The following is a 112,832-nucleotide window of genomic DNA, read 5'->3' as shown; positions in this document are numbered from 1 at the left end:
TTCAGAGAGCTTGGAGAAGCGGAGCTCAGAGTACAGTCGCTGTCTTCACCTCAGCGACTCAGGCTGGGGCGCCCTCAGTGGCCCTGATCTGCAGCGTACTACTGGAAGGAAGCGGGAGGCACCGGGAGGGCGGGGAGATTCATGGCGGGCTGACGCCTTGCGGGGGAAACTAAACCTCAATGGCTATTAGCGCCATCACGACTCTCTGGGGTTAAAAACAACAACAACAACAGCAGCAGCAGCAGCAGCAGCAGCAGCAGCAGCAGTAGCAGCCAAAAAAGCTTCTTTCTACAACTTTCTGGGCGCCTTTGGTTTCAGTTTTTGCACTGCCTCTTTTCTCTCCCTCCCCTTCCAGCTATTTCTTTCCCTTGGGTTTCACAGTTAATAGGGAATGTCAGAATATGACGTTGTTTTAGTCAAATTGAAATCACTAAACTAAAACTTCTTTTAAATACTCAATATTCGTGAACCTTCAAATATGAAATAAAGAAGAAGAAAAAGGAAAGGGATTAAATTGTGTTGAGGGTCTAGCAAGTGCCCAGCCCTGTACTGATACAGGTATTTTTTTTTTCTTTTTCGTTTTATCTAATGCCTGTCACCCAGGGTAAAAAAGAGCATAGAAAGAGTTAAAATTACATCTTTCCTTTTAAAATTTGCCCATACTCAGAACTGAAAATGCTTAAAATCAAAGTCTGCAGGGTAAGCTTAAAAAAAAAAAAACATTTTTGTACTTGCATAGCAATTATCTGTCTGTATAAGCACATGCAATATCTTATTAAAGTGTATGTTCACTTGTTTACATAAAGTTCAGGGTTTTCAACTGAGATTTTTATCCTTTAATCTCAAGGACTCTCTTGCAGTAACCTCTGAAATCGTGTAATTGAAAAGATTATCTTTCCCAGTTAATTCATTTATTCATTCATTCATATAAAATATTTTAATTGCATAAAATGTCAATTACAAGCTAGTCCCAATGATTTAAAAAAAAGAAAAAAAACTAAGAATTTTACTCTTTACTGATGCAGACCTGTTTAGATCCAACATTAAAAGACATGGCATCAAGCTAGGTGCCTAGGAGTCTACTTGGCTCAGCTACCCATCAAGCCCAGCGGCTCTGAGGCTGAGGCAGGAGGATCACAAGTGGCAGCCCAGCCTGGGAAACCAAAACCCTGCCTTAAAATTTTAACAACTGTGGGGGATCTATAGCTCAGTGGTAGAGTGCTTAACTAGCATGTGTGCAATGTCCTGGGTACAAACCCCTGAACTGCAAAAACAAACAAACAAACAAATCCACAAGCAGACAAACAGAATTCATTTAGGTAGAAGTTGAAGGAAGAAGCAATGAATTGAAATTGACCAGTTTTCTAAATTTCAAATAATGCAAAAGATTTGAGATAAAGTGAGGGGAAAGTGTTCTTGGTAAAAGAAATAGGAAAAATAAAGACCCAGAAACAGAGTGTATAATGTGAGAATGGGTAAAACTTCTTGCCAAGCAGGACAGATGGGGAAAAAAACAGTGGGAAGAGTTGGGGGACTTTGAAATTTCTCACTTAGACAACTGGGTGAACTGAGTACTGGAAGCAGGAGGAGGACAGGTTGGGAATGGAGAAATAATGAGACTTTATCTGAACTGCTTGCAGGGAGAGAGGGTCATGCACAGAGTAGACATTTACAGACCATCCCAACCAACCACTTCAGAACATACATCCTTCTCAACAGCACACGACATATTCTTCATGTATTCTCAAAATAAATCTCCATAAATTTAATAAGAATGGAATCCATAGCAGGGGGAACACCTGGACAGTTACAAAGCATGGGAATTCTTCAGCGTGTTCTCCAACAACCAATGGGTCATTGAAGAAATTTGAGATTTTGGGAATCATTTGTTATTTTTTGTAATATTTTATTTTTAATTTTTAATTATAGTTAAACCTGGTACCTTTATTTTATTTATTTATTTATTTTTATGTGGTGCTGAGGATTGAACCAATGGTTTGCAAGTGCTAGAGGAGTGCTCTACCACTGAGCCACAACGCCAGGCCCCCTACATCATTTGTTACTAATGAGCCTGGCTTATTATGACTGGAATGTACCTAGGATTAGACACAGCTATTGCTTCTATCAGCACTGACTCTCATACCATGAAGACCACAAGGGGAGTGTGAATGTCACATACATGTCATCACACCTCACAAGTGACCTGCAAATGCAGGAAGGTAACCTTCATTAACTTGTACATTTTTTTCTAAGTATATCTCTTTGGCAGACCTTATTTGTACCTAGAACTCAAGTGGGAAGGGATTCTGAGAAATGTCATTTTTAGCTTTTCAACTTTTTCAAATAGGAGGGTGGAGTAAAAGTTGGAAAGGGTACCAGTAATGTACCCATAATGCAAGTTTTTTAAGGGCAGGGGTGGTTTTGCTAATTATCTTTGTATGTTTTGTATCCAGTCTGTGACGTGACATTAGTGGTTGTCAAAAAATATTTCTTGAAATAATCTAAGTTTATGAACCAATACTAAGTTTTTATCTTTCAGGTGAAATAATAGAGATGTAAAATAAGTGCTAAAACTACTCCCTGCTAAAGATTTGAGAGTTCTGAAAGTACTCTAGACTATGAGAAGGAAATAGCAGAAGTCATCAATACAAAGGAGTGGAGGTGGGCAGAAGAGAAAATAGCCATACCAAACAATTAGATAATACCTTGTAAGTTAAGTTAGATTCAACTGCAAATAAAACTTAAAACTACATTGGCTTAAATATCATAGGAGCTCATTGTTTCCTTAAAGACAGTGGGTAAACCTCCTGAAGCTCTGCCATAGGAGCTCCTTGACCCTCAGGAACTCATGCACTGTTATGCCATCCTCTTTAATGTGTGGTTCTGACCAGATGGTTGATGAAAGCTGCTTTTGCACCAGCCACCATTTCTCAGTTTCAATCAGCAAGAAGATGGTAGGAAGAAAAGTATGCTCCCTCCTTTCAAGAACACTTCCTAGAAGATGCACACTCCCTTTTATTTAAATCTCATTTAAATGAATGTGCAGTGTGAACAGAGTGATAATACCAATTGAGGCCTGGTCCATAGAGACTGCCCTAACATGATCCTTTTCATTTCTGGCATCTTCTGGTCAGATTTTTGCCATCAAGGGAAACATTGGATATCACATATTGGATGACAGAGCCTCTACTAACCTGAATCCCTAGGTGATTATGAATGAAAGAGTTACTCCCCTCATACCCCACCTTGGCGAGGAAATGCTTACACTGAATTGTTAAGTGAGCAAGAAACAAAAATTTATTGTGACCCATTGAAGTATATTTGCCACAACAACTAGCATTTTCTTCATACAAAAATTGTTACAGAAGCAGGATGCTATTTTAAAAATCTCAAACTTATCAGGCTGTAGACAGCAAGAAAACTTACCAGAGACTGGAAAATGGAAATCCATGGCAAAATGTCTTGGTATCTTTTCTCCTAATAAAAACATAACACCACAGTTTGGATAGGTTACAATGAAGAGTGGTTTATTTTAGCTTATAGTTCTGCTTCAAGGTCAAAGGGCTGCATCTAGTGATGGCCTTCTTGCTGGTAGAGTCCCAAAGTGGTGTAAGGCATCACAAGGAAGGAGAGAGGGACCATGAGAACTGCCTTTTGTAGCAAACCCACTCTCAATCCATTATCCTATTAATGTGTTAATCTATCAATCACATAAATGAGGTAATCCATTCATGAGGGAAGAGCTCTAAACACCTCCTAAAGGTTCTTTCTCTTACTGTCCCATATGGATTCAGTTTCAGTACAAATTTTGGGTATTGAAACCATAATACAAGACATTTGGTAAGAATTGACTGCAGTAAATTAAAAGGACAATAAGATGCCTCTAAATCCCATAGCTCTAGAAGAGGTTGGAGAATGAAATGCTGGTAGGCTATATTTACTGGCTGTATTTAAAAAGATATTGGAAAAATAAGATGAGCTCCTGGAATAATGAAAAGGTTTCCAAACATGATGAAAAAGAAATATAGAGAGTTCAGAACATTGGAGCCCTGAGGGATTGAAAAAACTGACTATTCTATACTTCAAAGAATAGGAAATAAATCTGAAAAGGCGTTTGAGCAACAAAGATCGATGAAATTTCAGTTATGCAGCAAAAATTAGATTTAAGGCATGGCCTCACATTGGAGGTCTCTAAGTAGCTCCCTCAAATTCAGAGGAAAAGAGGAATAGGAATGAAAAAGCAAAGAAATAGGATCAAGAATTATCTCTAGGAAACTTTCATGTTTACTGGCTTATGGAACTGACAGGGAAGGAAATGGATCAAAAGTCTTTTCAGTGTTAGAGAAATTGTAGTGCTAAGAAAATCACTTAAGAGCTTATTTTAAAAGCTGTACTCTTTCTACAGAAGTCATGCTTCTCAATACCCATTTCAACTGAAGGCTTAGAGGAAGAACTTCCAGAACACAGATCCAGTGACTACAGAGGACCAAGCACAAGAGGGTTCCCTACTGAGAGTGGTACCAGGGTCTAGTAGTGGAACTTCCCATTCAGGTCTTTCACAGTGCCTCCTAGCAGAATCTCATCTTTGCATAGGCCAGTGTCTTCTTTTCCCTGCTTTCCTACCTGGACAGGAAATGTTGATTGCAGTAAATTTACTGCATTGTTACATACTGGGTGCAGGTTGGAACAGATATCAGTTCATGGGTTGCAGTAGAGTTTCCCACCCTCAGCACTACTGATATGTTGGACTGGAAAGGTTTTTTTCTGGGGCTGTCCTGTGTATTTTATAATTTTCAGCAGCCTTCCTGGCCTCTGCACACTAGTTGCCAATTGTATCCACCTCCCTCCCCCAATTGTGTCAGTCAAAACATTTCCAGACATTCCACAAAAACCACCTCTGGTTGAGAATTATTGGTCCACAGGATAATATGGAGAGATATCATGACCAGATAGAGAATCCAGTGCGTTACCTGGGAATCCTGTATTTTGAATTTAATGCAGTGGCTGGGTGGGATTTTAGGTTATCTTACTTGGTGAGGGAATGAGCATATTATTTATTTGCTAAAAATAAAGAATGAAATGGTGATTTGGTGACCAAATGGATGGACTATAGCATAGAGTTCAAGGTTATTACCAAACCTGCTTTCTCGTAATTCACGATAGCTAAGATCCAAACTAGGATTAGATAACTCACTCTGATTAGCCCTAAATATAAACATTCAACAAACAAGAATGTTCGCCAGAGTACTACTAGCAATGGCCTAAACCTCAAAGGACTTGGCAGAGTTTTACTTCCCTCTAGAGGAGCCTGTTCTATAATCGATAAACCCTGATATACCTCACCACCTTTAGCATTTATCAGCCTATATATGTTAGTCTGTAAACAAGTCAGGATGGCGCCTAGCATTTTGCCAGAGAAATGTAAGGATCTGTAAACAAGTCAGGATGGCACCTGGCAAAATGCCAGAGGGAGTGGTTTGTGAAGTAATGCCAGTGAGCCATTAAGTGTGGAGATTCCTTATTGGTTGACTGCTGTATCTAGTTTATGTTAATTAGATAAGCTTTGTGGAATGTATAAATACCGCTCCTGTCCTACAATAAATGGCTTCCACTCCTGCTGTATCAATTCTTGCAAGTTCCTCATCACCCCACCCCCACCCCACCCCACCCCCCACCCCGGTATTTTGCTGCAGCCGGACTGCAGCATATATACTGCCATCTTCAGCAAACCCTAACAAGTTCTTATAGTAAGCAAGAGAATTTTACATTAATATGTTAGGTCACGGTGTAGCCTATAAGGTGGAAAGTAATGGACTACATTTTCTACTTCTTAAAACAAATCTTCACGACAGCTTTTATAAAACTTAAAAGCCCCAGTCGGATTTAGTAGTAAGTTAAGAATAGAGAGCTTAGCTGAATTGGGCAATAAAGTATGCACACACCACCCATCACCCTCTTTAAATATAATTACACAAAACCTGATACATAATCTACTTGATTAGACTGTATGAGAAGAGATAAGTCATAACAAGGTAGACATACTGGAAAGTGTGTTTGGAATAAACAAAATGTAGCTAATTCACTAAATCACCAGGCCTACACCTGGGAGATTTCACCCACTATGAACATTTTGAACTAATGCTAGCCCACAATCCCTTCCCACTAAAATATGATTAATTTTAATAAATAAAACATTTATCTTAAATAGAAGTAGAGGAGATGGAAATTATTACCAGGAGCTATAAAGAAAGCACTGTAAGGGAAAGATGAAAAAACATTTTATAGTGTAAAAAAGCAAAGACTAAAACTTCTACCTTTTGCATAATGATTTAACCAGAAAACCCTTGACAAGAAGAATTTAAGCCAAGCACCTCAAAACCAGATGAGCTACTTGGGAGCAGCTAATAAGAGCTCATCTGTCTATGTTGCAAAACAGAGGAATGACTTATAAGTAGAGGTGAAAAGCCTAGGCAGCTTGATGATAGTTGGTTTTCCAGATTAGAATTTTAGATCTCCTTTAAATTTACCTGAAGCACAAGCAAGCCAAATGTAATTTTAAACCTAATCTAAAGAGGGACAGCTCTTTAGAATCAAGGAAAAACCTTAATTAGGGAGTAAATCTGCTAATTTCCATAGTTGGCCTAAAAGCAGTCTTCAATCAAAAAAGCATTAAAGCTTAACCTAATCATCAAAACTTAATACCTAACTCTCAATAACCTCCTAAACCAATACTGGACTAATCTATTTTTCTTATAGAAAAAATTATGTTAAAATGAGTAACAAGAAGATAGTTCTCCCTGCATAAGTTTATATCAGACTGAGTAATTCACTGATAGTTAACACTGATTGTTAACCTTTGACATCATCAATTATACTATTTATTGTTGCCCCTACCCTAGCCCTAACCCTGGCATTTACCATGTAAATTCCCCTACCCATACCCCAACCCCTGACCAACATAAATATAGGCATACTATTCATTCTCGCTACCTCAAGCCTAGCTGTATATGCAATCCTGTGGTCAGGCTGAGCCTTCAACTCTAAATATGCTCTAATTGGAACATTATGAGTCATAGCACAAACAATCTCATATGAAGTAACCCTAGCCATTATTCTCCTCTCTGTATTACTAATAAATAGCTCCTTTACTCTATCTACCCTTATTACTACTCAAAAGTTCACATGACTACTACTACCAACATGACCCATAGCAATAATGTGATTCATCTCAACACTAGCAGAGACCAACTGAACTCCGTTTGACTTAACATAAGGAGAATCAGAACTTGTATCAGGCTTCAACGTTGAATATGCCCTTTCATCTTATTTTTTATAGCTGAATACACAAATATTATTATAATAAATGCCCTAACAGCAACCTGCTTTATAGGGAAATTACTCAACCCTTCCCTTCCCGAAACTTTTACACTCAGTTTCACCCTAAAAACCCTCATTTTAACTTCTATGAATTTGAGCATTCTATCCACGATTTTGTTATGATAAACTTATGCATCTTTTATGAAAAAGCTTCCTACGCCTCACTCTGGTACTATGCATATGACATATCTCCCTTCCCATTATCACTGTATGTATACCACCCCTAATCTAAGAAATATGTCTAGTAAAAGAGTTTCTTTGATTGAGTAAATAATAGAGGTTTAAATCCTCTTATTTTTAGAACCATAGGACTTGAACCTAATTCTAAGAATTCAAAATTCTTCATGCTACCTTTACACTGTGTCCTAAAAAGTAAGGTCAGCTAAATAAGCTATTGAGCCCATACCCTGAAAATGTTGGTTTATATCTTTCCTGTATTAATTAATCCCCTAAACTCCTCCACAATCTACCTCACCTTATTTTCTGGAACAACAATTACACTATTCAGCTCCCACTGACTACTTATTTGATTAGGCTTAGAAATAAGTATGCTGGCAATTATTCCCATCTTAATGGAATAATTCCATAGAAGGTGCATGCAAATATTTCCTAATTCAAGCCACTGCATCAGTAATCTTAATAATAGGCACAATTATTTATTTTACAAACTTAGGCCAATGGACCCTATCCAATTCATGCAATCAAATTTCATCATTTATATTCACAATAGGACACTCAATAAAAATGAGACTTGCCCCATTTCACCTTTTAGTACCAGAGGTCACTCAAGGAAATTCACTTAAATCAGGACTAATCCTACTAACATGACAAAAAATTGCCCCAATCTCCATGCATATCAAATTGCATCTTCCATAAACTCCACCCTTATATTACTTATGGGAATCCTGTCTAATATGTTAGGAGGCTGAGAAGGACTCAACCAAACTCAACTATGAAAATTCTTAGCATATTCATCAATCACGAATATAGGATGAATAATAGCAATTATTACATATAATCCAACTTTGACAATATTTAACTTAATCATTTATATTACACTTACCATTAATATATTTATACTTTTCCAATACAACAAAAAAGAACTTCTACCTTCTCCTCATCAAATTTATGAAATAAATTCCTCCTACTAACCCCATCAATTCTAATCATACTAATATCACTAGGAGGATTACTTCCTCTAACCGAATTTGCCCCAAAATGAATTATTATTAAGGAACTAATTTCAAACAACAATATTATCTTCTCTATACTAATAGCAATACTAGCCCTCCTAAATTTATATTTCTACACATGACTTATTTATTCTACATCCCTAACCCTATTTCCATCATTTAACAACACTAAAATAAAGTGACAATTTAAAAATACAAAACTAACTCCCCTTCTACCAAATTTTATTATTATCTCTACCCTCTCCCTACCACTTACACCTCTCCTATCATCTCTGACCTAGGAATTTAGGTTAACCCGGACCAAGGGCCTTTGAAGCCCTAAGTAAGTTTCCAACACTTAATTCCTGAGTTAAGGTCTGCAAGACTCTACCCTACATCAACTGAATGCAAATCAATTAATTAAGCTAAGCCCTTTTCATCTAGACCAATGGGATTTAAAACCACAAAACTTAAGTTAACAGCTAAATGCCTAATTCAACTGGTTTCAATCTACTTGTCATGTGGTAAATAAAAAGGCCAGAAAAGCCCTGGCAGAGTTGAAGCTGCTCCTTTGAATTTGCAATTCAATGTGATTATTCACCTCTGGGCTTGGTAAAAAGAGAGCTCAATCTCTGTCTTTAGATTTATAGTCTAATACTTGGCCATTTTACCATCTACCTATGTTCATCAACCGTTGATTCTTCTCAACTAATCACAAAAATATCGGAACGCTCTACCTCCTATTTGGCTCTTGAGCTGAAATAGAAGGAACAGCACTTAGTCTATTAATTTGGGTGAATTAGGCCAACCCCCGGAGCCCTGTTAGGCGATGATCAGATTTATAATGTTATTGTAACTACAAATGCATTTGTTATAAATTTCTTTATAGTCATGGCAATTATGATTGACGGATTTGGGAACTGAATAGTACCCCTTATAATCGGAGCCCCTGATATACCATTTCCCCATATAAATAACATGAGCTTCTGGCTCCTTCCCACCTCTTTTCTCCTCTTGCTTGCTTCTTCTATAGTTGAAGCAGGTGCGGGAACAGGTTGAACAGTATATCCCCCACTAGCTGGAAATCTTGGCAATGCAGAAGCCTCAGTAGAATTAACCATCTTCTGCCTTCACTTAGCAGGATTATCATCAATTCTAAAAGCAATTAATTTTATTACAATTATTAACATAAAACCCACTGCTATATTCCAATATCAAACCCCTCTGTTCGTATGATCCATACTAATCACAGAAGTATTACTTCTTTTATCTCTTTTAGTCTTTGCAGCAGGGATTACAATACTTCTAACAGATCGAAATCTAAGTACTATATTCTTTGACCCCATGGGAGGTGGAGATCCTATTCTCTATCAACAATTATTCTGATTCTTTGGGCACCCTGAGATCTATATTCTTATCCTACCAAGGTTTGGTATTATCTCCCATATTGTAAAATATAGTCAGGTAAAAGAAACCATTCGGTTATATAGGAATAGTATGAGCTATAATATCTAATGGTTTTCTCGGATTCATTGTATGAGTGTACCACATGTTCTCTGTTGGGATAGATGTCGATGATACCCGAGCTTACTTCAAATCTGCAATGATAATTATTGCTATTCCAAGAGGGGTAAAGTTTTCAATTGACTAAGCAATCTTACATGGAGGTAATATTAAATGGTCACCAGCAATACAATGAGCCCTTGGCTTCATTTTCTTATTCACCATTGGAGGTTAGCAGATTCCTGCTAACAGGAATCATTCTGGCTAACTCTTCATTAGATATTGTCTTACATGTTACATATTATATTGTAGCTCACTTTCAATATGTCATATATATACGAGCAATATTTGCCATCATAGGGGGGTTCGTTCACTGATTTCCCCTTTTTTTCTGGTATATGCTAAATAATATATGAGCTAAAATCTACTTTACTTGTAATGTTTGTAGGGGTAAATTTAACTTTCTTCCCTCACACTTCTTGGGATTATCAGGAATACCATGTGGATACTCCCACTACCCAGACGCATACACAGCATGAAACACTGTATATTGATGGGCTCATTTATTTTTCTCACAGCTATCATAATTATAATTTTTATAATTTGAGAGGTATTTGCATCAAAACAAGAAGTTCTTACCATAGAGTTAACACCCAATAACATATAATGACTACAGGAGTGCCCTCCACCTTATCACACATTTGAAGAACCAACTTTTATTAAAGCCTGGACCAAGGAAGGGAAGAATTGAACTTCCTAAAACTAGTTTCAAGCCAGTCCCATAACCATTGTGACTTTCTTCATGAGATATTAGTAAAATAATTACATAACTTTGTAAAAGTTAACTTATAGGTTAAACTCCTTTATATCTCTATGGGATACTCCCTTGAATTAGGATTTCAAGATGCCACATCACCTATTATAGAAGAGCTCCTACACTTCCATGACCACACTCTTACAATTGTGTTCCTAATTAGCTCTCTTGTCCTCTACATTATCTCATTGATATTAACTACAAAACTAACCCAAACAAGTACCATAGACGCCCAAGAAGTAGAAACTATCTGAACTATTATTCCTGCTATTTTTTTCAGCTTAATTGCCCTTCCCTCACTCTGTATTCTATATATAATAGACAAAATTAATGACCCATCTCTAATAGTAAAACCTATAGGCCATCAGTGATATTAAAGTTATGAATATACAGACTACGAAGATCTTAGTTTTGACTCCTATATGATTCCAACCTCGGATCTGGCTGCAGGAGATCCTCGATTTCTGGAAGTAGATAACTGAGTAGTACTTCCAATAGAGTTACCTGTGCGAATACTAATTTCATTTGAAGACATGCTCCACTCCTGAGTGGTCCCATCCTTTGGCTTAAAAATGGATGCAATTCTAGGTTGACTTAATCAGGCTACCTTAACATCAACATGGTTGGGGCAATGTTCTGAAATCTGTAGCTTTATGCTAATTGTCCTTGATCTGGTCCCATTAAAATATTTTGAAAGTTGATCTCATCAATGTTATAAATTCATTATGAAGCTACAGCAGCATCAAACTTTTAAGTTGAAGATTAGGAGCCAAAATCTCCTCATAATGAGATGCCCCAATTAGTCACATTAGCATGATTTGTTACAATTTTATCAATGATCCTAGCCCTATTTTTCATATTTCAACTTAAAATTTCAAACCATCTGTACCCATCTAACCCTTCCCCCAAAGACATTAGTTTAACTGAACAAAAAACCATATGAGAAGAAAGATGAACAAAAATTTACTTGCCTCTTTTATTATCCCTACAATAATAGGACTTCCTATTGTTATCTTTATTATTATGTTCCCCAACATCATCTTTCCCTCACCCAACCAACTTATCAACAACAATCTAGTATTATTCCAACAGTGATTAATTCAACTTGTACTAAAACAAACAATGGCCATACATAACCCAAAATGATCAACCTGATCCCTAATACTAATTTCACTGATTATATTCATGGGCTTTACAAATCTACTAGGTCTACTCTCTCACTCCTTTATACCAACAACCCAGCTCTCAATGAACTTAGGAATGACCATTCCCCTATGAGAAGGTGGAGTAACTACTGGTTTCCACCACAAGACTAAAGCATCCCTCGCCCATCTTCTTTCACAAGGAACCCCTATCCCCCTTATCCCAATATTAATTATTATCAAAACAATTAGCCTTTTTATTCAACCCATAGCACTAGCCAAACAACTAACAGCTAATATTACAGCTGGCCACTTTATTATACACTTAATTGGAGGATCCACCCTAGTATTAACATCGATTAGCCCTCCCACAGCTATCCTAACTTTTATTATTCTAGTATATTAACAATACTTGAATTTGCTGTAGCAGTAATTCAAGCCTATGTTTTTACCCTCCTAGTAAGTTTATATTTACATGATAATACTTAATTACCCACAAAACCCATGCGTATCATATAGTTAATCCTAGCCCCTGATCTTTAACAGGAGCCTTTTCTTGCCTACTCTTAACATCCGGTCTAGTAAGATGATTCCACTTTAATTCCTCTTATCTCCTCATGTTAGGCCTAATAGCCATCATCCTTACAATATACTAATGATGATGAGATATTGTACATGAAGGTACATTTCAAGGGCACTATACAACAATTGTTCAAAAAGGCTTATGATATGGGATAGTCCTATTCATCATTTCAGAAGTATTCTTCTTTGCTGAATTTTTCTGAGCATTTTATCACTCCAGCCTAGCTCTCAATCCAGAATTAGGAAGCTGATGACTTCCAATGGGAATTAACCCACATAAACCCCTAGAAGATCCACTACTCAACATCCCCACATTTTTAGCTTCAGAGGTCTCAATTACCTGGGCCCATCACAGTCTAAATGAAGGGGACCAAAAAAACATAGTTCAAGCATTATCCATCATGATTGAACTAGGATTATATTTAACCTTACTTCAAACCTCAGAATACTTAGAAACATCTTTCACAATCTCAGATGGTGTATATGGCTCAACATTTTTCATGGCTACAGGCTTTCATGGTCTCCACCTTATTATTGGGTCGACCCTGCTCTTAGTATGCCTTATCCGTCAATTAAATTTCCACTTTACATCTAATCACCATTTTGGATTTGAAGCAGCCTCATGATACTGACATTTTATAGATGCTGTATGACTATTCCTTTATGTAACTATTTATTGATGAGGCTCATACTCCCTTAGTATTAATCAGTACAGTTGACTTCCAATCAATAAGCCTTGGTAAAACCCAGGAGAGAGTAATAAACCTTATAATCTTCCTACTTATCAATTCTTCTATTGAACTATTACTAATCTCAGTGGCATTTTGATTACTCCAGCTAAATGTATACACCTAAAAACCAAGTCCCTATAAATGTGTTTTGATCCCATAGGATCTACCCACCTACCATTCTCAATAAAATTTTTATTGTTGCAATTACATTCCTTTAATTTGACTTAGAAATTTCTCTACTTCTCCCCCTTCCCTGAGCCTCTCAAACAATCTGAATCTTATACTAACTATAACTTTTTTCTAGTTCTAATTCTCATCCTTTGGTTGGCCTATGAATGAGTTCAAAAAGGCTTAGAATGAATTGAATATGATAATTAGTTTAAGATAAAAGAAGTGATTTTGACTCACTAGACTATGGGTTACCATAATTATCAAAATGCCTATTATCATACTTAACATCCTCCTAGCATATACAACATCTTTACTTGTATCATTTAATATCATCATTTCTATGCCTAGAAGGCATAATATTATCTATATTTGTCTTATGCTCCCTCCTAATTCTAAACTTTCACTTTTCCTTATCATTTATAATCCCTATTGTCTTACTAGTGTTTGCAGCATGTGAAGCGTCCTTAGGGCTAGCTCCCCTTGTAATAGTGTCTAACACATATGGACTAGACTATGTTCAGAACATAAATATCCTTCAATGTTAAAAAATATTATACCTACAATTCTACTCTCCCCCCTTATATGATTCTCAAACCCCTCAATAATTTGAATCAACCCCTCAATCCATAGTCTGATAATCAGCTTAATGGTGCTCCTTACATTAAATCAAACAGCAAACACAGATCTAATTTTCTCACTAACTTTCTTCTCAGATCCACTATCTTCCCCTTTACTGATTTAACACCATGACTCCTTCCCCTTATAATTCTAGCAAGCCAAAACCACTTAGCCCGAGAGCCACTGATCCTAAAAAAACTTTATATTATTATACTAATTTCCTTTAAATCATTTTTTAAAGAGAGAGAGAGAGAGAGAGAGAGAGAGAGAGAGAGAGAGAGAGAGAGAAATATTTTTTAAATATTTATTTTTTAGTTTTCTGCAGACACAACATCTTTATTTGTACGTGGTGAGAGGATGGAACCCAGCATTGCACGCGCATGCCAGAGGAGCATGCTACCGCTTGAGCCACATCCCCAGCCCAATCATTTTTAATTATAACTTTTTCAGCCACCAAATTAATCATATTGTATATTCTATTCAAAGCCACACTAATGCCCACATTAATTATTATTACTCGATTAGGAAAGCAAAGTGAGCATCTAAATGCAGTACTGTACTTCCTATATTATGCTCTGGTATGCTCCATTCCCCTTCTAGTAGCATTAGTCTGTTAAAAAATCCACTGGGTCCATAAACTTTATTATCTGTATATACCAGTCATCTGTACTCTCTTCTTCCTGAACTAGTGATATCTTGTGACTAGCACGTATTATAGCCTTTATAGTAAAAATACCCTTATATGGTCTCCACCTTTGACTCCCCAAAGCCCATATTGAAGCCTCTGTTGCTGGCTCCATGATCCTGCCAGCTATTCTACTCAAACTTGGCAGATACGGAATAATCCAAATTTCAGCTCTACTCCACCCTACTGAAAGTAATATGGCATATCTCTTTATTATGTTATCGCTATGGGATATAATTATAACAAGCTCAATCTGCTTACAACAAAAAGACCTAAAATCTTCATGTCTACACATCAGTAAGTCATTAGCATTAGTTATTGTAGCAATTGTAATTCAAACACCCTGAAGCTTTATAGGAACCACAGCACTAATAATTGACCATGGATTGACATCCTCCATACTATTTTGTCTCGCAAACACTAATTATGCGTAAATTCATAGCCGAACTACAAGGCTAGCCCAAGGCTTACAATCCATTATTCCCCTTATGGCAACATGATGAGTTCTGGCTAGTCTAACTAATCTAGCTCTTCTCCCCACAATTAACTTGATTGGAGAACTATTCATTATCACATCATCATTCACCTGATCAAATATTACGATTACTTTAACTGGCCTTAATATATTAATCACTGCACTTTACTCACTATATATATATTAATCACAACACACCTGGGAAAATTTACATACCACACGTCTAACATTAATCTTTCTTTCACGTGAGAAAACACACTCATGTTACTTCACCTCTTCCCACGTCTCATTCTATCAGCAAATCCTACTATCATCCAGGGACTTTTATACTGTGAATTTATAGTTTAAATAAAACTTTAGCTTGTGAATCTAACAATAGAGAATCATAATCTCTTATTTACCAAGAAAGTATGCAAGAACTGCTAATTCATGCTCTCCGTGATTACACCCATGACTTTCTTAACTTATATAGGATACAAGTAATCTGTTGGTCTTAGGAGCAAAAAATTGCTCCAAATAAAAGTAATTAATATATTTTCTTCACTCATCTTTATGTCACTTGTTACACTAACTTTCCCCATTCTCCTTACCATAACCAACTCCTATAAACACAGCAACTACCCAAACTATGTAAAAAACATCTGTTATCTATGCATATTCATTTTGTATAATTCCAATCCTAATATTTATCAATTCAAATTATGAACTTGTTATTTCAAACTGACACTGAATGACAATTCAAACTTTTAATCCCTCCATAAGCTTCAAATTAGATTACTTCTCTATGCTATTCATTCCTAAAGCACTATTTGTTAAATGATCAATCATAGAATTCTCAATATGATATATACACTCAGACTTCTTTATTAACCTCTTTTTCAAATATCTACTAATATTCCTCATTACCATGATAATCTTAGTCACATCCAACAACCTATTCCAACTGTTCATTGGCTGAGAGGGAGTAGGCATTATATCATTCTTATGTATTGGTTGATGATATGATCGCACAGATGCTAATAGAGCAGCTCTCCAAGCTATTCTATACAACCGAATTGGTGATATTGGATTTGTTTCAGCCATAGCATGATTTCTACTCAACTCAAACTCATGATAACTAAACAACTCTTCATAATAGATGTATCTCTACTTCTCTTCCTAGGCTTACTCTTAGCAGCAACAGGAAGATCCGCCCAATTTGGCCTACACCCCTGATTGCCCTCTGCCATGGAAAGCCCTACTCCCTAAACAGCTTTAATCCATTCCAGCACTAGAGTAGTAGCAGGAGTATTTCTTCTTATTTGTTTTTATCCCCTAATAGAACAGAGTAAGACTATCCAAACACTTACTCTCTGCCTGGAAGACATTACCACCTTATACACTGCCATCTGTGCCCTCACCCAAAATGATATTAAGAAAATTATCACATTTTCTACCTCAAGCCAACTAGGATTAATAATAGTCACTATTGGAATTAACCAACCCCACTTAGCATTTCTCCACATCTGCACCCATGCATTCTTCAAAGCCATACTATTTATATGTTCTGGGTCAATCAATTCATAACCTAAATGATGAACAAGATATTTGAAAAATAGGAGGCCTATTCAAAGCCCTTCCATTCACCCCATCCTCACTCATTATTGAAAGCCTAGCACTAACAGGGACCCCTTATCTAACTGGATTTTATTTCAAAGCCCTAATTATTGAGTCTGCAAATACATCGTATACCACCAATGCCTGAGCCCTTACTATCACACTTCTTGCCACTTCCCTAACTGCTGTATATAGTACACGAATTATCTTCTATGTTCTTAAAATACAGCCTCGATTTTCAACACTAAACTCTAGCAATGAAAACAACCCCCAGCTACTTAATTCAATTAAATACTTTCTAATCAGCAGTATCTTTGCAGGATTTATCCTTTCCTACCACATCCCACCTATAAATGTTCCAGTACTAACCATGCCTATGTATCTAAAAATCTCAGCACTACTAATCACCATTCTAGGATTTATAATTGCTATGGAACTAAACTTAATAACCCTCTATCTTAAAACTAAAATGTACTCAAGCACATCAAAGTTTTCCAAAATATTAGGCTATTTCTCTACTATTATTCACCGCTCAGTTCCCTACCTTAACCTCATTATGAGTCAAAAACTCTCATGAACCCTGGTAGACCTAGTCTGATTAAAACTTCAAACCAAAAGGGTCTCATCAAATTGTGTTTCCTATCCTTCCTAATCTCAACACTACTAGCAATTATCACTGTATTCTATTTCCATGTGTAATTTCAATTACAATAAAAATACTAACAAATAATGATCAACCTGCTACAACCATCAATCAACTCCCATAATTATACATAGGATGGTGGTACTTAAAGAAAATTTAAGAAATTCAGGAGGGAAATCAGATTTAGGTTGAAAATATTCTCTTGTAAGAAAGAAATATATTCAAACTACATTTTAGAAAAAAAATACATAAATTTTAGGCATCTATATCCATCTATTCATCTCTCTCTATCTATCTATCTATCTATCTATCTATCTATCTATCTATATATATATATATATATATATATATATATATATATATATATAAAACTGATGCCAATGATGAAAATGAGAAAGGCACTGGGGACACCTTAAAATTTTGCACTGAGGTAATGAGTGTCCAGGTTACTTGTATTTAATACTATTTCCTTTATTACTTAAGTGTATTTATTCTCTCAGACTGAGGGTTGAAAAAATTTTTCTTGTAACTTTAAGCTGACCTTCATGGTTAGCCAAGTGTCTGAGGTCTATAGATTTTCTTACTGCATTCAAAATCTTTAGCCAAGGGAATTCTTAAAATAGCACAAAAGATCTTTATTATACCGACAACAAAAAGTGTCCATCCTTGGAAAGACTTGATTTAAGCTTTTAGCTCACATGCTCTTTGAACACTTAAAATGAAGGACTTTCTAGATTAAATCTGATATGCTTAACAAATTTAAAATAAATTGCCCATAGACAATTGCTGGCATGAAATGAAATACAATTTCTCAGTTGGCAACCTCTCTGAGAAAGAGTATTCAGATTTCCAAATTGGTTAAGGTATAATAATAATAATAATAATAATAATAATAATAATAATAATAAGTGCTTAACCAATTGCTTCACAATGTACTAAATAGGGAGGGAAGATCTGATATTACAAGTGAGTCATTTTTTTATTTTTTAGATTTTTTGAGTTATTTTATAACACAAAATGTCCTAAGCAATACTTGATTCCATATCTATGGCTTTGCATTTTCAATCTGAAATCACAGTAGGATTATGCGGTAGGCTCAACTAGAATGGTATTTATAGTGCTATAGTTAACTTCACTAATTTTCAGTTCTCCCTTGAATCTTAAGAACTGTCTTTATGAGAAGCTCTTCTTTTGTCTGGCTATTGGAGGGACAGGAGGGCTGAGGCTCAAGGTATGTTGAGACACCAAGCACAATTTCATTTCATTGGCATATTTTGAAATTGTGAGAAAAGGTGGGAGGTTGTTTCGTGAGAACAGAAGAATGCTACATGCTTGGCAAGTCAGTTTGGCCAAAGGAGAGTACAGCAGAATCCTGATGGTTTTAATACAAAGTAAAAACACTGGAACAATGCAGATAACAACAGCAAAAAAGATAGAAAAAAAAACATTATTTCCCTAATTACATGTAGAAAAAGAAACTGAGATAAATGCATAAGCAACTGGCTTAAAATCAAATTTTATAAAAAAATCCATATTTTTGCTTCAATTTTTGGCTTTTTTATTGCCCAATTGATAGTTAACACTTAGCTAATCAATCACCTTTATTTGTAGAACCCTTTTTGTGGGTCAAGTTTATTGGATTTCCACTAATGTGATAAGTCTGGGCTGGAGCAAAAATTATGTTACTTCCTCCAGATCAAAGCTGTTAGTAAAGAGAGACATGGTGCTTATGTGGTGTAGGAACACAAAGATAGTGGGAAAAGATTCTATCTTCTTTGCTGATATTGTGGCATTTAGTTTTAAAGATACAGATGTGCTTTGATATATACTGCAATTGTTATCCTGTGAAGTTGTATATGAACTAATTTTTTTGGTTGTTAATCAAATTTAAATGGCTCCATCATAGTTTCAGATTTCCTTTGTCTTTATTGCTGATTTTATTTTATTTTTAGTACTGGGGATTGATCTCAGGGACAGTTGACCACTGAGCCACATCCCCAGCTCATTTTTTGTATTTTATTTAGGGACAGGGTCTCACTGAGTTGCTCAGCACATTGTTTTTCCTGAGGCTGGCTTTGAACTTGAGGTGCTTCTGCCTCAGCCTCCTAAACTGCTGTGATTACAGGCATGTGCCACCACACCCAGCTGCTGATTGACTTTTAATTGGCAGAAGTTTCTAAGACTTTTATTTCAAGTTTCTCTACTATTTTTAACCTGTGCTTTGTAAATCCTAATACACATTCATTTGTTATGATTTTCAAATGTGCTTTATAATGTGAAAAATGGCCCTTTCTTCTACCTCTTTAATTTAAATTTTGAAAGTCTAGATTTCTGTAACAATAAGAATATCAGGAGGCTGAATATAGCTCAGTTGGTAGGGTGCTTGCCTCACATGCACGAGGCCCTGGGTTCAATCCAAGCACCACCCAAAAAATAAATAAATAAATAAATAAACAAACCCCAACAATATCAGCAAGCACTAATAGAATACTTATTATTATTAGGTATTATTCCAGAAAAAGCACTTTATGTATTCATTTATTCAAACCTCATATTTAATGAAATAGGTGAGATTTTCTTAAATTTCACAGATGAAGAAATTGAGGCACAGGGATATTAAACAACTCTCCTAAGATTACCCAATCAGTAAGCAATATATAGGGTTTGCTAAATTAGATTCACAACTCTAATTGAGTGAAACTGGAACATTTGTTTAGAATCCATTAATACATTTGTTTGTTCAAATATATATATATATATATATATATATATATATATATATTAATTACATTCCTATGCATTGAGAGCACTTCTTCTATGCACCGAAGAAACAGCAGTGGACAAGGCACACAAAATTACTGTGCTCATGAACTTCCTCAGGCTTTAAATGGACACATAACATGCAAGCGAATATGTAATATCAAGTAGTAATAGGGCAATGGAAAAGAGTAAACAGGGGAAGAAGATGGTGAAAGTGGGTGGTGGCCATGGGAGAGGCAAGATGCTATTTTGGGAGGATTATCAGGGATTGAACCCAGGGTTGCTTAACCACTGAGCTACATCCCCAGCCCCCTTTGTCATTTATTTTTTATTATGAGACAAGTCTTGCTAAGTTGCAGAGGCTGAATTTGAACTTTAGATTCTCGTGCCTCAGCTTTGCAAACTTTGATGATTACAAATGTGCACCACTGTGCCTGGCTAAGGTGCTATTTTTTGATAGATTGTCCAGAAAGGCTTCTTTAGGATTTCTGAATGATGTGAGTGACAGAGTCATGAGCACACATGGTAGAAGAGTATACCAGGCATAAGAAGAGCAGATACAAAGGCCCAGAGGCAGGAAGAAGCTATTGCCTTCAAGGAACAATCACAAAAGTAGAAAAGAGTAAAGAATCAGGAGAGTCGTATAAAGTTAAGTCAGAGAGGTATCCAGGAAGGAAGAGGCCATGAAAAAAAGTTTGAATTTTACTGAGTGTGAAAGGAGAATGTATGAGGATTCTGCATAAGGGTGTGGCATTATCTGATTTGTGTTTTTTTTTCATTTATAAATACAAATATTTGCTATTTTCACGAGAAACTTAGGCATTAAATGGTAAGCTGATATAATATGGATACTGATAAAAGTACAAAAGTATAAATATCACCTTAGAATAAATTTTAATGAATTAAGTCTTAATATATTTAAGTTAAAAAACAAAAATAAAACAATCCACAAGCCTACCAATTATGTCAATGTCAAAATCAAAAATGCGAAGTACCCAGCAGCTCCCCAGGGCCAACAGAAACACCTTCCCTTGGAATTCTGATGGGAAGGACCAGTTCAGCCAGTGACTAAATCTGCCCTATAGAAAGGTTTTTATAAATTGTTTAAGCTGAAACTTTAACAACATACAAGAGGCCTTACAAAAGGAGGAGGTAAATCCTAGATGCTGAAAAACTTGGTTAATCAGGTTATTGGCAAAGAAGGAAAAAAAAAAAAAGAGGACCTAGGCAAGAAGTTTCTGGAAGCATTGAAATTGGACAGCATTAGAGCTTCTGACCTCACACAGGCAACTCTAGTGGTCAGTCTGCACAGCCCCACTGGGAAGCAGAGTTCAAGAGGCAAAGCTTGCTTACTGAGGTCAGGCCCCCAGCCCCCACTCAAGAGTCTTAGAGCCTGCAGGGAGCAGCCTCTACAGTAACCCCAGCAGCATGGATGGCACACTGGCTGGGTCATCTAAGTTGTGTCAAGTCTCAAATGCTCCAGGAGTATTAGAAAGAAGGACTGCATAGTTTTACATAGAAAACAGAGCCAGAGTGGAAGAGACACATGATGCACTAAAAATATCCCAACTCTTCAATGTGACTCAGAGTGTCAGCTCCAGAAGCTAGGGAACAGGCCTCCACCTAGCCTCCATCCCAGGTGTGACAAAGGTACTGGTGGGCACTAGCTCCCCGATGAGCCCTCAGGTGAAACCCATGAGGCAAAACTTCTACTTCTAATTTAACTATTTGACAGATCCATCTAAAACATAGCAACACTTTTAGTCATTTCTAAAGAGTATAAACATTGGGTAATCTATTCACCCTTAAAAAAAGGGGATACAAAAATCTCTTGCCTGGAAAATACAAATCAAGAAGCCTTTACTGTCCTGGCTGTGCAGGCTGGAATAAGAGCCTGGCTCTGAAGGAGGCCGGTCCTCAGGGTAGGTGCCCAGAAAGTAGTGATGATGTGGAGTCCACCATTGTCAGGGGTCTTCGCCGAGGCTGAGAAACTATCAACTGATCACACTGAAGGCACAGCATCCTTTCTGACCTGAGGATGATGTTCAGGTGCTTAAGCAGTGATCACCCAGGCATCTGGACCTGAGCCACGGTGTGCTGGACAATCCACATGGCTGCTGCCCCTTCCTCCTGGTGAGGCCTGAACTGCTATCACAGACTGTGAATGTAGCACCAAGGGCCCTGCCATTCAGATGGTCTTCAGAACTGCGCAGGCTAGTTGGGAGCACCCTGCCTCAGTCCCATGCAGCACTGGGAAAGAACAGAGCAGGCTCCCAGAGAGCCCCCCTGGCCCCTGTCCCTCCTGTCTATGGGGATGCCTGGCCTTAGACAGCTGGGCTGTCTCTCACCAGCCATCTCTGAGGCAAAAAAGGATGCAGACCCAGATCTCTAGAGAAATGATCAAAAGCAGTTTTCTTCTCACAGGCGTACTTCCTGGACATGGCAGTTCACTGAATCTTGGGCAAAAGTATATCATTTCTTCAGCTGTCAGTGCGGCATCTCACATCCTTGAGCCCCATTCTTGCAAAATCTTGGCCTCCTCGCTGGGCTCACTGGTTGTGCCATATGTGGTGTTGGGAAGCTCCTTGGAAACCACACAGAAGAGCTTGGCCTGGTCTTCATTCTCATAGTGGTAAGAGGAGCCAGTTCTGACCAGCTGCTCCAATTTCCAGCCATCAGGCATGGTGGACACCATCTGTGTGAGCCCCTCCTCCTGACACTGAACACAGGGTATACATGTTTCACAGGCACCTGTGATGTTTTGCTGTCTCCTTCTCTAATTTTGTTTTTTACAAGTTTTATGAGTGAGGTGATGTTGTAAAATTCTGCTTCATCCCACACTTCTTCCTCAGCGAGGTCTTTGTTAAGGACCAGCTTCCCATGTCTCAAGGAGTTCAACACAGCTCCAAGGTCCCTGGGATCCTTTCAATTAAATAGGCACCCCTTTCACCCCAGGGCCAGAGTCCAGAGAGAAAAAGTAGGTCTGCAGCCAAGTCAGGGGTCTGGGGGACCTCCTCCTCCACCACTGGAGGCAGGAGGCATGGGCAAAGGGTGCCCCTGGCACAGCGACAGGGGTCCCTGAGACAGCAGTGGCTGCCAGGGTGCAGTGCTGTCCTGTGGGGTGTCCTGCGCGGCCCTCACCTTGTCTGAGTCCAGGTCAGAGTGGGCCTACCACAAGCGGTACAGGAAGGACTTTGGTCCTGGAACAGTGTCTGCTGGGGGGTGGGGAAGTAAGTGACACTGACATTGAGCCCATTGAGCAGGACCCCCTGGGACACGCTGCCAGTCTGGCCCCATGGCCTCCTAGGGCTGCTGGTAGAAGCTCTGAGAGATTATCTACCAGGATCTCAGCAAGCCCTGCTACAGCGCTGATTTGTGTTTTTCAAAAGGTAACTGGCTCTGGATGTTGTGTGAAGAACTTCCTAGAGGGGGGCCCCTTAGAAGCTTGTCACTGGGTGATAGACAATAGTGGCCTAGACTCATCTACTCAAATGGGGAAGACATGTTATGCTTTAGATTCCTTGTAAGCAGCCAAGTAGAGACTTTGAGAAGGTGATCAAAATAGAAATCTAGAATTTTGCTAGATTGTTAGAGAAGGAGATATAATTTTGGAAGTTATCAATGTATAGATGTATTAAAAACCTGGGATTGATTATGATCTGGAAGTGAATGTAAATAGAAAAGAGACCCCTAGAACTCAATGAAGGGTTCTTAGTATTCTGTGAATTATCTCAAAGATCCCTCTTTCCATCAACAATAACAGTCATTGATGATCATTGTCTAGATTCATTAATTCATTAGTGTTTAAAATGGTGGTAATCTAATTCTATCATTTTATCTTCAATTAATTAACTAGAATCTTCTATAAGAAGAAAACTCCTGTGGGTACTCTGGTGCTTACCTTTAATTCCAGGGACATGGGAGGCTGAGGCAGGAGGCATGAAATTTCAAGGCCAGTGTCATCAATCTAGCAAGACCTTCAGCAACTTAGTGAGATCCTGTCTCAGAAAAAAAGGGATTGGGATGTGGCTTAGGAGTAAAGTGCTGGAGTTCAAACTCCAGTTTAGAGAGAGAGAGAGCTCAAAAGCCTAATCCAGTAAAAACTTGCTTTTGGTTAGGGAATGATCCAACCAGGCTGCTGCTGATGTCTTTAGGATCCTGGATTTTCTCCATAAGCACTAACCTACTTCTCCTTTGCAGTTCTATACTCCTCTGGGTCTTTAAATCTTATCTATGAAATTGGTAAATGGAAAAAGAGAATGGAGGATTACATGTGGCAGAACTCTGCAAGCTAGACCCAGAAGCTGCTTTTTGCTGCCTATATTCCCTTGGCTAGAACAGTCATCTGGCTGCAGCTAACTGCAAGTGAGATCAGGAAATGAAGGTCAGTTGTATGAGGAAAGTGGAAATACTTTGGCAAATAGTTACAATTCAGGATTATAACCTGGGATAGAAGCTGTAAATTAAAATAATATGTTCAGATGAGAATAACAGGGTGGGGGAAGGGAGCAATTTTAGAAAAATTTTTTGTTATGAGGTAAACAAAAAAACTCTTGGTCTTAATGCATACCTGGGATCATGCTTAAGAGGCCTAAACACTAAGAAATCAAGAAGCAGTTGGAGAGGTGAATGAGGTGGCTCAGGCCTATAATCCTAGCAGTGGAGGAAGCTGAGGCACGAGGATCACAAGTTCAAGGCCAGCCTCAGCATCTTAGTGAGATCCCGTCTCAAAATAAAAATAAAAAAGAACTGAGGATGTAGCTCAGTATTAGAGTGCCCCTGGTTTTAATCCCCAGTACTTGGAGGGGGGACTTTTAAAAAAGTACCCTAAAAGGAAGTTTCCTTTCTAACCCACTGCCCACTATTTTGGAGAATTGGGGGAGCAGTAGGTAAGTAGGTGATAATAGGGGTTTTCTTTAAAGAAGCAAGAATGATCTTAAAAAACAATCAATCCTTGAGTAATATCATTGTCAGAAAAAATGGAATGATATTAATAATTCTAAAATGAATGTCATATTTGATACATTCTCCCAATTTTTATTTTACTTACATTGTATCTTTTGATGCTAGGGACTAATTCTAGGGCCTTGTACATTCTAATCATGCACTCTAACGACATGTAACTCTCCAAACACCCACTTCCAAAATGTAATTGTTAGATGTCTTATAAACTTAATAAACTTCATAATAAATTTACCTGTGTGGACTGTAATATAGACTTCAGGCCTTTGTTCTCAAAAGTTGACACATAAATACACAGGTAAAGTTTTTGGGCACTGTTATCTTAAACACCTTAAATGGCTTTTCTCCCACACACCCCACCCCTTATCTCCCCTTTTCCTGGTTCTGGGAATTGAACACAGAGCCTCCTATATGCTAGGTAAATTTCTACCACTGAGCTATATCCTCCTCGGCACTTTTCATTTTCTCTTTGAGACAGGGTCCCACTAAGTTGCTGAGGCTGGTCCCAACTTGCTATTCTCCTGCCTCAGCCTCTCTAGTCCCTGGGATTACAGGCATATGGCACCACAGGCCAATTTATATTGGAGCTTACTTATGTTGTAGTCAATTGATCTTCGTAACCAGGGCAACATACTCATTCCCATGCTAAAGATCTGCTGAGGAGATACAGGAAACTTTGTTATTTTTTTTCCCTTCCTGTCTGGGATAAAATCAGGGGTAGAGACCAGAATTTTACTTTTGCTTGGAGTCTGGACAAAACTGTGTTTATTATCCCCCCTGGCCAGCTAGGGTTTGGAAGAGCATTTACATCAGATGCCAAGGCTGACCCATGAATAAGCAGCAGAAGCCACTTTCAGTCTTAGCCCTTGAGTTGGATAGAAGCTATAGAAGTGACTCAAAGAACTCTTTGTAGACCTGCCTATTGTTTCTTCATCAGAATTTCCTCACTGTTTTCTTTCTGGACATTGCTTGACAAGGAGAGGCTAGGCCCTCCAGGGCTCTGTGAGCATGGGGAGAATCTGGCTGCTCTCTGAGACCTTGAAGTCCAGCCACACCATTCACCAAGGTTGGGTCCTCATCTTGGCTCAATGACTACAGTGTTCATGGTGTAGAAAACACTCTTTTAGGTAAGACCAATAAATGTCCTGCTGTCCACTGACAGATGTTTGGCTTGGCATGTTACACTGGGCTTTTTCCCTGTTCAGCCCACATGACCCCAAGGATTCATGACCCCCAAACCAACCCTCTTGCTATATATATCCCAGACCTGAAAGTATTTGTCTTGAAGAGAAAAAGTGTTGGTACAAAGTCCTCTAAGCCAGTGCTACTCCTCACTCCTCATGAGGATGTGGATGAGGATGTGCACATCTGCAGGGATAGCTTAGAAGTCCACAGGTGGAGAGGAAACAGCATCTAGGGCTTGAGTTCAAGGTCCATGTCTGGGTGGGGTGCTGCCTTGAGGAGATCCAGGATTGTGTCTGAGAACTGACACCATCTGTCATCAGAGAAAAAGCTGGAAAAGATAAAAATATCCCACAAGGCAGAGAAGCAAGAGGAGCCTGTTAAGAGCTGACACAGCTAAGATCCTGAAATACCCATTAGATTTGTAACTTGAGGTTCACTGGTGGCCTATCAAGAACACTCTCATGGAATGACAGGGTGGGCTGAACACAAGGTAGAAAGTGAGGAAAAACAGCTTCTCAAGAGAAGAGCAGTGGATTGGAGGAAGGCCAGCGAGACATTCACAGTTCATGCTCTGGGTCCAGACAGATCTGGGCTTGATTCCAGTTCTGCCCATTTGCAGCTGTGTGACCTTGGGAATATTTGCTCTTCTGGGCTTCAATTTCCTTCTGGCTAGACTGTAGGAATAGCCAGGGCTGAAAAGACTGCTCATATGGAGCACTGTCATAACCTCATGGGCTCCATGAGATGGAAGTTCACGAAAATAATCTGCCCAGCGGAGCAGGAAAGCCAAGGGCACAGGAGCTGAGAAATCCCTACCTCTAGTCCCAGTACAAGTGGGTTGATGGTGGTGGTGTTTTTGGTAGCAAGGAGAAAGTGCAGCCAACAGACAACTGAGAGTGCACTAGACATGAGTGGCTGCAATAAGGGTGGACTGCCATCCCAGCAACATCCCTCTTACTCTGCTGCAGGAGGCCCCAGCCCAGCTGAACCTACCCTCTAGATGTGTTAAGGCACATGCATAAAGGCATGTGTTCCTCCGCGAAAAGTCTATGGGACGCCCTGCATGCAGCTGGCTCTCTGCTGCCATCACACAGCCCACAACCAATCTACTCACCCCTCTCTTCCACCACAGAAAGAAACTGAGCTACATGTAGAGATCACAGAACATTGAAGGTCTTGAGATCTTCCTTCTGGTTACAAGGCTGCTTTATACCAGGTCTTTTCTTGCCTTTAACTGTGATTCCCACATCAGTTGGTACATTAGATATAAAAGCTGCACTGTCTCCAAGGCGAAGGCTTCTTAACTTATTCTGCACAGCAGAAACAAAAGGTCCAGCCCTTAGCAAGACACTCAAATAGCCTGAAACCCATGAGCACCAGAGGCTCCCAGGTTTCATCAGCAGACACTTCATATCCTCCATTGCTACTCAGTCTGAAATGATACTCTCTACATGGCTCCTTGAAGAGCTGTCAATTCCAGAGGCTCTTTGGTGTCAAACTGCCAGCCTCTGCTTTTTCAACTAGCTCACCCACTTTGGTCAGGTCATTATGCCCCTTACCCTAGAAAATTCTGCCAGCAGTTTTCTCCTTCCATATGGATCTTCCCATGATTTAGAGAAGTAACACAAGAGCTTCCATTCTAAAAGTTGCTTTTTTAGGTTCAGGAACAGAATCAACCCACCCAATTAAGTTTGCAGATGCTTAAAATAAACCATTTTTCAATATATACACACAAAGGCTAAATGCAAACCAGAGTAATGCACAGGTGATCTCTATGGCTGTACTGAGAAAACAGTGACTAGATTATCACACACAGCAGCCTGTCCTGAACACAGCAAGTTAAATCAGGATGCACAACCACAGCCAGCTCAAGGCAGTACAGCTCTTCCAAGGCATCTGCAGTGAGTTATGCTGAGATTTCCCAAAACAACACAGGTGTAACAGTGCTACTAGAAGGGCAACTTAAACACAGCAATCCTCATGCTGCCTGAACATGGTCCACTTGTATTTTAATGCTTCTTTCCTTACTGGTTGCTAGTTTAGACTGAAATTTTTTAAGAATTTATCTTGATGACTTAGAAAAATACATGTCATTTATCAACTTGATTCAGGTAGTGCACGATCATAAAACTGAGTAAGTCTATTAAAAAACAAAACTCTACAGATCCCATTGTAGAAATTTTAGGATACCCTCCCAGGTAACAATCAGGGAATCTTCAACAGTTCCAGGAGTGTTCCAACAGCTCCAAAATAACCTTCATGTTCTGAAAAAAGTGCTTTCAACTGTCTCTTGGAACAATAATCCAAAGCATATGCCAAAAGCTGCATGGTGATGGTATTAATTCTCAAGAAATTTCCAACAAAAACCATCTGGTTAATGTTCTCAAAGCTACAGCACAGCCTGGCAATCAAAACCTCTTATAATCTCCTCCATAAATATCTTGCACTAGTTTATCCACTTTGGTGCTACCTCCACGAGATACCATTTCAAGAGCTTCTTCAAAAGTGTGGTACACCCAGTAAGAATACAGCAGAGACCAAAAAAATTTCCTCCTCTAAGACTTGTGCCTGTGACCCTCTTGTAATTATCTTTGGAGTACACTGCTAAAATGGTAACCCCTGAGCCAATGTTCACCAGAAGCAGAGGATGTGAGTTTTTCAACTCAAATGGTAACTTCTGACATTTTTCAGAATCAGCAGGATTTTCAAAGTAATAGCATTGTGATAATCCATTGAAACCAACTGAGTCAATACATAAAATTCCTTGGATTAAGCAGTCTAGTTCATGCAGTTTGCAAAGCTGAAGACCACCTATCTTTGCATCCACACAGAATCAGGGCCTTCAGGCCAAGTGCAAGTCCCTAATGCCCCTGGACCCATAAGCCACATTGGAGGTCAAGTACTTCCGAATGCTTTGAAGACTCTCCACTTCTTCTTGTTCTTCTTCAGCAGTAATGTCTTTGGGTTCAAAATAAACCAGCTTAACAAGGGTTCCACCAATATCCAAGCCAAACCATGGAAAAAGCCGCTGCTTTTTCTGGAGGCTTTCGACCTGTGAGCCAGAGACCCAGGCAGGGCCACTGTAGGAGTTGAGCCCATGGGGCCTCACACCATCTGTCGAGGCCCAACAGCAGGCGCTGACAGGCTGCTAGCCAGAGGCCCCAGTGACCCCCGCCTCTGTCCTTCGGAGCCTGTGGGCGCCGGCTCCCCAGCCCAAGAGGGTGAGGTGGAGGCTGCCCTGCCATGGCGCTCCAGGGGTGAGCCGATCACGCTGGCTCCTATTGGCAGCCCCCACCGTTGCCCCCCAGCCAGCCCCCCTAGGGCCAGAATCCTCCTGCCTCCTCAGAGGCAGTCCTGCCTGAGCCTTCGGATATGCTTTGATGAGGCAAGTGGACCTTTTCTCCTTTCTTCCATCTTCCACATGCTTGTACCTGAATCCTCACATATTCTGTCAGCTGTATTTTTGTTTTTGCATTTCCAGGTCAATGCCAAATTTATTCTTTACCTGAGACCCATCTTTCACATGTTGCTTATAGGTTGATCCTCAAAATTAAAAATTAGTGCTTTCCCTAATTTATATTATTGTGTCTTTTTAACTATCATTTACTGCATAGTCAAATAATGTGCAACAATTACATTTCTTTCTATAAGTTTAAGGTCATGATCTCTAGAATCCTTGGAGAAGAATGTTCTAGTGCCCAAATGAAATAAATTCTCTTTTGTCATTTCAGAAATAACTTAAGATGATGCTGTATTTTTATGGGCTTTGTATTTGTATCATGACTTATTTTACACAATTTTTGTTGTTTGTGTTTCCTTAAATTTCTATTTGTTTTTTATTTTTACTGACAGAACATTTCTTTACTACATCATGGATATCACACATTTCCATAATTATTCTATCTTTAATGTAGACCACATTTCATTTTTTGTTCTTGAAGACATTGTATTTGGGGGCCAACTGGCTTATTATTCTGATTTAGATTGTTTAGCAAACTCCATGCACAACTCTCAACCTGGAATTGTTTTTTTATTAAACTTCACTCCTAGTTCCACTCCCTCATATTCTACATCATTATTGGTTTGTACCTCACTTCTCTGGAACATATCCAAAGGCATATTGAACAGAAACAAACAAACACAATAGAAGGGAGATGAAATTTCTGAGCACTTGCCAATTTGAAAATGTCTTTCATATGCCTTCATGTTGATTTATAGTTTGGTAGAGCACAATGTTGAGAGTCACAACCAAGTCAAGATGGAACCTGGCACTTTGCCAGGGGGAGTGGTTTGAGAATTAACACCAGCAAGCCATTAAGATGATGCAGATTCCTTAATGACTGACTGCTGTATCTAATGAAGTTAATTAAGTTAAGCTGTGTATAATCATTAAGATGATGAGGATTCCTTATTAGTTGACTGCTGTATTGAGTTTATGTTTATTAAGTTAAGCTGTGTGTAATTAGTTGGGTATATATACTTCTCTGTCCCATAATAAAGGTGGCTCCCAATGTATCAACCTTCACAAGTTTCTTGTAACCATCCACCGCCCCACCCCACCCCCGTTATTTTGCCCAGCCAGACTTCGACAGATGGTGGCCTGTATGGGGAGCCCTGGGACACTCGGGGGTAAGTGACAAGGAAAAGCTGCCCGTCCCTAGATATAGGACAGGAGCAAATCTGCTCATCCCTAGAAGTAGATAGGACGAGAGGAAGGATGGCCATTTTGAGAGAATGGAGAGGATTAATACAGTATGTTTGTGCCTTGTTTTGTCTTGGTTTGTTTATTGTCTCTGTTACAAAAATCTGGAAAGGGTGTTCAGTAAATTGCTAAGGGAAGGAGGCACCCTAGTGGAACCAAGAACAGTAAGGGCAGCACAAAATTGTATAGTCAAAGTTTTTCTCTCCTCAGAATGGTGAAGACATTGTTTCATTCTCTTCTAGCACAGAGTGTTCCTAATAAGAAGTTTGATGCCAGTTTATTATTGTTTCTTGGTAAGTGACCTCATTTTCCTCTTTTTCTCTAGAATTTTTTAAAAATCGACTTTTCCTATGTTTATTGCAGCACTGTGCACAATAGCCTAGATATGGAATCAACCTAAATGTCCATCAGGAGGTGAATAGATCAAGAAAATGTGGTATGTACACAATGGGGATTCTATTCAGCCATAAAAAGAAGAAAATCCTGCCATTTGCAACAACAGAGATGAGCGTATAGGGCATTATGCTCACTGAAATGAGTTCATGACAGAAGGACATATTCTGCAATATTCCGCTTCCAAGAGATTCCTAAAATAGTCAAATTTGTAAAAGCAGAAATATAATGGTGGCTGCCAGGTAATTGGGGAGGGGAAATGGGCAGTTGCTGTTCCATGTCTATAAAGTTTCAGTAACCAGGATAAGTAAGTTTTAGAGATCTGCTTTACAACACTGTGCTTGCAGTGAACACACTGTCCCATAAACTTAAAATGTAGTAAAAAATGTAGACCTCATCTTATATGTTCTTACTACAGTAAAATATAAAAATAAAAATAAAATCCTTTCTCTAATCATTTGGTGTTCTAAAATTTCATGGTAACATGACATGGTCTTTTTTTCCCTTGGTACTCATTTATCCCCTTTATTAAGAATAGTTATGTCTTTAACTTTGGAGGAGATCTCTCTATAATTTTTACCATTTCATTCTTCCTTATTTTTATTTTTTCTCTATTCTTTTAAAAATTTTTTAAGTATTTATTATTTTTTAGTTGTAGTTGGACACATTATCTTTATTTCATTCTTATGTGGTGCTGAGGATCGAATCCAGGGCCTCACATGTGCATGCTAGGCGAGCGCTCTACCACCACAACCCCAGGCCCAACATTTTGTGTGTGTGTGTGTGTGTGTGTGTGTGTGTGATGCTGGGGATTGAAGCCAGGGCCTTGTGCATGTGAGGCAAGTACCTCTACCAACTGAGCTATATCCCCAGCTATTTTTCTTCTCTATTCTATTTGCTGGATGTTGGAACTTAAGGATTTATTTTCTTTGTTTCACCTTCTCTGAAGCTCTCTTTTTCTAATCTTTTGATTTATGTTCTAGAAGGGGTCCTAGTCTTTGTCTTTCAACACTTCAATTTTATTTGGGGGGTTACTGGGGATTGAACCTAGGGGCACTTTACCACTAAATTACATACCCAGTCCTTTTTATGTCTTTATTTTAAGACATGGTCTTACTAAGTTGCTGGAGGTGGTCTGAAACTTGTGATCCTCCTGTCTGAGCCTCCTGAGTCCCTGGGATTACACATATGTGCCACAAAACCTGGCACACTGTCCCATGAACTTTCAATTGATTTTTAAAATTTTAGCAATCATATGCTTAGTTTACAAGACTTACCTTTTGTATTTTTATTTTAATGTGTGTGGGGGCGAGGAGTAGGATTATCTAGGGCTAATTTTTTGGAAGTAATTATGTTTTAAATTTCTCTAAGAACACAAATTCAAATATTTTAGTTTTTTTCTATTTTATAAGCCTACAATCTCTGTTCTTCTTTCTGGATTAGTAAATCTTGGATTTGTTTGTTTATTCTGCTTATTTTCTTTGTCTTTCAACACTTCAATTTTATTCGGGGAGTTACTGGGGATTGAACCTAGGGACACTTTACCACTAAAGTGGATCTTTAGTTGTCCATCATATTTAAGAACGGGCCTGTCCTACATAGCTTTCTGGAGTTTCTTACTATTGAATATATAGGTCTTTCCTCCTACAAGTTAAGTGCCTGTGCTGGGAGCTCCATGTTCATGGGAACGATAATTAATTATGGTAATGCTGGTTACCAAAATAAGCCTTAAAACTTCATTGGTTTTCTATGATATTTACTTGTTTCTCAACTGCACCATAGTTCAGATGTTCCTGATTCATGGGTGGCTTTTCCTCATGTAGTGACTCAGAGACCCAGGCTCCTTCAACTGATGCTACAACCATCTTTGACCTTCGTAGCTTCTGCTTCTGGCTGGCACAGGGTGAGTGAGAATGTGAAAAGGCACTTTTTCTTTCTTTATTCCTTCCTTTCTTTCCCACTTTCTCCCCACCACCCCACCATCCACTGGGTACAGAACCCATGGCCTCACAAGTGTTTAGCATGTGCTGAACCATTGTGCTACATCTAAGCTCCGCAGTTGCTTTCTTAAAAGCCCTGGCCTGAATGTGACACACACCACTTCTACTCACATTCTGTGTAGTTAAATAGCTACATTTGGATATAAGGGAGGCCAGAAAATGAAATACCCAGTCTGGTAGTTCCTTCCCAGAAAAGCATCAGGTTAAGGAATGAGGAAGTCAAGTTCTTGTTACATAGCTAACCACAGCTTTTTAATATATATATATATATTTAAATTGTGGATGGACAAATACCTTTATTTAATTAATTAATTTGTTGATTTTTATGTGGTACTGACTATCAAACCCAGTGCCTCACACATGCCTGACATGTGCGCTACCACTGAACCACAACCCTAGCTCTAGCTAACCACAGCATCAATAAACAGATTTACCCACTGGTTGCCTTAATCTTGGGGTTAGAATGTTGATGACTTTTAGTTTTGCAGGGAGAGGTTTGGAACTCCAAAGAAGGGTAGAGGGCTTTACTGAGGACATTGATGTCCATCCTCAACATACCTAATTCTCCTTAGTTTATTCTGTTTTTCAGAAGAAGAAAACTTATTTTATTTTTCCCAGAGGTGAAATGCTAGTTGGTATTTCATGTATTTAAAAATGGCAGAGGAAGGTAGGAAGTGTAGGCAGATATCTGGTGCCATCATGTGCTAGGCCCACTTTCAAACAATCCTTCCATTTTGCCTCTTAGCTCTCTGCCCTTAGAGGCACCTGCAAACTGAGCCTGAAGCTTCTTTGGGTTTCTGCCATGGACACTTATCTCTCCTACACTAAAATCACTTCCTGCATATTCCATCTTGCACTGGCAATTCTCCTCCTGCTTTCCTTGGTGTTCTGAATTAATTCCTATTTATCATTAGGCTTTAGAAAGGTAGGGAAGAAGTCTTCTGCTGGGTCTTGAAACCCCAGAAGTTTCCATGCAGAAATGTTTCATGTATTCAACCAGAGTTTGATTTGGCTTTATTATCTTTAAAAGGTCACTTCTCTGTCTGCTCAATTGTTTTAAAGCATGTTCAGAACTAGCAGCTCAGACTACTAATTTTTGGTTTTCATCAGGGAGCATGGCTCAAAGAGTCTGTCATCCTCTGCCTACCAAAAGGCCAGCAGGAGGGTGATATTTGAAGTGTGTTTAGAGGACATTTGTTTCAATTATTTAACCTCTATTCTTCAAATAAGTTGGAACAATCATTGGCCTAGTCTTAGCCATAACTGCCTTGAATGAGTTGTCATTTAGCTTTATGACCTTCATTTAAACAACACAACATAGTACCCTTATTAAGCCTGTTATTGTGATTATTTTAGGAATTTTTAAGAGACATTATCCGCTATCTTTATCTTTCAGAAAGATTTTTTCAAACAACACTTTGCTACAAAAACTTGACTTTTTTCAAAACCCAGATGCATTCCCTCTTTTCTGATAATGAGAATTGTACAATTCATTGTAGAGTCATGTGCTGAATGCAGATGTTTTGATCAACAAGACAAACCTTATACGTGGTAGCTAGAAGATACAGCTTAGTGTGTAGTGGGGCTATGCCACCTAGGTTTGTGTATGTGCACTCTGCTGTTCACTAAGTAACATTGTCTAAGGATTTGTTTTTTAAAATATATCCCTGTCATTAGGCAACATGATGGCATTTCCCTTTATCATGTTTTTAAAGTTCTTTAGTCTTGATTTTATTCTCTGAAAACACTAAAAGTGTCTCTAAAATCATGTGAATTCAGGGCTGTGGTTGTAGCTCAGTGGTAGAGAACTTGCCTGGCACATGTGAGGCACTGGGTTTGATTCTCAGCACCACATAAAAATAAATAAATAAATAAATAAATAAATAAATAAATAAATAAATGTGTTGTGTCCATCTACAACTAAAAAAAAAAGAAGAAGATAATATAAATTGAGGTAGAACTGGGTTGGTAATTGGTTTCATACTTTACCCGGCTGCAATTCTCAAATGGGGACAGGCTAAAGGTGTGCAGGGTGAAGAGTGCTCTGTGATTATTTAAGGCTTTTTAAATTTAATATATGGTACAATTTTAACATAATTTGTTTCTTATACATTTTATAAATGTAAACATAAATTAAAATACACATTAACTGGAAATCTACTTGAGAAATTTGTGTTTTTTTTTAAACTTGCAATAATGTGGCCATAATTCTTACATAATAGAACTTTTTGGACTCTACTTATAGTAAAATTTTATTATATCTTCCTTTATTTATTAATTCTACAGGGTTAATAAAATGTACACACTATTTGTTGACAATGATCAGCATACATTTTATGTTATACTTATTGTAAAATAAATGGGTTATTTTATTATACACTTCAAAACTCCTGTACAAGATAACATAAATAACATGAATATGAAAATAAAGTAAATAAAAAAATTTAGTTGAGTACATTTTGGTATGTATCTATTTTGATAGAATATATTTGATACTCATTTCCATGGAGAAAATACTTTTCTTTCTTTTAAATATTTCTTTGAAGGCATACAAAATATCATTACTATTTGTAGTGGATTGAAAAAGGAATCTGCAAAATTCATGTCCATTGGAACCTCAGAATATGATCTTGTTTAGAAATAAGATCTTTGCAAATGTAATTAGTTAAGATGAGGCCATACAGGATTAGAATGTGCCCTCAAATCCGATGATTGATGACCTTGTAAGAAGGTCATGGGAAGACCCAGAGACACGTATAGGGTGAATACCTGTTATGACAAAGGCAGGGATTAAAGTGATGCAGCTAAAAGTCAAAGAAAACCAAGGATTGCTGGCAGCCACCACACGTTAGAAAAGGGGCTAGGGAGAGAATCTCCTCTGAGCCTTTAGAAGGAACACACTCTGCCAACACCTTTATTTTGGTCTTCTGCCTCCTGAACTAGGACAGAGTAATTTTCTATTGTCTTGAGTCATGGGGTTTCTGGTAATTTATTACAGAAGTCCTAGGAAACTGCCCTAGCTCAAATTTAAAACATCTCCTTCTCTGAATACTTATAAGTTGAGCATGTACTGGAGCTCCACAAATAACTGCCAGCTGGTAACTTTCCAAATGAGAGTTAACTAACTCACTGGTACCTAGAGGAGCATTTCCACAGTAATCTTAAAACATGATGAAGAAAAGCCATTTTTCCCTTCTTTTTCATAGAAAACACACTGTGGATTAATATAAAATGCTTTAGTGCAATTTAAAAAGCTTTGATCACATGAATATTTTTATATGAATTATAGTCAAAGGAGATGACATAAATGAAGGTTGTCAAATTTTATGATGCAAAGAGATGCTACTCACAAGTAATTTGAAGAATTTTTTTTTTATTCTTATGTCAAAACCCACAGCTGCTGCCCACATGGTGTTTGATAAATTAATCTGGAGAAGACACCAATAAGAAAGAAGTGATCTACAATACTTATGAGAAAAAAAAACAGATTAAATGTATTTTCTTGAATGATGAATTTTCATGATTTTATAACATGGAGAAAAAATATAAAAAATGATAAATGCCACAGGAATAAATTAAAATTATTATTTTTAAAAAATAATTTTTAGTTGCCAATGAACTTTTATTTTATTTATTTATATATGGTAATGAGAGTTGAACCAGATGCCTCACACATGCTAGGCAAGTGTTCTACCACTGAGCTACAACCCCAGCCCCACAAAATTGTTATTTTTGTCAAGTCATGAATGTATTTTATTCAGAATGAATTTCTGCAGTTTGTATATTCATAGTTAAATATGTTATTGAGTCTGGGGGAAAAAACACTTGGTTGAATAAATTGCTTTTATAGAAAAAGGCCTACAACATGGTCCACCGAGGCTTATTCAAGCTGTCATTTTGATGTTCTGTTGCTCTCTACTGCTCAGAGAGACAAATTACAGTTAGCCCTTTTCTCTACCAAAGTTGATTCCTTTTTTTTATTGGTTGTTCTAAACATTACAAAGCTTTTGACATATCATATTTCGTACATTAGATTCAAGTTGGTTATGAACTCCCAATTTTACCCCAAATACAGATTGCAGAATCACATCGGTTACACATCCACATTTTTACATAATTCCCTATTAGTAACTGTTGTATTCTGCTACCTTTTCTATCCTCTACTATCCCCCCTCCCCTTCCCTCCCATCTTCTCTCTCTACCCCATTTACTGTAATTCATTTCACTCCTTGTTTATTTTCCCATTCCCCTCACAACCTCTTATATGTAATTTTGTATAACAATGAGGGTCTCCCTCCATTACCATGCAATTTTGTTTTCTCTCCCTTTCCCTCCCACCTCATGCATCTGTTTAATGTTGATCTTTTCTTCCTGCTCTTCCTCTCTCATCTGTTCTTAGTTGCTCTCATTATATCAAAGAAGACATTTGGTATTTGTTTTTTAGGGATTGGCTAGCTTCACTAAGCATGATCTGCTCTACTGCCTTCAATTTCCCTGCAAATTCCATGATTTTGTCATTTTTTAGTGCTGAGTAATACTCCATGGTGTATAAATGCCACATTTTTTTTATCCATTCATCTATTGAAGGGCATCTGGGTTGGTTCCACAGTCTAGCAATTGTGAATTGTGCTGCTATGAGCATCAATGTAGCAATATCCCTGTAGTACGCTCTTTTCAGGTCTTCAAGGAATAGTCCAAGAAGGGAAATAGCTGGTCAAATGGTGGTTCCATTCCCAGCTTTCCCAGGAATCTCCATACTGCTTTCAAAATTGGCCGCACCAGTTTGCAGTCCCACCAGCAATGTACAAGAGTACCCTTTTCCCCACATCCTCACCAGCATTTGTTGTTGTTTGACTTCATAATGGCTGCCAATCTTACTGAAGTGAGATGGTATCTTAGGGTGGTTTTGATTTGCATTTCTCTGACTGCTAGAGATGGTGAGCATTTTTTCATGTACTTGTTGATTGATTATATGTCCTCCTCTGAGAAGTGTCTGTTCAGGTCTTTGGCCCTTTTGTTGTTTGGGTTATTTGTTTTCTTATTGTTTAATTTTTTGGGTTCTTTGTATACTCTGGATATTAGGACTCTATCTGAAGTGTGAGGAGTAAAAATTTGTTCCCATGATGTAGGTTTCCTATTTACCTCTCTTATTGCTTCTCTTGCTGAGAAAAAACTTTTCATTTTAAGTAAGTCCCATTTGTTGATTCTTGTTATTAACTCTTGTGCTATGGGTTTCCTATTAAGGAATTTGGAGCCCGACCCCACAATATGTAGATTGGAGCCAACTTTTTCTTCTATCAGACGCAGAGTCTCTTATTTGATATCTAGCTCCTTGATCCACTTTGAGTTAACTTTTGTGCATGGCAAGAGGAGGGGATTCAGTTTCATTTTGTTGCATATAGATTTCCAGTTTTCCCAACACCATTTGTTGAAGATGCTATCCTTCCTCCATTGCATGCTTTTAGCTCCTTTATCAAATATAAGATAGTTGCAGCTTTGTGGATTAGTCTCTGTGTCCTCTATTCTGTACCATTGGTCTACCCGCCTGTTTTGGTACCAGTACCATGCTGTTTTTGTTACTATTGCTCTGTAGTTGAGTTTGAGGTCTGGTATTGCTATGTCGCCTTTTTCACTCTTTCTGCTTAGAATTGCTTTTTCTATTCTGGGTCTTTTATTTTTCCAGATGAATTTCATGATTGCTTTCTCTATTTCTACAAGAAATGCCCTTGGGATTTTGATTGGCATTGCATTAAACCTATAGAGAACTTTTGGTATTATCGCCATTTTGATGATGTTAGTTCTGCCTATCCATGAACAGGGTATATTTTTCCATCTTCTAAGATCTTCTTCTACTTCTCTTTTTAGGGTTTTGTAGTTTTCATTGTATAGATTTTTCAGCTCTTTTGTTAGGTTGATTCCCAAGTATTTTATTTTTTTTGAGGATATTGTGAATGAAGTGTTTTTCCTCATTTCCGTTTCAGAAGTTTTGTCGCTGATATACAGAAATGCCTTTGATTTATGAGTTTTGATTTTATATCCTGCCACTTTGCTGAATTCATTTTATTAGTTCTAGTAGTTTTTTTGTAGACCCTTTTGGGTCTTCTAGGTATAGAATCATGTCATATGCAAATAGTGATAATTTAAGTTCTTCTTTTCCTATTTTTATGCCTTTAATTTCTTTCGTCTTTCTAATTGCTCTGGCCAGTGTTTTGAGAACTATATTGAATAGAAGTGGTGATAGAGGGCATCCCTGTCTTGTTACAGATTTTAGAGGGAATGCCTTCAATTTTTCTCCATTGAGAATGATGCTAGCCTGAGGCTTAGCATAGATAGCTTTTACAATGTTGAGGTAAGTTTCTATTATCCCTAGATTTTCTAGTGTTTTGAACATAAAGGGATGCTGTACTTTGTTGAATGCTTTTTCTACATCTATTGAGATGATCATATGGTTCTTTAAGTCTATTGATATGGTGAATAACATTTATTGATTTCTGTGTATTGAACCTTCTACAGGTTAAAAAAAAGAAAAAAAATGTCCATTTGCTAATCAACTACTTATGTTCAGAAATAAATAAATAATACTGGAAATTAGAATACATAAAATCATCTGTTTATGTCTCTGTGAACTCCTCAATGATAGGGACTTCTTGATTAATCTTCATATCCCTGGCAGCCAATATACTGTTTAGCATGGTTGTGTACTCAATAAATGTTAGGTAAAGAAAATGCTGAGGCAATCTGTGCAATTATTCATGTCTTCATTTATCATTTTTTGTGAAATTCTTTATTATAAATATCATTACCCTATATTTATAAAATTAGTAAAAAAATTTCTAATATATTAATTCCATAAAGAATTAAATTTATCTTAACATCGATATTATTCACCATTTCAAACCCTTTATTTGTAGAAATTTTGGCTGTGGTTTAACATGAGTACTTTTGTGGCTATGTTATTCTTTTTAGTTAATTAGAGATTTTTTGCTGGTTGGTTAGGATCAACTGTGGGAGGCTGAAAATGTGAAAATACTAGTGACTTAAGATCTGAGTTTGTTTCTGTTACACACAAATCTATTATATCAGGTCTGACATTAAGTTTCTATTGTCCACAGTATCCTGACTCCTTCTGTCTTATAGCTCTGTCTTGTATAAGCCATGTGTACTGTTACGAAAAGACACAGAGCCTCTGTGAGAGTACATTAGGATGTCTGTATGCCACATCAGAGTGGAGGTTGGCATATGGGTATACTGACAGAAGGTGTGATGTAATGGTCCATTACAACTCTATAAGATTGGTGTGCTCAATGCTTTTTTATTTTTATTTATAGACAGAGTCTTCATAATTTGCTTTAGGACCTCACTATGCTCAGGCTAGCTTTGAACTTGTGATTCTTCTGCTTCAGCCTCCCAAGCTGCTGGGATTATAGGCATGTGTCAGGGCTGGTGTGCTCACTTCTGAGCTACATGATGCCCAGTAAATTTCAGAAATTGATAACCTATGAATTCATAGCCCTAAATTAGTACTCATAGGGCCCAAATATCTTGGTTCTTTTGTAACATAGCCTTCTCATTCTTCACAGTAATGATCTTGAATCTCTTATTTCCTCAAATTTCTGGTCCTCACACCCTGTCCTTCTGATACTTTCTGCTTTACATTCTTACATCCTCATTTTTTTCATAGTTCTTCATTTTTCATTTAAGAAATGGAAGCTACTGAATGAGCCCTTTCTCCAAAAGGTCATATCTTTTTTCTACTGTCATATCTCCAAATTCTCAATAGAGTTTGCACCTATTTTTTTTTTTTTTTGCATTAAAGGAGGAGTATCTACAGCCGAAGTCAGTTACAGGTGTGAATACAGAGAACTGGATTTTCTCAAGAACAGGGTTTTGAAAATGAGTAAGATAAATGAATTATAGAGCAGGGAATAAAGGGATGTGTAAGATATGGATTAAGATGATGGATCATGGAATCTAAGTGGTACTAAAGAGAGAAATGAGGACATATGAAGTGAGGACTTTGACAATATGGAAACATTAATAAATTGTAGGTCCTATGAGGTCCTTTTTCTTTGAGTATTAGGTTATTTGTGTTCTTATTGATTTATAGAATTCCTTGTGTGTTCTGACCACCATCGTTTGTTGGTTTTAAGGTTTGTAATTTCATTCTATCTGGGGGTTTCCCCCCAAATTTTTATGATATATTTTGATGCACAGATGTTTTCAACTTTACCGAATTTATATTTTATGATTTGTTTTTTTATGTTTGAATTTTGAACTCCTTTTCTATACTGAGGTTTTAAAGGTTTAATTTAAATCTAGGAGATTAAAATTCTCCTAGAATTTAAAGGTTCACCTTTTTACATTTAGATCTTTAACTGAAATATATTTTTATTTCTAGTCCTTAATGCTCATTAACTGATTTCTGTCCCATCAGTTCATCAAAGATGCTTAAAAAATGCTGATGTTTTTTTTTTCCAAATTCAGAAGACACAACTGAAGAATGGGCTCCAAATTTCCTTGTTCAGCTACTCTTAATGTGTGAATATATATTTATATATTGTATACATTTGCAATTGTCAATTCATGTTACATATCAGAAAGTTAATTTTTTCCCTTAGATGCACAAGCACAGGCTCACAGATACACACACACACACACACACACACACACACATACACACACGCACATTAGGATTTTGTTTTAGATACATACACATGCATATATATTAATATATATGTAATACACACCCTCCCACACACACACACATCCAAGGAGAAAACAACATTAGGACTTGTTTGGTATTATATGTGCATATGTATTTCTCCCTTGGCCCAGGAGGACCAAATGGGAGCTTATCTACAGCAACCTTGATTTTGAGCACAACTGAATAAAACAGCCACCTCATAAACACAACCACTCAGCCAGTTTAGAGGCTGAATCAAAATTGTGTGGGACTCTCCAGCCAAACACAACTAGGGGGAACAATGTGGTCCCCAGCTGACACCTGAGTGGCCTCAGGATAGGCAGGGCCACAGCCTCCTGACCTCTGCGTTCTGTTGGCAGTTGCAGCGCTGCGAAAGCCCCCTGGTGCCCACTACCCAGCTACAGGGCTGGGGCTCTCCTTCCTTTTCGGGCTCTTTGGCACTCTGTCACCATGCTGCGCGGGGTGTGGGGCTTTCTGCTGCCCACGGTGGCCGGGCTTGATTATGATGAAACCTACAGAGTTTTTGAAGAGCTCTTCCGGAAGCTGGACCTTCATGGGTCGGGGATGGTGGACATCAAGGAACTGCCGAGAGGCCTGGAATTCATGGGCGTCCCTCTGATGGAGGACAGCAAGGTGGGGCGCGGTGGCGTCTGGATGGCTGGGGGCTGGAGTAGGCCGCTCGAGGCCTCTCCATTCTTCCCATCTCTCCTCAGGGACTCAGACGTTCTTTCCCAGTGAGCAGCTTCCTGCAAATGATGGGGCTCTGGGAACACTTGGTGCAAGTTCATGTTCTATTAGTGAGCTGCTCTGTGAAATGCACAGGGAACCTTACTGTTCTGCCTGAGGGGCCACCACCTCCCAAATATATAGAAGGAAACATGAACCAACTAAGCAAGTGGAGGGCCCCTCTTGGTGGCTGATGATGGTTCATCCAAGCGCTCTCCTCAAGGGCATCCCAGCTTGGAAACTGGGGCCTGCCCCCCTGCAGAGGAGTTGCTCCTGAGGCCCATCCCTGGGCAAGTGCTCATCAGGGAGCAGGAGCATGTCTTGGGCTTTCCCCTGTGCAGTCACCTTTTGGCTGATGCAGGGAGGGGGCATTAATTACAACCACAGATTTACAGCACAACCATATACTAAAGACATCTATACTATAATACTGTACACTATGGTATAGAATTACTATTGTATTTTCAGAGTCTCTTCATTTTTATAGCTGAGTATTTAACCAGTTGACCCAATTAATTAAGAAAAAAACAGCAGTGTTTTACTTTAAGCTTCTCTAAGACACTACATGGCCCAATGGGCAGTGTGAGAGAGGTTTTGGGGTGCAAATATGTTTAAAAATGACTGTGACCCCAGATTTTTTTAGAAATATATTTTCAAGATAAGAAACAGAATTAAATTCAAAAAGAAAAGAAATAAGAAATCTAATAAATTTCTCTCTGGAAGACTTGAATTAAATGATGGATGTTAAGGCAAGGGTCTCTGAGTCTAGAAAAAAACATGTTAGCATAGTAACAGTCAACATTAACTATCATTTTTAAGATTTACAAAGTACATGCCAGAGAAAATAAGACAAGTATGTAGTATGAATAATGCTATATCACATTTTACTTATGGAAATTAATTGTTTGTTCCCTAAGGCCTATCAAACCACAGATGGCAGTGTTAATAATAGTCAGTATGCATTGGTTACACTGGATTCTGGGAGGCCACGTTTTCTTTCTAGTTTTTCTGCATTCACTTTTCATTATACAAATCAAAACAAATAAAAATAGCAACACCCTCCCCAGTGGTTATATCATTCTTCCCGACTGAATTTAGCAGTAGAATCTTACAATAACATTTATCTTTTCAGCAAGAGCTGGATCCTCTCCTCTTCTTTATCAGGCTGTCTAGAGTTAGCACTGTCTTCTGTACCTCCACCTCAGGGATGACTTGGTTCCCCAGGGACATTGGCATTGTTTCTGGACATTTTTGAAGATCCTGTGTGTGTGTGCATGCACATATGTGTGCAAAGGGCCAGGAATATTGCTAAACATGTCATATTGCACAGGACAACAAAGAATTACCTGAATCCAAATGTCAATAGTATTGACATTGAGGTACCCTGACTTATTTTAACTGCAAATTCCTAGTGTTCCTTGCTCCTCCCAATAGACGAACATACCAATTACTTCACTGACTACATGGAAGTGGCCTGAACAAACTTCTTCAAGCTTTTGGTACTCTCATAATTTACTCAGTTGTAAAATGGGGACAATAGTGGTGCTTACCTCTTAGGATTGTTTTGATGGTTAATGAGCAAATATATGGAAAATGCTTAAAATTGCTTGCTGAGATTTAAGCAGATAATTAGCCTATATATTAAATATGCCAAGTATTAGTTTATCTTTATTTATGCCTGTGCTTACTTTCTTTCCTTTAGTCTCAAGGAGTGAAGTGTTTCTTCTCTTTTTCAAGTTTTGTACCTCTTGGCCTTATGTTCTTTTATCTCCTTTAAAAGAGGAAAAGTAAAACTTTCTTTTGTTTTTCAATGCTTTGGGTGTGTTTTTGTTTTTTTAAAAAGTGCTGAGTATTATACCCAGTGTCTCTCTACCTCTGAAATACATTCCCAGTTCTTTTCATTTCTTTCTTTCTTTTTTTGAGAGAGGGCCTTGCTAGGTATCCCAGACTGGCCTCAAACTTCTGATTTTCATGCGTCAGTCTCCTGAGTTGCTGAGATTGTAGGAATGTTCCATGGTCCCTAGTCAACTTTATTTTCTTTATCATATATTTTCAAATTCTTCCTGTCTCATAACAATGATCCTCTCTTGATCCTGGCTCTCCCATATCTCCCTTTTCCTACTCTCTGCTCCACTTTGAGTCAAGGTCTTTGACAGAGCAAGCTCTACACTTTGTCTTATTTCCCTTACTCCATTTGTCTGTTTCCTTGGTCCCAGGCTTGATCATCACCAGGTTCTGACTGAATCTGTGTACACTTTGCATTTCATCACACTAGAAGCACATCAGAGAAGGTACCCAAAGCACACTGCTTACACTGGACATCTTCGTTCTCTTTCCCTTTATTGTGCACACCCCAGCCAAAGGGACACACTGTATGGGGGAGGCACAGGTACCATTAGACTCGAATGTGCCAAGTGGGCAAGTGCATTCTTGGTCAGTCAAGGCAGCACAAGGTAATTTCTCAACTATTGGCCTTCGGCATGCCTGACTATAGTCATAGCATTTCTCTATGCCATTTTCATTCCTGGTAAAGGTCCCTGGAAGAAAACTGCTGAAAACTCGCAGGCTTGTGTTGGTACAATGCTCAGAGACATAGGTTACTACTGGACACTTGTCACAGGTTAGTACCTGGCCAGTGGCATGGTCAACATGGCGGTATGTGCCAGTGAGACTTAGGGCCTTGGTTCTGGCTGAGCCATGATGGTGGTGCTAAGGAATCTAAGTAGGAGGAAGGAGCCAGTGATCATAGTGGTTCCAATTCCGCAGGTGATGCGGCTGCAATAGGCAAGGGTGGTGCTGCTGCTTGCAGAGGTTCCCAGGGCTGGGGGGGGGCGCTTGCAGGGATGTCCGGGGTGGGGCTTGTGGCTCCATGGTAGCTGGAATCTGTGGCTGCTATTGCCCAGCGCCATATCCACTGCCGCCTCCTGGGTCTGGAGCCCATCTACCTCCAACACCCCTTTTGCACTGCAGCAGCTAGGCAGCAAGGCAGAGGAGAAAGGTGGCATCTGCCAAGTGGAGCGGCTGCCCCGGCTGGGAGAAACAGCCTCAGCTGTCGCCTAGGCCTCCAGGTGCACTCCTCAGACAGTGGCTGAGGAGAACCAATGGGGAGGGCAGGCCCAGAGAGAGCAAAGGGACAACTTCCCATAGCAAAGCCACTATCAAATACCCTCCTCTGCTGCCCAGACCCACAGGCATGGGACTGTCCTTTTTTTAAGTTAAATATTTCTGGTATTTTTTTCACTTTGAATGAAAGCTAATTAACACAATATCTTTATAATCACTTTAGAATTAAAGTCCTGTCTTACTTTCTTAATCTTCAATAGCATCAATCCTATTCTTGGTCCTTTGCTCTTATTATCTTATATACTTTCATAAATTCTATATAAATTTTAGAACCAGCCTGATTAGTTACATACACATAAGCATACACACATATATACTCCCTTTTTGGATTTTGATTATAATTTATTAAATGTGTAGAATGATTTACTGGTGAATTGGCAAATTTATAATATTAAATTTTCTCTCATAAACATTACATCTTGGGGCTGGGGATGTGGCTCAAGCGGTAGCGCGCTGGCCTGGTATGCGTGCAGCCCAGGTTTGATCCTCAGTACCACATACAAAGATGTTTTGCCCGCTGATAACTAAAAAAGAAATATTAAAAAATCTCTCTCTACCTCTTAAAAAATTACATCTTCATTTATTTAGATCTTTTTTTTTAACATGAGCACTTATTTATTGTAAAAGAAAAAAGCAATAACACTTCCAGGGGATGAGTGGCTATCATCCTGCTAGGACACAGCAGCACAGTTGGACGGGAGTCAGACCCTTGAGTTCTGGAGATATGGGGGTTAACCAGGAATAGCCCAGGCCAAACCACTTTCTGGATGCTCACTGGATCTGGATCTTATACTTGTCCCACTTCTTTTCAGGGTCATAGGGCTCCCAGCAGATAACAGGGAAGATGTGCTTGTTCTTCTCATAACAGCTCCTAAGCACCACTTTTCCTGCATGAGACTCATACTTCTCCACAGTGGCATCACTGAGTAGCCACCCATCATCATGAAGATCAAAGTTAAAGAGTGGCCAATTCTTCCCACGTACCTTGGTAACAATGAAGTCACAGAAACTGTGATGATGGGGAATGATTAGTCCTTCTTGATGTACATGAACTGCTCCACCCCTGCTGACTGAGCTTACTGAAGTCTTCACGCAGGATCTCAAGTGCCTTCTGGAGGAATAGCTGCATTGTATTGCCCTTTTCCATTTTGACTGTCTGCTGGTGTCCAGAGCCAGCCCAGTAACTGAAGGTGATTTCAATCTCTTCACTCTTAATTTTCTCCTGCTTGGCTTCTCATTCCTGCTACAGCTCTTCCCAGAGACAATTTTCCTCCTCCTCCCTGTCTTGGTCAGGCAAGAAGCTGGTGTCCACATCTGGGTTCTTCCCCAATTTCCTTCTCTGTGGTGATCTCTTCCCTTTTCAGCTCCTTCTCATGCATGGCCACCTCATCCTCCTTTTCTCCTCCCTCCTCTTCTTTTTCCCAGGTGAAGGGCAGGCTAGAGATCCTCTTCTTGGCCTCCTTCTTGTGCTCTTTTCTCACAGCTTCTCCAGTTTTAGCTGCAGCTCCTTTGACTGCTCCCTCTTGGCCAGCTGCTTTTCCTGCTTCTTCACCAGTGCTTTCTGTTAGGCTTGCATGTCATTCAGGGTCACAAGATGGTGCTGGATTTGAGTTCTGCCTTCACAGCATTGTAGTGTGCAGAGAACTTCTTGTCAATGTTAGATTTTATTACATTTTTTTCTGCGATCCTTTGCTTCTTCTGATCCATCTGCTCCCGCTGCTCTTCCCATTTCTTCATCAGATTTTTGGCGCATCCTGCCTCTCTTGGGGTGCCCTTGTACTGAGCCTTGGTGGTGGCAGAGGTGGCGAAAGTGGCAACAACTGTGACAGCAGCCCAGCTAAATCCTACATTTTTTTTTTTTGCTACAGTCTGGCTGCAGCAAAATAACTGGGGGGTGATGAGGAACTTGTGTAGATTGATACAGCAAGAGTGGAAGCCATTTATTGTAGGACAGGAGGGGTATTTATACATTCCACACAGCTTATCTAATTAACATAAACTAGATACAGTAGTAAACCAATAAGGAATCTCCACACTTAATGGCTTGCTGGCTTTACTTCATAAACCACTCCCTCTGGCAAAATGCCAGGTGCCATCCAGACTTGTTTACAGACCTTAACATTTCCCCCTTTTGTTTAATTTAAATTACAACCCTAGTGGTTTTTACACAAACACCATAAATAATTTTGTATCCTCCCCTTCTGCTACAAGCAGAAGGGGAGGATACAAAATGCCAAAATACCAGGCCAATTGATGGCTCCATGCAAGAAGCCCTTGTGTTACCGCTGTTGACCGGTTCTTGCTCCCCGATGTTGAAGAATAACACCAAAGAAGCACCGCCGAGGCAAGGTCAGAGTAGAAATTAGAAGTTTATTAAAGGACAGCAGAAAAGACTTCTCCCGGAGAAAGAAGGGGACCCAAGAGGTGGAATCCGTGGAAGTGCGGTTGTTTCCCCTTTTTATAGTTTTGGTGATGGAATGTAGGTTGGAAGTCCCGAGGGGTGGGACACAGGTGGGCCAAAGAAGTAGTCTGAGCAGGAAGGACTTCATTATCACTTTTTTGTGATGGGCTATCTTCAAATCTGCTGGGGGCTATTCATTAATACTTCTTCCAGGTGGACTTTGGCCTAGGGCCTCTTTGGGACTTCATTATCATTCCATGAGTTGTCCTGTGTTTTCCCTGAGTCATTCCCAGCATGGCCACCATTTTAGATTTCACTCAGTATTAGACCCGATTTACCTAACTACACTAACTACCTAACTTTAAATGTGGCTTCACTTGGAAAGATTATACCAGCAATGACACCGTTAGCAAAGATACAGTTTGTTGTCTCAGTCCAGGTAAAGTAGTGTCTCAATAGATTAACTCACAGTCCAGGTAAATCACAGTCCAGGTAAGTTCTAAAGGCAGTTAGCTTAAATCATAGTCCAGGTGCTGCGCCCTTCCCCTGACTCAGGCAATGGCAAGGCCCTACTGAGGTGGATGGAGCAAGGCGTCCATCCTCTGGAGAGCGCAGTATGTTTCTGGGAATGGGCTGATTTGTTTTTGTATTCCTTTAATAAGTATAGTTTTGATTTCTCATATGACCATTAAGTATAAAGGAAAAATCATGACTTTCCCAATTAATGCAACTACTTCTAAAGCATAGATCTGTTTGCTCTAAATGCAATGATTCAGCTGTGGAGTGTAAATTGTTAATGTCTAAAGAAAAACTCCCTGTATTCCTGTCAAGGAAGTTTTTGAGAAATTAAATTAAAATCTAGAGAAGAAAAATTAATGTTAAGAAGATAGATTAGTGCTTAGTACTGGGCAACTTGTTCTTGTTCCTGTGCACAATGGTTTGTGCTCTTACTTTTGTTTGATTAAAAGTAATAACAAGTCAACCCCTTGCCATAACCATGGCACCGGTTCCAGTCAGTAAGTCAAGAAAGAATAGTCAAGGTATAGGCCAATAGTTTGGGACATTTGTAACTATTATTAAAAGTTAACTAAGCAGAAACTGCTCAAAGCAAAACGCGAACTGAAAGTACACATGCTTGCTTATGCATAAGCCAAGATACATTATTCTATTCTAATTGTAGCTATGTAATATTTTGTTTTGTTTGAATAATGATTCCTGTTTTGTAACCACAAAGTACTGTGAGTCTGCCAAAATGAAAAGTATATATGATCAACTTCACAAGTAAAGATTGGGATCAACACCTTCACTTTGGTGTCTGTGTTGTTTCTCCACCCCCTCTTTCGCCTACTCCTCACCATCCGTTTGTCTCCTGAGACCCCCTGTTGGAGCTGGTCTCCGACATCCATGTAACTTCTGTAGGCAACTAGCTTAATCAGAAATCTTGTCCGGTTCTCAGCAACACTGGAAATTCTTTTACCCTCATCCTCACTGGCACTGGGATGAAGGCAGGAATTCTGGCAATGGTGCTAAAAAAAAATCCTGTAGTATTCCAGCAGGCGCTAAGAAAACAACCTTCTGAACAATTTAGTACATTATATCAAGGTTTTTTACATTTAAAATAAGCCTTAATAATGCTCATTACTCATTAGCTTCCAGGTGTGGGAGAACCATTGTAGTTACTGGCCTTGGAAATGATCAAACTTCAGGGACTAGGGCTGTCTTCCCCCTGCCGCATCCCCGCATCCCCGGACAGCCATGCCGCCAGGTCAGGTTTGGATTTGGGCTCTTGCAGTGGCGTCCTGCTCCCTGGGCTGGGGGTGGGGGTGGGGAAGAGCGGGCTGCCACTGCTTGGAAAGTCCTTGCTGCGCCATGACTGGCTGGCTCACGTGGCAGCCGCTGCACTGATTCATGCACCCTCTGGTAATGAAAAGTATTCAGTAATAGCCTTTTGCTGCAACTTTTTTCCTGATAATCCTTCTTCTGAACTTTCTTTTTCTTTCTGACTAGAGTTTCTGGGCTTTTATCAACACATGCCCTAATTATTCTTGGTTCCACTGGGGTGCCTTCTTTTTGCAACAATTTACTTCTCACCCCTTCCATATTTTCATCACAAAGACAATACAACATTTCAAGACAAAACAAGACACAAACATACTGTATCGATCTTCTCCATTTTCTCAAAATGGCCATTTTTCCTCTAGCCCTATCTAGGGACGAGCATATTTGCTCCCATCCTCTCTAGGGAAGGGCAGCTTTTTTTTTGTCACTTACCCCCAAATGTCCCGGGGCACCATCTGCTGCAGTCAGGCTGCAGCAGAATAACGGGGGTGAGGGGTGACGAACAACTTGTGTAGATTGATACAGCAGGAGTGGGAGCCATTTATTGTAGGACAGGAGGGGTATTTATATATTCCACAAAGCTTATCTAATTAACATAAACTAGATACAGCAGTCAACCAATAAGGAATCTCCACACTTAATGGCTCGCTGGCATTACTTCATAAACCACTCCCTCTGGCAAAATGCCAGGCGCCATTCAGACTTGTTTACAGACCTTAACATTTTTTAACAGAAGGGATCAATGATGAAAAATGTCCATTGGGAGATTTCTCAGTGAAAGCAGTTTCAGCAGTGTGACAAAGGGCTACATCAGACTGCAGATTGCTATTGAATGAAAGGGAGGTGAGGAGATGAGGTCTGTTATTGTGGTTTATTGATTTAGAAATATTGAGATAAAGAAAGAGAACAAATGAGAAAGTCTAAATGTTATTTATTTTTTTAAGGATAGGTGAGCTTTGAGGAAGAATATCTGTCAGAGAAGGACATGTTGCACATGATGTAGAGAGAAGAGGTGGCTTATAGACGACAGGGAGGGGTTGGAACCAACAGCTCAAGACGTGTGTGTGTGTGTGTGTGTGTGTGTGTGTGTGTGTGTGTGTGTTGAGATGGAAATGACAATTTACCCATGGTAAATAGAGGAGACCTTGAAGGTGACATTTGAGTAGATCTGAAGGAAGTGACAGGGACTTGATGAATCCTTGGGGGGTAGAGCTTTCCAGAAAAAAAATAGGAAGAGGTAGGGGCTGAAGGGAGTTTGGAATAGAGTACATGAAAAAGAGGATGCCAGGAGGTGTGTGATTGAAGAGGTAGCAGGCCAGATCACATGAGGTCTTGCAGGACATTGTAAGGATTTGGACTTTTACTGATATATTATTGGATGGTTTTAAAAAAGTGTGTGACATGATATAACTTAAGTTGTAACACCCTCACTCTTGCTGGTGTATTCAGAGTAGCTAGGGTAAGGATGAAATCAAGGAGAGCAATTAGAGTAGTTTTACAGCACAGACAAAATTTGAAGGTGGCTTGTACTAGCATGGAAAAAGTGAGAACTGTTTGGATTATTGATATATTTTGAAATGGTGTCAGGATTTTCTTCTGGGTCATGTGTATGATACAAAAGAGGGTAGTCAGGAGTTTTGATATGAGCACTTAGAAGACTGTGGCTGCCATGTAGTGGGATAAACAAGATTGTGAGAGAAACTGGGTTAGGACAGAGTGAATATCAGAATCTAGTTTTGTTTTTGTTAAGTTTCAGATGCTAATCTGACATCTAAGTAAAAATGTCAAATAGGCAAATTGAACTAGTAATCTGGAGTTCAAAGAAACACCCTAGCTAGAGAGAGGAGGTGGCTTATAGCTGATTGGGAGGGGTTGGAACCAGCAGCTTTCAGAAAGTCTTTAAAACCATGAGACTAGGAGAGATGACCAGGGAGAGAGAATACAGTAATACCGAGTCCTAATATTTTCCAATGTTAAGAGACAGGGATATTAGAGTCTGTAAACAAGTCAGGATGGCACCTGCCATTAGAGTGTGTAAGCAAGTCAGGATGGCGCCTGGCATTTTGCCAGAGGGAGTGGTTTTTGAAGTAACACCAGCAAGCCATTAAGTGTGGAGATTCCTTATTGGTTGACTGCTGTATCTAGTTTATGTTAATTAAGATAAACTGTGTGTCATGTATATATACCCCTCCTGTGCTATAATAACAGGCTCCTACTCCTGCTGTATCAATGTACACAAGTCACTCCCAGTTATTTTGCTGCAGCTGAACTGTGGCACAGGGGAGATGGGCAGAATCACACAAAGTGACCCAGAAGGAGCAACTAGAGAGAAAAGGGGAAAACAGTAGAATACTCTGTTCTGGAAGCCAAATACAGATGACAGTTTGGGAGGAGATAGTTCTTTCTGTCAAATGACTCTGATAAGCTAAGACAAGGACAGGGGATAGACCACTGGATTGAGCCCTGTAAAAGCCATTGGTGGAGTAATGGTGGTAAGATCTTAGTGGGTTCAAAAATGGCAAGGAGAGATTGGAGACAAGAGAGGTAACTGTTGATTAAGTGTTTTGCAAGGACAGAGACAGAAACAGAGTGATAGTGGGGAAGATGGAGACAAGAGTCTTTTGTTTTTATTTATTTATGATGAGACTGCTTGAGCACTCATGTTTTGGGAAGAATTGGGATGACTTGGGGCCTGAGAATGAGTGTTAGGAATTGAACTGGTGGCTTGAGGAGATGCTTTAGTATTCGAAATAATCCCTGAAAAAAAAATGAGGACAGAAGTTGGCTGAGGCAAGAATTTGAAACCAAAATTAGTAAAGCAATGTATCTCGCTGTCTTTCTTCAAATTCTTAATTTCATTTATTTATTTGAGAAATTCTTTGATGTGAATTTTTTTTCTACTGATGTACTGATGATTGAACCTAGGAGTGCTTAACCATTGAACTATATTTTCAGCCATTTTTTATGTTTTATTTAGAGATAAGGTCTCTCTGATTCTGGCTTTGAACTAGCAATCCCTCTGCCTCAGCCTTCCAATACACTGGGATTATGGGCTTGTGCCATTGTGCTGACTCTGATGGCAATTTTAAAAATTCATTAAATTGGCTTGAACAGTATCATCTCAATGGGAATTATAATTACATGGCTATTCAGATTTCTTTGATATTTTGGATATTAGATATTTTAGATCCATAAAAATGGAAATTTTATTTTAAGATCTGCAACCACAAAGGGTATTTGTCTGCATGACTCTATTGCTAGAGAGATTAGCAATGAAAAGAAGTTATAAAATAAGGTTATAAGCAGAAAGAAGGAGAAATGTTGAAGAAGAAGCACTAGCAGATTGGGATATAATAATACCGACTTAAATTTCTGCAGTTCTTTATAATTTATGGTGACAATGTATATACCATCTCATTTAATACTCTGAATAGTTCCTTATTGTATGAATTATTCCCACATAAATTGGGGTTCAGGGCTGTTAGGTGGCCTCCATATCACAAAAGTAACAATGGACATAGCTCTACTATAATCCAGATTTTCTGACTTGATGTCATTTTGATGTTTTTGAAATTTATAAATCACAATTTCTATTTGAGCAAATTCTTTCTTAAAAAATGTATAGCACAGATCTTGATGGGTCAGTGACAGTGGATCTGGATGAATGGAAGAAGCATTTCCTATTGAAACCTGTCAGAAATGTTGAGGAAATTGTTCATTACTAGAATCATTTTACTGTAAGTAGTCTCTTTTTACTATTTGTTTATTTTATGTCATGGGCATAAAAATGTAACACAGTCTATAAAATTATGTGTCATTGTGACCTATGCCTTAGGTCATTGTGGGGATTAAAGTAATTAATAAAAGAAAAGCATTTAGAATAACAATTGACATGTTAAGCACCATACTTTTTTAGCTATTATGATTACCAGTAGAAAGTAAAGGACTTTGAACTGAAACTGCTATTTCAAAGCTGTGATGTCTGGTTTTTTTGTGTGTGTGAAATTTACCTTTTTTTTCTCCAACACTTAATTTTTTCTTAACATTCTGTGTTATGACTGGGTGCTGTGGTTTACCTGTAATTGGGAGACTGAGGCAGGGGAAGCACAAGTTCTAGTACAGCCTGGGATTACAGGTGTGAACAACTGCACCTGTTTTGTCATTTATAATCTTACCAAGAAGGTATTAGTATTGTTTCTACTTCACATTTGAGGTAACCAAGGCCCAGAGGAGATTTTCAGTTAGGATTAGGAAGGTCAGGATTTGATTCTATCTGATTCCTGGGTCCAGGTTCTATCCCCTCAAAAATTCCAAGTTATGGTACATGTATAACAGAACTTATTTTCTGCTTTAGGTATTATGTGGAAATGATCAGACTTTCACCACTTCCACTATAGGTCAAGATGTAAAACAAAACTCTTTTAAATATGTTTTATATATTTTATATTTTTTGTTAAAGTATATTCTGACTGAAGATAACATAGCCATCCACTAGATCTTGAACTCTAATGAGACTTTGACATTATTGCCAATTAAATAGCTACTAGCTCATTAGTAGTTTGTTTGATTTGAGTTTTGCCATAGCTAAAAATATTTATTAGAATTCGAAAGAATATTCTTATTGTATTCCATATTACATAAATTGTTTTCAATTAAAAATGATAGATTTAAAAATTGGTAATGTAAAGATTGTCATAAACATGATAATCTAGTTATTTTAAATTTATAATTGACAATATTATTATCTACCTCTAGTGTTCTAGGGTGGGGCAAAATTAGAGAATTCTCTCATTTCATTTGGAGATGGGTGATAAACATACAGTATACTTTGATTCATGGAGAGAATCAAAATTGTGTCATGAAGAGACAGAGACTGGTCCAGGAGTTATACTCATTTCTTTATTCCCTACCATATGAAAGAACCTGTAATTGCTTGTGGTCCCTTTGAAGTAGGCCATAACTTAAATTGTTTGCCTGTGCCTTGGGGCCAAGTTTCTATGGGTCTGGTGATGTAACTGTGATAAGGGGAGAGGAAGGGTTTCCACTCTTTCCATGTTGTACTTAAGGCAGAAATTATGGGGCTCTAGCAACAATCTCTATCTATTTTTACCTTTTTGAGCCATGGAAGAACACATTTCTTTCTAATTTTTACAGATATAGAGATGAAGCAAGTGTGCTTGGTTGCAGATATTCTGAAATCAAAGAAGGGGAAAGGGGCACAAGACTTTTTTCAGTGTGCATATTTTTTCACCTGTGTTCAGTCCTGTGCCTCATTGAATGAAAAAGGGGGTAATTGATTTATAGTGGGAATTGCCTCCTGTGATTATAGAGAGTAAGAAATTATGTGATGTACTTTCTGCAAACTGGAGAACCAGAATACCTGCTAGTGTCCAAATCCACAGGCCTGAGTACCATGGTTGAACTCTCAGTACAAGATCAAAGACTTGAGAACTTGGGTGAAGGGTGACTCTACTGGCATAAGTCTTTGAGTCCTGAGATTCTGAGAGCATGAAGACAAAGATGTCCCAGCTCAAGAAAATAGAATGAATTTTCTTTCCTCTATCTTAATGTTCTATGATGACAATCAAATGGTTGGATGATGCCCACCTATGGTGGATCTATGCATTCAAAGCTAATCTCTTCTAGAAATACCCTCATAGAGACACATATGAAACCAACTACAGGGCATCACTTAGCCCAGTCAAGTTGGCACATAAAATTAAACATCACACAATCTATACATTTTATTTTTTCTTAAGTTTTTTTTTATTAAAATGTCATTTTACTCAACATTTTTTGGAACTTTCCTCAATCATATTTTTTAACTTTTCTGTCAAACTTATTATTTTAGCAATCAATACTTTAATGGTTCCTATTGTTTTTTGGTACTTTCTATTGAACTGAAGTGTTCTTAACCACTGAACCATATCCCTAGTCTTTTTTATTCAATTTTTAAATTTTTGAGACAGGGTCTCAAAAAGTGAGGAAGGTCTCACTAAGTTTCTTAGGATCTCATTAAGTTGCTGAGGGGGTTGAATTTTTTAACTTGCATTCTTCCTGCTTTAGCCACATGACCTTCTGGGATTACAGGTGTGTGTCACCACACCTGGCTTTTATACTTATACTATCTTTCTTTTCTTCTTCTTTTTTTTTTTTAATGAGAGGGGTTTTGCTATGTTGCTCAGGCTGTTCTTGAACTGAACTCAGATGTTCTTCCTACTAAAGCAATCACAGAAGTTCTAGTAAATTTTTCCAAGACCTGTTGTATTTATTGGCAAAAAAAGTATTTTCTTCTATGAGTAGTAAGTAAATGTATCTGTTACTTGTTGTAAGCAGGTATTCTATTCCATTTTCACTCTGAGCTGTTGTTCCTTCCTCCTCACTTAATTCCATCCCTTTGGACACTATCAGATCTGTTTCCTGAAACACTGTTCCCATCATATTTTGTTATTCAACAGTGGTACCAATATTTACTGAGCAACATTCACCTTTCACAAAACTTTTAGGACATATGTAGAATGTTATTTTATACTGTCTTGCTTTCCAGATTTTTTGTATTTAAGCTTTATTTCCCAAATTTTCCTTCCCTTGAAGAAAAAACTTTATATTAAGTTTATTTATTTCTCATAATATACCATATACATAGTTCATAGATCCATTTCTAACTAAATTTAGTTGATATCACTGAAACTAAAGTAACATTTTTAATAAGGTGGGAATGATTATTTTTAAATTTTTATTTCTATTACTTCTTTTTAGTTATTCATGACAGCAGAGTATATTTGATATAATTGTATAAGCAGGGAATGTATTTTATTCTAATTAGGACATCATTCTTATAGATGTACACCTTGGTGGGATTCACAGTGGGTTATTCATACATGTACATAGAAAAATTATGTAAGATTAATTCCACTACCTTTTCTTTTTCTATTCCCCCTCCCTTTCCTTCATTCCCCTTTGTCTAATCTGAACTTCTGTTTTCTCACCACCCTGCCTTATTGTGGGTTAGCATCCATATATCAGTGAAAACTTTTGGTTTTTCAGGATTGGCTTATTTCCCTTAGCATTATAGTCTTCAGGTCCATCATTTACTGGCAAATGTCATAAAGGCTGAGTAATACTCCATTGTGTATATATACAACATTTTTTTATCCATTCATCTTTTAAAGTGCATTGAGATTTCATTTCACTCCAGTGAAATTGGCAATTATCAAGAATCCAAGTAACAATAATAAATGTTGGGAAGGATATGTTGAAAAAGGTACATTTATAGATTGTTGGTGACACTACAAATTGGTGCAACCACTTTGGAATACAGTATGGAGGGAGATTCCTTAGAAAACTAGGAATGGAACCACCATTTGACCCAGCTGTCCCACTCCTTAGCATATATCCAAAAAATTTAAAATCACATAATACAGTCATGTAGGCACATTATAGCAGCATAACTCACAGTAGCTAAGCTATGATTATCTTGTTGAATGATAAAAGAAATGCAATTGTTCTTTCATTGAAATAACAGACTCTGCGATGTACATATGGACATTTTAATGCATCTATTTGAGAATTTTGCCTAATAATCAATAATTTTGCCTAATTGAGAATTTGCCTAATATCTCACTTTGATAATTTACTTAATTTGAAGTGCCTCCTCAAAGTCCCTCTAAAGCAAGCTTTACTCTTCTTATCACCATATGTATTCTTGCTTTCTCTGTGACCAGTTTTGTGATTTTCTTAAATCTTGCCTGAATAATAACAAATCTACTACTTTTTAAAATGGAAAGATACAGGATTATCAATTTTTTTCTCCTTTATGCCTTAAGGCAGAAATAAAAATGCCATGTGACTTTGAATATTATAACATTAAAAAAAGTAGACCAGTGCCACAAGTTATAAATTTGGGGAACCTTTGTATGAAATGTTGCAGTAGGCTCCCTCAACATGCCTTTGCATCTGGTTCCAGTCCATACAGCCACATTTCCTTCTGCTAAGCTGAATGCCATAGTAGAACTAAGTGGCCATTTTGTCTGCTTTTTTTGTTGGTGTCAAATCATCAGGGACTAGCTATAACTCAACTATGGGAATATTTTGACTCTACCAGTAATGCAGCATGGCATATCTGAATTTTCAGGGCTAATGTCCATATTGGCAGAAATAAGACCAAAGAATAACATGGGGCATCCTTTTTTTGAACATTTGAGATCTGAAGATAGGATGATCGATTATGTCAGTGGCCAGCTTATTTCACGATCAGGAAATATTGCTGAAGTAAGTATTAAATAAGTAAGGTGTGTTCTAGTTCAAAATAAGCAAAGGCACAAGAAGAATTATTATATATAGATATATAATGTATACTTTTTTCCTCCCTTCTTTGTATTTCTAGTTCTAATACATAGAAATTTGATTCATGAATTATTGGATAGCACAGTTTCATTTATGATTTATCTCTTAAAATATGTGTAGCCTGTGAACACCAAATTATCTTTTTAAATTATTTTTACAACAGGTTGGTAAAAGGTTGCAGGCTATGTTCTTCTACTTGAAGCAGATCCCACGATACTATCCCATGTTACTTTGATGCTATATTAATTGGTGCATACACCACTCTTCTTGATGCAGCATGGAAGCAGATGTCAAGGTCTATCCAACAAAGCTTACATAAATAGGTGTGTTTACATAGAAACTATACACAGTGTTACTTTACACATGCTCTTAAAAGACCAAAGCATGAATTTTGGAGACTCAGAGCTGGAAAAGTTTCTAAGTGGAGAGTAAATTTATTAACATCCTTTAGTCTGAAACATACAAAAACAAACCCATATAAATTCTGTTCTATATAAAATATGTTTGGGGAAAATAACTTGTTTTATGTTATTTGTTTCTATTTATTTATTCATTGATTTTTTAAAATTTAATTGATATAATGTTTAGAATATGTATATATAGTTCTTTCTCTAATTTTCATAGATTAAAAGAAAAGTATTTTGGTATTATTATGAATGTAATCTGCCTTTTACAATGAAATTTTCTAAAATGAAACTACAAATGGAAATGAACTATGAGAGCCAGCAAGTTGATTTGGGCATGTTTTCAGATTTTTCAGAAAGAAATTCACTTCAATTCTGCCATTTGTGTTACAACAATGCCTGGACTAAAGCCAGCTAAAATAATGGATGACATGTAAGCAGTTTTGAAATCTAATCAAATTTAACATTTTTCCTACTATATTACTATTTTTATATATTGTTTGGAAAAATCATTTGAAGGGGGAAAACAGAATATAACTGCTAAAAAGTTTTGTATTTTTACAGATTATATTTTAAACCCTATCACTTATATTACAACTTTGTTCAGAATGGTTCAACCTTTGTGAAACACCTTTCACTGGGTTCAGTCCAAATGTGTGGAGTAGGAAAATTCCCTACTCTGCCACTTCTTTCACCTTCCTTTCTGGATGTACCATATAGGTTGAATGAGATCAGAAAGGAAAAGCAGCAGTGTTGTGCTTTTTTAGCAGGTAAAGAATTTTGTAGAAGGTTAAAATGTAAAAGTCAATAGTATTCAAAAGGAAAACTTACAAGAAAAAGATTTTTTTTTCAAAAAATTCATGAAGTTATCCAAGACTGTATGTTATTGCTTAGTAAAATATCTTAGATACTCATAAAATACTATCCATGTTATTATTTAGTTATAATTGTGTATGAGGCATTTATGTGTGTTTTTATTGTGTCTGGTTAATCCTTTTCTTCTAACTCATGATATTACTTTAAATCATACTTAAAATATATGTTTTAAATCATTATTTTACTACCCATTTTCCTATATATCTTCCCAGTTTTTAAAATAAACTTACCTAAAAATCATTTAAAGGTGTCCTATCAGTTACAAAACACAAAACTGATTTTAAATAATTATTTTTGGAGATTAGGGTTTTGGCTCCGTGGTGAAATGCTTGTCTAGCATGTGTGAGGCACTGGATTCATTTATAAGCACTGCATATAAATAAATGAATAAAATAAAGGTCCATCAACATCTAATGAAAGTTTTTTGTTTGTTTTTTAAAATATTTTTTTCAGTTGTTGATAGACTTTTATTTTATCTATTTATACGTGGTACTGAGAATCTAACCCAGTGCCTTACACATGCCAGGCAAGTGCACTACCACTGAGCCATAGCTCCAGCCACAAGTAATAAAAATTTTAAGAAATTATTATTATTATGCATACAGATGCTGTCAATTGGACATAAAATACTTCCAGCCATGTTTATTGGTGTCTGTTCCTGAAAGTAGATTAAAAACTTCAATCAAATAACAAGTATGAGTAAGCAAAATAGGTTAAAGAATAGGCTTTCCTTTAAAAAAATTTCCATCATATTTCTAGAAAATATTTAATACTTGAGGTCATTGAAGTTGAGAATTCTCAAAACTAACCTGAAATATGTGAAATTGTAGAAAGTATTATATATCTTCATGGCTCTCTCTGTTAAATTTATATTCCTTTAAATTTGTATCTGCTCAGATCAAATGAAAAGGCTTCATGGTACCTAACAACTACAATAAAATTTACCTTTTCATTTAGAATGATCATAAAAAAATCATAAAACTCTTTTTTGGGGAGTGGAGATGTAGTTCAAGTATATGTGAGGCCCTAGGATCGATCCCTATCACCACAAAAATGAAAAATAAAACAATTTTATAAAAGAATAAAATTAAAACTTTGGTTTAGTTTTATAATTATTTCCTATTTTTACTTGACTGTTTGATCATCGATTTCCTTTAATTTCCCAATGAATCCATGCAAATACTCATAAAACTGAACTGAGCCATTGTGGGGGGAAAACATGCTGATATGAAGAATTTTAGGTTTTAGCCTATTTTATAGAAGCCTATTTCATCAAATAGTAATCTCAGTGTTTTGATTATATGCTGTTGCTGTTAAATACCCCTAATATATACATTTATTCATAAATTGTATACCAATATATGTTAATGGTACCTGATACACTTACATACCAAGTATAGTATAGTAAGTAAATATTAATTCTGGTATTTTCTTCTAGCATAGAATGTTTTGCTTAGTGCTTACTGGCAAAACTAGAATAAACTCAGATTTGCAAGTAGTTTTTTTGGAGGTGAATTTTAAAATGGCTGGGAATTCATTTCTTTGGTGATACTATTGCAAAACATATAATAATTATAAACATCTATAATAATTGACAAAGCAGAAATTATTCCAAAGATATATAATCTATAAGCTGTATACTTTCAGAGATGAAAGGGTTAATATGGGTGTGTGGGGAGGGAAGAATAAAAGTTTGTTCATTGGATTAGACAAAGGGAAGTGAACAGAAGCAGGGATGGGAATAGGAAGCCCATAGAATAAATCCCCAATACAGAAAGAAATATGTGTGTGTATATATATATTTATATAATTTTTTATACATATAATTTATTCCATAAAAGTTGACATAACAAACTTACATTTTGCAGATAAATTTTAGACATTATCAGTGTGTTATATGGGAAGTTATATTTCATGTATGTATAATATGTCCAAATATACTCTACTCTCATGTATATCTAAAAAAGGAAAAATAAAAAAGTTAACATAAATATTTCCACATATCATTGATACAGATTTTATAGCATTTTTTTTAACAAAGACAGACTGTAAATATTTTAGCATATACAAATTTAAAGTCACCTTTGAATCTCTCTATCCAGGTTTCATACAAAATATTGAATGGGTATTTTAAACTATAGAAAAGCTTTCTGACACAGACTGATATATATATATATATATATATATATATATATATATATATATATAATATATTAGCTGCTGTCATTGTCATCATCATCAAAGTTTGTAGCCATCAATCATGTATATCAACCATTATTTAAAAATACAGAGTGTGGGCTGGGATTGTGCCTAGCAAGAGTGAGGAACTGGGTTCAATTCTCAGCACCACATATAAACAAACAAAGTTCTTTGACAACTAAAAAACATATTAAAAAAACACACAGTGTGTTTAGGGAAACTCTGTACCATCATTTTGGAGATAGCAGAGAAAATATGTATAATGTTGCCTTTGTTCTAATATTTCTTATTGAACCTAGGGTGCTTAACCACTGAGCCACATCTCCACCTCTTTTTAAATTTTTACTTTGAGAAAAGGTCTCACTAAATTGCTTAAGGCCTCACTAAATTTCTGAGGCAGGGTTTGAATTTGTGATCCTTATGCCTCTATCTCCTGAATTTCTGGGAGTATAGGCCAGTGTCACTGTACCTGGCTGCTTCACCATTTTTTGACTATTTTTTTTAGTACAAATAACAGCTAGCAATCATATTTTTCAAATGTTTTATAAAAATACCCAACTAAACTGGGAATGTAAATCAGTGGTAGAGCACTTGCCTAACATGTACAAGGACCTTTCTTCAATCCCCTGAATCACAGGGGAAAAAAAAAAAAACAAAGAAACTCAAATCCATCTAAAAGTAAAATTTTAGAATATTTTCTATTATATATCCTGTTTATATCTTATACATAAAAATTGTAAGTACCACAAATGTTCATTGTTTAGCATACAAAATCCCGTTTTCATCTGCAAAAATTTTTATGAAAGTATAACAGTTTTTAAAAATTCATTTATTTTTACCTTTCCTTTTTTGAGGGGCAGTTCTGAAGGTTGAAATTAGAGGTGTTTTATAACTGAGCTAAATCCTAGCCCTTTTTTATTATATTTATTTTATTTTTATTTTGAGCCAGGATCTCACTAAATTGCTTAGGGCTTTTCTACATTGTTGAGACTGGCCTCAAATTTGTGAACTTCATGCTTCAGCCTGCCAGATTGTTGGGATTACAGGCTTGTGCCACAACACCCAGCCAAAATATATTTATTTTCAGTTGACAAACATTATATTTATTCATTGTATAAAAAGTGTAACAGTATTAATTTATTTTAAATTAATAGGAAATTTGATAATATGTTTAACCCCAGAATAATAGAGGAATATATGTATATAATTGGTTATCATTCAGGTAATAATTTCATATTTAGATTTATTTATTATCCTTAAGAAAGGGTAGAATCTTTAAAGCCTATAATTATCATATTATATTACTTTATATGTTAAATATTTGATTTCTTGCTTTTAATTCATTAAAATAAAGTTTTTTGTCTGTTTAAAGATATCTTGAAATCAATTGTCTACCACTTGTTCTTGGGACAGAGGATGTAACTCGTAGTAAAGTGCTGGTCTAGCATACAGGAGTCCCTGGGTACTATCCCCAGAACCTAAAAAACAATCTAGCACTGTTTTTTAATCTCCTTTGGGTCTTTTAAAAATCTGGTAAATAAGATGTAGTGGTACACACTGTATTCTGAGCATCAGAAGCTGAAACTGGAGAATGCCTGTGCAACATAGAAAGAATCTATCTCCAACAAACAAGCAAAAAAAATAACCTGATAAAAATATAGAATTGGGGCTGGGGTTGTGGCTCAGCAGTAGAGCACTTGCCTGCTATGTGGAAGGTTCTGGGTTTGATACTCAGCACCACATATAAATCAATTAAATAAAGGTATGTGTCCAACTACAACTAAAAACTAAATATTAAAAAAAAAGAATTGCTCTGGGGGTGGTGGCACATGCCTATAAATCCTATTGACTCAGGAGGCAGAGGCAGGAGGATCATGAGTTTAAAACTAGCCTCAGGAATTAAGGCATGCTGACCCTAAGGAATATAGTGAGACCCTGTATCAAAATAAATTAAACAAAATGCCTGGAAATTTGGCTCAGTGGTTAAGTGCCCCTGGGTTCAATCCCCAATACAAAAAGAAATATGTGTGTATATATATATTTATATAATTTTTATACATATAATTTATTCCATAAAAGTTGACATAACAAACGTACATTTTGCAGATAAATTTTAGACAGTTTGCAGACACATTTGAACTTATTCTTCTATGCCATGTTTAGAGTAACTATTGTGTGATAATACAGTTCATGGATTTGTATTTATTTTTGTGATTGACATATATGATTTTTATGATTGACATATGTAATTATCATACATTTATATTGACACATATTTATCTTTTCTGTTAGGCTTACCTCATTTTTCTTCTGTTTTTTTCTGCTGCTGGTGAAGAGATATTTTTATTTCACTTAAAGGTTTACTGCTGGTTACTGGACGATATTTAGAAGCCAGATAAGAGATCATCTAAAAAGTTACAATGCAAGTTTATGTCTTAATGTTTTCTATATGTTCTTCAAACATTTCTTCTGATCCATCTAGTCTCAACATTTGAGAGGTATGTTTTCCATAAATATTTCAATGGTATTTTTATGAATGTTCATTGAAAAATATAATAAAAATTTAAAGGAGGGAAAAATATTTGAATATGCCAAGTTCTACTCATTCATATTATAGGTTAGGTTATGTTCAGAATTTGTAAGTTTATTTTTATAAGATAAAATTTTTGATCATTTTATGTCTTTTATAATGAAGTTACTGCTGGTTTGTTGAGTCTTACAGAAAAAAAAAAAGAGTTAGCAGGTTTCCTTCTGTTTGTTGCAAGCTTGCAAGCTCCAGTTTCCAGATTCAAATGATCTTTTCTTATGTCACACAATAATGTAAATGAATTTATTGGAGGTTGAAAAGAAAGTTCTGCAGCAGTGTGATTCAGAATGTTCCATAAATCAGTACTAACACCATCATCTGAGAACTTGTTAGAAATGCCTATTTTTCGTGTCTATGGCAGACCCCTGAATCTTAACCTGGAGATGGAGAGGGCAAGGTTGGTAGGAAAAACTGTCTTCAAATCATCTAGGTAGTAATCACCAACTGGAAGTATGGTTAGGAATTGTGAAATGGAACAACTATTTTTAATACCTATACCACAGGGGTGATTTCCTTCCTCCCTTTGTAGAGGTATTCGTGAATCAGAAATCTTTTTATTCCATTTTCACATGTTTGACATTTATCTGGATGGTCAAGATTGCTAGAATTTTCACCTTTAATTAATTGGGAATGTCATGTGCATACAGACCCTTTTGCATTTCAGAAAACAAAACTTTCCTATTGTACAATTACTGGACAAACATTCAACTGAAGCATAGAATTAATAAAATTTCTGAATGTTTTAGTTAAAAAGCATTAAAGTCTAGACGTTGTTAAATGACTTATTCCAAGGTCATACAGGTGGCAAAGCTAGGATTTAGACCTCAGCCATCTTATTTCTTAATTTTATGATCTTTCCAGAACACAACTCCATCTTACAAATGAGATGCCCCAAATCTTCCATCTCATTTGGTGTAGAATATAGTAGAATATATTTGTAGTAGAATTCTATTTTTAGAATAGAATTCTACTATAAATATATAGTAGAATTCTATTTTTAAATTTTAAATACCAATTTTTAAAATTGAGTGTTTTTTTAAAGTCAGCTTTTAGTCATTGGTTTTCTTATATATTTGCTTTGCTTTTATTACATTATAAAATAAAAGTTTATGCCTAATAATTACTTAGATTTTGAAATACTATGGATTTCAAAAGTAGAATCTATAGCTATAAAGAACTTTAGAAATCACCCAGCCCAATCCCTGACTGCACAGATGAAAAAACTATTCAAAAAAGAGAAAGTCACAAATTGTTAGAGAAAAAACCAAAGCTGCAACCAAAATCTCTTACTTTTAATTCAGTGCTTGCTTATCATATTATGACTGCTTTCTAAAAATATATATAAAAATAAATAAGGACAAGTGAGAAAATATTTCCATGACACAGTCACCAAAAGTGACCATGTTTGTCTTCAGTTTTTAAGAGTATGTTTTCATTTTAAATGATCCACTCAATCCTGTTGTTTAGGAATATTATTTTAGCGTTTGCTGGTACCCTGAAGCATGGTCTCATTCCTAATCTCCTCAGTGAAGGAACTTATGCCAGATAAAATTGCCAGGATGCTGTGTGGTGGTGGCTGCAATGTATTCAAGATTATTGTAAAATGGTTCAAAATGGTGTAGAGATTCTCAAGTGCCCAGTTTCCAGAATGTATCCAACAGATGATTCTGTTTCTTTGCCTGCTGGCACATGAGTAAAGAAAATTTATTAAAACTTATTTGCTAATACACAGTCAACATAAAACTGCTCCTTGCTTAAAGAGCTTGTAACATTGTAGAAGAGATGGTGTGTCCACATAAACATAGTCATTTCAAAGATGTATAATTAGTACTATGCAGTCTCATTCAAGGGAGAGAGGAGTAGTAGGTGGGACTCAGGGAGGAAGACTTATAAAGTAACTAAAATTTCACCCAAATGCCCTCTGAAAATGTGAGTAGGATTTTAGGAGAGTTTGTGGGGGAATATGGGAAGACTTGAAAGATGAAAGGTACAGTGAAGCATATTGAGTTGAAGCACAGTTTAGGACATACTGCTCAGCCTAGTTTTAATTTCTGTGTACAAAACCTGAGGGTAGTGAGAGAATATTGAAAGGGTGAACCAGGTGTAGAGGACCTCGGCAACCAATCCAGGTAGTTCAGAGTTCATCTTATGAACACTGTTGAACTGATACACATTTTTGAGTGTTTTTCCCCAATAGGGAATGTACAATAATATTACGTTTTTGTCATTTCTGATCTGCTTTTGTTATCATGTGTTTGGTATAAGACTTCAGGGGTGGTGAAAACTGCTTCAGGGCTAGCATGTTTGTGTCCCCATGATGTTTATATTTATCATGAAGTAATCAAAAAACATTTGTCAAAAAATAATTCTTTATCTATGTTCCATTGTCCTACATGGGTTTATATTATCAAGTAGGTATTTATTTTAGACCTATTTATTTTCTCACAATTTGGTAAAAGTTGCACAGTATTTTTATGTGCTTCATACATTTTAAAACTATATCAAGAATTTTATATGATAGATTCAGATTTATTCCCAGGTTTTTTTTAAAAAATAAAGTTTAATCAAATATATAAGGACTCTAAATTTCATTTTTAGTTTACATGCTTCAAATTATTTTAAAAAATACAATTATATATCTCCCTATTGTCATCCTAAGTATTACTTTATTATTAATATGGACAAAGAAAATTATCTGTGGACTCTTTACATTCACTGGGGATATTTTCTGAAGTTATGATAGATTCCCATGTTTGAGAGTACCACTTTGCACATAATTTAATCACTATTTCCTATGTGTGCAGAGGAGTAAGATTATTTAGGTGATAAATGATAAGCTAAATTCATTTATTGTTTATTGTTCTGCTAGAAACTATTCAAGCTCATCATTTCACCTACCTGCAAAATTACAAATTATTTTGTCACAAGCCCAAATAGTTAAAACTACTAATGTTAAATATTCATATGACAGATTGTATTATTTTGTGTAGTAGGAGCTGCTGCTTTTCCCTGGGCCTACTCCAATCCTTATTTCTCCCTCCAAAGAAACGTATGTGTTTTCACATTACTTAAGTTGTGGGATTTAGAAGAAGATCAGTATGTAGTTTCTAATAGAGGTCACATCCATTCTGTCTCAAACAGGATCAACCATTGTTTGCAGTAATACAGGAAGCCATGCAAAGACACATGCAGGGCATGCAGTTCCGAGAAAGGAATGCTGGACCACTGATAGATCTAAACATGAAGGATGAAGGTATGGAACTTTAACTTCATAGTGAATATTCACTGATGCAGAGAAATTAAACCTTGTAATCATTCTTTCACTTTGCAGTAATGGATGAAAAACCTTAAAATATAACAATGAGAAAGATAAGACTGTTTCTGATCTCATCAAGTTCTTAGTTTCTAGAGAAAATATGAAATTTCATATCATTCTAGTCAGCCAATATTAACAATAATATTGATGGTTACAATTTATAATGATAGCATCAATATTAATTGCCATAAATTGAGTCATTATCTGGTAGGCATTGTACTAAATACTTAACCTATGTAGTTCCAATTTAATACTCCAAAGAACATTTGAAACAAGTTATTTTGTTTTCATTTTTACTAAATGAGAAAACATCTTAAGAGTAGCCTGCCCAGAGCTAAAGAGCTACTAAGTGGCAAACTAGGATTTTTTCCCTGGTCTCTCTCTTTGGCTTATACCCCTATAAAACAGTTTTTACAAAAATGATATATGTATATCAAGTTAAAATTGATAAACTTTTAACTTCTTCTTCCTTATTTAATGGCACACAATCATTACCAGCCAATGCAAGGCTAATTGTTTCATTTTTCCCCTATTTCTCTTAGAGAATCATTCTAATGCATTTATTGTATATTTATTTTTTATAAAACATATATTATTTCATGTATATGTAATTTTAATGTTTTCTTAGTGCATTATAGTTATATATAATTTTGGGTTCATTTTGAGATAATCACACAAGCATTTGCTCCACTTTACTCTCTAGTACTTCTTCTTTTCTTCCCCTCTTTCCCCCACCCATGTTCACCTCACCATATTCCTTTTCCTCTACTCTACTGGTCTTTTATTTACTTACACATTTTTAATTTTAAACACCATCTTTAATTGGTGTTTAATAGATGCACATAAAGATGAAAATCACCGTGGTATATTCATCTGTATACATACCATAATTTGGTCAATTGCATTATATCGTTCCTCTCTTTTTCCATCCTGTCTCCCTCCCCCTCTGCTCCACTAATTTTCATGGGATCTTTACCCCTTTCTTTTTTCCTTGTTTCTGGCTTCTGGATATGAAAGAAAAAAGTATACCCTTGACCTTCGGGATCTGTCTTATTTCACTTAGATGCTGTTTTCCAGTTCTATTCATCTAATAGCAAATGCCATGCATATCAACTTTTTAACTTTTTAGTTTAGAAAGAATTTGAGATTCATAATAGTTTGCAAAAAAGTGATAAATGGAAAACCAGGAACCATTCACCCAGTTTCCCTCAGCTTCTCCCAATGGGAGTGTCTTATATAACTGAAGTATGGTATCATTAGGAAATTGGCATTAGTGTTTTATTGTTAACTAGCCTATAGACCTGATTTGTTTCTAGTTTTTACATTATCTCATCTGTGTGTCTGTGAGTTTGTGCATACATGCTCACACTTGCATCTATGTGTGCATATAACTCTGTGAAATGTGACTCCATGTGTAACTTCATGTAACCATTATAACAATCAAGGTTCCAAACTAATCCATCACCACAAAGGTCTTTGTGTCTGCCATTATAGTTAACACCTAGCTACTCTACTGCCACACTTGAACTCTAACAACTACTAATCATTTCTCTCTATATATGATTTAATTATGTTGAGAATGTTATGTAAATTGAATCATACTGCATATAACTATTTGAGTGGTTTTATTCACTAATTATAATGCCCTCAAGATCCATCCAAGCAGATGCATGCATTGGTAGTTTATTTCTTTTTGTTGCTGAATAGTATTTCCTCTTAGGGATGTCAGAATTTATTTAAACTTTCATCCACTGAAGGACATTTAAGTAGTTCTATTTTTTTTACTAATACAACTAATATGAATATTTCACATGTAGATTTTTACATGACACATATGTTTCATTTCTCAGGGAATAGCCAAGTATATGAGACAGTCATATAATGAGTGCCTGTTTTGTTTTATAAGAAATTGCTAGACAATGTTTCAAAATGTTTGTACCATTTTACATTCCTCTACAGCAATCTGGAGAGGACCAGTTTTGATTTTCATCCACACTGAATCACCATTTATTGTTATGGAGTTTTGTTTTGTTTTGTTTTGTTTTCAAAGAAGTGCTAATGGTTGTGTAGACTGCTATACAATATTTGCATATCTCTAATGTTAAACATCTTTTCATATACTTATCTGCCATTCATCTCCCCTAATTGTGTCATTTGCTTATTTTCTAATTGGATTGCTGATTTTTTGACTGTTAAGCATTTTAAAAATATTATTTTAAAAATTTTATTATAAAATGTCCAAATTTAGCCATTTGAAAGTGTGCAGTTCAGGGGCTTTAACTACATTCACATTGTTGTGTAGCCATCATCACTATCCATCTGCAGAACTTTTTTGTCATCCCAAACAGAAACTACCCAGTAAATAATAAGTACTCATTAGCCTTTTCCCAGCTCCTACAAATCACTATTCTACTTTCTGTATCTATGAATTTAACTATTCTACTTTCTGTATCTATGAATTTAACTATTTGAATGTATTTGTCCAGTGTCTGTTACTATAACAAAATAACTGAGGCAGGCCACTTTACACAGAAAAAAGATTTGTTTAGCTCAAAGGTTTGGAGGCTGAAAGTATAAGCTGAAGCATCTCTGTTGAGTTTGGTCTCTGGTGAGAACCCTCTTGGTTATATCACATCATGCCAGATACTCTCATAGTGGGAGAGATTATGTGTGGGGGAGATTCCATGACAAGAAAGAAAGCCAGAGATTTAGAGGTCAGGACATTCTTATTCTTTGGAACCTAACCCCCTTTGAAAGGTGTCATTGATCTTTTCCAATGGTAATGTCTCCAGTGACTCAACCACCTTCATCAGGCCACACCTCTTACAGCTTCCAGAACATCTAAATCATAGTCTGTGCACCTCATATAATTGAAAAAATAATATATTTGCCCTTTGTTTCTGGCTTATTTCATTGAGCATATTTTTTTTATGTTTCAACCATGTTTTATGTGTATCAGAATTCCATTCCTTTTTTTTGTTAGTTTTTTGAGTTTTTTTGTGATAAAAATTTTTTAAATAAATTTTCCATCCAACATTTTTTTTCATTCAACATTTTTAAAAAACTAGAAATTACAACCAAAATAAGCTGGAAGAAAAAAAAAACCCTCTTAACACTTACAGAGATTCTCCTCCAGACTATTTCCATGATTTTTATTAGAAAATCATTAGAGAATCTCAATGGGATAGAGGGTCTTTATGTGCCAAACAGAAATAAAGGACTTCCCCTGGCTGTTCCCATTGTTGGTAAGTATTCTCTCCACATCCTTGGCTTATTAATGAAGTAGGCCACATTCTCAAACCTGAAAAGATGCCAGTCATTTTGTAGGCATCTGTCTTCTGGCACCACACCATTATGTACCAAGTCTAAACCTGTGTTCCAAAAAGGCCATACAATTTTGAGTTACAAATCTGTGCTAAGTATATAATACATTGACTGACAGAAAACTTTTTTTTTAATTACAGACACAATTCATGTGGTTTATTTATCAGTGGAAAGAGTTAGAAATTAATTCCCTCCCCCCAAAAAAACCCCAGCAAATAGCAACAAATTTCCTAGGAAATCACAGTCACATGTAGAGTGCACCCTAGAAAAGAGAAGGGGCACAACAGTTGCCACCCACTTTCATCAAATACTGGATCTATTTAAGGGTGAAGAGAAAAGGCAACTTTCAAATAGGCAGTGAGGGAAAATCTGTTCCAAGCCTCTCTATTTAGTACAGGATCTTCATGTTCACATGGCATTCTTCCTATAGTTCACATCATCTTCCCTTTGGGTATGTCTGTGCCCAAATCTCCTCTTATAAAGATACCAGTCAGATTGGATTAGGGTCTACCCTAATGATCATTGTAACTTGATTACCTTTGTGAAGTTCAGTTTCTAAATAAAGTCACATTCAAATATACTGAAGGCCAGGATTACAATTTTAAATTTGTGGGGAGGGATCCCTTCAAACAAAATCAAAAATGTTTAGTTTTGAGAAGTATTTATATACTAATGATGGCATTTCTTTTTTATTTTATTTTTTTTATTTATATGGGACAGTGAAACGCATTAAAATTCTTATTATACATATAGAGCACAATTTTTCATATCTCTGGTTGTATACTAAGTATATTCACACCAATTTGTGATGGCATTCCTTTTTTAAAATAATTTACAGTCAGGCATGGTGACATATACCTGTAATCCCATGGCTTTAGAGACTAAAGGAGGAGGATTGCCAGTTGAAAGTCAGCCTCAGCAAATTATTGAGGTCCTAAGCATCTTAACAAGACCCTTTCACAAAAAAAAAAAGAAAAAAGAAAAGAAAGAAAGAAAAAGAAAAGAAAATTTACAAATGTATTTATTGAGATATAAAATATTCCTCCCATATTCCTGCTCACTATCCCTCGCTAGATAGGGCAGAGGGGTTTGAAAGGAAGGGAGGGGGCATAGGTTATTAATGATGGTGGATTGTGATGATCATTATTATAAAAGTACATGTATGACGATATGAATTGGCGTGAATATACTGTGTATACAACTAGAGATATGAAAAAGTGTGCTGTATATATGTAATAAAAATTGTAATGCATTCCGCTGTCATATATAAGTAAAAAAGAGATATAAAATATTTATGTTTTCATTAATTTAATCTGCTCCTAGGTATCTAGCCTATGAAATAATCTAAAACACACAAAAAAGTCATATTATATGATGATATTGATCATACCACCATTTAAAATTATATAAAAGGAAGAAACAGCCTTTACAATTAACAGAAAATATTTACATTGACCAGAATGAAAAAATTACAAAATTATACCTATGACATACAAATGTGAAATCTAGTAAATAGAAAATATTTGATATGAGCCATTTATAAAAAAAATTACTGTATAAAAACATTAGAAGAAAATGTCTTTTGATTTTAAAATATGATTATGATTTTATAATTTATGATTTTAAAATATAATATTACATTTAAAATATATTAATATGTTAATATAATGGCACCATTTATAACATAATGTAATGAACCTTTGAGTTTCTAGGTAACTCACTGCACTCATTGCAAATATTATATACTCAAAATTACATTGTATATATTATTTTAAAATCATTAATTTATTATTTCTAGCAGAAACATCTAAATACTAACCATGCTAACTGAAGTTAGCTTCTAACAATCACTTATAGTTCTTTTATCTTTCAGTAAATTAATAGAAATAGATTTTATATTTAAAGAACATATTTTGTGATATCTTTGAATTTATTTCATTTTTTATTTCAAATTACAGATAGTGGTATAAATTCTACCTCAAACTTAGTACTCAAATTAAGCATATATGTTTAGTTATATTTTCTTCAGATCTTTTTGTTTTTGTTTGAAAAGAAATAAACCATATCAGGTATATCGAAAGCTTCATCTCTTCTTTTCTTCCTTTTCTCTCTAGAATTAATGACTATCTTATAATCAGGGTTCACTATTTCCATGTATATTTTTAATGCTTTAGACTTTTGTGTGTATTTGAGTATATGCAAATTACATGTGATCAATGTTGTGTTGTATATATTCAGTGTACTATAACATATACACTGTATAAATATTTGATGTATTTTAAAATTATACAAAAATACGTGTATAATTTTATGAGTTTCATATAGACCAGATAGACATGCATAGCTGTATACATTAGCATTATCTGTGTTTTAAGTTTTTACATAAAAAGTTTTTTATTATATATCTCTTTTTATGACTTGTTTACTCAATCATTTTGTCTTGGATATTTTTGTTTACATAAATCTACTTTAAATTTTATATGATATAGGGTGTTTCCCTATATATAAACAGCATTTAATCATTCCTCTACTGAGTGGTTTATTTTTTTGCTGATAAAACCAATGTAATGATGAATATTCTAATAAGCATCTCCATGTACAAAGAAGTAAGGATTTCCCTAGAGTATATTTAGAAAGAAATGTAATTACTGTTCAATTTTATGTCTCTAATTATTAAGATATTACCAAGTTGATCTTCAGAATAGTTGTCCTGGTTCATTATATTCCTATAAATTGTATAAATATTTTAAATACAATATTAATTTTTATTTGCTATATATAATATGTACCGGTTATAGAACACTTGTTTTATACATGTTTGGGTTTTTTTAGGTTTTAATATAACTGCAGGGGTTGATGACAATACAGGATTTATTTATGGAGGAAATCACTTAAATTGTGGCACATGGATGGATAAAATAGGAGAAAGTGACAGATCTAGAAACAGAGGAATCCCAGCCACTTCAAGGTAGTGTTTATTTTAAAGTGCTTTTCTAATTATGCCCTTTTTAAAAATATATGTTTTAAAATATATGTATATATTTTAGTTGTAGGTGGACACAATATCTTTATTTTTATGTCATACAGAGGATCGAACCCAGTGCCTCAGGCATGCTAGGTGAGCGCTCTACAACTTGAGCCACAGCCCCAGCCCCCTAATTATGCCCTTTTAATTTACCATTTTAGTTTTTAAAAACACATACTTGTCGAATCTTTTACTCTATTAATGATGTATTCTTCATAGTAAATCAATAAAAATCTGCCTCTCTTCCTCTTTTCTATTTTCTGACTCATTCTTTTTTTCTCCTTGTCATGCAGATGTGTTCCTTTTGATATATGTTATATAGCAGAGCTGTCTGTTCTTTTTTTTTTTCAGAAATTATCATGGTTTCAGCCACTGCAAGTACTTAAAAATCAAGTCTTGTGATCTATTATCCCAGTGGTTAATATTTCATTGTGCATATCTTTTGTAAATATGAGCAACCATCAGTTGTTCTGTCTTTTATGAAGTCTTTTCACTTCATAAAAAGGGAATCTTTTTTCTTCATAATTCTTTAAACTTTTGTCCCAGAATTTGTCATTTTTTTTTATTTCAGAAGCTATCAACAAATAGCTTCTTGTACTATATTAAGCTGAGAAGCTCTTTTCTTCAAATTTTACCTTCAATAAGAATTATCTAAAACATAATTTTTAAATAGTTGCTACTAGACTGAAGGGTGTAGCTCCCTGGTAGAACACTTCTCTAACTTGGGTGAGGCCTGGTTTCAGTCCCCAGCAAAATTATATATTCCTTATAAAGTTAGGATTTCTTAGTAGATAGTTGCATTTATAATGAAATGGTTATACTATTTATCAGGATTGTTTATTGAATATCTTTTTTAAATAATGCCTAAACAAATCCTACTTATAGAACAAAATTTATTTTTAATTTTAGAGATGGGTCTGCTGTGGAAATTGTGGGCTTGTGTAAATCTACCATTTGTTGTTTGCTGGAATTATCCAAAACAAATTTTTCCTTATCATGAAGTTAGAGTAAAAAGACATAGTAAGCTCTTACTTTTATTTACAAAGAAACTTCTAATACTGTCTGTATTTTTAACTATGTACTCATCATTTGATGCAGTTAGCTAATATTGGAAAACCATAAATTTCAAGAAGAAAGAAAAATCATGAATCTACTCTATGGAAATTTTAGCAAATCTAGTTACTAACCATATTTTTGATAGCAGTTTAAACTGAGGCAAGAAAAACAACATAGTTACTGCCTTATTGTGCTTTTCTTTTATCTTAGTGTGACTGTGAACAGGTTCTATTTTCATGAACAATTTTGAAATCTTTACATCTTTTTTGAGATAATTCTGTCCAATTGAAATATTATTTGAGCCACATAAATAATTTAAAATTTTCTAATTCATTTGTTAAAAGTAAAAAGAAATGGATGAAATTAATTATGTTTTATTTATGATAATGTTTGTGAAATATTATTCAATATGTAGTCAATATAGAACTATTTCTGAACTATTTTATATTTTGGGAAGTACTGAGTTTTTTAAATACAGTTAATGTTTTATATCACATCTCAATTTAGGCTAGCTACATTTTCAAAAAATGGCCAATTTATTTTTCCCTAGTAGATAAAAATTAATAAGTGTACTAAATATGACTTTTTGGCTCTTATTAGAGGTTTTAATTGCTTTAAATGTCTGAAACTGCCATGTCTTTTCATCATTTTCCAGGGAAAGTTGTAACAATCTCATATGAAGAATGGAACAGAAAAATACAGGACAACTTTGAAAAACTGTTTCATGTTTCAGATGATCCTTCTTATTCTAATGAGAAGCATCCAAATCTAGTTCACAAACGTGGCATATACAAAGACAGTTATAGAGCTTCAAGTCTTTGGTGTGACTACCAGCTCAGGCCTAATTTTACCATAGCAATGGTTGTGGTAAGTGATATGTTTGTTACTGTCTAAATTGTAATAGAATTTACTTAATTTTTATTATTTTTTTATTTTTTACTGTTTTCATTGAACTGCAGAAAAGGATATTGCTTACAAGGTAGTTTTATATAGTCTTTTATAATTAAAAAGGTCTGCTTATCACCTTTAACATTTACCAATCAGTATCAAAAAATAGAAAACAATGGAAGATGATCAGTGAAGTGTTTTCCTGATGTATTGTTCACATCCTGAATACACGTAGAAAATGATATTTGTGCAAGACACTGTGCTTGGATTTTGCTGTTTATGCCAAATCCAGCTTCTTCAATGAGCCCCTGACCCACTCAGTTGTCCTGGAAGCTAAAGATGTCTGTATTTTTAATCATCTGTGCCACAACCAGTGCCTCAGCATGCTAGATAGGAAGTTCTGGAGTAGTGAATTACCAGAAATAGCTTAAATTCACATGCTCTTTTATTGATAATTAATAAATTATGTACAGCCAAAGATTCAAGAGTCTCTCCTTTTAAAATTCTGCCTAAACTATGAGGGCAATAAATTAGAGGTTTGTGTTTCTCCATGACTGCCTAGCTGTTTCCATTTTGTCAAAAACATAACTAAACATGGTATAATAAATTGCAGTAGAATGAAAAACACACAGGCACACAGGACAGCTTTGATTCAATGTGCATTTGATTAATCTGTGCAAAATTAATGCAGATCCTCTTCTCCTTCTTCTCTGTATTACAAGTAACTTTATATTGTTCTACATTTTATTATGATCCTAGAAGCAGAAAGTGTTTTCAGATATACCTTAAAGGAAACTCTTGTAAATATTATAAAGAATAAATTACATGAGTTGAAGTGAGTTCTATATTCCTAATAACTATGACAACTTCCTCTTGATCTAATACATTTTTGAAGAATATCCACACATTTTCCTAACTTCTAAGGCCTAGAAGAGTGCTTCCAAGTTAGCCTCATGGAATTAAATCTGGTTAGGCATCTACTCTTAAATTCTGCCCACACTGTATTTTTAAATATATTCATTCTTTTTCAAGATGATGATGTGTATATGTAGGTAAAAGTAATTATTCTGTGATGTGAAAAAGTTGTATATTTACTTATTTATTTATTTCTTAATTTTTGGTTGTTCAAAACATTACATAGTTCTTGATATATCATATTTCACATTTTGATTCAAATGGGTTATGAACTCCCATTTTACCCCGTATTCAGCTTGCAGAATCACATCAGTTACACTTCCATTGATTTACATATTGATATACTCATGTCTGTTGTATTCTGCTGCCTTTCCTATCCTCTACTATCCGTCTCTCCTCCCCTCCCCTCCTCTCTTCTCTCTCTACCCCCACTACTGTAATTCATTCCTTACCCTTGTATTATTTTTCCCTTTCCCCTCACTTCCTCTTGTATGTAATTTTGTATAACCCTGAGGGTCTCCTTTCATTCGTTAGGCCCCTGAGCTGTTTACTACAGAATAAGCATGGAGAGCATTGGAGATCACAGAAGAAAAATTACTTGGTCCCCTTGGCATGAAAACTTTAGATCCAGACTAAGTTGGAATCTAAGTATTAAGAATGTTGTTAATATTATATTTAATCCAAATATATTAACACCAGCTATCAATTTTTCTTATAGATAACATCTCCAAAATTTCATTCAGATTGAGTTTTTAAAAGTGTTATCTGTACTTTCATTACGCATCAGTACTCAGAATGCCTCTGTCTTATTCTGTATTCAATAATCAATTATAGTTTTAGTTTAGAAAACTAATGTCATGAATATTTTCTGATGTGCATTTTACTGGTGGTAAATGATTATTATACATTTTAGAAGTTACAGATATATAAAGAAAAACATAAAATTACTTTAAACCCCTTTATCTAGAAATAAGCATCATTATCATCTGATCTATCTGTGCATTTTTGTACAATTTAGACCATATGGGCATATACATAAGAGAATTGATGGAAAACATTACATGGGGTCAATCCCCAGCACCACAAAAAGAAAAATAATTCATTCCCTTGCTTCCTTTCTTTACCTCAATTCTACTCCTCAAAGGTGGTCATTATTTTTTATATTTTTTCTTCTAATAGTTGTTTCTACATTTCTAAAAAAAAGTATATGCTGCTATTTTATGATATTTTAAGTATTAGGTATTATTCACATATAGTGATGAAAGGTGAGAATTTAATTCTGTTCTCAATATTAGTCTTATCCATCCTTTCTTTGTAATTATACTACTCTTTTTACTTATATCCATAAATGATTTCATTTTTATTTTACAGTTGTGGGTTTATGCTACCATGTATTTCTTGTGCTTTCCAACTTTGTTTTTTTCCTTGAGTTTCTAAAAACCCTTCTGTTTTTCCTTTATGATTTTTTTTAAAACTTGATAGTTGTAATTAACTTGCTTTCTGTATGAATTGATTACAGAATCTCACCTTTGAAGAATTTTCCTACTTTACTATGTACTCATTTTCATCATGAGATGAAAAATTTTGTTTTTTTTCTTAACTACATTCTGAGATTCTCATATTTTCAGAGTAGTTAAGAAGCACTGATCAAAACTAAAACACAAAGTTTATTTTTGTGGCCACATGTATCTTAAAAAAAAACCTTTGTATTTAAATTAAATCAAGTATACATAGCCCTTGTATTTTCTGTTACAATAATTTTGTAATATTGTTTGCTGCATAAATATGTTATAAATTCTACATACTATCAGAATGTATGTTGAATTTTTATTTATAGTGTGATGATATGCCAAATATAATTTTAAAATAATGTCATGGAGAAGTTTCAAAAACAACCTTTATAATCTATAACCAGTAAAACCTTATCTATAATATTTAGTAATTCAATTTATTATATGGCCATATCAATTATTATTCATATATTAGAGACCTTTTGAAATACTTGACTTTAAACCAATGGTTAGTGTCAAGCTCACTCCTGGAAGGCAAGATATGTGAATATTTAATATTTTTTATATTAGTCAGTATTTGTTAATTATTCCTGAAGACATTGCTAAAGTCCTCTGGACTCATTATATTCTTATTTAAGGTTAAATTATGTTTTAATGCTGCTTATTCTATGAATTGGAAGATAACATGATTATTTTTCTTAACATTGCTATTGAAATGTTTTTAATGCTTTCTATGATTTCTGAGCTTCTTTTATTAAACTTAAGTTCCAATCATTTTGCAGTGATATGGTTTACTGTGGAATATATGACAATGCCTTAGACAATGACAACTACAATCTAGCTAAAGGTTTCAATTATCACCGAGGACCTGTAAGAATTTCATTTTTCTCTGAGTTTTCAGTTATTTTTCAAATAGTTGTAGATATTCACAGTTTTTTTTCTTTCCTTTACTTTTAAATTATCTTTTTTTTTCAGGAATGGCTATGGCCTTTTGGATATTTTCTTCATGCAAAGTTATATTTTTCCAAATTGATGGGTCTGGAGTGTAGTGCAAAGACAATGTTTTTGGTTAAAAACGTTGTTTCTCGACATTATGTTCATCTTGAGAGGTAAGTTGTCATTGGCATGTAATGTCTATAACTGGTGTGTCCTCAGTTCATTAGATATTAGGTAAGTTGGGTTTACTTAGGATTCATTTCTCTGTGCTCTAGGTATCGCAATGAAGCTTGAAACCTTTCTTGTTTAACATGGCAGAGTCCATTGTGGAAATTTTACCTTCCCTTCATTACTTTAGGTAGTAAGGTACTTAAAGCTAAAGATTTGATATTGTATGATTTGAACATATGGAATACTCGTTGATTTTCAAAATTTAGCTCGTATTTTTAGAATGTGGTTAGCAAAGAATAATTACAAAAACAAAAATATTTGAATCAGGCCTTTTGAACTAGTTGATATATATATAACAATTTTCAAAAATGTTCCAATTATAGTTAGAATATTGGAATTGGCCTTTTGACTGTTATTTCAAAAACAGTTTCTCACCTCCTCTGTCCTAAATATTAGCAGACTAACAGTGTCAGAATTACATATTTTTCTAAAATGGTAAAAATTTCATCAAATCTATCTTAATTTCTCAAATTCTAGATTATGCCTTCATCTTATTTCTCAGACTAATTATGCATAATTGGCATAAATTGTATCACCTCTCTTTCAAGAACATAAGAGACTTCAATGTATCTGGCAAACATTGCATGAAAACTGGTCTTCATTAGCTTCAATATACTCACAGAAAACCCAACTCTGTCATTGCCCTGTACTGTTTCTGGGGGTTTTGCATTTCTTTTCTCTTTGTTCCCTTTTATCTGTTAAAAGTAAGACTATCTGGCATTCCTGGCTTCATTCTACTTTTACCTGTCATCTCACCACTTCAGACCTGTTATGAGACCTTGTTCCAGTAATTAATTATCTTCTTTGATATTCCACTTTATCTTTCCTACTTAAGCTACAGAGATACCTGTCAGCCCATTCTAAAACAAAACCCCTTCATATAGTTATCAACTCAAACCTGGTCCTGTCTCTCTTACCAGCCCTTGTCCCCTTCAGGAGTAACCTCTTTTTTCTCTCTCCATTTTGACCACCCACTTAGTCATTACCACCTTCATCTGGCTTTCACTCTCACCACTCTGGCAAAGCCACTCAACCAGATCTCTCCTAGTTTCCAGAACCCATGACTTCCCTTCAGTTCTCTACTTTGAGCTGGCTACTGCTTTCCTTTTTTCATGAAAAACCTTATGGTACCATTAGTATTAGGTTTCCCTTGTTTACATGGTAGAACTAATGGTAATAACAACAAATGATATTCATTGACCACTTAACCCTGTTCTAGGCATTATTCTAAATGCATGTGTGTAAAATGACTAATTTAATCCAAACAACTATATAAAATTGCTACTATTATCATCATCATAATCTCCACCACCATCACATATTACTGTTGTTATCCACTTGTCCACTTACTCACTGTGTGACCATGAGGAAGTTGTTTAACTTCTCTAAAGCTTGGTTTTCTCATCTGCATAGAGTGAGTTGGGATCTTTGGAGGTTGAATTGTTTCAAGGACTGATATATTAACATATGTTACATAGACAAGATAATAAGACAGATATGAGCTATCATTAATTATCTTCATTTTATTAACAAAGTTAAGAAGGTGAAGTATCTTGGACAAAGTCAAACAGCAAGTAATCTACTTAAGCTTTTACTAAGATTCAGGCAGTCAGGTCCTCCAGGCTGTGCTCTTAACTGCACTATTAACTCTGTTTACACTTTCTCTGGCTTTTATTTCAAGTACCTAAATGTGATCATTTTCTAAAAATCTAAGGGATTTTGTTTGTTTGCTTATTTCTTATTAATATTTTTGCTCTGCAATACTGATTTCTAAACTCAGGGCCACACACATGTCTGGCAAACACTCTACCAGTGAACTACATCCCCTGCCCAGGCAGGCTTTGAACTTGTGATTTTCCTACCATAGTATCCTAAGTAGCTTGGGATACAGACGTTTACCCTTGTTGCCTCTTGTCCTTTCTAATACAGGTGTTTAGTGCTATACATTTCCCCTAAAGTATCAGTTTATCATATTCCACAAATTCTGATAAGTTGTATACATATTTAGTTGAAGTACTTCCTTTTCTTAAAATTTTTATTTGTTCTTTTTAGGTTTCCTTAGCAGTAGAATGTATTTTGACATATTATACATACATGAATTATAACTTCCCATTCTTGTAGTTGTATATGATGTGGAGTTACACTGGTTGTGTATTCATATATGAACATAGAAAAGAAATGTCTTCTGTCTTTCCTATTTCCACCCTCCTTGCCTTGCCTCATTCCCCTTCATCTAATCCAATGGCTTTCTATTCCCCCAACCCTTATTGTGTGTTAGCTTATCAGAGAGAACATTTGGCCTTTGATTTTTGGGGATTCATTTATTTCACTTAGCATGATAAGTCTCTAGCTCAATCCATTTACCTGGCAAATGCCATCATTTCATTCTTCTTTGTGGTGAGTAATATTCCATGGGTATATATTCCACCTTTTCTTTATCTGTTCATCTGTTGAAGGGCACCTTGGTTAGTTCCATAGCTTCACTATTGTGAATTGAGCTGCTGTAAATATTGGGGTGGCTATATCACTGTAGTATGCTGTTTTTCAGATCCTTTGGGTATATACAGAGGGGTGGGATAACTGGGTCCAATCATGGTTCTATTCCAAGTTTGGTTGAAGTACTTTCTGTTTTCTCCTTTGATTTCATCTTTCACTCATAGGTTACTTAGAAATTTATTATTTAGTTTTCAAATGTTCATGAATTTTCCAGAGCTATTTCTATAATTGTTTTAAAAATTGAGTCCATTGTAGTCAAGGAATATACTCTGTGTGACTCAAATCTTTATAAACTTATTAGTAGTTATGATTCAGAATTTTTTTGTCTAGGTAATTCATCTGTTTTCAGTTGCAAAGAATATATATTCTAAGGCTGAGGATGTGGCTCAAGTGGTAGTGCGCTTGCCTGGCATGCATGTGGCCTGGGTTTGATTCTAAGCACCACATACAAACAAAGATGTTATGTCTGCCGAAAACTAATAAATAAATATTAAAAATATTCTCTCTCTCTTTCTCTCTCTCTCTCTCTCTCAAAAAAAAAAAAATAAAAGAATATATATTATGCAATCCTTCGGTGGTGTGTTGTAGAAATTTCAGTTGGTTCAAGTTGGTTGATGTTCAAATTCCTTAAGGGATTTCCATCTCCTTATTCTATGAATTACTGACAAAGGAGTATTGCAATCTCCTGCTGTACTTGTTTCTGTGTGCTGTTGTATATGTTTTTTCTCCAGGTGTTTTGAAACACTATTATTAAGTATATAAACATTTATGAAATCACCTTCCTTATCACTGATTCTTCTCTGCTCCAAGGTCTACTTTCTTTAATATTAATATAGCACTTCAGATTTCTTTTATTTGTTACAAACATATATTTTTGCATATTTATATTTTCAAACTATCTGTGCCTTCTCTGGCTCTGACATTCCCTGAACAGATGTCCAGAGACATAAATGCCCTTCCCATATTGTCTTACACTCCCTACTAGGCAACCTCTACATGCAAGTGCCTTCCTTATATCACTTGAATTCAGATTACTCTCAACCACCCCCACACCTGTTGTGACCTCCACCTCCTTCCTTATACTTCTTGAGCACTGACATCTTGCTTTGAAGTACTTGTAATCTATCTTAGTCAGCTTTCTCACTGCTGTGACAAAAAAGACCTGAAAAGAACAGCAGAAATAGGAAAAGTTTATTTGCAAGCTCACTGTTTCAGAGGTCTTAGTCAATAGACAGCTGGCTCTATTCCTTGGGGCTCAACTCCATTCCTTAGAACTTGAGGTGAGGCTGAATATCAGGGCAAAAGGGTGTGGTGGAGGAAAATAGTTCAAGACATCACAACAGGAAGCAGAGAAAAAGCTCTACTCCTCAAGGACAAAATATATATCCCAAAGTCACATTCCCAGTGACCTACCTCCTGCAGGTACATCCTCCCTGCCTACAGTTACCAGTTAGTCCCTGTCAGGAGATTAATTCACTGGTTGGGTTAAGGGTGTCATAACCCAACCATTTCACCTTTAAATCTTACATTTTCTCACATGAACTTTTGGAGAACACCTAATCTAAACCATAACACTATCCTTTCCTTCTTTTCTCTTCCTCTCTCTTATTGTAGACACCCCCTTTGTTCTGCCTGCCTAATGAATTTAGGGATGAATTTTTCAGTAAAGGAGACTTCTTTATACTGGTGTGGATATATTTCATGTACTAGTGTCCGCATTTAATTGTGAGCAGCATAGTTTTATAATCTTATAATTTTAGTAATTTTATAACCTCATTTTGTTCCAAAATATCAGTAGAACTTTGTTATGTCCAGAGTTGTCATAACAAAGCACCACAAACTGAGTGACTCCACAGAAGCTATTAAACAACAGGATATTGTCTCAATTTCTGCAGGCAATAATCTGAAATCAAGGCATGGGCAGGGCCATTCTCTCTCTGAAGGCATTAGAGCTGTGACAGCAAACCTTCAGTCTTCACTGGACATTCCTTTTGTGTGCATGTTGGTGTCCAAATTTCTTCTGTATAAAGATGCCAGTCATATTGGATTAGGTCCCACCTTACTCCAGTATAACCTCATCTTAACTAATCATATCTGCTAATAAGTAATCATGAATGTGGAGAATATAATTCAACCACTTACAGATTACCCAACTATCCAACTTTAGAGATTTGGCATTTTGCTCTGAAGTAACTTTAATATTTGGAGTAATTTAAATAATTTTTCTGTATTTTACATTTCTATTTGATAGATTTTTTAAGGAATATAATACCAGGCTAGGGTCATAGCTCAGTGGTAGAATGCTTGTCTAGCACATGTGAGGCACTGGGTTCATTCCTAAGCACTACATAAAAATAAATAAAGGTATGTGTTCATGTACATATACCTTTATTAAAAATAAATATAATACCTAGCTTCTTTGATAATACCTATCAAAAATAACTCATATTCATCTCATGGAATTATTTTCCTATTTTAATTATGAAATATTTCCTATGTACAGAAGAATATTTGTAACACAGTTGAGTTCCAATGAAAAACAAGGAAATTAATATATTCTCACAACCCCACTTAAGATAAAAACATTATGGGCTGGGGTTGTAGTTTAGCTGTAAAGTGCTCACTTAGCATGTTCAAGACCCTAGGTTCAATTTTCAGCACCACATAAAAAAACAAATAGATGTTGTCTATCTACAACCAAAAAAAAAATTTAAAAAAGAAATATTACAGATTTTTGTATTTTTATTTTTTTTGAAATTTGCTTCATATTTTAGGAGGTATTCTGAAACTAAGAATAAATTAGATACAATAATATTTCTGTGTTCTAGAACACATTTTTAAAGCTTTATTAATGCCTGTTAATTCTGTATAAGTAAGGAGTAATTCTAGCTCCTGTATCATAGAGTTACAGTGAGCATTAAATGAGGTAATGTATATAAAATACTAAATATTATAACATAAGTGTATACTATGTAAATTTGTTATTTAGTAAAATGAAAATGGTCAGTTTTCTCAGTGACAATTACTAGTGTTTATTATTTTATTTAGTTTTACAGTTATGTCAAGATCACACATGGGGATGTACCTCAAAAGTAGAGTGCTTGCCTAGCATGTATGAGGCCATAGAGTCAATTCCCAGCACCACACACACACAAAATCACAATACTATCTACATAATTACAACTTGAGTCTTATAATTTATTCTAAAATAATGAAATTAAGCCTCAAAGAATATTCCTATATTGCCTGGAATGATGAGGGTTTAGTGTATTTCTAATAGATAAAAGGATCCTTTGTATTTGAAAGTTATAAATCCTAAGGATGGAATAGGAAAAAATAATTTTAATCTAAATTCTTTATATGGACATCTTTAGGATATTCTGGTTTATTTTGTTACAAGTGATTGTTTCTGTACTAAAAGGCAAAAAAAACCACGAAGTATTAACTATATTGTTAAAATACGTTAGATTATGTCTCATAAAAAATCCTTTCTATTTTTCAGATCCCCTTGGAAAGGACTTCCAGAACTGACCAATGAGAATGGCCAGTACTGTACTTTCATCTGTGAGACACAAGCCTGGTCAATTGATGTTATTCTTGAAACACTTTATGATTTATAGTTTGTTCAGATATATTTAATAAATATACAACTTCATTATGCAATGCAAGATCATAATGCAAATGCCTATGTATACATATTCAAGTTTTTAAAAAAATATTTCATATAATATTGATGCCCAATTAGATAAGATTATAAAAGCATTGATTTATCTTTTTCTTTTTTTAATGTATGAAGATAGCTTTCAGTTTGAATAAGAGAAAAATTATGATTACCAACAGAATTTTCTTTTGAGTTTATTAAGTATTCCTTGAAATCCAGAGTTAGAAAAAGAAAACTTATATAATCTTAATTTTCTACAAAAGTGAAAATGGAAAAGTATCCTTAAATTGTGGTATATATTCAGAAACCATACATACTGAACAGGCTGTGGATAATTAACGTCCTCACCATGTACTATGACCTTTTTTTTTTTTTTTTTTGGTACTGGGGATTGAACTCAAGGGGCACCCAACCACTGAGCCATCCCTATGTTTTGTATTTTATTTAGAGACAGGGTTTCCGGGAGTTGCTTAGCACCTCTCTTTTGCTGAAGCTGGCTTTGAACTTTCAATCCTCCTGCCTCAGCGTCCCGAGCTGCTGGGATTACAGGCATGCACAACTGCACGCGGTCTACGACTGCCTTCTTAATACCTTATTCAATATTTATTCAGAAGTGCTTCATGAATGTAGAATTATCAACATTTCTACCATATATGTTCATAAATGAAACACAGATGTTCAAACTGTGATATTATTTTTTCACTGTTGTATCAATATGTTTTCAAATGTTATGAATGTCAATAGTTTATTAAAGACAACTGACTTGTGCTAATGATGCATAGACTGCGAAAAAAGCAGAGCATTAAGAAATTGATTTTATTAAAAACAGTTTTGTAAAATTAGCCTCAAGTTTCAGTTTCCTGATATATGAGATGACTTACATTTTCAAAATAGAAATTGTTGGATACATGTATGAGAACTTTCAAGAACAAAAAAAATGTTATATTAATTTTTAAAACTTGATAGCTCTCTCTAGTTTCTGTTCAAAAGTTTATTGACAGAGCATAATAAATACTGGTTTCTGTTAATGAAAGCCTACATTGATAAATTCAGTATTGAGAACAACCTATTTTTTTTTTTGGTACTGGGGAATCAAACCCAGGACCTCATACATACTAGGCAAGCACTTTACCACTGAGCCACATTCCCAGGCTGACAACAATCTTAATATGATAAAACTATAGATACAAATTCAGTAGTTATCTTAAATTCAAGAAAATAATTTGAAACATATTCTTATTTAGGATACCTTAAACTTGAAAATGACATAAAAGTGAAAAGGTTTTTAACATTTATAAGAAATTTCATTTTTGAATAGTACTTATTTCCTAGATGGAATTTTTTCTTTACTATTTTTTTTCCCAAGAGTAAATTAATTGTATACTTTTGTTTGGGAGAAATTAGTTGTAAAAATTCTCTCATTACTATTTAATATTATTCAGGGATATGTATGTTTATATATAAAATAATGATGCAGTATTACTTTTCTCAAGAGATCATATACCGAACAAGCTTAACTAATACTGAGAAATGAAAATAAAGATAGGCATTCAAGGCACAACTTCTGAGTACCAAAATCTATAAATGCATCAAATGTCAAATGCCTATGCTGAAAGGCTCATGCAGTTTACTGCAGGATTACCTACCCACCCTTTTGCAAAGCTGACCCTGCTTTAGAAATAGTTTTCACTAGCTTAGTTTTCTGGTACCTAACCTAGAGCAGATTAAGTCCTACAAATTCAAGGAAGCTTGTGATAGTAATCTGACCACTATAAATAAGAATTTCTAGATTTTCCCTTTTTCTTCATTCCCTCCCTTACTCAATATATATATATATATATATATATATATATATATATATATATATATATATATATATAACCTCCTCTAAACTTTGGAGGTAAATGAAATGACCTTAGCCAGGCCTAGAAACCCATACCTGTTATTTCAGCAACTTAGGAGTCTGAGGCAGGAGGATCAGAAGTTCAAGTCTAGCCTAGAAAACTTAGTGAGACCCTGTCTCAAAATAAAAAATGAAAAGGACTAGAGATGTAGCTTAGTGATAGAGCACCACTGGGTTCAATCCCCAGTACTGGGGGTGGGGGAGACTGAACTTCATTGAGAGAACTATTAGTTCATCCAAGGTTTATGTAGCTATGCTGCTCTACCCTAACAATACAGAAAATAAGAAAGGTAACAGAAAACCTGCATAGGTAACTAAAGCAAGAACTGACAGCTGACAGTTAAATGTGACTAAATAAATAACAAGTTTATGGTTTTAAAAAAATAGATATGCTAGTTTATCTACTGTAGGGGAAATACCCATCTTGGTAAATCTTTTTGATATTGCATTCTAATTAGGAGTATTAATGAAGGAACATTGTCATATTATGCATGGTCTGCTTTAAAGTTTAAAGAGGCATGTTGTGAGCTAGCAATGCCGCTCACTTGTAGATTGCTTAGAATTTGCAAGGTCCCTTGGTTAGATCCCCCGCATATCTCTCTCTCTCTCTCTCTCTCTCTCTCTCTCTCTCTCTCTCTCTCTCTCACACACACACACACACACACACACACACACACACACACACAAACATTGGGGAAAAGACAAAGAAGAATAAGGCATGTTCTGCATTTTTCCATCCATGGTAGTTAAAGTAACACTTTTAGACTTTAGAAAAATAAATGCCATTTATTTATGTAGAATACTTCATTCTTGTGCAACACTGGATAAGCTGTTATTATATTAAATTTTGAGAATGGTCTCATCCTTGGTTTTTCATTAATCCAAATCAATCTGAACCTTTCAAAACGAGAATGAAACTTGCCACTTGCACCAGTGTATTATGATATTTTAGTAACTTTTCAAAGGTAATTAAGAAAACATGAGACTTATCATATGTATCAATATTGTAATATGAATTGTAATCCATTCTGATATCAGTTTTATGCTGCTGTATCTAGTGAGCAAATGTCATTTATATCTCTGTGTGCCAAGAAAATAAAATGTTTTCTAAAGGACTGTGTTTTGATTTCATTACATCATTTTCCAATTAACTTGACATTTATTAAGTACTTACTTATTTGGGTGCTTACCTTTTTGATAGGATGTGTGGGGACAAAGAAAGAAGAATTTTAAGATATTTGATAATTTAATTAGTCATGTCAAAATTTGGAGCAAATTGAACTCTTGATGTATAAATAGATCTATTAGCAAATATGCACTCCTATGTCTTCAATACCATGAACTTTTTATTTTTGTTTCAACTTATTAAATGCAAATACTACATGCCAAATAGACATACATACATAGTTTCTGCTGAAGTAACCAATAAAGATTTTGTCACTTTTATTTTACTGAATAATATATATGTGTGTATATGTATAACCTAAATTGATATATTTAACTTTTGCCTTAAGTAGTATTGTTTCATTTTTTTAATGCAGATATATACCTTTATCTTCAGAAAAAAGGTCTTAACCTAAAAATCTAAACCTGTAACTATCAAATGGTTTTAGGTTAACTTATCAAACTTGCTAAGTTTACTTATTCAAATCTTCAATGTTTTGATATAATAAACTCAAGGAATTTGCTTAGTGGTTTATTGTTTTTGTTTTTTCTATTTGTATGGGCCGTTAATTATAAAGCAGTATTGAAATCTTGTCATTTTGGCTGCAATTTTTTTTTGAAAGAGAGAGAGAGACAGAAAGGAAATTTCAATTTTTTTTTTTAAATTTTTGGGGAACGCAACATCTTTGTTTGTATGGGGTGCTGAGGATCGAACTCTGGCCACATGCATGCCAGATGAGTGCACTAACGCTTAAGCCACATCCCTAGCCCCAACATTTTTCCTAATATATTTTTTTCTAATTGCCGCAGTCTGGCTGGGCACAAAATCCCAAGCCACTCACAGCTTTGTAGATTCAAACAGCAATTCTTTATTCCTGAACTCACACCGGCACTCTGGCACTCTACACATGTTCTGGGGAAATCCACATTCTGGGCAAAATCCACACTTCCACTCGGCTCTGTACCCCCCAAAATACTCTCTGAATCCCAGGAAAACTCTAGGGGAACTCAAGGAACCAGCATGCCTGAGGCAGCAGGATATGCCCTATTCCCAGCAGGGTACACCTTAAACCTAGAACCACCCTAAAACAAAGGATCTGGATACTCCCTATTCCCAGCAGGATACACCCTAAACCTGGATCCCCCCTAATCCAGTAGGATCCTCTCTAAACCTGGATCCACCCTGGTCCTTGAGCAGGGTCACCTTTCTCAAACATACATGCAATGTCACTGCAAATGTCCAAGGCAAGTCCATTTCCACAAGTCCTTCCTCTAAGCAACATAGGGTACGTTGGCAAGGACATTGTCATACCTACTTGGCTAATGGCTTTCAGCACCTAATATTTTTGGTTTTGTTATTTTGGCTAGGAGAATTTTTTGTTTAACTCACAAAGGCTTTTAAGTTTCCTTTAATCAAATCTTTAATTTTTACTTATCTCTTCTCTCCCTTCAAATTTTAATCAGACACACACAATTTAATAAACATTCCTTCTATTTTCTTTTGGGCTTATAGGTTTTTTAACAGTTATCTGATATGAGATAAAAATCACTTAGGTTTTTTAAAAATTGTTGCATTCTAAATTCAAGTTAAATATATTTATGGTAATGCATTTTTTCAGTCATTGAATATCTTTAATAGTAGGACCTACATTTAGGGATTACTGTTGAAGTTATCTGCCTGTTGTTTTTGTTTTAATATTTATTAGTATTTTTTTCTTATCACCTTACTTTCTAACCAATTCCCTACTCTTCATTTTTCAGAATTTTCTTATATATTCCCAACTTGGCATTCTTATGTATTTTTCAAATCCAAAAAGTATTAGTCTTTTTCACTAAGTACATTTAATAAGAACTAACATAATTACAATATTTAATGTTATGTAAGAACATAGACTGTTTGGGATTTTTTGTTCGTTTGATCTAGTTTTTTGTTTCTTTGCTTTTTCTTGCTGCAATTCTTCCTAATTTTTATGTTTTGGTTGTTCAAAGCTATTTTAGTTCAACTGATGGCCTATTAGTCAAAATAAGAAATTCAAATACAAGGCTGAAAAGGTACATGTGAAAGTATGTATGAGAATACGTGTATATACATACACATGTAAATACCTATATATGTGTGTGTGTGTGTGTGTGTGTGTGTATATTTTGAACTAGGGAAAGTTTTAATGTAAGTCATATGAATACACTTATTAAATTTGGTGATGAATGTATATATAGGAATATATAATAATATATATGCAAACATACCATTGATAACTGTTATGACAAAATACACAGAATATTTATATTACAATATATGGTCTTATGTAAAATGAAGTTTAGGTTTAGGATAAATTGTATCTAGGAATATATAATGATGTATATACTATTTGTATATACATTGGTAATTGAACATAGAACTCAAATATACTGAATATCTATATGATTATAAATGCTGACATGTATAATTAGATTTAGGTATAGTGGAAAGATTTAGTACTAAAGTTTGTGTTGAGTTAAGGTAGAGGGTTGGGGAATGAATCTGTATATTGAGAAACATCAATATTCTTTAGAATGTATGCTTGAAATTATGTATCAAATCGTATATAAACATGTTTTGAAATAGGAAATTGTTTTATGTGATGCTTATGAATACACTGCAAAAATCCACTATATAGGAGTCTTCACATACTCTCTGAGTTGTTGTATTCCATCTAAGTAAGACCTTGTGGAGAAGCTGCCTGTCTGCTTTCTTGGTTTCATGCCACAGAGCAGCCAGAAAGAGGACCACCTCTATTCTGCCATCTTGGATCTGCCCAAATAATTTTATTAGAGAGAACTGAGAAGACCCTTCTAAACAGATGGTGATAATAGAAGGATTATGCACCTGATAAATCTCTAAGGACCTATAAATTGAGAATGTGTAGCACATCTGACCCCTGTAGTTACAGTAAGGGATAGCCCCTTCTACCTTGCTTAGAAAAAGATAACACCCTCCAGATGTCAATAGACTCTATATGTGTAGGTTTGGGTGCCCCATGGACAACAGGGAATTCACAGACTTTCAAAATCATGTAAAGTTCCCCTAAAATAGAATGTGCTATGCAGTTACTTAACTCCCCATCTCATGGTATCCCCAACCCTGGAGGTTTTATTTATTGCTCCTTGTGAATAGACACCAATAACTTTTTTGTTCTTTCCATGTCTGGAGCCTCTAGAGCATGTTCTCTCTAGGGACGTCAACTACAGTTCACAATATAGAGCTAATATTAATACTTTGCCTCTTGGACCCCCACCAACCTCTGTACTCAAGAGGATGGCTTCAGGAAACAGTTTTGTCTCAGCACTTGCCATCTAAGCATCCTAGACATACACAGGAAAGTTGACATCTCCTTCAGATAGCTGATGTCTGTCTTTGTGCCCGGTCACTATATGGTTTCACTGACAGGTGGGAATATCAAAATGGATGTTCTCAAAGTGCTTAGAAGAGGGAGAACTTGGATCAGTACTGGACCCTCTTTCTCTTTCAGTTCCCCACCCAGGAGGCCTGTCTCCATGGACTCTTGAATGGAGAGGTGAGCCCCAACATGCGAGAGGTGTAAGCCTCACATGCACACATGGAGTCAAGAGCCCAAAGGAAAACTTGTCTTGGAATGCAACTGGATCCACACTTTGATGGTGACAGCAAAGTCAGCCTGAGCCTTTCCTGCACCAACTAGAGCTTTATGATAAATACTAATTCTGTAAAATAATGGATGCTCTTCCAAGGTAGGGAAGGAAACGGAAGAGGAAGCCCTAATCCAATTGTTGGTTGTCAGGGTGTTTAGGCCTCTCCATGTTCTTTTAGGGTCAGACTGAAATCTGAGATTCTCCAATATGATGAGGTGAGCAGGATTGAGATTAGTATCAGAACTACTCTCAGGTCCTTGACTGTCCTTGGCCATGTGGATTTTGTAAGTATTTACATCTCAATCACCTTATTTCAGAGACCTGATAAATAATATCTACATTTATACATGTGTGGTATCATTAATTAAATAATTTTCATAGTGATAATTCAATAAACAAATTGTCCAATTAAAGCGTTCACTATGTAATATCATGTCGTTTGGTCTTTCTGACAATATAAAACAAAATGATGTCTAGGAATTTTTTTCATCTGATATAGAACATTTTTTCAGTAACAGTGTATAAATCCTAGGTCCACAACTCTGCATCATGACATATCCAGCTCCTTTTTCTCCCTTCCCACTCTCTTTGAAATAAAGTGCAACCTCAAAAAGAAAGTGCACAAATTGGTCTCCCTGATGATTCCATATTCAGACCATCCTCTCAATCTGTCTCCATGGCCATGTATTCAGTGTCCTTCTCAACCAGGGTCTACTTTGCTCAGATGTGAAAACTGAGCTTTCAGCCCTGCAAAGCTACTTCATCTGGATCATGATCAACTTACTTTCTGGTGCTCAATTCAGGTGGCACCCTCATCTGAGATATGAGACCCTCAGTGCAGAAGGAGGCAAGGGTCATGACAGATAAGGAGCACCTTCCTTGCACAAAGACAGCTGTATTGAAAGAGCTCAGTAAGCTTCATGGGTGCATTGTTTTTGACACACATAAGATAACATATACTGATGAACACCTTTTTTTCCCACTGGCCTTCTACTTCTCCATGGGTTCCCACAATCTCTGTCAAGACTCATCCCATGGCTCAGTTTTTGGTCCCCTTCACAACTCCCACAAATACCAGAGCATGAAACAAGCTCTAGTAAAGATTATGTAAGAATAGTTTGAAACGTCTGTTTAATACCACATACCTTCACACTAATTTCTTATTGTTATCAAATAGGGCATCTGCTTTTCATGACACCTCTCTGTCATTCTTCTCATATTTCTAAAGATTTTTGATTTTCACATGACTGTAATAATAATTATAAATTGTCTCTCCTGTATTCCTATATAACATCTTTGTTCAGACAAATATCAATACCTACATGATACCTATATAAGGTTTATTATATATAATGGGTATGTATGAAGCATATCATTCTTATGCAAGTTTTGTGAAATTCATAGGTTTTCTCTTCTTTTCATTAATAGTGGTCTCCTCCTACTTTGATCTTGCTTGATTATTTATTTTCTTTTTCCTGCCCATAGTGCAACTATACCAAGTATGATTTCCTTGTCTTTGCCTTATAAACCTGGGGGCTTTTGTTTTTTAACAATCCTATTTTACTTGATTTTTTTTTATAAAATCAGAGAAACTTTACCTCCCAGCAAGCTTTTCATCACTGGATATGTAAAAAGGAACAATAAAAATAGAAATATCCAACACTTTCTAGACTTTATTTCTGAACTCCCTTGTCCAAGACTGCTCTCTTGATTTGATGAATTTCTTATGTGGAAGAGTTTATTATAGTGAGGTCATAGATAATGAATTCTGTTTGTAAAGGAAACAAAAGGAGACAGATTCAAGGTGCAAAGGCAGAATGACAGAATGCCCCTTGTAAAAGCTGCCAGCTTTATTAATATTAATAGATTACATTGGGTCACTGGCATCAGTTCATTATTTTTTGTTGTGTCATTAGGCAGGTTACAGAGTTAGCAGCTTATTTATGCAGCTTATTCCTCAGTTACATACTGTAGTTGCTTTGTGCAATGTTAGGAGCTTTGTGTAACTCTCAAGAAAGTCTGTTGTTTAAAGTTACTGTTATGTAGACAGGTTCAGGTGCAGCAGAGCTTGGTGAAATGTTGCAGCTGTCTAACAAGAGACTTTCTTTATTCCCAGGAGCCTGAGATCAAGGTCGAGGCAAATAGGACTCTAATACAGAGCCTCCTAATGCTGGATATTTGTATAGCAGTCAGGAATTTCTTATCTGCCAGGCATTCTGTGTCTTGGCACAGGAACTTCCTTAGCCACCAAGCATGGCACAATCATGAAGCTGTCAGAGACCCCAATCCCAAACACAGAATCCTTACACCTCTTGTCTCTGGTTTTCTTTTCAAAACTGCACTTAGATGCTTGTCTTGGAAAGAAGAACTCTCCCAACCTGGGATGTGATGCTCTTGAAGGTTCAGCTGCTAACAAACATGGGTCTCAAGTACATGGCCTCATTAATGCCACAACTGTCCTGTGACAGAAGATTATCAAAATAAAGCTATGGTTTAGCAAATGGAGAATAGCATGCAAATTCCCTGGCCTTCAAGCTTTGGGTACAGAGGTGATTATATATGTGGATCTGGGATGCACTTACTCTTTTTAACTCTTTAAGATTATAATTCCCTCTCATGCTGTGTCTTCTCTTCACCATTTTTTATAACAGCTGATGGAGATTCCTTCTTGTCTTACCTCTATCTTCCTTGAGTTACTGCCCTGCCATCCTCTATAATATGCATCTCTTCTTTGCATTGGGGTCTCTGTCACCACAAGACAACAGCTCAGTCAGATTGGGGTCCTATACCTATGAAGAGCATGTTCTAAATACGTGCTATCCTCTCTCTGAAATCATACACTTCCTAGGCTTTCTTGGTCTTCTTTCATTGACTCCACTGCCTCTTTCTTCTGAGAGTGTGGCCTTCATAAGTCACTGGCACATGGCTCCTTCTCTTGGGCCTGCCTTGAGAAAAAAGACTGAGTCAACCCTGGAGTGTTCTCTTGGACATGCAAATGAAAAGTGTTATAACTGATGAGAAAGAGCCCTGACTACAAACACTAAATTGCAAACTGGGCTCCAGGTGGTAGAAACATACTGGCCTGAGGCACAAAGCACATTTGTCTTCAGCACCACTTGCACAGCCCTGTGCAACTGCACATGGGTTCTTCAGTACTCAGTGTCTGAAGATCATGGATTTATTTCAGCTGACATTAACTAGAGAACATTAGGAAACACTGTAAATGGATATCAGTCTAATAAACATACCCCAGAGTGGTGCTTCATACACCTCAGATCCTGAGTTCCTTAGCGTCTGTATTCTCCCTTTTTATTCCTGTTTCCACATTTACATGTCAAGTTAAGAGTATAAAATTCAACTTTATTGAAATTGAAGTCTGAGAATATCAGAGCGCATGTTTATTGACTAACTTCATAAAAGTTAATTGGGGGACCAGCTCTATCAAAACCTAATATAAAGGTGGGCATGGTGGTGCATGCCTGTAATCCCAGCAGCTCAGGAGACTGAGGCAGTAGGATCTTGAGTTCAAAGCCAGCCTCAGCTACAGCGAGGCACCAAGCAATTCATTGTGACCCTTTCTGTAAATAAAACACAAAATAGGGCTGGGGATGTGGCTCAGTGGTTGAGTGTCTCTAAATTAAAACCCCAGTACCAAAAATGGAGGGGGATTTATGTGCAATTTGGAGATAAAAATGTCCACCTATAATGCCAAATGGGAAAGATCCAGTCATGAGGGAGTTGGGGAGATGATGGGAGTTAGGGATACATTCACTACATCTAAATGATGCCACCATGCAACAGATACCTGGGGAGATGTTCTTTAAGATAAATGTGAGAGCACACCTGAGATTCTCATGTAAATGGTCAGGAATATAATTTGGGTATCAGCATTTTCAAAAGCTCTCAGATAATTTTATCAAGGAGAAGGAGCACGGGGTACAATATGATCTCAGATTACCAACATGAAAACACTTCGAACATGTGGTTTACTGCATGGAAAAGACTGAGCATCTATTAACCATTAAGAAAAAGTTAATTTGCCTCTCATGATGACTTGTTTTATGTCATAGAAAAAAATTCAAAGGAAAACATGAAGATTTATTCCTTAAACCTGCAGCCTCTCTGTTGAACCATCTGTGTACAACTTTTTAGAATACAAGATAAAATAATAATAGCTTCATTGAAACTCAGTGCACATAAAGCAATACCTCCTACCATTACAAATAATCAAAATGAGTATTTCCTTTTTAATTTTTTAAACAAAACTGCAGTTTATATCCAACCACATGAACTCACAGCCTTTTAATAAAATCAAAACCACAACTGTGAGTTTTACATGAGGTCCATTACTTTAATTAGGTAAAATCCCACAATATATCTCTTCAGTCTCATTCCCATGAAGACTACAGAATGGTAAATCACCATGGAAATGCAGAAAATGATGGTTATTTAGACTGTATTCTGTCATTCTTGATACTAGTATGAAATACTGTCAAGAAATCTTTCTCAAAGGAGAACTTGGGGAAGGAAAAAGAGGCACGAGAATACAGTAATACAAAATGTCATTCTTTTACCTGAGGTGTCCAGACAGAATGTCCTCAAAATAGTTCACCTTCTGACAGGGTGCAGGCTCACCTGCAGGAAACTAGAGAAAAGGATTTGGGCTGTGGTTGCTCTCCCTTGGCTCATGGCACTGTGAATGACTTCTTTTTCTTTTCTCTCCTGATCTGCTTTGGAAGAACTGCTAATGTTTCCCATGGATTCTTCTGTGTGTCTAACCAAGGGGACCCAACAGTCCAGGTGCCTGGGATGCCTCCAGATTGCAGCCTTCCTCTCCCTCCCTGTATATTTATGGAAAGGGCCTGAGGCCTACACTTTGGATCCAGGCTTCTTAAGAAAGGTGATGTGGATTTACTTAAAGCTCTACTTCTGTGGCATCACTATTTCCTCATTTGTAAAATGTGGTAGTGGTATTGGATGTTGTCCATGGTTCCTGCTGGCTCACCCTTCTAGAATTGGTCCCACCCACCCCCCATTGCTCTTAGAGCCTGGGGCACAGAGTTTTAAGTGTGTGCACTTTTACTCTTACTCTGCATCAGTTTATGTCTAAACATGCAATACTGGTGTTGAGTCTTCTTCTCTTGGAGGTGGTAAAAGCCCTCAGTTTAGTTAGATAAAGAGATACAGGAGGAAGGTGGTTGGTATCACTGCTGATGGGTACGACAGAGCAGGTGTCCAATGTCCTGCAGAAAAATAAATTCAACAAAAGCATGCAAGACTTATAAGAAGAAAGTTTAAGCTACTAATATGTGATCTCAAATACTATACAAAGACATGTCATGTTCCTTGTGGGAAGATTAATAAATAGCCAACATTTTATGGTTATATGTACAAACCACACAAGTCTAAATGGAATTACTTTGAATTTGAATTACTGTTGGTTTACTTTATTAAGACACAGGAAACGAGTATTGTGGAAGAGTATGCCATAGAAGATTATTTTAAATGCATATTAAATTAAGCAAAATAATGTGTCATTGATGAAAAAAATATTAAATAAGGCATTACAAAGGTATAAATATTCCAGCTTGAAATTGAAATGTATATGGGGACCCAAAATATGATAAATTTGGTGTTTTAACTCAGTGGGGAAAAGAAAGGATTATATAATAATCATGAAAACTGGATATCTTTTTGGAGAAACATTAAATTCTTTCCAACTAGATTCATTTTCCTCATATTCAAAAACACTGAGCATCAAACATTCTATTAATTTCCAGATTAAAAAAGAAAATCATGTGCCCCAAAAAGATTAAAAAATGAAAATATAACAAAATTGACTTCACCAGCCACACTAAATTTCAAAAAAAGGTAAAGACTTTAAATTCCTTATATATCTGATAGAAAATAATGTTCAGTTCTGAGTTCTCAGTGAAAATATCTATTAAGCCCTAATCTCCTAGGATGCTGGGTTGAACAATTCCATGTAGAAATGCTAATAAATCTATGACCATTGTCTCTACCCAGGAAATGCCAAACGTACTCCATTTATCATGGCAAGGGTCTGCATAGTTGTGTGGAAGATGAAGATACAACCCTACATCTCTGGGAATCTGCTGCTCACCCTTTGCATGGTTTTCCTCATCATACTGGCCATAGAGGTGAACCAGCTTCATGGATGTCTGGCAGATGTTTTCTCTCCAGGGAAGGACTAGTGCCTGTTCTCTACTGGAAAAAGCACCAGGTCAGTGAGTGCAGTTGCATTGCTATGTCCCCTGTGTGTCCATCCTTAGAAAGCTTCAGGACTCAGAAGTGATCACAAGTTCTGCCCTCTGTTTCCCACATCATGTCACACCTATCTGAGGACAGGGCCATGTGCATACAAGGAGTTATCTGCTTTTAGAGGAAACACTGTGAGCATTGTGGGTGTTATGTTCTGGGCATGTCCCTTAATAGAAAATAAATGAATCCCTTTAACCTTTTCCACATCTTTTTGTTTTGTTTTGTTTGATTGTTTGTTTGTTTGTTTGGAGTATTGAAATATGTGTTACAGGGTGGAGTTACTTCTATTTTTGGGATAGATTCCAAATCATGCAATGGGTAAAAAAAAATATATATTTTCAGATATTTGAATGTTTTTAAAAGCTTTATAATACAGTGAGGCTTTATTTTGTTTCACAAGATAATAATTTATAGATATACTGGTCATGCGTATTAATGATTTTAAACTTTGTGAGAAGAATAATCAAAACTCTCTGAAATGCTTCAAATCATATGTTGCATGATCCAATTTACATTTTTGGAAGACCTGTCCTTCACAAGTGAAGCAATAATGACTTAGGAGGTCAGGAATTACAGGACTTAGATGAGATGAAGGTGTTGGCATTATAGGTAGAATCACAAGATTACTCAGAGGTAGAGTTCATGAGATTTTTGGATTAAAATGAATATGGATAACAATGGGAAGAAACTGTCAAGAGCATGTCCAAAGTTTCCAACTACAAGGGGTTAGACTGGAAAGACATTTTCTAATGCAGCAACACTGGAAGAGTTTAGAGGAATAGATAAAAGAGTTTGCTTTTGGACATGGTCACAGTATTGGGACTAGCCTGGAGTGCATTTGGAGGACATTATGGTCATGGATCTGGAATTTCATGAACAAGAATCACAGACCTTCTCTCCCAGGGAGCCTGGAACATTATAAGGATAAGATACATCTGGCACATAATCCACTTAAAAGTACAAAAGAGACTTCAGGGAATGAGGATGCCGGATAAAACTTCTGGATGTTTTGGATATATTACACATATTTACATTGAAAATGTTTTCTATTTATTGATCATTTAAATTTAATTGTGTATCTTCTATTTTATTTGCTAAATCTGACAATCCAGAGAATATACATATGTTCCTGTCTCCCTAATCTAATTTTCTGGCCTCTATACATCTCTGCCCTGGAGAATATGTGTAGTTGAGGGCTCAGGGTTGGAACATGAGCTTGTCTAGAGCAGCTAGTTGCTTTGCTGATGCTACAGAGTGTCCCGTAATAGGACCAGGTGAAGGGGTTGTTGCCTGTAAATATTTATGTTCTATTCTGAGGGGTCCCTTATCAGGCTTCCCCTCTATGGTAAAAGAGAAAGTTTTTCTCCAAGTGAAAGATGTTTTCTATCTCCATACTTGCCTCACTCTGGACAGGTCTCTTATCTGGATGATGCCTGCATCAGCAGTCCTTGCCACAAGGGGGCGATGTGTGACAACAACCCATGAATGGAAAGGAAATCTGCAACCTGACTACAGTGCTACAAAGGGGCAGACTGCACAGATATGAGGATGAGTGTGCCATGGGTGAGTACACAACATTTCTCTGCTTCCAGTGAGTGTCAGATCAGTAAGTGTTTAACCAGGAGTTCATGTAACTCCAGGAGTGTGTTACACCCAACTCTCACCTCTCTCCATTAAGTTAATTTGCAATTAACTCTTCACCATCACCTTATGTTCCATTTGGGGAATTAAATATATGGAAGGTCTGTACTGGATTCTTCACATAAAGCTTTCCTCAGCAGCAGTTTAGCTAGCTACAACATACTGAAAGGCACTAGAGCAGAGATTGCCTGTGCTCTTTTTTGTTTGTTTGTTTGTAAATTATGTAAAAAAAATAAAGAGTAAAAATCTACATGTAGCAAGATGAAAAGTCAACCCTATCTCTCACCTTGTACAAAAATCAACTCAAAGTGGATTACAGACTTAGGCACTAGGACAGAGACCCTGTGCCTAATTGACAAAAAAGTAGGCCAGAATCTCATCAATATCAGCTTAGGAATTGATGTCCTCAACAAGATTCCTAAAGTGCACAAGTGAAATCAAGATCAATAATTGGGATGGATTCAAATTAAAAAATTTCCTTCACAGCAAAGACAAAATCAATGATGTGAAGACAGAAACCACAGAATGGGAAAAAAATTCTTCATCACACACACCTGTGATAGGGCATTAATCTCCAGGACACATTAAAAACTCAGAAACAAATAAACACAAAACCCCAATAACTCAATCAATAGATGGGCAAAGAAACTGAACAGACACTTCAAAGAAGAAGAAATGCAATCAATCAACAAATATATGAAATAATGTTCAAAATATCTACCTGAAGCCAAAATTAAAGACAGTCATTCAGTGTAGATAGGCAAGAATCAGATCTAGAGAAGGGAGTCCAGTTTCTGCCCAGGAAGTTGGAGACCACCTCTGAGGAACTGAAATCTTAATGCCTTCAGAACCCTTCCTCCACCCTTATCAAGACAACCTGCCAAAGCTCCAACCTATTGCTAAGGTAACCTGTCCCAGGGATTGTCCCTTTCTTCAGGGAATTGTAAAAGTTGTTAATTGATGCACCCTGGGACCACCTCCTGCCCATATCACTCCACCTTGGCCCCTCCAGCCAATCTGCTTCTCACCTTTTGACCATCACACCTGAGCAATCTCCTGGGCCTAGTCACACATGCAGGAAGGAATGAGATAAGGAGAAGACAGCAGGAAAGCAAAGGAAGACAGAATGCTCTCACTCTTTGGGACACCAGAATACTCGTTATGGCCCCCTTTTTTTCCACAGGAGAAGTTTGTGTTACCCCTTTATAAATAAGCCCTGTTTTACATTCTTGCCTCTGAACCCTTTTTAAAGTTATACTTAAACATGTGAGGAAGCAGATCTCATCACTGATAACTGGTGGTATCATAGCCATGAGAGAAATGCAAATCAAAACTACACTGAGATTCCACCTCACTCCAGTCAGAATGGCAATCATCAAGAATACAAGCAATAATAAATGTTAGCAAGAATGTGGGGAAAATATTCACTCAAACATTGTTGGTGAGACTGAAAATTGGTGCAACCACTATGAAAAGCAATATAAAGATTTCTCAGAAAATGTGGGATGGAACTACTATTTGACCCAGTCATGCCACCCCTCAGTTTATACCCAAAGGCCTTGCAATCAGCATACAACAGTGAAACAGCCACCTCTCTCTGTCCCTGGAGTCCAGTTCTGTTCCCTGACCCTAGTTGAAGGGTGCTTGTTAGGAGGAGGGCCTGCTGCTCCTTCTGGGCGGCATTTGGAGCCCTTTTCTCTAAGAGCAAGCACATTTTATAGGTTTCACTGGCTTCTGTTCTATGTATTAGAGACAGGATTATGGCTGCAACCATGATTAATAGAGAAGTAATATGCCCCGGTTCGAAGGAAAATGTATTAGTGGAAGATTAACCAGTGTCTGCTTTTGCTACAAGATAAACTGCCAATATTAAGGGAGATTTATTGAGATATCATCCTGGACATAAGAAAAAGGGTCTGTGTAGGGGACAGAGGTAGGGGACATGGTTAGCTGCCCTCATTTTATGATTATATTTCCAAATCCATTTCTTCAACCTTGTCAAAGGCCCTGGTCTTCATCCAGGGCCTCACACATGCCAAGTTTAAAGACAGTTTTTTCTTTCTTTTTCTTTTTTTTTTACTTTAATATAAATCTAATACACATAGCAGACACATGCTGATGGTAAAGAAATTTGAATTTTGAGAAACTACTAATCTGAATACTTAGATTAATCTATATTAATCTAAATACACAAATGAAAAAATACATTTCAACTTGCAGTAAGAGAAAGCAATTGCTAAGCCACAAAACATAACTACTTAGGAGTAGATCTATAAACATGTCATCATATTCTTTCCAAGACAGTTTTTTTTTTTTTTTTTACTTGCCTGAGCATAAGAAACATATCCCATGCCTTTGGAGCTGAGAAAGCCTGCCCCTCTCCACTTCTAGATAAGTCCCTCAAAGGCATAAATATATCTTTATAGATTTATAATTAGATTCACAGACTGGGTCTTGCTCCAGGCTAGGCCCCGGAGAAGAGAATAGCTGTATGAAAAGAAATTTGAGAGATTTACCTGCATCTTCTTGCTGCCTTTACAATGGAGGTGCTGCTTTGGGCTTTGCTGTCATTCTAATTTTAACAGACATGCTGAGAACCTGGGTACAGGTGGGTTAAGGAGGCTTTGTTTCCTGTGGGATTACATCATTATGCCAGGAGGCATCAGGTGTGTTTTCTGGGAAGGAGAGAGAGGGCTTGGTATAAGGAGATATCTCTGATGGTCAACAGGTAGATATGAGTGGTCTGCAGCAGGCAGCTTGAAGAGAGATCCAAGGAAGACCTCAGGGCCCTGCCAAATTTATTTCAGAATCTGTTAGAATAAATTAAATAAAGAAGTATCAGCAACATAATGAAATGTTTGTAGAATTATAGGTGATTTAGATAGTCCCTATCAATTCAAAATATATAAATTTAAATTATTCCAAACTTGACAAAGCTAACCTCTTAATTAGCCTATCCTCTTTAGTTAAGCACTGAAACTCAAGGCTTTAGTAGAAATTGTTTCAAAGCCCAGTCCTGGAAGAAGAACATACTAATTTCAATTTCATAGACTCTTTGTGCTGTTGGAGGGTAAAATGTTATAGTAGTCTCAAGAAAAGCATTTCTCAAAACCTAATGTTTGAATCACCTGCAAATTCTAAAATGTATATATTGGGCCACACCCATCACAATCTATGTGATAGGGTCTAGGCATCTCATTTAAACCAAGAACTTTTAGTGGCTAATTTGCACATTAAAGTCTAAGAAACACTGAGAGATAATGAATTGTTTTCTTAGTTTTCAGAGTTCCATAAAACTATGCAAGAGACTATTTCCTGGGGTAATGTATACATATTAATGAAACTCTAAGTATATAAACAAAATGCTTTTATTTTTTAATAAATTTAATCATTAAACTAAGTTAATATTCCATCGAGTAAGTTTCCTAGTGAATTCCAATTACCATAGGTAGATGTAAAAGAGGTTGACTAACTGAAAAGTGAACTAGTGGTAAGCCAGCAGAAAGCATGTTCCAGAGGTTTCTAGAAGTATACTCACAGCAGCAGCAGCAGCAGCAGCAGCAGCAGCAGCAGCAGCAGCAGGAGCAGCAGCAGCAGCAAGATAAGCCATCTTTGCTGACACCTGAGGTTCTGAAGCCAGAAGTAGACAGGCAGTCAGTATAGGCAGTAAAATCCTCAGGTCAGATCAAGGAGGCCCATTTTGAGTGAGTCTAGAAAGTTGGAGATGTCTCCTGGGGGATTGAAATGTTAATGTATCAGAAACCTTCCTCCACTCTTATCAAGAACCTGCCCCTGCTCTAGTCTGTTGCCAGGGTTAACTGTCCCAGGAATTGCCCCTTCCTACAAGGAGTCAAAAGGTTGTTAATTAGTGTGTCCTGGCCTGCTCCATCCTGCCCTTCCCGCTTCAGCCCACCAGTTTTCCACCTTTTGACCAGCCCACCAAGCAGCATTTCCTAGGCCTAGTCAGGAACACACTCAAAAGTCTTTGTCTCAGTGTGAATTCTCTGTTGTTTACTGAGAATGTGTTTGTGGCCAAAGGATTTCCCACACTCACTGCAATCATAAAGATGTTCTACACTACAGCTATTTTATGATGAACAAATTTGGATTTGAGTATGAAGACTTTCCCACAATCATTGCACTTGTGAGGCCTTGCTCTCCTGTGTACTCTCTGGTGTACAATTAGGTTAGAATGATGGCTAAATTATTTTCCAATTTCACCACACTTATAAGGCAATTGTCCTTTCATGGATTCTCTTGGGCTGAATAAAGTTGTCTTTTTGACTGAAGGCTTTTCCACCTTCATTGGACTCCTAAGGCCTTTCTCCAGCGTGGATCCTCCAGAGCTAGACAGTGTAGCTTTAGGACTAAAGGCATTCCCACATTCCCTACACTTGTGATGCATTTGCCCAACATGCAGGATCCCCCTGCTTGCAGTTCTCTGGTCTGCTTTCCTCTTCTTTTGGGTGATCTTCTGTGGCAAAGGCCCAGGCTCCTCCAAGCTCTGCAGTCCTCAGAGCTCCTGGAGCAGCAAGGAGCCCACAACACCCAACCTCCTCCCATCTGCCCAGCCCTCCTGCGCCATGTGGGCCCAGCGCCCACTCACCCTGAGGGTAGTGCCCATGGCTAGATGGCCCTGCGACATTGCCGCTCCTCGGTAGAGAGCGCTGACACTGCTGAGCTGGTGCTCCTTCTGCAGTGAAGCAGGAATCTCACCCCAACTGGCTCCTCATGTGGTGCTCCCCAGTGGGTTCAAAGGGGTACACAGCACCCAACTGCCAACTGTCTCCCCTCGTGACCTCCCCATGACCATCAGCACAGAATGGGCAGGTGCTGCGGGTCCCCTGCTCCCTCATAATTATACCAGCTTTTAAATGATCTTCTATATTCTGCATTAAACATAAAAGCTGCTCTAACTTTGGAGATGGAAACTAAAAAGAAAAAGTTTCTGGCTATGTTTTTATATTGGCAATGATTTCTTATATTTGACACACAAAAAAGACAAACTATTAAGGTTAAAAAAAGATAAACACTTCTACTGTTTGAAAGATTCCATCAAGAAAATGAAAAGACAAATCTCTATAATATTTATAATAATAATAATAATAATAATAGTATACTTTATAGATTAACAGTGTTCAGATATCTTATTTTAGGCTTATATATTATTAAATTACTAAAACTTATATACTTAAGGCCACATAAAAGTTAGAAATAGTAAGACAAGCAACTTAAAGAGGGATCATAATATTTCAATTCATACTACACAAAGAAAAGAATGTAAACATCAGAGAGCACCTGAAAAGATGCTCAAAAGCATGAGTCATAGGAAGACAAAAATGAAGACCAACTCACATCCATCACAATGTCTAAAATTCAAATGACCATGCCAAGTGTTAGAAGGATTTACAACAAACAACTGCAGCTCCATTCACTGTTGGTGAAAGGGATAAATGTTACAGTCACTTTGAAAAACTGTTTGGTGGCTTCTGTAGGTGAACATGCATTTATCATGTGACCCATCAATGGTGTCACCAGACATAGAAGCAAAAAGCTACAAAAGGACCTGTAACATGAATTTCAGAAGTGCAGTACTCAAGAGCAATTCCAAATGGAAGCAATCAACATGTCCATTAGAAAGTGCATGGCTAAAACAAGTTATAGACCTTACAATGGAATGCTACTCAGCAAAAAAAAAAATTGATACTAGTAATAACAGGAAAGAATCTCAGAAATAATATGCTGAGCAAAAGAAGTCTCAGATAGCAAATAATGTATGACAAATTATTCCATTGATATTTAGTTGCACAGGCACTTTCCTTCTTGCAAGTTGTCTTTTCGGGTATTTTGTTCACAGTGAGAAAAACCTGACTAAAACAATTCTATTTCATGAACTTGAAAAACATGATAATATTGACATATAAACAAATATGCTAATAATATATCAAATTAGTGGAAGAAAGAAAAGCTTTTAAAAGAAAATCATTTATTCTGGCACAATTAGGTGTCCATCTAGAAGGAAATGATGCTGAGCCACTGTCTCATCAGACTCAAAAATAATTTATAAATAGATATAAGCCTAAAATGTAAAGGAAAATTACCTTAAATATTAATTTCAAGATAGTAGATGTATAACATTGGCATTGGGGAGTTTTCAACTAACACTAGAAACTCAGCACATGTAAAGAAAAAAGTAACTTATTTGATAACACTAAAGTCTTCCAATTTTTCTCCATGATACATCTCTTCCTTTGTTGATACTTTTGTGGGCCTGTTCATTAACCTTGAATCCTATGACCCTGGCAAAATCACAAATTAATACCAACAATTTTAGGAAGATTTCTTAGGATTTTCTACATACTTTTTTTTTGGTAAATAAAAGTAGTTTAATATCTTCATTTCTGCACTATATTTCTCTCAGCTTGTCCTTATTTTTCCTTATTTAGTGGACTAAGATATCCAGCATGATAGTAAGTGAACATGGTTCCAGAAGCTATCCTAACCTTGTTTCCTAGGTTACATGGGGAATATTCAGCATGTTACTAGTACCTGTATAAGTTGTTTGTTCTTAATAGATGCATTTTGTCATTAAGAATGATTTCCTCCTATTCCTAGTTCTCATACACACACACACACAAACACACACACACACACACACACACACTTTCTCTCTCTCTCTCTCTCTCTCTCTCTCTCTCTCTCTCTCTCTCTCTCTCTCTCTCTCAGAATTAAATCAGGAATGAGGTTAAGGAAGAAACCACCAGCCAAGAAGTGGGTAGCTTCTAGAGCTAGGAAAATTAAGGAAGCCAGATGTGCCTGAGATCCTCCACTGTATGACAGGCCTTTTCCCCAGTGATTTTAAGCCAGTGTGACCTTCTGTGGACTCCTAACCTACCACTCTGATATAATGGATTTGTGTTCTCAGTCATGACGCTTGTGAAAATTTGTAATGGCAGCAATGGAAAATCATCTCTAGTGCCTCTGTCACTCACCTCAGTAGTGAGGAGATCTGAGGGACATGATAAATTCTCTCTAAATTCTCAAGGTCTTAGGTCAGTAGGTCAGGAGATACTATTACATATTTAAAGTGATACAATAGGTATTTGTCCTCTGTTTTCTTTTTGTCCTCTTCTCTGGGACTTTTCTTTCCCTCTTATGGGGCTTTCACTCTATTTTCTGAAGTAAGCTGACTTACTAAGTATGACTATTTGAGTTGTCCTGTAATAATTAATCATTTTATCAAGGCAACCAGCCCTTGAGGCATAGAGATAAAGGAGAGAATGTTGCAGGCTGCTGCAATAACCTCAGGGCCAGAGGTCCTTACCATTGGCTGCTTTGTCTTTAAATTCAATAATGGGTCTGAGGACTTTTTAACCATTCAGCTGATTTTGCCAGCAAATTCCTCTATATTATAAAGGCAAAAGTAGTCATACAAGTCCTTAAAACACCTGGTGAAATGCAGGTTGACTTCACATCTCCCCATAGGTGTGACCATGTCTCTACCCAGGGAGGTCCATTGAAGAGTCTTTTGTTGTTGCTGCTGGTAAGGGTCCTGGTTTCATTGATAATGATTACAGTTTTTCTTCTAGCTGCCATTGTTTGTGTTCATTCTTAACTATTTCTAGGACATCATTGTAGAGTAATAGCTTTATTTTAATTCTGGAAGGTAAAAAGACAAAATAATTTTCTGAAAGATTATTTTAAATTTTTATTTAAAAATTTATGGAATGATATGATTTTCAATTAAGGTTCATAAATGAGTTCATTGTTGTGACTCAGTGACATGCATAATGTGTGGTAAACTATGGTCTGCAGCCCACCTGTATCAGAATCATCACCAGTGTGTTAAATTGTTCCTGCATCGGAATCACCTGGGATACTTAAAGAAAGACTCAGATCCTAGATGAGAGTTCAACTCCCACTGAAGCACTTGCCATTGCAGTCAGGGAAGTTGCACCCACAATCCGACAGTTGATGTTGAAACAGACAGCGTTTGAAATGAAAATCTTCAAATTCTTTTAACCTTTGATTTTCTTTATACTGAGGATGGAGGCCAAGGTACTGCCTGGCCCTGATGGGCACTGCAAAGAGGACCATGCACTGAGACAGGTTTCTAGCTAACATAGCCTAGTTACATGTACACTTGGGTATTTCCTGTCTTTATTCCCACTGTGCCCTCTGTACTTATGAAAGTTTTCAATGACACTGAGTCACCAAAAATGGAGACTCATAAAAAAAATATTTTTCTCTATTTTACTCAACCCAAACTGGAAAAAGACCTGTATTTTCATTTCCATCCTGAATCCTGAGTTTTAATGCTGCAGAAGAAACAGAAAATATGTCCTTCCCAATGAAAACTACAAAGGCACATCAATTTTAAGAATCACTCCATCATATCTTGGATTGAAGATTATTACAAAATGGCAAGAGGGAAAATTGTAATTTTTAATCTTAGAATTCAGAATTATTATTCTTTAAGTTTTTATAATCTTAAATTTTTTTTTCTAAGTAGTTATACATGACAGCCGAATAAATTTTGACACACTGTACTCAAATGGAGTACAACTACTCCTTCTTCTGTCTGAACATGCTGCAGTCACACTGATAGTGTAATCATACATGTATATAAGGTGCTGATGTTTTTTTAATTCCACTGTCCTTCCCACATCCTATCCCCTTCCATCATCCTTCTCTGCCCAATACAAAGTTCCTTCATTTTTCTCTATCCCCATTCCCCCTTGCATTATGAATCACCATCCTCTTATCAGAGAAAATGTTCAGCCTTTGGTTTATTGAGTTTGGCTTATTTTCTTTTCTATTCTTAACACTTGTTCTAGGGACTGGTCTAGAAATGGGAAACAATGCAAAAAAAAGAAAGAAAAAAAGAAAAGAAACTATTTGTATATACAATTTTGCTTTCAAAGAAAAAATGCCACTGAAAGACTGTTATTCTGTTTCACCCTCCATGTCCATGACTGATGTTGGCCTTCAACATATGGCTACAGCAACATAAAAAGAAATCTCTATCATACATGTATACACATCTACTCACATTTTAGGAAAACTCTGGAGACACAAAACAGACTTCAGCACAATTGGTGTCTTGCCCACACCACTAAAAATAAGAAGAGGGCTGTCATATGCAAGACTTTGCATAGGCTTGGTGTGGACATCAAACTCCTTTCTGAGGGAAGTCAGGTTAATAATATGGGACAGCATATTTAATGGGGGACAGCAAGGCAGTAAATTTTGGAGAACATGGTAATAAAGGAAGTGGATTGTTATAAGCTATGAATGAGAGGGCTTCTTTGAAGTCACCAATATTCTTTTCCACATCGACTCAAAGAGCTAAGACCTGATGGTGCAGTGCAAAGTCCAGCTGGCTTGGCTCAGAGGAGCTACCTGGTGAGGTGTGGATCTGTGAAAGGTGTTTGCTGAACACCACTGACCCTGTTCAGAAGTGCCCTGCTGCTCACTAGGGTGCTTCTAGGACTTCCAAGGAATGCAATGTTGGAACCATATGACTCATGTGTAGGGGGAAGCTGTTTTCCCCAAGTTGATAATCTGAGGAGAGCTGTTGAGGTGAGAACCATGCTTTGGCAGGTGTTGTGCCACAGATGCTGTTCAGAAGCAGTGTCACAAAGTTTACCATAAAACCTTAGGTGCTCTTTCTTTAATGTTGGGCCTGGTGGTATTTGTCTACTTGTATTCCATCACTGCCAGGAAGTCATTTTGTATGTCTACCCTAGTAGGACACATTTCTGATCACCTCTTCAGACCTGCACTAGTTTTGAATGAAGAGGGCCTAAGATGCTCCTTAGCAGATAGGGTTATTCAGATAGAAGGCAAAGGTAGGCCAAGGCTTTCTTATGCTTTAGAGTCCTGTGGTTACTTTGCTTCTTGTGTGGCTCCTGGAACGCAAGTCTCTCAAGACAGGAGCACACAGCAGGGCCCTTAAAGACTTTATGAGAAAGCAAACAAAACAACCCTGTTCAGATAGAACTGTCAGACCTGATGATAGTGCCCAGAAGATGGAAAAAGGGCAAAGCATGCAGGAAGGTAGGAACAGGGTGAGAGATGATTAAGAGGATGAGCCAAGGGGGTGCACAGGGTCTGGAGGAGAATCCAGGTTTCAGCTTAGAGAAGAAGCCTCCCTGTGCCCCCAAATCCTTGCTGTCCCAGCCACCATCCCACTGCATGCTGTGTGGTCATATCCTACCACTTCTTATTCATTAGCCAGTTTATGGTACAAGTAATGTAGTCTGAAGGGAAATAAAGGCCTTTGTCATCTTCTAGGAAAGGTAGAATGGAGCATGAAAAACACACATGTAGAAACAACTTGTGGTGATTGGAGAGGACATGTTGGGGGAAGTTCTCTGTTAAGTTTGTATATTAGTTTTCTTAAGGAGAAGACAAATTGACAGGGACCTCAGACATCATCTAAGTCTAGGTCCACCTTTTACAGATAAGGGGCATCAGCTCACAGAGACAAAGAGGCCAGCTAAAGGCATACAACCAGGTAGTGACAAGTCTGGAGTTACAGACCAGACATCAGGAAGAAGATAGGGTGGTCTGAACACTAGAGGGAGCCAGTGGGAACTGGAGGCTTCTGGGTTAACTTGGCAGGGACAGGATGAGGCTGTACAGAGGCAATCTTGTAAGTTTTGTGCTAAAGTGGCTCAGAAAAGAAAGCAATCCTCAGAGAAGAACCAAAGAGAAGCAGAAAACAAGAGCTTGTTAAATCATGGCCCTTGATCCTTGATCATGCTATAGGGGTCAAAGCTCTCAGAGTACAATTTAGGAACATTCCTAGGAGAATGCTCAGCTCCTCTGATGTTTACCATCTAAGTATAAAGTTTTAATTTCTGATTTTTAAAACAACCAGTTACATATCAAGTTTTTCTTCAAAGTATTTCTAGAGAATTATAGCACAGCACTTAAGTAAATGTAGACAATATCTGGTACATATATTTAAATTTTTTTCCCTTAAAGTTCAGTGTTTTTATTATCAGTTTTTTTATGACAATGAGACCACATGAATCTTCCTTCATTTTTTTCAAAACTGGTGTATCAAAATAAAATTGCTGTTCTTAATCTAATATTGTGCACTCAAGTCAATTTATAAAGTTATGCCTTATTTGATTTTTCATAAATTAGTTCAGGAAAGTCCAGAATGTACAAATGGCCTCAAGATCTCCTTGTAGACAACTAATTTACAGACTTTAAAAGTTTCTTCATTCAAGGACTAACTTAACTTCATTTCTCCCACCTTCTTGCTAGACTGACATCAAGGAGGGAAAATTGGGTTAAAGAGGAGAGACAATGACACAGGAGAGCAAGGTCAGGGCAGGGAGCTGAGGGGGCACAAGGGCAAAGGGATGGAACCCTAGCTAGAGGCTATCTAGGAGCTAAGACCTGTCTAGTGGACCAGATTATATGCTTCTGGAAGATGAAAGGAGGTCAGAGTTACTTACAGATCTCATGATAGATCGTGATTTGTTTGAAGCAGACACTGTGACTGTGAAAGGTGCAACCGATTCTTTAGCTTCAGGTTAGTCCTTGCCTTCTTCAAAACATCATGTGTCCTGGTCAATGAAAAATAAAAGAGCCCCACAGAGAAGGAATTACCAACTAGGCAATACTTGCTGGGTGTGTAATTTCTAAAGCATTTTCTTCTCACCCCTCAATCTTGGGTGTCTTTCTTACCCTTCTTCCCCTTCCTCTGAACCCTCAATTATTCATAACACAGGAGGGTTGGCCACAGGGCATTAGGTGCTCCCCTCTCAAAATTTCTGTGCCTCTCTTCTGACTATTCCTCTGCAGCATAAGTGGGGCATGTTAAAGACCACCCCTTTCATTTGCAGCACCACAGATTAGGGACACCGACGCTGGCTGATAATGAACTGCTCCATGTTCTGCTTCTGCTTGTTTGCAGTCTTCAGACATTCAGCTGTGCTCTGTTTGGATATTTGGGCTCGCAGATCCAGGAGCTCCCTTTTCATTGACTCAACCTGGGGAAGAGGGACAGGCTCTCAGTGAACAGTTTGGAGAATGGATGCATCCAGTGCTTTGTGGTTCCTACCAATCAGAAGCACAACTCCACAATCTTCTCAACACTA

The 112,832-nt window shown here is 36.5% G+C and overlaps 3 pseudogenes; all 3 read right to left on the bottom strand.

Moving 5' to 3' along the window:
• Positions 1-22,769: 22,769 nt before the first annotated feature.
• On the bottom strand, positions 22,770-24,849 carry LOC144368592 (BTB/POZ domain-containing protein KCTD5-like; annotated as a pseudogene).
• Positions 24,850-28,621: 3,772 nt separating this feature from the next.
• LOC144368591 (pantothenate kinase 2, mitochondrial pseudogene) lies at positions 28,622-33,376 on the bottom strand (annotated as a pseudogene).
• A 13,459-nt stretch (positions 33,377-46,835) lies between these two features.
• On the bottom strand, positions 46,836-105,358 carry LOC101956712 (protein FAM50A pseudogene; annotated as a pseudogene).
• Between the last annotated feature and the right edge of the window lie 7,474 nt (positions 105,359-112,832).

The sequence above is a fragment of the Ictidomys tridecemlineatus genome, chromosome 11 (assembly GCF_052094955.1).
Source record: "Ictidomys tridecemlineatus isolate mIctTri1 chromosome 11, mIctTri1.hap1, whole genome shotgun sequence".
Classification (NCBI taxonomy): Eukaryota; Metazoa; Chordata; class Mammalia; order Rodentia; family Sciuridae; genus Ictidomys; species Ictidomys tridecemlineatus.
The sequence above is the reverse complement of the archived record's forward strand: the minus strand, read 5'-3'. Positions and strand labels throughout refer to the sequence as shown.